Genomic DNA, 126,072 nt, shown 5'->3' with positions numbered 1-126,072 from the left:
AAGTTAAATACAAGTGATCATTTTCCTCCTGTTTGCTCTCTGCCCTATTCCAGGTTAGTCTAATGGTAATACTGGAAGCTGCTGTTAGTCTCTGGTACCAAGCCAGGGGAGGCTAAGTGATTTCGAGTGGCTGCTTCATCTTGAGATGTGTTTTTAATGGCACTAGCCTTGAAGTATTGGCACCCTTTTTGGAAGTACTGTTTTAGATACTCATCAGCTTATCTTTGTGATGTTTCACTATGAGGCTCCTAGAAACAAGCTAGAATTTGGTTAGCATAGTTCTGTATTTCTACATAGGGTATTGCACACGGTTCGGATTGGTCTGATGTGTCTTGGTTTGTTCCTTCAGCACTTAGCTCACTTCATCAGAGCTCCAGTTCTCTTATCCCAAAGAGGCTAAAACATGCCATTTGCCAAAAGCTGCAGTATAAACTGTGCTGTGGAAATTCCAGGAAGTTTTGTAATTACTTCCTCAACTGGGTTTTCTTACAAACAGCAGCACAAAGGCGGACGAGACCCTGACAGAGTATCATCTGTTGCGTACTTGCTGATGGAGGAATAAACCAATTTGTCAGAGGGCAGCTGAGATTTTTACGGAAGGAAAAAGAACCCCCGACAAACGTTTGTGTTGAGAAAAGGAACACATTGGACGTGGTTGCCTGAGGGCTTTTGGACACTCACTGCAAGGAAGGTTGAGGATGAGCTGAATGTCTAAACATTTTTGCTGTCTTTGAAAGTTTCCAGGGGAAAGGGTGGATGTCGTGACTCATGAACCAAGAGTATGCTCCACTGAAGTGGTTCCCAAACTCTTCTCAGTGCAGCGCCGTGAATGGGCTTACTTGAAGCAGGGGATAGTGTTAACTGTGAATGGCCCATGAGAAGGTGAGTGACCACTTAATCACAAACGTTCAGGAACTGCTGCTTGAGGCTTTACTTCCTTCACTGAATTCATCCTGCAAGAGCAAGATTCACCTTGAGCTGGAAAGCAGTTTACACCCAAACACTTGGGTTTGTAGTGGTCTCCTGCAGTTCATAGGCATTGGTGCTGAGACTCGGAGCAGTGTAATCTCTACTGAGAGAAGATGCAGCAAAGGTGCTTTCTGACCCTACCGATTCTGTGAGTCCAGAGCTCTTCGGTCTGGGTTAGCGTTTGTCCAGTCCTGCCAGAAGCATGTGTTGGCTGAGCCCCCTGAGGTGGTGATCACAGAGATGGGGGAGGTAAATCAGCATCAGGAGATCATTCCTGAACAGTGCTAACTGCAGGCAACGTAGAGCCCAGCTTTTAGCTGCATGTGAGAAATGAGAGGCAAGGGAACCCTGCTCCCTGCGGATCCTCCTGCGCCTGGCCTTGCTGAAGTCCTGATGAGCTCTCACAGCCGCTGCTGGATGGCTTCCAGAGCTGCAAAAAGAGAACTCATGATTCTTTGAGTCAAGAGAAGAGCTGCTGTGTTCTTGCCACCGGACAGAGAGATGAAAACGGTTGCTAAACAAAGATCAAACGTGAACTTTATAAATAAACAAACAAAATTGATGCTAAGGGACGTCTCAACTCCTTTGCCTGCGGCACAGGGCTTGGCAGGACCTAGGAGAATGACTTTGTCAGTTTGCACATGGAATTCTTATTTTAAAGAGCCTGATGAAAGTGATACTGCTGCTCTTAATGAGTTGGAAGTTTATGCTGGTTAAAACGGCCCTTTCTGCCCATGCCTGGGCTGCATGCAGGGTGGAGGAGAAAGCATTTGCGGTGCTGAGCTCTGCATGTAGAACATGGCCAAACTTTGGCTGCTGTGTGATGTGAAAAGCTGATGGTGCGGAGCTACTGTTGATAGTCCAACTCTTGAAGGCAGCAGGTTTATGGTGTGGTGAAGGGGAGCTCAGTCAGCAGCTGACCTGATTGAGAAGCATTCCCATTGGGAAGATGGACTGTGGGTTGCAGAAATGGGTTTGCTCAGTATCTCATAAGAAGTTGGTGGCAGCAATGGGAGCAGAACCCAGGTGCAGATACCCATTATTTCACCTTTTTTTCCCATGCATCAGGTTTGAAGAGTGACATGAACTGGGAACAGGAGCTTGTTGGTCAGGCTCTTGCCCAGCATATAAACCTGACAATCCTGAATCCCTCTTCCCAGCATTAAGGATCTTCCATCCTTGACAGCATCTGCTCCTGTTCCTCCTTCGGTTCAGTACCCCCGCTGCAGCCTTTGCTGTGTGATGCTTTAATCTGGATGTGGAGCTTGGCTGCAGCTGGCTCCTGGTTTTAGAACCGAGCAGCCCAGTCCAGATCCTGGTCCTCCTCCTGAACAGCTCACTGCCCACAGCTGGAGTCTCCTTAGAGACCAAGTGGCTTTAACACAGCAGCAGAGCTGGGCCCTGTGACCAGTCCGCAGTCGAGCTGTTGCTCTGGAGCTGCAGTCACTGGAGGCTGCTTCTGGGGTGAGGTTCTGGTTGGGAAGAGTCTAGCGAGGAAGGAGGGTGGTTTGGGCACTGGTTCCTTGGACTTGACTCTGGGGACCGTGGGATCGTGTCTTGTCTGTGTTGGGCAAGTTGTTCCCATTTGTAGTGTCTCGGTTTTGCTCTCTTGAAAGGGGAATCATTTCCTTTCACAGATTTTGGTAGTGTTTTCCATCTGTAGCTACCACCGAGGAAACTCAAACCGGGAAGTATCACGGGCAGTCATCTCCCATTTGACTGATGGAGGGCAGAGCTCAGCTGATGCACTCACTGGCAGCAGAGCCAGCCCAAGCACATGTGTAGCTCCCGAGTCCCAGCGCTGCTGCACCTGGTCCTGTGTGCCATAGGGTGAGGGGGGAGCTGGGGGTGCTGCAGCACAGGGGGTGCTTGAGGACAAGGACACGTGCCCTGAGGAAACGGGCTTGCTGAGCTCTGCTGGTGCCGTGACTCCTGTTGATCTGTGTACTGAGGTTACACCACCCTGACAAAGTTGTGCTGGGCTCGAACCGACGCTGTGGCTTGTAGCTGGGACTTTGCATTTCATCTGGAGGGGTTCATCTGTCTCCGTGCGCTCCGGCTGTGGCTGAGACAAAGCTGAATGATGAAGCTTGTGCTGCTTTTCTTGTCATTCGGGGCACTTGGACAACTTGAGCTGCTGGTTGCATGCTGGTGGCGTTGGCTGTGACAGGCGAGCGTGTGAAGCCAGGATGCACCGTGCAAGGACATGGGATAGGGAAATGCCACGAGCCTTTACAGCTCCGGCTTGTCTGTGTGGTTATAAGGTGTAGGCAGGCATATGCTGCTTCAGCTACTTCTTGGTTTTAATCTCCTCGGGCAGTATTTCTTTTAGGGACTGGGAGTTCCCGTAGTTTGTGTTCAGGGTTTGCTGTTTTTAAGGCAGTGTTGGCTTTTCATCTCACTGCACCCACTCAGCAGTAAAGGACGCACAACGGCACGTTCACTGCGGCGGGTTGGTGGGTTTGTAGTGTTCGGTAGGAGACGATTCAAGGGGTAGAACTGATTTCAGAGCTTTTCGTGGACGTGGAGCCAGAGGCAGCTCTGCAGTAAAGCTGCTGTGGGAAGGAGTGTGAAATAATGCTGCTGTACCCAGTGGGTGAATTCCCTGCTGGGATCCTTATGGAGAGAAGCTGTGCTCCCAGGACTGCGGTAGTGCCTGGGTCCCAGCTACCTGCCCTCCGGGCATACAGTGTGTGACAGACCAGTCCAGTTAGTCTGAGATCCTTTTGTACCAGCGGGCAGTGGGAGATGCACATGAGCAAACTTTCTCACAGTGTGACTAGCCCACAGGGCAATGCAACCCATAGATATTAGCGTGCAAAATCCCTTCTCAGGCTCCCTCTGTCCTTCCCCTCCAGATGAGACTTTTCCTTATGGCCAGTTACTCCTTACAGCAGAACTCACTCAGCTTTCCCATGAAACCTCCTGCTGCACACGGGTTTTTATAGTGGTGGCTGCACTGGGCTGAGCCTGTTGGCATGGGATAGAGGCTTTGGGGGTGAAGGATGTGGGGCAGCCTGGGGAAAGGGCACAGTTACTGCTCTGTGATGTGCTGTAGGCCATGAGGAACTTGCTGGGAGCAACTGAACAGGGGCTTCTTGGGCTGAGGCTCGAGAGCTGGGGTGCAGGTGCTTCACTGTGGGTCCAAATGGTGAAGCCTGTGCTTAAGGAGAGAGAGGCTCCTGAAGGTGTTGGATGGTTGTAAGAGAAGGATCCCGAGTATCATAATGCGACTCAATGTATTGGAAGTCTTTGAAGTCTTCTCCTGACATCCATCCCGTACCAGCATCTTTCATCCTTCGCCAGCGCTTCCCCAGCTGAAGCTATTAAAGGGAAACTACAGAAGCCATAAATCCCGGCTGTTAACATCTCCAGTGGTAGGATTTCACAATGAGCCCGAGTTCCTGCGAAAGATAAGAGAAGGCCTTGAAACCAAGGCAAGTTGAGACTGGTTCCCGAGAATAGCTGAGCTGCACAGCTTCGTTGGGGGTCCCTCCAGGTTACTGGCTCCTGAGCGCAGAACCCTGACTGCCTGCGTGCCCTTGTCACCGGGTGCGTGTCTGCGTCGTGCGGTGCACCCAGGGGAGATCCCGGCTCTGACCTGACCCAGAGGGGTGCAGCTCCATGCGGGGTGCTGCGTGTACGTTGAACACCCCACTGCAAGCTGTCCTGCTGTGGTTACGCTGCTTCCAAGGGTTGATCTTATCACGTCCGCGGGGAGTGGAGCTTATCAGCGTGCCCATTTCAGTGGAGTGCGGGCACATATCAGGGCCGAGGGTGCAGGGGTGCCTCTGCCAGCATTTGCAGAGGGGCCAGGCAGGAATCCAGGCGTCCTGGTTCCCTGGGATCCCTGCCTTGGCCATGCTGTCGGCTGGAACAGGCGAGGTCTCTTTGTATCTCCACATCGAGATGGTAGCCGGGAGGCTCCTGATTTATCGGGAGCGTTGGTTCAACAGAGGAGAAACACAGCCTGTGCTGCCAGACAGCAAACAGAAGCATTCCTGGGAATGCTTCCTTGAGTGAATGGGAATGTTGTTAGTGGGCAAACTGGAATCGGCGTTACACTCATAACTCTATTTACACCCTTCCTGCGATGCTGATCTCTGCCCAGCCTGGGGTATCTGCACAGGGTTCACTCCAGTATAGGCGCCTGGCTCTGCAGGATGCCGGATGATCCCACTGTCTGCCAGGCGCCTTCCTCAATGCTGCTTTTCATGGGAGGCTGTTTTTTCTCATGTCTTCTTCACAGCACTGGTCTAGCAAGTCTCCTCTTTGTACCGGCAAGCCAGGAAGAGCGATGGGTCTGCGGGGCAAGAAGTCCAGTTACCCACATGAGAACGGTCAGAAGGGCTCTGCCCTCTCCATGTCAGAGGCTGTTTTCCCATTGGCATTGCTTGCTCCTGCAGTGGCACTGGGAGAGGGAAAGCCTGCCCCTAGGAGTGCTGAGTGTTTGCTGTGGATGTGGCTGCTCCTCAGCCCTCCCAAGGATGGTTGTTGGTACCATCTGGGTGAAATGGCCTTGGCTGGGTCGCTGTGGGGGAACCTGTCACGGTGTCAGTGCTGGGACACGGCTCAGCAGGACCCAGAGGCAAAGCAGTGTGTGGGGTGGAGAGACACCGAGCAGCTCATGTCGCATCTGGCCAGCGTCCTCCTGTGAACTCCCTTGGTCCTGCCAGTTCCATTGGCTCTGTTCTGGTGTCAAAATCAGTCTCTGAATAACCCTCCCTTTGATTCTCCTGCTCTGAATTCCTCCCCAGCATCACCCACTTAAACCTGCCCCTCTGGGGGAGCTGCATCCCCGCCACTTGCTGCGCTGGGGACCCAGCACGGATCTGTTGGGATTGGCCGCTAATGCCCACACAGACCCAAGGCTTGGAGGAGGCAAATGCTGCGACCAGGGATTCAGATCCATAGTTCCCAGTGGAGCCCTCAGCAAGGCAAGGGGAGCTTCGGAGCGGCTGGTGCACAGCACTGGTGCTCCCCGTGCTCGCTCAGACTTCGGGAAAGAAGCCTCAGTGTGAGCGACAGCAGTGAAGTCATTTTTGGTTTTCCTTTTTGAGCTGAAACCCCAAATCCTTGGTGTTTGGTGCCCTGCTGGGTAACCAGAGACAGGATAAGCCCTTTGGGCATGATGTTAATGCAGAGGTGCAAACAGCCCTTGGCCCATCATCGCCTGTTCTGAGCAGATGATGTGGATCTTGGGAATGGGGACTCCTGGGTCAGCTCCTGGCCCTGAAGTACTTGATGTCAGTGGAAAAGCCCTGTTAGACCAATGGCTTCATGAAAGGCTGTTAACCTCGCATTTCTGCAGCATCCACGTCTTTTATAACCTCTTAAGTTCCGGAACAGGGGAAGGCAGCAGCAGGGGAGATGCACAGGAAGAGCCCCTGGGTGTACTGGGAGGATGGAGAAGAGAAACAAGCCCAGAAGCTCCCAGTGGAGCGCTCGGGCAGCCCCAAGCCCCGCAGGTGCTCGGTGCCCTGGAGATACCGCACTGGGTTCAGCGGGCAAAGGGCTTCAACCGGCCCCTTGCGCTGAGGAGCGGCTCGGGAATGCTGTTTCCCAGGCGGCCTGCGGAGGTCAGCCTCGGCGCAGGGAAGCTCCGGGAGCCGGGGTGGATTCCTAGCAATAGATGGGGCAGGAATTAAACCCAGCGCTCCTGAGCCTGCTGCACCACAAGCCCTTGCTGCTGCCTCCACCTGACAAGGGCCATGTGGGGGCTGTGGGGACTTTTTCTCCATGCAGAAATACATAGAAACACTCTTTTCTTCCTTTTTTTGTGATGCTGAATTAGTCCTGCCTGTGCCAATACAGAACTACCTGAATGGTGAGTTCAGAAAAACCAAGGACAAGGAGTCTATGAGGCCTTTCCTTGAATGTGTTCCATGCTGGACACTGGGGGTACCCTCCAGTGCTGCATCATGGGGGCAGAGCTCGGTTTAAGACAGTGCTGCAGGTCCTCGCCGTGGTCTAGCCCATGGGGCAATGCTGATGCCCTTTGCTCCGGCCCCAGCCATCAGAGGGTACCAGGTTTCCCTCCCAGATGTGTAGGAAACTCCCACTGTGAAAGTCCAGGAGTTTCCCTGTTATCAGAGCAAGAATTCCTCCCATTTCCCACCTCCTCAAGCCAGAACGGCGCAAACGCTGTGGATGCTGTTGGTAACCACGGCAGATGCTCGAAGACTCTGCTGGTCCCCACTGAGTAACAGTCCTGGCTTTGTGCTCCTCGGGCTCCAGCACAGCCAGTGGTATGTGGAGAGGCTGGATTCACGTTTCAGACGAGCTCATTCTCTTTGCCATTAGCAGGTTTCTATAGATGCCACAGAAAACATGTTATTAAGGCAGATGAAAGGCCAAGGAATGAGTTTGCTTTGCTCCTGCATGCCCATGGGGTAGGCTTTCTTCCCCTCCCCCATGTTACTTTACCATCCTGCATCAAAGGTGCTTGGAGCAGCAGCAAGCTCCCCAAAAGGCCCTGCCATGGCGGTAATGGAGCAAACCACAACGCGCTTCACCGCCTCTGAAGCGCCAGAGAGATGCTGGGCTGAGCCGAGCCAACAGGTTCATCCTCAGCTTCCTGCAGCCTCTTGTTCCACCAAGGAAAAGGGGGCACCCCCGTCCTGGAGCCTCCTCCACCTGCCCCACTCCTTTACTGACTTGTGCGTTCCTCCTTCCGCGTGCTGTAAGGACTGATGCTCCCATCGGAGCTTGGTGCGACGGGGCGAGGCGGGACATTCCTCTGCTGCCATCGCTGCTGGTGACTAAGGGAGGCCGGAGGTTGTGGCTTGCCCCGGCCAGTCCATGTGTGGGCAAGCTCCTCATGGAGTTGGCCACAACTTGTGTTGGGCATCCTGAGGGGATGGGTTCTCTTTGTTGCTGCAGACCTGTGGGTTTGCTCTGGAGGGTGAAGGGCAACAGGTCCTCTGTGGGGTGGCAGCGGTCTGGAGATGGACAGGTCTCTGCTCCCTGCCTCGGGAATGGGAAGGCGTTGCTGCGCCGTGGGGCAGAAGTAGCTGCCTTGGAGTGGCAGGAACAGCCGCATCTCGGGGGCAGTGGGGAGCACGGTGGAGGCTCTCGGGCAGCTGCTGTGGCGGTGGCCTGTCTCTGTGCCAGGTTCTGTTGGCTTTGCAAGGGCTGGAGGCAGCTCTGCCTGTGCCCAGCATCGCTGATGGAGCTCTCAGGCACCTCACATCTCGTGGCTGAGTGCACGACCCCTCTCTTCAGGCCCAAATCAATCTTACAGCCACGCTGGATCTCCCATCTGAAGAGAGGAACGTGGCTCCTGCCTTGCCCAGCTCAAACCCAGCACGGGAAGCGGTGGGAGAGGCTGTGCCAGAGGCTTTCCTCAGGGTTTCCTCTGCCTCGCGCTGTCCTGCGTGCGCTGCCCCGAGCCAGGGCTGGAGCCTGCGAGGTCAAACCTCAGCGGTAAGCGGCTATTTCTGGAATTCCATAGAAGAGAGGAGAGATGGAGCCTAGAGCAGGATGCACGGAGCGAACGGGTGCGTTGTCTGGAGAAACACGGGCTGGGAAGAGGCACAAATGGCCCCATGCAGATGTGAGCCATGGAGGGGAGCTGCTGTCCAGGGCGAGCAGACAGGAGGTGCACATTCAGGTTAGATTCAGGGAACCTCTTGGTGCCTGGGCAGGCCAGAACCACCATCACGGGGTGAAGGATGTGTTAGAGAGCTCCAGACAGATCCTTGTCTGGGTAAACCCAGCCTGGGGCCAGGGAACAAGTCTGGTGGCTCTCTGGGCTCCATCCCTGCTGCTCCCTGGTGTGGTGGGTGTGCAAACGCTGGTGGTGTGTGTGCAACGCTGGTGGTGTGCATGCAGACACTGGTGATGGGTGTGCAAACACCAGTGGTGTGCATGCAGACACTGGTGATGGGTGTGCAAACCCTGATGGTGTGTGTGCAACGCCGGTGGTGTGCATGCAGACACTGGTGATGTGTGTGCAAACGATGGTGGTGTGTGTGCAAACACCGGTGGTGTGCATGCAGACACTGGTGATGGGTGTGCAAACGCTGGTGGTGTGTGTGCAAACACCGGTGGTGTGCATGCAGACACTGGTGATGGGTGTGCAAACGCTGGTGGTGTGTGTGCAAACGCTGGTGGTGTGTGTGCAAATGCCAGTGATGTGCATGCAGACGCTGGTGATGGGTGTGCAAACGCTGGTGGTCTGTGTGCAAATGCTGGTGATGCGCGTGCAAACACCGGTGATGGGTGTGCGACTGCTGATGGTGTGTGTGCAAATGCTGGTGGGGTGCAAACGCCGGTGGTGTGTGTGCAAAAGCCAGTGGTGTGTGTGCAAACACTAGTGGTGTGCATGCAAATGCTGGTGGTGTGTGAGCAAACGCTGGTGGTGTGCATGCCAGCGCCGGTGGTGTGTGTGCAAACCCTGATGGTGTGTGTGCAAACCCTGATGGTGTGTGTGCAAACATGGATGGTGTGTGTGCAAACATGGATGGTGTGTGTGCAAACCCTGATGGTGTGCGTGCAAACATGGATGGTGTGTGTGCAAACCCTGATGGTGTGCGTGCAAACATGGATGGTGTGTGTGCAAACCCTGATGGTGTGCGTGCCAAGCCGGTGGTGTGCGGGACGCCCGCTGTCCCACTGGCACCACGCGCGTTGGCTCTGTTCAAAAACTCACTCACACGTTGCTTTTGTTCCATTTTGCCATCTACTTCCAGTCTCGAGCGCTGCAAAACAGCTTCTGGGATTGAGCAGGATTATACAACTGAAGCTGCTGTGGGACGAACTTCAGAGAGTTTTCTGTCAGTGTTTTTTCTTTTCTTTCCTTTTCCTTTACCAAAAAACCTCCTTTTGTGCACTTTGGACCAAACTTGTCATATTTCTTAGAGTCTCCAGTGACTCCTTCATGCTACAGACTTTCTGGAGTCCTCCTTGTTAGACCCAGAGCTGCGTGATTCATTGTGTGCTGGAGATTTAATACTGCATGTAAAACGTTCCCGGTTCAAATTTGTTTTCTTTCTTTCCCCCTCCCCTCTTTTTCCTTTCTTGGCTTCTCACTTACCTCCTGGAATGTTTTTCACGAGATATAAAATAAATACATTCCCAAATATGTCCAGTAGGAAACAACCCACTTGGATTTTTCAGCTGCTGTTTTAAGGCCTTAAATCATCCTGGTGCTGTTCGGGCTTCCCAAGGGATGCTGTGCGCTGGGACGCTGTCTCCCGTGGTCCTCTGAAGACGCACGTGGCTCTGTGAGCAGCGCGTGGAGATGGAGATTTTTAGTGCCAAAAGGGCCCTTTTTGGTTGTTCAACATGACTGAATCTTTAAAGGCACCAGCCCTGCGGCGTCATGTCCCATGCTGGTTAATCTGCAGGTGATTCACTGAGTCCGTCTGATGTCCCCTGTGTTCTCCACAGTCATTCCAAGGCTGGGTCAGCTGCTTCCAAGGACAAAGTCCTGATGGGCAGTTAAGTTATTAGATGAACCTGGGAGGAATTAATTGAACCCTTTAATTACAGGTTGCCTTAAGCCTGCCTGTAGCTAGGTCTATCTGTCCTGCCCAGGCTCCCCTTCATCTGCATTCCTTAAATACCTGGTAATGAATTCAAGTCCCTCTTAGCCATGACCTGAGAATCAGTTTTTCCAAGGAACCCAGGGCTGGGTTTCCTGGGACTTGGTGCTGGTGATGGGCTCTTGGAGCAGCTCTCAGCCCTTCCCAAAGCAGTTGAGGAGTCTGATTTCCGAAGGGACCCAGCAGGTTCCATGGGCCTCACTGCTCGCAGCAGGGATGGACTCGTATCACCGCAGCACGTGGAGGCACCCTGACTTCCCACAGGCCTGGAGCACCTCCTGTTCTCACTGTGCCCTGGGGATGCGTTAGCCCGCGGGGTACCAACGATCCTGTGCTGTTTCCCAGAAGGCATTTGCCTGCATCCCGCTCACTTCCCGATGGAGCGTCAGTTTGCATCACAGCTTGACCTCGGGATGTAAATCCCTTCACTCTTCTCGTTGAGGTGGCGATTTGGGCTCATGCTGGAGCTGTTATCTCTGTGCTTGAGTGACTTGAGCAGCTCCTATGTGTGTGTGAAGAGATTTCTATGGCCATGCAGTGCTCCTGCTTCCATGCCTTGTGTAAGCACATGGGGGTCTCGTGTGGTCCTGGCTGCCAGCACTTTGCTCACTGGAGGAAAGGCAGCGATCGCTGCGTGGGTTCTGCTTGACTGATGTGTGCTGGGGCAGGCTCAGCTTGGAAGCAAGGGGCGTCCAAGGAGCCCGCAGCAGGATCCCAGGAGCTGCTGCCATTGGCCCCACATCAGGCACCATCCAGGGACCTGCCACCCAAAACCACCTCTGCAGAGAGCATTTCTGGAGCTTTGCTCCTGTTTTTCCTCCTCCAGGTGACCCCGAATGAGACCTTTGCAGACGTGGGTTTGCCATCCCTCTCTGAAGGACTCAACACCCCCATGCTGGGACCCTCCAAGCTCCTGGTCCATCGCCAGCCTTTGGGCAGCCAGGAAAGGGGAGTCCTGTCCTGTGGTGTCATCCAAACCTGCCACAGCTGGGGCTAGGGAGGGAAGGTGATGAGTGGGGATGTGGTTTGTACCAGCTTGGTGATGTAGGTTTGGCTCGGTTTCTTTCCCCTTGAGCTTTGTGAGGAGCCTCAGCCTCTCAAGACCGTGACCACCTTTTGTGTGCCATGGGGGACATTCCCAAGTGGTCCTTGTGCAGGTGCATCCGCTGCATCCTCCCAGCCCTGCTGCGGCTCCCACCGGCGCCATGGGGTGGCCGCAGCCTCCGCGGCTCCGGAGCCGCGTAATTCCCGGCTGAGCCACAGTGGGGGCTGCAGCTCCCGCCGGGGTGCGGCTGGAATTGCTTCAGCCGCCCCACTTCAATCCACCCCTGGTGTGAGTCAGCGCCCCGAGGGGCTCCAGGGGAGCTGGGATCACTAAATATAGTGCGTGGGGCTGCGGGGAGGCGGCGCAGGAACCTGCCCTCCCCGCGGGCTCCCCATGCACCGCAGGCAGGGAGAGATACCCCGCGATGGGCAGTTGGGCAAAACCTGTTTGACTCCGTGCTGGGCCCAGACACGGAGCCCGTCTGTGGTCAGCTGCTGCAGCTCCTCCGTGGCTGAGGCAACTTCTCAAACCACTTGGATGAGCCGGCGTCTGCGGCGCTGTCTCGTGGGGCTCGGCAATGGGTGGATGAGCCCCGGGGAGATGGGGTCATCCTCCCACCCCAGGCATCTGTGCTCTGCTTCCAGGTCAGGGGCTGCAGCCCCGCGGCTGTGCCCGTGGCTCCGCTGCAGTGGGGGGACCCGGTGTCGCTGTCACCCTATGGTGTCTCCCCCAGCATCGCGGCTGTTCTTCATCGACTCTTGTTCCCATGTGCAGAGGGCAAATACTTGAGCTTGTCTGTGAGCGGAGCCATCCCTGCTGTGCTCTGGGACAGAGAGGACCCAAACCTCTGCAGCACCAGGGTAATGGAGAAGAAGGCTTCAACCTGGGGCTTCCTCCATGCCCAGCCGTGCTGCGTTGGCCAGCACTCTTGGCTGATGGCAGTGATGTAGCAACTCCCCAGCACACATGTTAGTGGTTTTGAGGGCTAAATTGGACCTTGAGAATTAGCAGCCTTGTAAGTCAATAACAACAAATCTTAATGAATGCAAGATGTCCCTAGGAAATGAAAGCTCCTTCCCTTGACTGGGATCCTGTGACTGGGAGCGCACCAGTAAACAAGAAGGAATGCTTGAACTGGAGATGAGCAGGAGATACAAAGTCGACATCTAGATCTTTCAAACACACCCGAGCTGTGGGTGGTGGCGGGGGGGAGCACAAGCCACTGCAGTTGTGAAACACAGAGACACGGCCGGGTCTGCTGCTCAGCCATCCCTGCATGCTCCTAGGCTCCGGCACCCGGCTGTTGAGCACAGGGTTGTGCCTCCTGTCCCTTGCCATCACTGTACAGGGTGGGAAGAAGCAAGCTCCAATCTCCCCGTGCCCCTCCAGCACCTGCTTTGGTGTGTGCAAACACTGACCCAGAGCAACCCTTGGTACGGCACACGGAGCATCACCAGTGATGTCCTCACACCAACACGTGACTTTCTCCTATGCCCGTGGTACATGTGCCGACCAGCAAGTGGCTGGACCTCAGGGCTGCCTCTGGGCAATGGGACCTCTTGGGTCTGGTCCCTCAAACCAACCGTTTCCCCCAAACCTGCAGGAGCTCGACACCTTCAGGACCTCACTGGCTCAACAAACGTGGAAATGGGCTGGAATTGTCCCATTGCCAAGTGTGTCACATCCAAACACCGCGAGATAGCCACTGGTGGGAGGGGGGGAAGCTTGGGACACCAAGCGGGCGGCGGGTTGGGTGCTGCCACTGTGCAGGCCAGGCATGCCCTTGGTGGGAGCAGGGAAGGGAACACGGGAACGCCGCGTTGCCCAATCCACACGCATGGAAATGAGCTGCTTTGTGCGCAGAAAAGAGCCGTCGCTGCGCAGAGGTGCTGGGTGTGTGCGTGTGGGTGTTCGGGAGCAACCTTGGATGCCTGGAAAAATCTCCTTTGTGCATTTAATTAGCGGTAAATCTGATTTACATGCGAGCTGCCTCTTGGTCTGAATCTGCTTGTTGATTAGCAATTGCAGCCAGTTCATATTGTGTACTTTGTTCGCCCAAGACCACAACAGCACTGCCTGCACCTAACAGATCTTTCTGCCTTTGCATTTCAAAGCCAGGCTGGTGCCAGGGATATTGCACAATGCGCTGGCGCTGCCCGGTCCCCCCTCAATGTCCCTGCGAGCTGGGGATGGTGCAGCCACTTGGTTCACATCAGCTCCTGGTCTGGTGTGTATGGCCAAGGAAAACCAGGTTGTGGTGCTGAGCTGGGCTGCACAGCTGATGGCAGTGAAGGGGACGACTGGGGACCATAGGCTGGTGTGCTGAGCAGATGTGATGCTGCACCACGGCTCTCAAACCACACTGGTTTTGCTGTGTCTCAGCCGTGCTGGGAGTGGGTTGGGGTTCTCCAAGTTGAAATACTCTTATTGCATTCTGGTGCATGCAGGGGGGATGCCAAACCTCTCGGTAACACCCTCGCTGTGTTGCTGGGGAGAGGAAGGCAATGGGTGTGTGGTGCCGGGTATGGTGTGTCCCTCCTGCCCTCGACAGGGGAGTGCTGCCTGGACATGTGTGCAATTGTCCTGTGGTCAATGCAAACCAATCCCAGAAACCAGCAGCATGTGGGCTTGGGTTCAGGTTCCTTTTTTTCCTCCTCTCTCCCCTCCAGTGATGTGGGGCGAGATGGGCTGCGCTCTCCTCTTGTCCTGGTCAAGCCCAGTGGGCTGTCAGGAGGAGCCAGGTCCGGGATGGTGGGATGGGTCTGTGTTCCAGGACATGGGCAAAGCATGGCTGGTGTGACATGGGTGAGTCTGGAGCTCATGGTCCTGCCAAGCTGGAGACGGCCAAGGGCTCACAGACAGCGTCTGCCCTTGTTTGCAGTGATGCTCCAGCTCTTTCCGTGCCGGAGCCCTGGGAACAGGCTGCATCCCACATCCCTCCTGCCTGACTCAGCGAGGTCCCCACTGGCCTCTGCCAGGCAAAGCTCCATCCTGCTGGGAGGGGAGGCTGGAGCTGGGGAGGGAACCAGCTGCAAACCCTGTGGGAATGAGCAATCCCATCCCTTGCAGCTGCCTGGGCTCCACGCGGTGGGAAACGGCTTCTCTGGAGTGGAGGGGACCAGCAAAGAGGCTCCCTGCTCCCAACCCTGCATCCCTGTGGCTTTGCTCGTGCTCGCATGGGAAGTCGGGATACTCCTGCTCCTCTGGAAAGGTTGTTTGGACATCCTCAACATCCAGCCACCCCTCCATCCATCCACCATCCATCCAACGTGCTGGCTGAGAGATGCGATGTCAGCTCCTGTCAGTTCCTGCCTGGGTGTTCCAGGAAGGCCAAGGCCGATGTCTGGGCTTGCAGTGGAAAATCCAAAGACCAAAAGGCAGATCCGGGGCCGCTGTCCGGGCAGCCCGGCCTCTGCACAGCACGTTCCTCACCAGGGGCTCTCCGGGCACCTTCAGCATCTTCCTGTGGCGGCAGGCGGCGAGGCTGGAATTTCCTCCTCATGCCCCGAGGCTGGGTATGGCTCCCACCAAAGGAACAGCGCTGCCACTGCGTTGTGTTGGTTCCCCCCCCCTCCTCCCAATTTCGCCTTTTATTTTCTCACAGATGTTTTATTTCCCCGTGGTTTTGGCAGCACCAGGGTTATTGTAGGGCTCCGGAGCCCGGCTGACGCGGGCGGGAGCAGCAGAGCCAAGAGAGCCGGTGTCTCATGGGCAGCAGATGGTGGCCTTTGGGGCAGGAGCTGAGCTGGTGTTGGGGTCCATCACTCACGGGGTGCCCGAGCACATCCTGATAACCCGTGGGAAGCAAACACAGCTCTGGGGGAGCTGAACTGAGTGAAAAGGCACTGATCTGGGGCTGGTGGCAGCGGGGTGGGAACTGGAGCGAGTTCTGACTCTTGCAAAGGTCCTTGTGCCAACACGAGTTTAAAAAGGATCTTTACATTGGCAGAGGCATAAAGATGGTCCTAAGCAAAAATCTCGTCCTAAAAACCTGCAGCCTAAGCAGATAGGAAGGAGAGAGAGCAGCCACTGCCCTGCCCTCCCTGCGCTGCCCTGCCCTGCACGCACTGCACTGCCCTGCCTGCACTGCCTGCACTGCCCTGAATTGCAGGCAGCCATGCACATCAGCTACAGGGTCGTGATGCAGAGTAAAACCAAAGACCCCTCGTACATGCCCCCACCTTCACTCTGAGCAAGGGGCCTGGCTGCATTTTTAATGTTTGGGGGGTTTATATATAATTTATTATCAATATTTCAGGCCTGTCTATTTTGCTTCCCAGACAAGTGGGGTCCTGGCATTTGCAGCTGGAAATCAAACTGGGTTTCAGTGTCCGACTCTGGGCAAGGCAGATCCCCCTGAGCCTCCCCCAGGGCTGTGCTTCCTTCCAGCTGTACTTTTTCCATCTCCAGAGCTGAACTGCAGGGACCAGTGCTGGCAAATACATCCAGAGCATTATCCCTCCATCTCCCCTCCCCATCCTGCTCCATCCCCAGGCACCCTTGGGTGGGCTTGGGGGGGTGGGAAGGGGTGACGGCAAACAGCCCCAGGGGGTTTGGAATGGCCTGGGCAGCAACTGAGAGGTGGATGGAGAGGAAATAGGAGGATTGTTTATAATACATGGAGAGAAAGAGAGAGAGAGGGAAAGGAGAGAATGGGGTAGGGTACAATAGGGTAGGATAAGATAGGATATATCCAAGCCCCCAAGGCTGCTGATGCTGGCAGAAGGGGAGGAGGTTCCCAGCCAGACCACTTTTCCCAGCCAAAGGACAAGCACTTTGAGCATCTCGCTAAGAGCAAAGCTCTGCCCCATAGAGAGTGGGGTTGGACGGTTACCGGGGGAATTAATCCTGGTCCGAAAGCTGGACCTGGCTTGGTGCAGCTCCATGGGCTCACTGGTCCTGTGGTCCCTCCCGCACTGTGGGCTCAGTGGGGATAGGGCAGGATGGAGCGCTGCCACCACCGGTGCTGGCAGATGCCTCCCATCCCTGGGCTTCCATAAATTGTAATTATAAGCATCCCATAAATTATAATTATTATTTATGACCCTTTTCTTTTTTAAACCAAGAATAAAAATTCCTTTGCAATTTTGAAGCCAGAGCCCTACAGGGCTCCTGCAAACGGGCATTAACTGACTCCGGCTGCTGCCAAGGGACCATTTCATGGACAGGCAAACCGAGTGTCCTGGTGAAAGGGAGACTCCGTCCCCTCCATCCTGCTTGTCCTCAGGTTTTCTGCAGCACAGGCAGTGGGAAGCTGGGGTTGAGCCTGGTTTCCAGCCCTTTCCTTTAGGCCCAACTCTTATTTTTCCCTAAGCCTATCCTGAGCATCTCCATGTGCTCCATGTTCTCCAGCCGGGAACATCGGTCCCTCCTGGAGCAGCCCTGAGCTCTGCATTAGCACAGCAGCTTCCTGACTCAGAGGGCCAGGTTAGGGAGCAAAGAGCTAGCATTTATTCCATCCACCTGTATATTTTCCCAAGCCTGCAGATAGCAATCCGGAGCGCAGGAAATGGGCTCTTTAGGGGGTCTGAACCTGCCAAAACTGCGCCACAAGTCAAACTTTTACAGCAAAGTTTATTTGTGAGGTTTCAGAAGGCTGAAATATCTCCTGTGAAGGGTGAGGCGCTTTAATGCCATCCTGTGGTTTTATTCCACTTCTGCCTTTTAAAGTGATTGGGCTCAGGAAGAGCGAGAGAATTCATGAAGAGGGGTTTGAGTTTAATCTAATAAGCAATTTTTCCCTGCAGGCAAGTGCTGGAGCTCATGGAGGCGCAGCTCAACCCTGCACTGGGTTACAGAAGGGCCTTTGACGTTTGCCTTGGGTAATTTCAGCTCGATTGGAGCCAAACAAGGGACCTGATGGGGTTCGGAGCAGCCCCAGATGTGGCTCCCAGCTCCAGGAAAACCAGCATCTGCCCCTGCCGGCTGTGGGATGCTGCCATGGAGTGTGGCCAACACGTGCGAGGTCCTTGGTCATTAACCCTGCCCACCCCTGCTGCTGCTTAACGGGATCCTCAAACCCATCAAGGTTCCAAGAAGGTGTTTTATGACCTCTTTATGTGCGGCGTTGGGGCGACAGCCGCAGAGGTGGTAACCGTGCTCCTAGCTAAGGGTAACACATTAAAAGTTCATTTTATATATATATAAAAATTAATTATGTTTGTATTTCTTGTGGTAGGTAGAGCTGGGTGGCATTTATTTGTCTGCTCATGGCTCGTGGGCTCTCAGGGCCAGGGAGGGGGCTTCAGCATTCACATCTTATGAGGACCAGCCACATCTCCTGTCGATGATGCCTTTGGCTCCCGGTTGCTGCCTGTTGTGTGAGGGGAACCTCTGCATCCCATATCCCGTCGAGGTGGCACCTCCTGCCTACGTGAGCTCTGGCAGGCAGAGCCTGCGCCTGCCTCCCGGGTGCTGGGATGGGAAACGGCCGCCAGAGCTGGGGCAGGGGCTGGGGACACCCGGGGTGGGGGGCGTGGAAGAGAAGCTTTAACTCCATGGTGCTTCCTACCCCTTTGATACAGGGCTGGAGGCAGAGAGGCTTGTCCCTGCCTGCAGAGCAGCAGCAGGCAAAGCCAGTGGAGCCCACATGTCTCCAACCCCAGGCAGACCCCACTGCCGTGCCGGGACACCGATGTGAGGGGACACCGATGTGCGGGGACACCGATGTGCGGGGACACCACTGCAGGAGCAGCTTCACAGCCAGCCAGAAGCTGCTTTTCCAAAGGCATCGGGTCTGGAGCTGCGGCACCCTGGGATTTGGCATCCATCGCCTCCGTGGCGGCGTGCGCGCGGCTCCCTCGGGATTATTCAAATCCCTCAGCTTCCTCTAATCCCCGTGGAAGGAATCGCTGATAAACACGGGCTGGGAGCGCTGCCGGTGATCCCTGGGCAGGGGCCGGGCACCAGCGGTGGCACCCAGCCACCGCAGACTGGGTGGCCCTTTCCTGGGTGTTGACTAATGACTCTTGTAATTGAGATGAGGCTTTAATACACCCCAGCAGGTGAGCTGACATAAGGAGGGGGGGAAGAAGCAGAGATAGGGGTGAACGCGGCGTGTCTGGGTGCTCCGGCGCTGCACAGCCAGCACAACCGGTCCAACCAGCCCGTGGCGGGTGTTTCGGCACAAGCCGCCCAGGGCTGGGCTCGCACCTCCTCACACGGCTCCAAGATGCCAAATGCATCAAAGCTGGTTTGGTTTTATCCTTCAGGAGAAAGCGCAAAGCTTTCTCTTTGTGAGAGAGGGACTCTTCACCGGGGACTGTAGCGATAGGACAGGGGTGAATGGTTCAAGCTGAAACAGGGGAAGTTCAGGTTGGATCTAAGGCAGAAGCTCTTCCCTGTGAGGGTGCTGAGGCGCTGGCACAGGGTGCCCAGAGAAGCTGTGGCTGCCCCATCCCTGGCAGTGCTCAAGGCCAGGTTGGACACAGGGGCTTGGAGCAAGCTGCTCCAGTGGAAGGGGTCCCTGCCCGTGGCAGGGGTTGGAGCTGGAGGAGCTTTCAGGCCCCTTCCAACCCAAACCAGGCTGGGATTCCATGACGCCACCCCAAGTGCCAGCTCCACTGGGGCTCTCTGGCTCCCAGTGATGCTGGGTTGAGACAGGGCCTGGCTTGGCTGTGAGCCCCCAGGACCCATGGGGCTGCAAAAAAGATCTTTGCAGGGACCAGTGTGGGCATCCAGGCCCCAGGACACTGGTACAATGGGGCTGTGCCTCGTGGGACCAGCCCTGGTTTTGGAGGGGACATGCGGGGCAGAGGAGCAGCATCCCAAGGCTCTTCAGGCATCACTGGTGCCAGGCTGAGGTAGGAGCAGTTGGAAGTGGTCTGCTCCCCATGTCATGGCTGAGTCCAGCCCTCTAAACCTCACCTTCAAAATGTAAAGGCCAGAAACCTACTTTACAATCACTAAAGAAATCAAAAAGGCTCGTGCCATGTAAAGGGGCATTCAGCAAAGCCACCAGCTGGTGCATGTGGAAGCACTGATGTAACAGCAAGAAATGATCTCTTTAGGCAAAGACAACGATCTCCATGAAGCCAGCGATGTCTTGGAAATGCCTCTGTGCTCCCTGACACCCGTGATCAGGTTGGTTCGGGGGTGCTGAGTGATCTGCTTTCTCTCAATGAAGCAAAAGGAATAAAAATCTCCCTTCAAGAAAATTCCTGCCGTGTTTCCAGCCCGTTTCCTTCCCCCCCCCCCGTGTGGGTTATCTCCTCTGCTTCCAAAGCCACAAGAAAACACAGTTGTATTTTGAAAGTGAAGCCCCAAGGTAAGGGAAGGCGAGGGTCTGCCCCTGCAGCGCCGCGGTTGCTGCCGATAGAAGATAGGAAGGTGGAGAACATTTTTGAAACGTTCTGAAAACATTCCATCATCTATAGGAATCAAAGCCCCATTGAAAGCCACAGAACCCCTCACATTCGAGGGCTTTTAATGAAAACCAAGCATGTTTCATGCCCTGTGTTTTTCTTTGCGAGGATTTCCAGGGGAATACAACTGGAGCGGGGGGCGGACGCGGGAACTTGGCTGGAGTTCCTCCTGGCCCAATAGGGCTTTCACTGTGGGCTGGCTTAATGGTTTAAAGATAATATGGCCTCGTATTTTTGGACTTGTCAACGTGCTCGCTCTTGCCCTGGGTCGATGCTGGGTTATTTTTCACTGGAAAATAGATGATGGAGCCAGGGCAGGAGAACAGATGGGGTCCTGGGAGAGGAGGGCTCCTGAGGCTGGGCTGTGAGCAGGAAAGCAAAGACCAAATGTTGGGCTTAATAGTCAATGGTGTGTAGCTGGGTGAATCCTGGGTGACAGAGGCCAGTGCCAGCCTTTCCCCAGCCTGGGGAAACATCCCATGTGGGGAAACTGCCCAGCCTCTGGAGCAGAAACTTCCCTGCCGTTGGTTTCATGTCCCACCCCCAAAAAATCATGGGTAGAAAACCATGTGCTTTGGGGCAGCTGAAACGCTGTTGTTATGAAACATCCTTTTGGTTTCTTTGGGGTTTTCTTCTCCATGTGCTTTCATTCTCCCTTCCCATGGAAGCAGCTGCTGTCGTGATGACGATGCTGCTGAAGAGGGACCAGCAGAGATGCAGCAATGGTCCCATCCACACTTCCCTTGGGTCTGGCCCTTGGCCCCCAGCACCCAAAGCCCCGGTGCTGCAGGGCGCCCACCTGGGTTGGACCACACAGCTCCGACCAGCGCCGGGCTTCGGGGAGCCCTGGGGGTAGCCCAGGGACCCTTGTGTTCCGCAGCACCATTTAATCCCCTCGTTAACATCCCCCATTAGAACAATTCATTCTTTCACTCTGGCTTAAACACCCAACTTTACTTTACAGCTCATTTCATTTATGACTGAGAAATGAAATTGCTGTATCGATTTCATGGCAGACAGTGAAGAAAAAGGTGGGTGTTCCCGGCTGCAATAAACCCTCCGGCTGCAAAGGCAAACAGTGAAACCTGCCAAGGGGGGGACGGGCTGCAGCCACCCTGGGGACAGCACCTGGAACGGTACCTCCAGGTCCCCCTCTGCAGCCAAACCCAGCTCTGCCGCAGTTATTTTCCTCCCCATCTTAAAGAATTAGCTGTATATGTTTGCAGGGACTCAGGGGGCTTTGCAAGTTGCTAGAATGGAAAGGAAATATGCTGCCTGGTAGCACCAGTGTGAAATATCCCTCCTGGAGCACAGCCAGAGCCCAGGCAGGGGCTGCAGAAGGGTTCACCGGATCACTGGAGCTCTGTGCCGTGATGGAGAGCCCGCCCTGACCCTTGGCTGCTCACTCGCTCAGCATCAGAATGCAGACAGAGCTTGGATTTGGGTAATCCAGGCCAAAAAGGTGTTTCCTGGTCTCTCCTGCTGTGCTGCACTGTGCCACAGCCAGGAGTTTCAGCCAGCACCCGGCGCTTTCACCACTCCGCTTTGCTGTCCCCGGTGCCACCACAGGGTTGGGCTGGTTGCTCACCCAAGAGATGATGGGGTTTCAGAGACTCACAGAATCCCAGCCTGGTTTGGGTTGGAAGGGACCTTAAAGCTCCAATCCCCTGCCACAGGCAGGGACCCCTTCCACTAGAGCAGCTTGCTCCAAGCCCCTGTGTCCAGCCTGGCCTTGAACACTGCCAGGGATGGGGCAGCCACAGCTTCTCTGGGCACCCTGTGCCAGCGCCTCAGCACCCTCGAGTAAAGCATTTATTCCTAATGTGGAGGAGCAGCACCACGGAAGCACCCAGCAGGACAGAACCCCCCGGCGGCTGGAGCAGCGCCCTGGGGGGGGGGGGATGCTCCTGACCCTCTCCCAAGGCCAGAGCAGAGCATCCCTGTGGGAGCAGCTCATCCCATGGTGCTGGTGGTGCCGCCGGGCGCGTCCCCGAGCACGGACATGCCCCGTCACGCGTGTGCTGAGCCCACGCAGGCAGGTGCAGCCCGCGGGCGCTCACCTGGGGTTGTGCCGCTCCGGCACCGCGCACACGCTCCCGCCGGGACGCGGCCTCGTCTCCCCTGCCCCGGCCTAATTAAAGCCCGTTATCGCCCCATCTAACGCGCTCCCGAGGTTAATGAGCCCTCGCCCTCCGTCCTTCCCTGCCCCAGCGCTTTGAAGTGGAGCTGCTTTGCTCGCGTGCTGTCAGCGCAGCGAGCCGGGATCCCAGCGCCGTGTCACCAGCATCACTTGTAGCCTCTGTGGGTTAAGCCAAGAATAAAGACTCCCGGGGCATGAGCCTTTTCTGATGTAAACTCCTCTGATCTCCTGGCCCAGCCCAGCCCCTGCGCAAGAAAACACCTTCCCTGCGCTTCAGTGTGCCGCTGTCAGGGAATTCACACTTCACAGGGGACTTTGCGTGGGTTAAATACAGCCCAGTGTATTAAATACAGCCCTCGTGCAGGATGGCACAGGCAGCGCTTGGCGGGGGGGGTGTGTGTGTTCGGATGTGGCTGCTGCTCTCAGTGCCATCGGGATGTGTGCCCCAGGGACACGGCTCCACTTGATGACATCCCTGCGGGACTGGGGGAATCCGAGGAGGCTGATGGGGATTCAGGGAACAGGGTTTAAATGTAGTGCTGGGAAACACTCCTGAGCTGGGCAGAAGTATTTGGGTTCTTATTCCAAACTGCTTTTTGATTCTTTATCCCCAAGTGCAGCCTCGATCCCAAACTGGCTTTAGGGAGAGATTTCCAAGGTTGCCACTGCAAAGTGACCCAAACTCACCACAAGTGAAATCAAACTGTTCCAACTGGACCATTCCCCACCCAGCAGAGCCACAGTGCACCCAGGATGGGATCAGCCCTTGAAGTTCCAGCTACCCTGGCCTTGGCTGCTGCTTTCTCCGCACAACCCAGTGTCCGAAGCCCTGCCTTGCTGTGCGGGAGTCCTTACAGAGCCATGCCACGGCCCTATTCCCTGCACATGGGCTGGGCTCTGGGGGCAAGGAGTATTCCCCAGGGCAAGGAGGCTCTGGGGAATACACGAGCTGAGCTGCAAGGATTTGTTGTTGGAGTCCTATTTATGGGAAAACACAGCCCCTTTTTGTAACTGGAGAATCCCCTCTGCAATACATGCAAAGATCTGGGGTGATTTCAGCTGAACAAGCTGAGGTTCAGGGTTTAATGGTGGCATCGGGAGAGAAAGAGTTGAAGCGGAGCTAGAAAACGAAACATCCCGGCTGCAGCCGAACAAAGCAGCTCCTGTGACCCCGGAACGATGTTTTTATGGGGTTGTTTTTGTACTGCACCAAACTCGAGGACTCTGAGCAATCGGGGATGAAGGATTGTTTCTGTCAGGTTTTACAGCTCGGGCACGCTCCCAGCTCTCCTCCCGCCCGGCTCCTCTCCAAGCTCCCACCCGCGCCAAGCCCCGCGCCAGCCAGGCCCATGGCCAGCAGGTCCTGGCATGGTTGTGCCTCTGCCCCTCACAGGAGCAGCTCCTGCCTGTCCCAAGCCCCGGGGATGGCAGCAGGGCTGGAGCACGGGGGGGGTGCAGGGACAGAGACCACTGCAGGCAAAGGGGGACAGCTCTGCTCTGGAAGAGCTTCTGAGAAGTGGAAAGGCTCATTTTGGTGCCCGTCTGGGAGCTCACTGGAGAAATAAAGCCCCAAGAACTCCTATACATAAAATACATGTATATAAATATCTACCTCCCCCAAGGCGCGAGGTCCCACTGAGCAAGTAGATGTGGATGACGTTGTAACCTAACACTTTCCCAGACACCCTAATGAATTTTCCATGTTTTCCACCGTGTAGTTTCTAAATAGGCTGTTTTTAAACAGAACACCACCCCAACCCCAACAAAGTACTCATCCTCTCCAGCAGGACGGCCCGGCAGCAGGATTAACCCCCATGATGCCCGTGGAGGTGATGCCGAAGCGGGAGCTGGTGGTGATGTGTGTCCATGGGGGTTGTTGTTTGCCAGTTCAGGAGTCTCTGGGGGTGCTCAGCACCATGCAGGGCTCTTTGTCCCCACTCTTTCAGAGGAACCGGACTGTGCACTAAGGATGCTGGTCGTTCATTTGGGCAAGGTTCATTAAGGGCTTTGACAAGGGAAGAGATGGTGTGGGCCAGGCGAATCCCTGCAGCAGCACAGGAGGCTCCTTCCCCACGTCCCGCGCAGCACAGAGACTTTTTGTAAGTTGAGAGTTTATTTATTAAGACAGGCAGTTTGGAAACAACAGAGTCATTAAACCAGAGGCTGGGGTTTAGAGTTTGGTCTGGAAAGAGAATATAATAAGATTTTTGCTGAGACTTTTGTTCTCAAAGGAAACATTCTTCATTTTTCCTAGGAGATTTTTCAGCCCGAACTCCACTCAATTTAATGTCTGAATGCTCAAAAAAGTCATCCAAGCTCCAGGGATTTTCTTTTTTTTTTTGCCCTTTCAGTTCTCATTTGCAAACGAAACCCCAAACATGTCTGCTCCCACACTATTACTATTGGCTTTGTTCTCCGGTGTCTCCCTGGACCAGGAGGAGCCCTCTGGGTGCTCAAGGGGCCTTTTGGAGAGGCGGCTGCACTCCACATCCCACGCTGCCATGCTGGGATCCAGCTTCCCCATTTAAATTCGTTAAATTGGTGTGAAACCTGCGTATAAGCGAGATGCAGCCCTGGCATCTGCAGCAGCCTGGATGCTGTGCTTGGTAGGTGGCCCATATAAAAATAATGCCCATATAAAAGTAACACCCTTTGGCCCTCAGGCATTGGGCACATTTAACACCATTGGTTCCTTGAGCTCTGGTTTAGCTGCTGTCAAGTCCCCCCATACCAGCTTGGTCCAGCATCACCCTGAGTGACAGTGCCTGGTCCAGCCCCAGCCTCACTCTCCCATCGGCACTAGCACCAAAACCAGGTTGCAGAGGGGCTGCACCTCTCAAAAGCCCCTTTTCCACGGAAGCCCTTTTTATTTTTCCTCTTTTCCTTCTCTCTTTTCACTGCAGCTTTAAACGAGGCTGCGAGTAAAGAACCGATGGATTTGGAATGGGAAGCTCCTGAACAGAACAGCTTCACCTCGGGGTGTTTGCTTGCCCAGTAGCTGTGAAGAAGAGGTGGGTATGTCTAGGGTTTGCCTTGAAACCTCTCTGTGCTGGCCAGGCTGTGGAGCTGGGTTCTCACCCATATTAGCGTTTACTGTGGTTTTCTTTGGGCTTTTCCTTGTTTTTTTCTTTCTTTTCCCCTCTTCCTGTGTGGACAGTGCTGTGGCCTACACTCATGGAGCTGCTGCAAAGCAGAGGCTGGCATTACATGTTGTAGGCTGGGATTCCTTTCAGTTTCTTGCTATACGGGTCTCAGATGGGTTCTGTAGGTGAGTACTGAGTGCTAAGGGGCTTGGGCTTGGACCACCTGGGAATTTGGGTCCTGTTTAAGATTTCTGCTGGATTTTTTGTGTCTTGGGAAGCAGCTCAGTGATGACAGGCAGTGGCCAGGGTGCGGGATGCTGGGCTGGGGATGCAGGGGTCACCAGGTCTAGGCCAGTGCAGGCCAGTGGCCCAGACCCCTCCTTGGAGAAGCCTAAAGGGGTTTGCTCAGAGCTCGGTGTCCGGGTCCCCCCATCACCTCCCTGTGAACCCCTGCAGCAGCCGGGACACCCCCAACACGGAGCCTGGCAGTGGGGTGCTGGTGTCAGACCCTGGAGCACGAGCAGCGCGAGGAGCCTCCCTCTGCACTGTAAGAAGTGAGCAGGCAGAAGGCACCGGAGAGACTTGAAACCATACATTTATTATTCCACATGGAAAGTCATTAAAATGATACACGGAGGCCTGACTATAACCACGTACACCGGGTAAGAGCGTCGACACCGATAGCAGAAAAGCAGACCTGACCGCTTTGCTATGGCTTTGTACCAGTGCTCCCGAAGGAGCCGGCTCTGTTCTCACTGAAGGCAGCACAGCAGAGGCTCCTCCAGAGAGAGCCGATGCCAGCGACTTCAACAGGAGCAGACCCTCTTCTTTCTCTCCCTCCTTCCTTGCCTCCCCCATCCCCAGTCACAAGTGCTACAGATTAAAAAGATGGGCTACATATTAAATATAGGGCATTACCTTCAAGTAGGGCTGGTATATTACACAAATAACCACATTATTTGGTATCACTAGCAATTTTAATGTCCATCATAAGACACCATTAAAAAACCCAGCAAATTTAGCCTTCTTTATCTACAAAGACCTTTCTTCTCATCTCCTTAGCTGTCTGTTGTTATTTTACCCTGCACATACAAGTATTAGAAGCATTATTAAGAATTGGATCCTTCAACACATTAAAGAATTATATTATTATAACAAATAAGACCAAAAATTAGATTTTATAGTTAAATATTCTGTGAGCCAGACAAAGGGGTTTTACTGTACAAGCGATTGTGCATTTTTAAAAAAAGCAAATTATAGTGCAAAGCAAAAACCTTTGGCCTGTCTTGCGGCCACTTGCATACAATAGAGGTGCACACGTCGGCACCTTCACATGACAATATGTCATAACAACATCATTGCCATTCTTTTTATCATTTTATTCTTTAAACTCACTACGAACAGTCTTAAATTAACCTAGTACTACGAATGCCTTGGTTTCTTTGTGCTTTCAATCAGTGGTGTGATCGGATGCTAAACGTAAATGCATCAGAACACAGGCTGCCATGGTCCAGTTTCCACCACCGGCAAGCGAAGGTTGCAGTTTGGCTGGGGTAGGGCTCTTTAGTTTTCTTCTTATTTAAAAGAGTTGTTCTTCTTGTTGCTTATTTAACTCATGAGTGGTCATTGCATCTTTCCAACTAAGCCAGCATGTCTTGCTCCAGTCATGACGGGGTAGTGCAATTACAACGTTCTGTACTTCAACCGAGTGCTGACAAGCTGCCAACTGAGATTTGGTGATGGGCTGTAATGGTGTCACTGAGACAGAGGGGCCGGGAGGGCAGCTATGAGCTTCAACTTTCATATGCTCGAACACCCCCCCACCCCTCTCCCCCAGATCTTGGTTACTGGTGGCACTGGGGCCATCTGTGTCCCCTTCTGGTGCTGGAGAGCAGAGGGTACCATAGATACGTGCTCCCTGGGAACCTCAGCCACCTTTCCAGATGCCTGCCAGCACCTGTGAGGTGCCTGGGGACCCGATTCCTCCTAATGCCACATGATGCAAGCAGCCACCAACAGGCTGGTGGTACCCTTAGCACCCCTTCTTCAGCTTATTCAGCCACAGCAAAACACCCGTGCTCAGGCTCACTCAGGGGACTGGAGGGCGAGGACCTGGAAAAGGCTAGATAGATAATATTGCTTCACAATATTCCCACCACCAAGGGACTGAGTAGAAACTGCTCCTTTCTCCAAATCTCAGTTAGAGCTTTCAGTATGAACTGACAAGTGTAAGCTGCTTCTTAACAAAAACAAAGTCATCACGTGTCCATCCGCTCTGGCTGAAAACACGGGCAAGAATCATCACAGAAAATATGATGCTTCGCCACCAGCTGCATGTGCTGCCCCTCGAAGAGAACGAAAGGAAGACCCAGAGACCAGTGGCAGGGTCATGCCAAAAGCTCCGAAGTCCTTTCTGCAGCTAACGCGCACGGAAGTGCATCTCATACATCTTGGATTGTCCTGAACGCCGCCTTCACCGCAGACGCCATCGCTGAGATGTGCTGAGGGGAGCAAAGAGCCGAATGGTGAGGTCAGGACGGGAGAGCAAACAAAAACTGAAACACGTCTCGTGAAAAGTACATCTCATGTAAACATCGAGGCGAGGGCGCAGCCCGGCCCGGCTCAGCCACGTTACTGGTTAAAAGTGACGACAATGACAGGAAGAGAACAATAGAACCTCTGTCGTCAACAGCAAGTCACAACAATCACATCACAGCTCTCCTTCGCGTGGCTGACCCGCGGCAGTGCTGCAAACCCGACCCTCTCGCGGCGCCCGCAGCTCTTTGGTGGCTGGGGCCCTGCGCTGGCAGCAGGGAAGGGGAGGATGCAATAGGGGTTATCCTTTTGGTTTTTTCCTTTTGCTTTATCAGTTCAGTCTCCCTGCGGTGGCAGAGGGATGGCTTTGGATGATTCCCTGCTCTCTTCTCTGAAACACTCTGCAGAAGAAGGATGAGCTTTTCCTAACTTTTGAATTCTTTGTGCGGGGAAGAGGTGCGAGTGAGATGACTGAGGAGTGTTCTGCAAGAAACAAACATCTGATTCCACATGTCCTTTTCTCTTTTTCTCTCCCCTATGTACAATCCACATACTGAAAACATATGAAAAGAACCACATCAAGCAACGAATTCAAGCCTCAAGTGGATGTTCATCTTGAAATGTAATGTCGGTCTTGGGTCCATCTTCGCTTGATGTTTGCCTATGCTTGCATGCAGAGATCCTGGTTTGCTTTTGGTTTGGGACACTTTGGTTTACCTTCTCCCTAGGCATCATTTTGCTCTATTCACTGTCAAAGGGAGTAACATAACGGTGGCTGATTAAGTTAAAGGTATCAGTGCCCAGCTGAGTTCCTCCTAGTAGGGTCTCCAGACCGACTCGTCCATCCTCCCAGTAGTTGTCATGGTCGTCGGCGAGTTACTGTGGCTCCCATCTGCATCCACCCCATCATTCTGGTTGCCCAGGTTGGGATTCATTAAGTTGTTCCCTGCTGAGGCACTTGTACAAGAGGAGAGCATCCGGGTGGGCGACCGCTCGCCACCGCCTGCCACCATGGAGAACTGGTAGGATCCCGAAGACGTGCCGTAGTACAAATGGTAGGGAGAGGGGTTGGCCTGGAAGGGTCCACTTTGGTTCTGTGTGGAGCCGGGGTAGGGGGGTGGCAGGTAAGTGTGATGGAAGCGCGTTGTGGTGGGCATGCTGGTCATGCTGATGCCCCCGATGCCGGTGGCAGAGGGAGTCGCGGTGTAGGGGAAGGCGGCAGACATGGCGCCGGGGTAATGCATCCGCGGGTCGGAGAACCTGGTCTCGGTGAGAGCCGGCAGCGTCGGGAAGGAGCGGTCGAACTGCCGAGGGTCAGAGAAGGGGCTCAGCTCTGACGTGCCTGTTGGGGGGCAGGAAGAAAGCGGGTGGTTAGAGCTCTGTCCTGGAGGCTGGTAGCGTTTGTCCTGTAGCCTGCACCATCCCCTGCCCAAGGCATTAAAGTCAGAGGGAAAAGCAACTCCTGGATCTGCCGGGGAACTTAAATACAAAAACCCCTAAAGCCATTTGTTTAAGTTGCTCCCATTTCCTGTCCTAAAATTTGTCGTTTCCTATCCAAGAAGGGACACGACCGAGCTGACTTCGATTCATCTCTGGCAGATTAAAAAACACACCCCATAAACACAGAAAAAAACTGTTTAGCCATTACATCAGCTGTGTAGTAAATAAATGGATGCGGGCCCCAGACGGCCGGACCCTGGGATGGTCGGTGGTGTGTATACACACACCCGGAGACCGGGAGGAAAAGCTGGAGTCCAGACCAGCCTGCTAAGCCTCCTGTGGGTGGCCTGTTCGTGCTGATACCATCAGGGGATGAAGCTGATAAACACACAGCTAAAAACTCCCAAGCCAGGAGCCACAGTATCCCCTGCTTGATTTCTCTGTGTATTTTTCTCCTTCCAAGAGAATGAAGGGAATGAGAAATTCAGGCTTTCTTCTGCTGGGGAAGGGAGACTTGGGTCAGAGTGGTGGGGATGGTACCCAGCTCCCTCGGAGCCCCCCATGCCTTTTCTTGGGGGGTCTAAACCCAAGGGGGTCACAGCCAGCTTGTAACTGGAGAAGGACCTGTACTCAGTGCTGCCGGGTCCCGTCCTCCTGCAGGAAGCCCATGTTAGAGATGGGAATCCCCACCAGCAGGTCCTTTGGGGGCCTCAATGCTTTCCTGTGGCACTCCCAGCTGACCCAAGGCTGCTGCCATCTCCTCCCAGAGCCCAGCACACCTCTGGCCTTGGTGCATCTGAGACAAAAAGAAATGAGTTTTGCTCTACAGGGAGAGCAAACAGAGCAAACCTTCTGTCCCCAGGACATCAGCAGAGCACGCCAAGTTCTGGCATGGGTTATGCAGGACAGCACGGCTGGAAACGCTGCGACTGTGCCCTCCTCAGCCTTCCAGCACCCTCACGAGAGGAAAACCCCTAGAAAGAGCAGCTCTAGCCCAAAGCACTTGGCTGCTGCACTGAGCCCAAAGCCTTGGCCACCTCGAGGAGGCTCTTCAATGGTTCTGTTTGCTCCCAAGACCCCTTGTTCTCCCTTGCTAAGAGCAGGGGCATCATGCCTTTCTGCTTCGGCAATGCAACGTCATCTGGCCTCAGCGGCCTTTTTTTTGTCACATCAGCTGGATTTTAAGTCGACTCGGAGCAGGAAAACATGTGAGATGAGCACGGCAAACATGCGTGTTGGTGTTGGATATGCATGTATCTACAGCCACACGCATCATGTGGCTGTCTGTTTGCTCTGCCTGCACAGGGACGTGTGCTTTATATATATTTATTACAATGAAGCATTTTTAACTTCTCAGGGCCGGTGTTCCAGGCCCTGCGGTGTTTCCCCAGGAGAAGTCACCTGAGCTAATCCCTTGCAGCTAACTCGTGGCGAGGGCACGCTGTGGAGGTGCAGATCGGGAGGGGATTGGGGCTGAACCCTCTTTCTCATCCCAGGCGAGTCCTTCAGCCACCGCGCTGGAAGGAGAAGGGGATGGGAGGTTCCTCCCTCGCCTCCGGCCATTCTGCGGGATCTTCCCACGCAGGCTCCAGGAGGAGAAAGGTGGAGGAGCGCCCGGTCTGTGAACGTGGCTGCGGCTTTGGTGCGAGATAAGAGAGGAGCAGCTCAAAGCCGCTCTGCTCACACCCAGCCTGGCCGCCGTGCGGAGCCTTCAGCGTGCTCGGGCTGGCTGCAAAAGCACAACGCAGCGAAAAGCGCTCACAAGTGACCAGCCCCGCCTCGTCTCGCCCCTCCGCCCGCCGGCAGCGAGCTCTGCCCCGTCCCGGAGCCGCGCTACTGCAGGAGCAGCATCAGAGCTGCTGCCGGGCGCGGGGAGCCGAGGTGTGGGGACCGGCTCTGCAAGAAGCAGCTTGGCCAGAGCCCGTCCCTTCAGCCCCGGTCACTTCAGCCCCGGTCACTTCAGCCCCGGTCCCTTCAGCCCCGGTCACTTCAGCCCCCGTCCCTTCAGCCCCGGTCCCTTCAGCCCCCGTCCCTTCAGCCGGAGCCCGTCGCAGCACCGCTGGCTGCGCTGTTTTGCCGTACACCGAGGCAAAGCAGTCTCAAAATTCCCCTCCCGAAACCCCAGGCTGCTGCTTGCTGCCTTCCCAAGAGCGATCGCGCCGTGCTCCTGTGGTAACTTTCACATGCCTGTAAATAATATTCCATGAAATGCAAATCGAACTAAACCCCAAGTGCTCAGGGCACGTTTCCCTTTCCCTCTGTAACGAAAGCACTCAAAGGGTTTTGGGGTGGTTTTTTTTACAGTCTAAGTTACATTGGCCTGAACTTGTAAAACTCAGCAGCTGGTCCTTGATACCGATTCAGACACAAGTGCATCCACCGTGCTGCTGTGGGGCCGGGGATGCACTGGCTGCTGTCTTCATCCTCACTGGGCCTCAGGGTCAAAGTTGGCCCAGAACAACGCCGGTCTGAGACCGAGAACCCCAGAACAGCCCCCAAACCAACCCCACTGCTGCATCTACCACTGTGCCATGGGGGGTGCGGTGTGGGTGCAGCCTTCCCGGGCTGTGGCAGCCCTGCACTGCTCCATGTGACGCCCTAGCAGCCACCGGCAGGCAGAGCCGGGCCGTGCCCGCTCCCTGTCGCGACACGGCACAGGCGGAGCGCGGACCCTGCCCCCGTGCTGCCCCCCCCACGCCGAGGGGAAGCCCCAGCCGCGCCTTCCCTCCGCCAGCAGGGGGCGCCGCGGTCGCTGGGCAGGAGGCGGCCGCTAGGGGGAGCCGCGGCTCGGTGCGGGAGCGGCCGGAACGTGCGGGGCTGAGCCTTCATCCCAACTCCTTCATCCCAGCTCCTTCATCCCAACTCCTTCATCCCAGCTCCTTCATCCCAGCTCCTTCATCCCAACTCCTTCATCCCAGCTCCTTCATCCCAACTCCTTCATCCCATCTCCTTCATCCCAGCTCCTTCATCCCAGCTCCTTCATCCCCGCTCCTTCATCCCAGCTCCTTCATCCCCGCTCCTTCATCCCAGCTCCTTCATCCCCGCTCCTTCATCCCAGCTCCTTCACCTCAGCTGCTTCATCCCAGCTCCTTCATCCCGGCTGCTCCTTCATCCCGGCTGCTCCTTCATCCCAGCTCCTTCATCCCGGCTGCTCCTTCATCCCGGCTGCTCCTTCATCCCGGCTGCTCCTTCATCCCAGCTCCTTCATCCCAGCTCCTTCATCCCCGCTCCTTCATCCCAACTCCTTCATCCCAGCTCCTTCATCCCAGCTCCTTCATCCCAGCTCCTTCACCTCAGCTCCTTCATCCCAGCTCCTTCACCTCAGCTCCTTCATCCCAGATCCTTCATCCCAGCTCCTTCACCCCAGCTCCTTCATCCTGGCTGCTCCTTCATCCCGGCTGCTCCTTCATCCCGGCTGCTCCTTCATCCCAGCTCCTTCATCCCAGCTCCTTCATCCCGGCTGCTCCTTCATCCCAGCTGCTCCTTCATCCCAGCTCCTTCATCCCAGCTCCTTCATCCCAGCTGCTCCTTCATCCCAGCTCCTTCATCCCGAGCTGCTCCTTCATCCCAGGCTGCTCCTTCATCCCGGCTGCTCCTTCATCCTGGGCTGCTCCTTCATCCCAGCTCCTTCATCCCAGCTGCTCCTTCATCCCATTTCCTTCATCCTGGGCTGCTCCTTCATCCCAGCTCCTTCACCTCTGGCTACCCCTCCACCTCGCGAATACACACAGGACAAAGCCACACAGCCCCATGCCTGCATCATCATCCCTCCTGCCTCACAGCTGAGGAGATCTCTACTGAAACAGCCCCAGCAAGGTCCAAATAAACCATTGCGTTTAATGCTCTCCGTAACACCCAACTCAGCAGCAAAGCAATCCTCCATCACGTTCAGCCGGACGTCAAACAACGTCAAACGATGAGCAAGTGATGCACCAAGCAAATGATGGGGAAATGGGTGTGGGTGAAGCTGAACCACGAACCCCATGTGCCCTTCAAGCCCCCACCAATCGCAGGCTGTAAAACACCCATCACCCGTAGCTCCATCACTGCATCACCCCATCACCTCATCGCTCCATCACCCCATTGTCTCTCACCCATCGCCCCATCCCCAGAGCAGGCAGCATCCGGCGCATCTCTCACCCATGTGCGTGCTGCTGCTATGGAGGATTTACTACGCTTGCCTCCCTTGCTCGCCGTCCAGCCCCCATTTGCTTTTTTGGGCCCTGGCAATCTGAGCTTGAGTATTTCAGTTGTCCAGTTGCCAATCAAAATATTTGAAGGAAATGTTTATTTTCTTCTCGAAATCACACCAGCTGCTGCACTAACTGAATAAGCCCATTTAGCTGTAAGAATTTAACCATTGTAAGAGTGAATTGAGTCCCCCAACTACTCCAAAATCTGACCCAATCTATCAGCGGAAATGTCAATGTTTTGGATGGGAGTTTGGGGAAGTGTGGAATGTGTATTAAATAAAAGCCATGTAAAGGTCAAAGCCCTGATTAGTAATGCCACTGTCTCCTGGTTAGGGCTGTGCTGCTGGGGGACCACGGAGGCCAGGACACACCCCAGCGTTTAATTGTGCAGCTGCAATTTGCACCTTTTGAGGACCCCCAAGCTCCCCCCCCACATGGAGCTGGACAGAAACAGGCTTTCAAAGCTGCTCAGCTCCTTCCAGATAAAACAACTGCACCCAAGTGACGCGGCAGCTTGCTTTGCACCGTGGAGGCAATACAGGGCTTTTCTTGGGTGGGTGGGAAGGAGGTGGGTGCACAGAGCTCCCTCTGCAGCAGCGGGAGATGAACCTCAGGGCTGCCCCTCTATTTCAGCCCTCATCTCCTGACACCGCTCTAGTCCCCATTTTAGAGATGTGGGGACCAGGAAGTGGCCTATTGAGGTCAACAATAAGCCTAAGCATGTGTGTGTAGTACACAACACACAAATACACAGTGTGTGGTACACACAGACAGAATAAAGGAAGTTTAGAGGGAACTTGATAGCGTGGCACTCTCCAGGCGTATAGAATATATAAATATCTACAGCCTGGCCATATATCACCATTTTATTTATATGCATATGTGTGCCTTGCAAAATTGTCATGAAAAATCTAGCCCAGGGGGGAAAAAAAACCCTCTTTTCCTGCCTAATGCCATGATGATTGACGACAGTGTAAACACTAATGATACTTTATGCTTATGTATATAGTACGCATGCACGTGCGAGACGGAGCGCGGACAGAAACTCTCTCTCTGTGTATACCTTTGGCTATTTTTTCTGTACTAGTTTCTGTGATGCTTGGACCTCCAATTTGTCTCTCAGCATTTTCCTGACCTCTCTTCCTCTCTGCTTCCTTCCCCTGATCGTAACAGCTCCATCTGGGAGCACGAGAGGCAGGTGGCCAAGGATGGAGAGAATCTGCTCTGTATGGGAAGATGCAAGAGATGCATTTGGTCTCTGAAGACTCAGCTCATCTCTAGAGCCGCGCTGCTCTCCTCTGCACCCACACAGGCAGGCAGGCTCTCACGCCTCCGTCACATGTGTTAACAAGTTCATTCCTTCCCAAGTAAGGGCCAACTAAAAAAGAGAGCGGCCCCTTCCTCCCACACCACGAAAAATAGAGCAAAAAATTATTTTGGGGGATGGAGGGGTGGTGTTGAAAAGAAAAAGAACCCAAGGGTGTGAACAGCATCCGTTGTTACACGCCCATGGAGCGATTGTTCTGTATCTGATATAACCAGCTCACGAACTGGGTGCAAGTACTTCCTCTGCAGAGTTTGAGAGAGAAAAAAGCCAAACCCCAAACCAAAACACAACAACGCTCGGGTCGCTTATCGCAGCATCGCCAGGCACCTCCTCCAGGCTGCCAAGCACGTTCGCGCCTCAGTTCACGAGCTGTCTCCAGACACCGTGTGCTTGCCACGCACACACACACGTACCCTGGTGAGCAGCGCGAGTCCCCGCTCTGAGTCCTCTCCCAGCACTTCCCATCAGCCCTAAATATTCTGGGCAGCAGCCTCCTGCTGCGCGCAGGCAGTGAGATGGAGATTCCCAGGTATTCCCAGCTCCGCGAACCATGCGCTGCATCTCAGCCTCCTCTGCAAACTCCTCCATTGGGATGCTCATTCTGGACCCATCCTGCCCTCTTAGGAGGACCCTGCCTCTAACGTCCAGTCTGGGTTTTTTCAGGGCCAGTTCAGCCCCATCTCCTGTGCCAGCACTGTCCTCCATAGCTTACATTAGCTCCTCTCCCTGCTGTTTACCCCCTGGATGTATTTACACAGAGCAATCAGCTCGCTCCCAGCCTGCCTTCGCTAGACTAAACAAGCCGGGCTCGCCCCGTTTCCTCTCCCGCAGTAGCTCCTCTCTTCCCCTCGGCATCCCGAGGCCGCATCAGCCAATCCCGGCCAATCCATCCCGCACAGCTCATGAATAAGCTAACGGTGCTAACTGGAGCGGGTGGGTGGGCTGGACGGGAAACGCGCCCTGGATGGCAGGCACTGCCTCTGGCCTGCCTGCGCTTTGCTCTTTACCTGCATTCAAAGGGTATTAACAAAATTAACAAGCCCTGACTACATAAAAGGAAGTTGCTGAATTTACAACCCAGCCTGCAGCTAGACCACCTTGCCTGCTGAGCAGGTTTGGACCAGGCCAAGTCTGCCATGGGAAACCCACTGCGGAGCGGTGGCTGATCGCAGAGGCTGATGGGGCAATAGAAGATGGGGTTCAAACGCAGGCAGTGCCCTCCTGCAGCAGACCCCAGGCTAGCAGTGAGGATCCCAGCACATCCAAAACCCCGTGTCAAAGGCAGGACAGGATCCCTGGAGTGGGGCTGGGCCTCTTGTGCTGCTCCACTCTCCTGCTGTTTCACAGGAGCTGCAGCCCTTGAGCTGCGGCTGGGACACGGAGGTGGCTGCACATCAGCAGCAGGGCAGCGGCTGCGGGTACTTGGGCTCTCCCCAGGGGGATGCTCCAGTCCAGCCCTGGCCCGTGGTTCCTCTTTGACGGTTACACACCACACTCATCTAAGGGACGTTCACTGCACAGCGGGCAAAAGTAATTGAGAGGAGCAGAGAGGCAGTTTAAAGATAGGCACAGAAGCCTGAAAGCAGGCAGGAAACCCATCTTAAGCGCGCTCCTTCCTCTGAGGCTGAAGCTGAATCCCACAGTATGTTTTCTTCCCACTAATGCTTGCCTAGCTTCCTTTGGAAACAATTTAGTCTCTGCCCATGGTAGAATGTTTTTATCCATTAAGAAACGGATATTTTAAAGAAACCATAAGTCGATCTGGACAGGGATTAGGAAGCAGCAATTCAGGGTATTTGCCGGGCCCATAATTCAGGACTTAACCTCAGAGGAGCCACGTTGCATTTCGGAAACAATAGGGCACTGGCTGCCTATGCCAAGAGGCTTCTTAAAAGTAATGTAATACTTTAAAAATGTGCATTTAGAAAGAAAAAGAGAGAGAGCTTTTACTTTAAATGCACATGGTGAGGCATTCTGCCGATGGCTGGCCTGTGGTAAAAACATTGCACTGGTTTGAAGTAGCGGACTGGAAATCAAGCTGGTTATGGTGGACTGGGTTCCAGCTCAGCAGATCTGAAAGCTCTTCACCAGCAAAGACAGCATCTCCCAAACCGCTCAGCAAACACAGGGCTGGGGGAGGCAGGATGGAGCTTGCAAAAGGATCCAGCATTTACTGTTTGTTCTCCCTGTGAAGTCAAGGGAATTTGGTTCTGCTGGAGCAGTATGAAGGGTATGTAAGGGGATGCTAAGTGCATTAATCAAAGCAGCTCGCTCTGTTACTGAGCAGATCAAGTTTGAGATCACTTTGCAGTTGCCCTTGTGCACACAAGGCCCCTACACATTGCTTGACAATGCACACAACTGCTTTTGAGCAGTTGAAGATGTTTCCACCACAAAGCTGGAGCACAGGAGCTGCTGCCAGGGCAGTCCCCTCTGTCGCAATGGGGATAAAGCAGACCAGCATGACCCACTGCTGGGACAAGGGCAAAGCATCGTGGAGAGAGCCGGGGGCTGCAGGGGCTGTTCCCCTTGGGGAACCCGTCTGTCACCACCGCACTGCCTCATGGCAGCAGCAGAGGCACAAAGCAAGTCCCTTGAACATCTTGCTTCACTTCGGAGAGCTGCTTGATTTGTTTTTAAGCTAGGAGACAAAACCCGGAATGAAGCAAGCACGCAAGGCTCTGGCTTCGCATGCCCCGTAATAAGGCACCGTTTCAAGACATCCTAATGACAGCTTGGTGTCTCGCTGCGGAGACGGGAGAGCCGGCATTTCAAAACCTCACATTTTCCAGACCTCACTGGAGAAGTATGAGGCCAAATCCTCAACGGAGGCGAATGGCTCCGCTCTGCTGAGGCCAGGGAAGCCGCGCTGCTGAAGGGAGATGAGGCTCTGCCTGTCCTGCTGCCTGTCCTACACTAGGGTGAACTCACAAGCGCCCTGGTTTCCCCCAAAGCAGGAATGAATCCTGGTGTGAGGAGGGCTGCCTGTGGGACAGGCAGGGGAAGGGATCGATTCCCTGCCCGTCTGCATGGGGTAGGGGCAAGACTGAAGCCACTGAATACATTGACACTGGGCAGCAGAACCCAGGGCGAGAGCAGGATGTGACCCGCTGGGCTCGGTGCTGAGCACACTCCTCCCGTGTTTCCTGGCATGCCCTTCAGAAACGATCGGTTTGCTCTTACCGGGAGGTTTCTGGTTTGAGACCATTTAACCTCAAGAGGATCGTTTTACACGGGGGCTATTTATAACCTCCGGGGCTGCTTTACTGAAAGTCTTCTGCAAATGGCCGAGGGCCAGATCCTTCTCCCATCGACACCAACGTCCTTGCTGTGATCTCCACCGTGGCCACAGCCTCAGGAGCAAAGGTTGGACTGCGCCGGGGCAAATGCAGCTCCGGAGGACCTCAAAGACCAACACTGTCTCCTGCCTCCCCATCAACTTCGAAGCTCAACATCCATGTGCTACGTTCAGGGATTTGAGGTGCCTGAATCCCCCCCTCGGTGGCTGAAGCTGTTCCTGAGCATCTTGGCTTTGCCAGGAGCGGATTAGGAAGCGTTTGTGTAAAGTGCCTGGTCAGCAGAACCGGGAGGCCACGGGCAGGCGCTGAGGACGGAAAACCTCCATGTCCACTGGCCCCCGGCACGGGGAACACTGAGGCTGGGAAGCACCGTGTAAAGGATAGCGGTGCTGGATGAACCTCAGCCTGCCCCGCTGGCTCCTCCTAGCCCGTATCTCGTTATGCTTTTTGCTAATCGGCTTCTCGTGTGTGTTACCTAAGAACGTGCCAAGTCGTGAGAATTACAGGCCTGTTAACTCCGGTGTTATTCTTGGCACGGGCCAGGCTCCACTTACTTGGGTAAAAATTACGATCTCAGTGAATAAGCCGTGTGTGTGCGAGAGAGAGTTTGGGGGTTTGTAGTATTATTGTGATTATATTGGTTGTAGTCAGCGCTGTGTCAAAAGGACAGGGCTGAGACTAAAATGACCGAGCTGATCCTGCTCCCAGTGACGCTGGGAAGAACCCACAGTAATTTTAAGACAGTTCCTCCAACTCAGGAGCAAGGGAGCCAAGAGCAGAGCGTGCACGAACTGCCTTCTGCAGCATTCCTGGTACTCTGGCTTCCCTCCGCAGGAATGACTTTAGATGGCTAATTCTGTGTGTCTCCACTCCTGCTGTCACTTGACATTTGGGAGTTTGGCAGGGATGGCAGCCTGTGGCCAGTTTCAGTTTTTGTCCTGCTGCATTTGTGTCATCACCTGATTCTTTGCTCCAAACGATGCTCTTTGGGTTTCTGGCACTACAGGGGACTGTGCTAATTTAAAATACACACATTTTTCTTTTCCCTGCCCCCAAGAACTCTTTATTACAGCCAACGAGATGAGCCTATGAAGCTCTTTCTCTCCCTCCCTCTTGCCTTTTAAAACAAGAATCCAATGATAATCCTACACACAGTGCCCGGGTTCTTCTCACAAACTGTGCTAATATCAGTGAAAATTCCAAGCATGGAGATTTGCATTTCAATGAGAAATAAATTAAATTTCACTGTAATTTGGAGTTGGGAGGAGCGGGGCAGCTCTACCGTTCGGGTAACGTTTTCCAACATGTTTTTGCACCTGAGACACCCTCTTTACCCCGATACTGAGGGTTTCAATCATCTGCAGCACTCCTGAAAGCACAACACAAAGGCTTTTGGAAGCTTTCAAATGAAACCTTCCAAGGGCTACTTCTCACCCAAACTCAAAGGACAAGCAGCGTAAACACTTCCCTAAAACCCCTGTTCATATTTCTGCTGATGTTCAAAGGAGAACACCACCGAGATGATTAAAATGTATGAAAAAAGGAAGACTTCCCACGTGCAGACAGGAGAACAGCCTCTTCATGCACCCTGGTAGCATGCGGCTGTGCTGAGCTGAGCGGAAAGCTGGGAGCAGGGAGGCAGACAGGTATTTCCAGTGCAATGCTGTGTGGGGGTGAGATTCGGGTGCATGGGATGGAGCAGGCTGACCTCTCTTGGGTAACTGGTGGCAATTCCTACCTCTGGCACCAAGCTTTGATGCAGATGCCTGGGGAACGCCCGAGGGCTCAGCTATGCTGATGGCAAATACAGGAGGAGCAAAGGTTGTATGTGTGTGTGCGCACGCGTGCACCCATGCAGGTGTGCATACGTGTGGGGAATTATGCTGGAGCTGGGTGATGGATCACCAGACTTGGCGTAAACACAATGCAACAAGATAAGAAACCATTTGGATTAGCATGTAAAGTATAATACACCCTTTCTAGTTGATGCTTAACCGTCTACGCGGGCGCCTTCATGTCAAAGAAGCTACTGGATTCAGCGTGCATTGCTATGATCTCCCTCGTGTTCCTCCTGAAACTGCTCAGTTTTCCCTAAGACCCTGTATCTAAAGCAAAACACCTGGGTTTACTGTTCAGCAGCCATCTGCTCATTTAATGGGTGCAAAAAGGCTTCTACGGCCGAGAAACCCAAGCAAACCCCTTGTCGGGCAGGCAGGGCTCCTTACCCAGGGGAGAGCTGGACTCCAACCCTAAAACACCATCCGGAGGGAAGCGTGCTCGGCTGGGACGGCTCCGCTCCCTGGCTGGCAGTGTTGGAAGCACAAGGGGTTGGGGTGCGACGCCAGGCTGGGGCACCCAGCCAGTTACCTTGTATTGGAGTTTGAGCCTGGGACCCAAAGTGGCTCGGGGTGCTGAGGGATCCGCGGGGGTTAGGTGTTGTTGGGGTGACTCTCATGGACTGGCGCAGCCGTTCCAGCTCCCCGTAGCGGTCGGTGAAGGGTTTGGCTTGGTCTTCTAGCTTTTGTCTGTGCCCTGGAACATGATAAGAGAGTCTGATATCTGATCAGTTACCCTTTGGCTGGAGCACCCTGGTTACACACTCGGCACAGCCTCCACCCTCGTGGTTTGCTCTAATTCACATGGGCAGTGCTTGGCAGCCCCGGTGCAGGTTGGCTCCGTGGGGCTGTGCACAGCGCACACGTGAGGAAAGACCCTGTGGCTTGGACAGACAGAGCCTGCTGAAGAGGGGACATGGACTGACCCAAAGAGGCCCCAGATGGTCCATTGAGCCAGCATCTGACCAAAGAGCAGGATGTGCGCGCCAGGGTCAGGATGCCCTGTGCTGTGCCCGCACCAGCCCTTGCTCACTCTGAGCAAGGAAGGAGCAAGGCAGGAGGAACCCCATCTCCTGGCAGGCTGGTGACTGGGGAACAGCAAAGGAAACCCTGAGTTTTAAGTATTTTCTACAGCATTTGCTCAGTGCACAAAGAACAAACTCTCATCTCGCTCCAGCCGCATCGCCAGCCCTGCCCATGCAGGGTCAGAGCCAGGCAGGGCTGGAGGAGCCGCAGGAGGGATGAAGCAGCTGCCCAGTACCATGCTGTGGCCACCTCACTTTGCTTTCTCTCTGTTCCTTTTTTCCTACCCATCGAATGGGGAGAGTATTCACCCACCTCCCCAGGCAGGGCAGCAGCTAATGAGCGTTTGTAAAGCACTCCCAGCTCCTTAGGTAGCAGCTGCTGGCACAGGGCAATAATGATTAAATTTATGCTAAGTGTCCCGAGGCGAGAGGCGCATGAAATACACTTGATACATAACTCTTGCATTTTACTATATTAATCATCGCCAAACAGCTTCACTCTCTCTGGGCCCGATTCCAGTCTCAGTTACACCCGCACAAAGCTGGAGGGACTCCAGAGAAGCCGGAGCTGCTTTGGTTTTACACTGGTGCCAGGTTCAGACCTTGCATTCTCCTTGCTCTTTACCAGACGAGCAACACCCCCAGCTCCTTGCACCTGCCATGAAAGGACCTTCCCAAGGTGGCGAATGCCTTATCCCAGCGTGATCGAGCGCAGGGCTCGGGGCACTGGAGGTGTGCGGGCACGCCGGGGAGATAGGCAAGGAGCTGGGAAGAAATCCCTCTGCAGCTCTTCTGAGAGCTGCTGGGCCTTATCAGATCCAGCCCCACAGCCCAGCCGAGTCAAGCTCAGCTCTCGGTGGCTGTTGAGAAGAAAAGTGATGCATTTGAAAGAGAAAAAGTGCAGCTTCCTCTTGCTGGCACCCCCATTCCCTGCCCCTCGCAGCTGCGGAGCGGGAGCTTGGTGTCAGTTTATAGCAAAGGCACAGAAAGTCCCCAGATTTCCCCCTCTTTCAAGCTGCTCTGTGCTATATCTCTTGATCTCCTTTGCTTGGCTCGTCCTGCCGGACCGTCTGCAGAGACGCTGGGTGGGAGCAGAGCACCGGCTCCGGATGGATCTCGCGCTCCCAGCTCAGCTCCCTGCCATGGTGCCGCTCCGCGGGTACCACAACAGCAAATCGCACTCAGCTTCTGCTTCTGAGGGGCTTCGCCTCTCCTCTGGGAGCTCCACATGGAGGTGAAAACCCCACCACCCCCCAAACCCTGCAATCCCCCTGCTCCTGGGTGTGTGAAACTCCAAACAGAAACGTATATTGACACCGGAGAGCAGAGCTCGGCGAGGGCGAACTCCCAACAGAAAGCAAACCCCAGCACTGTTTTGAAACTGTATTTCCCCTGCTGTGTGAAGTAAACCAAGGAAACCTCAAATCTACATCAGAAACAATCCCTTCTAATCTCCGTGCATCCCTGGACCCCAGGCACCTCAGCCTTATCTGAGCGCCTTTGGAGATGGGAACAGTATCTGTCACTCAGCACCTGTCCCCAGGGGGAAGCGTGTGCACTGAGGTGTCTTGTTTTGGTCCAAGTTTGGTTATTTCAGTGTACGTTTGAGCACAGAAGAAGAAAAATCAGTTTATGTTGTACCTTCAGGCAGTTTTCTCAAGCAGGGCATAGCAGAGAAGCCAAAAAGACTTAAAAGACCAACTTCCACATAAATTTAATGGGAAATAAATTCTGTGTCTCAGCTGAAACCCCATCCTGCAGTAGCATCCTGCATGCAACTGAGAAAAACCTAAAAAATAGTGATCTCAAGTGATCTCTCTGCTGGGAATGTTTCTAAGATGGTTCTGCCACACGACTCGACTGAAGGCTGCATGTGGCTGCATCAAGCTGCACTTGGTTGCCCTGGTCCCCAAGCTGCTGAAGGTGGGCACAGCCCAGGGGGGTTTAAGCCTGAAGTAAGCAGCAGTTCTGTGCCTGCACCCTCTGGAAAGGGCTGGTTTGTGGGGAGACCCAGCAGTTACCAGCAAAACCTCCACAAAACCATCCCAAGACAAAGAAAGTAGAAAGCTTGATGCAAGTGTAAGTCCCAACAAACACGGGGGGCTCATTTAAGAGTGAAAACCCAGATGAGAGCTGCGGTGGGATCAGGACCATTTCAGCTCTCCTAGACCCTCTCCAGGTTGTATCTCACCCCATCTCCATGGGTGGGACCTGGCAGCAATAAACTGCATGAAACAAGACGGCGAATGAGTTAAAAACCACCACCTTGGGCTGCCAACCCTCCTCAGTACAGGCTGTCTGCCTAGGACTTCCTGCCGCTTGTCACTTAATGCTGGGGACGTCAGACCTTGTCACGCAAGAGAGAATCACTGTTAATGGGTTTCTTTCATCAGAACAACCTGAGCTTTTTAAATTTCTGCAGCGGTTGGCTTCATTAAAAGCCCTTCCCCATCTGCCCACAGCTGCCATGGAGAGGAAACCAATGTCGTCAAGTGAACAATAGCTCATACCTTAGAGAAGAGGAAGGTGGTTTCTAGCTTAACCCAAGGACTGACTCAAAGCCTTACGAAGCCAGTGGGTGGATTTTTTAATCGACTTCAAACAGCTCCAGACCTTATCCCAAGGAATCTGTCTGAGAAGTCTTAATCACCCCAACCTGTGAATTCTGGGGCATGAAACCTGCTGCTGGCTTGGAGATGCTGCGCTGCCTTTCCAGCCGTGCTGTCACTGGCTTGCAGGCCAATGTTTATGGAAACAAGTCCTTAGTACTATAAAACGATGGCAGCTACTGACCTTCAGCACTTCTTGTCAGCAGCACAGGGGTTTCACCACTGGATTGGGTTTCCGAGTCAGTTCACTCCGATATTGAACATGACATGATGTAAACATTGACAGATCACCTACGATCCCAGTGTAGCAACAAGATCTGTATCAGCATATCAAACAAACAATCCCATTGAACACTTCCCAGCTGGAAGAGCCGATGTGAATTTGACACTTTAGGCTGGTAATAAGAAGCATACTGGAAGTTTTGGGTGTTTCCTTGGAATGCAGACAGCGAAACAGTGTGTGCCGTGCTGCAGCTCAGGCCCTCAAAGCTATGATTTAAAGACATGCTTTCTGCATTAAAACATTTCAAAGACTAAACACATCCTGCTCTTCCTTCTAGGAGTGTGCAACCTGATGTGGCTTCTGAAGCTGGGACCTGGATGGGGTTTCCAGGCAGTGGGTGGGTGTCCATGGTGTTCACCAAAAGCAGCTTATTTCCCCAGGTTACTGAGATGCAGCATATTAAATTGATCGCAGGTAGAAAGGGGTTACAGTCGGGAGAGACAGGGAGCAGCACTGCTCTCCCACCTCGGATTTGGGTGCCACGTTGGTCCCCATCCCCACTGCAGCCCCGTGCTACCAAAGGGAGGGAGCGCAGATGGTGGGAAGTGGCTTGGCCCTGCCCAGGCATCTTGCTGTGAGCGCTGGCGGCAAGCTGGAGCGAAGGAAACGAAGGAAACGCGGCCTTTCAGCTCCGGGGGGATCTCCATTAACACACACATTTGCAGATCATTTCCTTAGCTCCACTGAAGAGGCGGCCAGAGCCGGGAGACGGCAGCAGCTCGAGCAGAGCCGTCAGTGGCCACAGAGACCCCACGCGTCCACCTTTGAAGCAAGGCTCCAAGCATCTCACCAACGAGCCCTCACCGCCCTGCACCAAAGGCTCTGCTCGAACATCAACAGCCAAATGCCACAGCCCAGGCAAGGAGCTCGCCGGGAGCAGTCGTGCAGCCGCACTGCACATAATCCAGTGCCTTAGTCTCTACATGTCCATGAGAATGGACCACAAGAAAGCAATCGGCAGCGAACAGAACTCCATTCTGCACACAAAACACATTTCAAATCCCACTTGTAGCCCTCAAAATAGGTGCTTCAGAGACACACCAATCCTCTACAGAGGGCTGAATTTTTTTCCCAGTCTCGGCTTGACTATCAAGTCCCAGCACATGCTCCAGAAACAAGCCACATGTGAAACGCCTGTGTTATGGGAACAGCAGGCCTGTCCCTTGCGGCAGATGGGGGGGTGGTTTCATCTCTGTACACCTATAACACAAGATACGAACATCCCTCAGGTCTTCCCTGGAAACCCATCTCCAGCCCGAGACTCGCCATGGGAAATCCCCGGCCAAGAAGAATCTGGTGGAGCCCCACAGCCAGCGGAGGACAGTGTGGAGACGGGAGCTGGCTGCCCGTGGCAGAAAGGGACTCAAACACACCGCCTCCATGGAGGACAATGGGGATCTCCACCGAGCCCCGGTGAGAGGCAGCAGCCGGCAAGCACCAGCTCTACTTCAGCCCGCTTCTGAAAGCTGAAGCCCAGAAGTTCACAGGAGGGAGCAGGAGGAAAATGTTAGCAGGAACCTTCTCTTCTGCTGCCGAACAAAGTGAGGCACAGATAACTCATTATTCACATGTTTGAAGTTGGCCTGCTTACGCCATTTGGAAAGAGAATCAGTCACGGCGAGGCTTTGCTTTGGTTTCCTCTGGCTTTCGTGAGACACTACCGCTACTGTCTTGCTCCAGCTTGGAGAGAAAGGGGAGTGTGTCGCAATGCGCCGCGGCTCGCACGGCCCCGCGGAGGGTGTACGCCGACTCCAACAACGAGAGGAAAAGAATATTTCAGGGGGTGGGGGAGAGAATTAAAAGAAAAGGGCTGCTAATTTATAAAGCTTTTTTGGCTGGTGGTGGTCTGAGATGAATTGGCTGCCTCTAAAAGGATGAAAATAAATATCCCTCTTTTTGAAGGAAATAGGCTGGCTGCTGGCCAGCTGGCAGGAAGCACAGAGATATGTTGCATTTACAGGAGGTTTTTTTGCTGTCTGAAGCTCCAGCAGCGGGAGATGTTCGTTCTAGGCAGCCTGGCATTGATTAGCGGCTTCGCAAGCCCCTCATCTCCTCTCACTTCTGGGTTAGTACCTTTGCCTCTGCCTCTCCCTGCCCACCCTGCCATGGGGGCACCTTCTGATAAATCCTTTTGAAGCCTCTTATTACACTGGAAGACCCCAAAACTAAGCCTTCTGGAAGGAAAACAAAGCAGGGTATTAAAGCAGAGATTTAAACAGAAAGCTAGGGTAGCATTTCCAAAAGCCCCTGGGATTCAGGAGCCGTGGTCCCTGCTCAAATCCAGAGGAACATCACGCCCAAATTTCCACGCACCTTCGGCACAAATCCCTGAAGGACACGAGCTCCCCGTTCCCAGGGTTTCAGCAGGGACACTGAGTCTTTCTGGATTTACAAAGATACTTTAAAGCAGTTCTCAGCATAGGGAAAGCTGGGGGCATGCTCAGCAGCAGACTGGGTAAAATTCATCAGGTTTTAAGCATTTATCTCACTCGTGCCTTGCTGAAAATCCCCGTGAGTGCTTTCCTGCACCTTTCCATCCAAAAAGACCTCTGAAAACCTGGCTCTGGGGCTGCAGAGTGAAGTAGGTGCCTCATCAGAGCTTTGGTTTGCAGAGCTGAGAATTCCACCCGTGTCACAGGCCAACAGACCGGTGCAGCGTGCAGGAAGCACGGCAGCTCTCGGAGCAGGGTGCAGACCCCACCAGCATCAGCCTCGCTGACTCCTCTGCACTGGCTCCTGATTCCAGGAAAGCAAAATTCTTTTATGGGCTGCGATCCAGTTCTCATGGAATTGGGCAAACCCCCTGGTTCAGAGATTTCAAAGCTGGGTGCTGGGGAGGAAGCAGACAGATCTCAAGTACATCCAGCTGGTATTGCCTCAGCCATGTCTGAGATCAGATTTTCAGCTGCATACATTAGCTGTCACTCCATAGATCAGTGGAGTGATGCCAATTTGCAGTGAGTTAATGCCTGCTATCTAACAACTTGAAATGGGACCCGTGTGGTACCAGTATAGCTGGTTTTTCCCAGTTCATAACCTGTTCCATTAGGGCAAGCACATCAAATTCCTTTGGGTGACACTGGTTATACTCTGCCCAGGATGGGAAGGACCATCTACTGGGTTCAGACCTGTGCAAGAGATGTGCTAAGGGACACGAGATGCATCTGATGACCGGGTACAGCAGGGGTTGGCCAGTCCTGGTCTCCATCAAAACAGACCCAACTTCCCAAGGTTTGAGGATGCTGAGCACTGGGTTTCCCCTTTGCCCTAGGACAGAGCTGGAGCTGAGCCCTGCCATTTGAATACGAATATCTCCCTATCCCAGGACTGAGCTTCAAGCTCCATCTCCAGAGGGGGGCTGGGATGTCAGATAATTACTGCTGCTGACGAGCTTTGCCAGCACACACAGCACAGCGCTACAGGCGAGAGCCCCAGCGCCACGCTACCTGCACAGCACCCTCAGTCCTCTCTGCAACGCTGCTCCTCCAAAGCCAAAGCAGCAGAGCTGTGCACGGGCCGACCACAGGGATGTGCTCAGCTGGGAACCTCCATGCAGAGAGGCACAGGAGCGTGGGGCTCAGCTGCTCAGCACCTTCCCATTGGCACGGTGCAAGGGCTCAGAGGCTGAGACAGGCAGTGGGGGTGCTCACTGCTTGTTGGGTTCTTCCTCCCCCTCCCACTACAGTGTGTGGATTCGCTGGAAAGAGTAAGGTAAAATAATGCAAAATCACGTCTAAGCACCTTCCGCTGCAGGATATGATTTATCTCTTGCAGAGCAGGTGACTGGTCTCCGGCAGCGGAAGAGAAGGGTCTTAGGAACTAAATTTCATCTCACTCTGAGTCAAATCCTCTTCCTCCCTCAGCCACATCATTAAAGTGATTGGTTGCACTGATAAGCCCTTTTGAGAGGGAGAAACGAGATGTGTCCTGCCCTGACATCTGATGTGATCTTGTGGTTTTGTTTGATAGTTCTGGTGCTTTAGCTGCTGCCTTCCCTGAAACAAAACTTGTCTTTTAGCACTGACTTCTTTCCTCTCCCCCTCTTCTCCAGCCTGTGACCCTTTGCACTGTCCTGAGCTCACAAATCCTGCCCAAGCGAAATGGGGTTGCAGTGCATTGATAACGCTGCACGATGCAGTCCCAGCTACAGCATGAGAAATACTCCCCAACAACAACCTCCACATATGTGCAATGCTCCCACATCACCTGCTGCCCACCAGGCCATTAGATCTGCTTTACAAGTGGGTAAACCGAGGCACAGAACAAAACACTGCTCCTTTGCAAGGGAGGGAAGGTCACCAACATCCTTGCCCCAGTGCTCACAAATGCTCCTTTTCATGCTCACCCATCCCATCAGTCCCATCCCACCCATCCCACTGGTCCCTCCTCACAGCTCCCTTCAGGCCACTGATGCTCCCAATGGGAATTTCTTTTGCTATTTATTGGGACAGCACCCGACAACTGCCCCTGCACCAGCATCGAAACCCCAACGGCCTTCTGGAAGAGGCATCAATGCAACTTAATTCTCCAAACATTCCCACCCACCAGAGGATCCTTTTGCTCCAGTTTCATCTCTTACAAATACTCTTATCAACTCCTTCTTCTCCGATTCCCATTTATCCCCAAAGCTGGAGCAGGAATGCCTCTTCCAGCCCAGCTGAGAATCGTGCCCTCGGGTTCTCCCAAAGCTTTCAAAAGCAGGAGGTGTTGCAACCAATTTCAACAAAGATTTCTTTGTACAATGCAAGCAAAAATCATTTCCCTCTTCTGACTCCCAATACGGCTTCGCCTAGAAAATACTGGTCACTTTTAAGTTAAATGATTTGGAGTTATTATACGCCAGGTGATTATAAAAGGAGAGGTGGAATTTACTGTATGTGGCAAATAAAATAATTAGAGGGGTGAATTTACTGGAGCCCGTATAATTTTGGTTGCTGTGTTAATACCCGAGGCCGCGATTACAGCCTCGAGCTGTAGCACCAAAGGCCCAGGCGGTGCAAACCCATCGCTTTAAGGATGGTCGGCAGCCTCTGTCCCTGCTCTGCTCTCCCCAGGGAATGCTCTGGTGTCCCCAGGGATGCTCCAGTGCCCTGGAAAGGGGTGAGCGGGTCCCACGTGGGGCTGGGGCTCCTGCACAGCCCGACCCACACAAACCCAGCACCCGGCTGCTTTTCTCCCTGAGGGCTTTTTACCCATTATCTTCAGAGCCCTGGCTCCCCCTTGCCCCATCGTTGCAGGATGGAACCCCGAAGGGGTTAACTGAATGGCAGTGCCTATAAGAAACAAGAGGAGGCAGTTGAATATAATTGCCTGTGATGCAAGTATCGACAGTGTCCGAGCTGCCTCTGCAGGAAAACAATGCCCTGGTCGGCCTGGGCAAATCCCAAAGGGTGCAAACTGGGATCAAAACACATTAGCGATGGGAATACAAACAGAGAACCCGCCCGTGGCGGCAAGTAGTGGTTTGCAAAGGCTCCTGCAGGAACCCAGAACCCCGCACCAGCTCATCGCTCCTCAGCGCCCACTTTGGGATGGGGGACCAGCCTCTGCCTCCTGCCCGGTGCCATCACCCAGCATTTGCATTTCATTTGTGTCCATCCAAAGAGCAAACGGGACAGGGAAGGGTGGGATGGAGCTGAACGGTCTCTGTGCCCCATCCCAGGCACCAACCACCCCATGGCAGCTGGAGGGATGGCAGAGAAAACACCAATAAAACTGAGCTATTAAAATACTACATTCCCACTGAGGATTGCCCCTGCCTGCCGTGTTCCAGGCCCCCCAAAAGCCCACACTCCATCCAAAGCCCTTTTGCTGCTCAATTAGGGCTCTGCAGGGCTGGATCAGAGACCCAGGAGCTCTGCACAGCTCTGTCCCAAAGCACGACCCAAAGCAGTCATATGGAGCCCCCAGGGTTTCTTTAAACATCCATCTCCAAGAGCTGCAGCACATCAAGAGCAGGGAGTTAATAGGGAAACGAGAAAGTGTCACTCAGGATTTCCTCCTCTTCCTTCCCAGGGAGGGGGACAGCTCTCAAGAAGTGGGAAATCAGTGTATTTTAAGCACCACTTTTTGTAGCTGTTTTATATTGACAAATAATTGTGCCGTAAGTGATGAGGTCATCTATTTATTTAAATGACCTCGTTGGTTTGATTGATTAAGTTCTCTCTCTTTTCCTCCCTCTTATTTTTCCTTTTTCATTGCAATTTCCCTTTTCTTTTTCCCTAATTCCCGGACAAGCTGGGAGATGCCTGTGTATTTATATCCAGCTAAGGACAAGCAGGGGAATAAAACAAAAGCCCCTAATAATACCCAAAACTGTCACCCCATGGGAGCACTTCAGCACTGAGCCTGCTTTTAATCACAGAAACCTCCCCAGTCGGAGTTTTGCTCGCCCCATGAGGGAGCCTCTCAGCCAAGATAAAGATCTGCACTCGCACAATACTGGCACGAGCAGCCCCGTCCTGGGTCTCCACTCGAGTGCCTGAGAAGCACAAGACCCTCTAATAGTTTATTCTCTCTTCTCCAAGCACTTGCCGAGGCCGTATTGAATCTCTGAGGGTGAGAGGTGCAGCAAACACGTGCCCTGGGCATGCTGCAGCCCACAGTGCCCATGGGAATATGGCAAGAGGGGGTCATTTTGCCCTTGTTCCTTTTTGGCTCCCACCCTGTAACCCCACTGACTGCCTCATTCTCTCTTCTTCATCCTCAGCTATTTCAGGCTGTCGCACCCGTGTCTGACACTTGGCAGGTCCTGATTCCCCCATATCCCAGGAATGGGAGAGCTACAGGTTTCATTACCCAGATTCAAGGAGCTGGCACAACGCATTGCCTCCCGCAGCACAATTCCAGCCCTGCAGAGCAATTCCAGGTCCTGTCTTCTCTCAAAGTTGCTTCAAATTGTAATGAAACCATGAGAAAAGCTTTTCCCGTTCTCCCACGTGGAGGATGCTCCATGTGGATTTACACCACAGGTAAATTTACAGCCCAGGCCCATGGGACAAAGCACTACAAGATGAGGCAGCCAAAACTGCCATGGAGCTGGGGGGCAAACACCAGCTCTGCAGAGGGGTTCCTGCATTGTTCCTGCTTCCCAACAGTGGCTCTGCCTTTCCCAAAAGCTCTGGCCATTGCCCTTCCCTGAAGCCCAGTGATGGGTGAATTCATGGGTCAGATGCTTTTCCCAAAGGTAATAGGGATGTTTCTGCTTCATCCTTCTCTTTCCCCCACTACAAAACCCAGTGCAAACAAAGGAAGCCCCAACGAGATGCTCTTTGCTACAGGTGATTACCAAGGGGTCAGAAATCCCACCAGAAATCATCAATGCTTTTGAAGACACTGCAACCCCAAAGCTAGCAAGGAAATAACCACTCCGCAGCATATTAAATCTCAGACTTATCTGCAGCCACGGAAGTAGTGTGGGGATCACTTGACTTGGAGCACAGCCCTGCGCATCCTTTCTTCTCTAGCCTCAAAGCAAAGCATCCACCAGGAATAGAACGGAAAACCCCACAGCAGAGACTCCTCCAAACTCAAGACAAATGGATTCAGAAGCATCTTACATAAATTAATAGAGAAGGAAAGGCTTTTCGGGGGTGTTTGGGGCTGCACCGGGATGCGGGGAGCTGGGGCCAGCAAGGCGCCAGGCGTGGGGTGAGACATGGGGTGTGCCGGGCTCAGGCGCTCGGTTATCGACGTGGATGGAGGAGCCACACGAGGTGTGTGTCATCCCCAGTGGGTGCAGACAACCTGCTCCCTCCCCACAGGAGCTGCCCTTGCAGTGGGGCCGGGGCACCCACAGGCACCCTCCTCCTGCAGCCACCCCAGGACCCTGCAGTGCACAGCAGCCATGCCCCTTGGGGGTGGATTTACAGGGGATTTACAGGGGTTTCACAGGATTCAGGGGGTTTCCTCTTTACAGTTAATCTTTCTCCCAGGTTTGCTTTTTTACCCTGTGCTTGAAGCCAAGCAGTCCCCATGCACGGGGAGCTCGAGAGCAGCCAGCACCCAAGCCACAGCCTTGCAGCCACTGACCACCAGCACCTCAGTGACACAGATTCCATTGACACCTCGCATGGGTACAGACAAGGGGGTTTCCACCCTCTGTACATCCGAAGCTCTCCGCTCCCCAGCCAAGGGCTGTGGCTCAGGCTGACGCCGCACATGGGGAGGAAAACCCTCACCCTGCTCAGGAGATGGAAAGCACAAAAGAAAGAAGTGGTGGTTCTTGGTTCTTAGAAACAGCTCAGAGCCGGGAGGGATGGGAAGCTTTTTCACCGCTTTCACAACAGCTACGTGCTGCTCAGGGGGAGCCCCATCATCATCCTGCTCCTGCCGGCCTGGCCAGTGGATGCTGCAGGATGGGGACATCCTCCTGGCACTTGCCGTTGTCACACCAAGCAGGGACATGACCAAAGGCATCGGATCTCTGACACACACCCCCAGAATGAGCAGGGCTGGAGACACCAACAGTCGCCGCCAGCCCCTCCACAAGCACTCTCACTGCTGATAACAAGGGGGACACAGGGACCTGCTGCCTTCAGAGGTGAACATCCACATTACATCCCTCCCTCTATTTCATCGTTCAGAAAGCAACTTTATACTCAAAGCAGTCCAAGCCCTCACCAAGCAAGTTGTTGGGCTCTGCACATCCCAGCATGACTGCCTTCACCCCTCCCCACCTCGCCAGCACTGGCACACAGGGCTCTGTGCGTGCTCCCAGCCAAGGGAATAGTTTATAGCTCAGGTGAGCATGGCTGGGTGAAGGTGTGCTGCCCCATGAGGGTTATGGAGGGTGATCAAGTCCTCTTGGTCTCCCATTCCTCCCCAGCACAGTGGCCAGGACAGCAGGGATGGGGCGGAAATCAGAAACAAAGGGTTAAGGGCAAAAGAGATTTAAAAAGAGGCAAAGAGAGGTTAAGGAGCACTGAACGGCAGCAAGAAAAGAGTCAAAGATGGAGAAAAAGGCATCCAAGGCAAAATCCAAACCAAACCAAAGTTACTTGGCGTAAGAGCTCCCAGGAGATGGGCTGAAAGGTGCTGGTGCTGCACAGGGGAGCTGGGAGGAGGAGAGTGATGGCAGGGAGGAGATGAGCGCAATGGCAGGGAATGGATCCATTAGGTGGGTGTGATGGGGGAGGCCCTGGAGATGCTCCCGTTTGCCCAGGAACAGACTAAACACCCCTGTACAGCTTCCAGCTATTCATTTCCCTATGTTCTGCCTCTTGTGGGTTATTTTGCAAGCAGCTGTGGGTGCAAGAGGCCTTTGCACCAGGGCTGCAGCTTGGCCGAGCAGGGCTCTTGCTGAACCAAGAGCTGCAGAAAAGGAGGGGATGGAAAAAAAATAGAAGGAAATTTCACAGGAAGCTCAAATATTTTATTACTTCCTGTTTGTACAAAGAATGTCAACACTTGGCACCCGCTGCGCTATTTGTTTAGAGCTAAGGTGCCAACTTGACAGAATGTCCTTTTCCTCTCCAGATCTAACCCAGAAGGAGACTGAGCACAAGAAAACATCATCTTTGTGTGAGCGGCTGCTCGGAGGGGCCGGTGTGATGCTGGCAGGGATGCCTGGGGACCACAGCAGCTCAGCCAAGGCCACCGCTGTCACCAGCCCCACATGCACTGGTGCTGCTCCTCACTTGGCTGTGGGGCCTCAAACCTCTCAGATCTTCAGTACCCTGGGACCAGCTCTCCTGGTGGCCCCATCCAGGCTCCTTCCCAGGCCCCGCACGGGCTCCAGCTCTCATCCACTTCCCTGTGATTTCTCACCCATCTCAACCCCATTGGAAACTCCTCAGTTTTTTTTCTGGGCAGAGCTTTGTTTAAAAGATTTGCTTATGGGCCTTAGATGAAGCCATGGGACAGGGGTGGAAGATGAATGGGATGCTCAGAGGTGGGGCAGGGAGCCCAGCTGCATTTCTGACCCAAAAACTTCACTAGAACGTTGGCTGGAGGGATTTTGCTGCATCTGAGAAGATGATGCCCAGGGCTTTCCCAGGACACCAAGACAAATGACCAATTCTTTCCGCATTAAGGGTGCTTTTCTGCCCGCTCACACCAGCCCCACATCCAGCCTCCAGCCCCAGCCAGTGCTGACCCTGCACAACGGGAGCCAACACACACCATGTCCCACCCATTTGCCACACTGCAGTCAAGGAAGGGAAAACCCCTCAGCTATTTCTGTGTGCACATACACGCACACATATGTACTTACACATATGTGGGTGAGAATACTGAACATGTAGACCCACTGTTCCTAAGGCCAAGCAGGGGCACCAGCGCTGGCCACTGCGTTTGGCCAGAGCTTGTCATTGCTGGGTTTTGCTTGGGTGTTGATGCTGCTGGGGGCCGGAGCACCCAGGGGTGCTGTGCCTGAGAGCCACCCAGTGGCAGGTTAACCAGGAAAACCACGCTGGGGTTCCAGGAGTGAACCTGGATCATTTTGTAGCCGGTATTTCCACACCGAGGGTTTCTGCAGGGAGGGAAGGGCACATTCATTCAAAAACACAAACCAAGCTGGTGAAAGAGGGGGGGGGTGTGTGTGTGTAGTTTTTTTCTTCCCGTTCAAGACGTTGAATTCTCAATCATGAATTTCAGCCCCCGGGTCAAACTGGGAGTCAAAATATGCCCTGTACCACAACCAAACCTATGATCATCTGAAAAACTTCCCCATAGCACAGCTTGGGGGTGAACTCCTTCGATCAGTACTTTACAGGTGCAGGAGTGGTGGGGAAGAGATTGACCTTTGGGGTGTACACAAGGCAGCCAGCAACCACCATGAAGGACTCCTCAGGGAGCCTTCACCTCCGGCACAGGCATTCTGAGGTCTACAAGTCATAGAACCACAAACTGGTTTGGGTTGGAAAGGACCTTAAGATCACCCAGTTCCAACCCCCTGCCATGGGCAGGGGACACCACACACCAGACCAGGTTGCCCAAGGCCCTGTCCAATCTGGCCTTGAACACTGCCAGGGATGGAGCATTCACCACTTCTCTGGGCACCCTGTGCCAGCGCCTCAGCACCCTCACAGGGAAGAGCTTCCTTACATCTGACCTGAAAAACACCAAACCCAGCAAACCCCAGGGAAGCGCTGACCTTGCAGCCCTGCCGGCGAGCACATCCCTGGGCACACGGAGCCAGGATGAGCTGCTCCATCCCTGGTTCTGCCTGGGGTAACCAAAGGAGGGCTCAGCCGCAGCCCAACAGCACAGCCCCCCAGCCCTTGCCTGTATCAGGGGATGTAAATTAAAGATGGGAGCGATGGGATGGGATGTTGAAATTCAGGAGGAGCGGGTGTGATTCAGCAGGGTTTGGCGAGTGCTGGCTATCGGTGCAGAGCAAACCAAACGCCAAGAGTAGCAACTATCTCGCCTTGTATTATTATTTATGTATTCCTGATTATTATTATTATTAGAAAGGCGATCTGATGCAGCAGATAAAGGGCTGAGCCAGGAGTCAGGAGACCTGGTTTCTATTCCTGACCTGGAAGAGTTGTGAAATGTCTCCCTGCTTTCCCCTCCCAGCCCAGTCCCAGTGGCTGCAGCACCCACCACAATCCATGTTTGCTCACTGCCACAGCCCCACACAGGGACCTGCCTTAAAAACCCAACAGCATGGCACTGCCTGGATGCCAGCTTGGCAAATCCCAGGAATGCCCATGAAGCCTCTTGTGCTCCAAAATAAAAGGGGGAACAAAACCCAGCAAACCCCAAAGCAAATAAAACCTCCTCGCCAAGGGAGCAGCCTTCACCTGGCCTGACATCAAGGGGCACCGATGGCCCCGAGACAGCATCAGCAGAAAGTATTTTCTAAAGCATATTTAGAAGGATCAAACCGTTTCCCTTCAGTTTGGGCACCGGCAGCCTTACACACAAAGGGAACAAACTCTGCTTTATGGTCCCAAGGGTGGTGCTGAGCGGTCAGGAAGGTGAAGCCAGAGCAAAAACCCAGAGACAGAGGCCCTGGGGATGAGAACTCGCTGCAGGGGAGGGTCCCACAGAGCAAATATTACCTGTGGCAAAAGGAAACTCCTGAGCCAACGGCACCGGAGCATTTCCCCGCACGGGTCACAGGAGATGCCAAAGTGAGCTCAAATCAGCCCAGTGCCAGCCCCCAGCCCCACGAGGGTGATTCACAGCTGTGTGTGCAAAGAGCCCTCCCCAGCCAACAGGCACCCGCCTGCACCCTGGGAGCGCCGCAGCTGGTTCAGTCATCTCTTGGGCTTTCGGAAGCTGCCATCAGCCAGAGCCTCCGACAACCCGAAAGTGAAAGCAGCACCGAGCAAAGGGGAAGGTGCTCACCGAGCCCTGCTGGGCCCTGCAGACACACAAAGAGAACCCAGCAAAGAAACCTGCCCGCATTCCAGTTCAATAATCGGCAATTCAGCCTCTGATGGCTGCAACCCCCCAGCCGTGCCCTGCACAACACCACGGTCAAGTCCTCCTCATACCCACAGCATTTTCCCTGCATCCCAGCCACTACCAGGGCTGGAGCTATGCAACCATCCCTCCCCAATGGGATATGGAGGTGGCAAGAGCAGGCAGAGACACGCAACATGCTCCCTTGTGCAAAGAATACAAAAGCATCCACATGATGCCACGCAGTGCACGGTCCCAGGGCTCACATTAGCTCTGCGAGGGGTGCCTGCCCCGGCTGGCCTGGCCACAACAGCATCCTGCATCCTTCAACCGCACAGAGCCCAACCCCTGCATCCCCTCCACGCATCTCAGTGGCTGCCAGATAAAACACATCACTTACTTCGTGGCTCCCGGGGTCCATCCACAGTCACTTTAATGGCTCGGTGATAGGTAGCAACTTGCGTGGGGTTGGTGAACACGGTGATCGTCAGGGTAAAGCTTTTTCCTAAGGAAGGTGAGGGGAAAGAAAAACAAAACAGGGAGAAATGAGGGTTCAGCTCTTGTGGGAGTGAAAGGCTCCTTCTGGAGCAAGCTCAGACACAAATATCCACATCCACCGAACTCCAACACACACACATCATTTAATTTTATGAGACAGGATTGCCGAGACACAAAGCTCGGCCGGCTCCCACTGGGGTTCTGCTGGCTGCAGCACAGAGAGGCTTGGACCCGGTTCAGAGCGGGAGCCAGGACCTTCCTGGATGGAAAAGTCACTTGTCCCCCTCCTCCCCATCCCTGTCCCCATATTGACCCCTCCACCCACAGCAGTTTCCTGGTGCCTTCCTGCTCAGATGCTTCTCCTTTTCCCATGGGAATCCAGCCCTGAAACACAGTGCTGGACACAGGACCCCCTCCACGAGGGACAGATTTGGGTCCCATGGGATGCTCCCTTGTATAAAGGGGTAGGCTGCACATGCAAGAGAGCAAACCGCTCTAACCAACCCCTCAAGAGCAATCACGGTGGGATTTCAAAGGTATCTAGTATTTCAGAGGTATAAACCCCAGCAGGAATCAGGCTGGAAGTGCCCATGCCACAGCTCGAAGCTCTTCCAGCCTGCACTTCGCAAAGAACCGCAGCAAGAAGCCATCTCCTTTCCCTTTTTCCCTATGAGGATGAAGCATTTTTCACATCCCGACCACCATCTATCTATAGGGCTGAACCTGGGAATATCCATAGCAAAACAAAACCGTATTTATACAGCTAGAAGGGAAAAAGAATAAACGGAAAATGAAATTATCTGCTCCAGAGAACATCCCGCAATTATCCCAGGTGGGAGAGTTTCTCTACGGGACTGTCGGTGGGGGGAGAAAATGGTGGCTTTAAAGCCCATCAGGCATCAACCCGTGCCTCGCCTCACTTTTAGCACAGCACTAAACAGCGCACAAACCTGCAGCCCATGCTCTGTGCCAGAAGGATTTGGTTTTACCCTCCCCAAACACAACCCGAACCCCTGCGCTGACAACCTGCATTAGGAGCCGCGCTGCAGCCGCAGCCTGCGGAGCACGGAGGCTCCCGGGCGCCGGCTCGGCCACATGAAACCAACCAACACGGAGGATTTGCTGGCAAAACCTTCTCCGAACCCGAGCGCAGGGATGAGGGCTGTTGGGAGCAATTATTTAGGAAGCGCCGTGGGAGGGGAGGCGAAGGAGGGAGCCCCTTGGTTTGCATGCGAGGGGCAGGCAGCGAGCGGGTGAGGACGGCTTGAGACACAAACCCTGCCTCACGCCCGAGGAGCTGAGCCCGGTAGCTCCCTGCCCTCCCGCAGCGGATTCCTGCTTTAATTATGATTTTAATGTTTTACTCTCCATGTGAAATCACTCCCCCGCATTTCAGCCTCCCCCCTTGCTCGCAGCCGATACAAAACCTCCGGCGGGTTTTGGCCAGGCCACTTCTGCCTCTCAGGATCTCGCAAAACCCCTCCCGTGAATCGAAAATGAGAATTAGTACCTAGCATCTTTTTTACTCATTTCCCGCCCTCTCAGGAAGCCGGCCTGACGTTACTCATCCCCAGCTGCGTGGGGCTGGACCCCAGCTCCTGGGTGGGTTTGGGAGCACCTACGGCTCTGTGGGATGCTCCTGTGGGATATTCAGACCGGGAGAGCAGGTACCGGGGTGCAGCACCTCACCGGCCTTGGCTTTCTTTTCATACAGTGCAAGCTGAGGAGAAAAGGGTTGGGGTTTGGTTTTGGTTTTTTTTTTTAGAGCAAAGCATAAGTGGAATCTGGTCCTTCACCCTGCCTTTGTCTTGTCTATGGAGATGGTGATTCTTTTTTGCGGCTTGTGTGTGTGTGAGGAGAAAGACCCCGCTCTTTCCAGCTCACAGCGATGGGGAACAAGCCCGGACACATTAATATTAAAAATGCCCAATTCTGAAGCATTTAAAACCATGTTTTCCAAACGAGAGCTTATTCTGATGTTACAGGGTTCAGGCACACGCTCAGGCTATTCACAGGCACACACTTCACACATCAGATTTGCACAAACGTTTACACACACACAGGGCTCTTCCCTAGCAAAAACCTATTGCAGCGAATCCAGATTTCTGCCAGAATAAACGAAACCAGCACCGGGCTCCAGGAGATGGAGCCGAACAAATGACAGCAAACGGGACAGCCTGAATTAAAATGCAATAGAAACGATTTTTCACGCTAAATAGGTCTGAGAGAGCCCTGTGACCGCGAGGAGCTGCCGTTCGCCACGAACTAAGCACACGCCGCGAGAAAACCCTACAGACACCTTCACACCAGCCCCAGGAAGCCCGATGGGGTTATTGCTCCGTAAACGTTGCAAAGCCTCATCCCACATTAAAAATCATATAATCAGCAGTCGAGTTACCCTCTGAAGCTCCACAGAGGCAGAAGAGGGTTTTTTTTACTGCTGTAACGAGCATTTGCCAGGACTCTGCCCCAGGAACGAGACTGTTCACCCAAGTGCTTCCCGGGACTGTAAACTGCTGCTAATTGAGAGCGTTAATAATGAATTCAAGAGTCAAACTGAGATTGGGTTGCATTCAGCTTGGAAATTTGTGCAAGGACGATTAAAAAACCCAACCCAGAAAGAAAAGAGCCCGAGAGAATAATTGATTACAGAAATGAAAGCTTAATTCATAAAAGAAAAACATTTTCCATCCATCAACCTGCAACCAGTTAAGTGGAGAGTTTTAAAGAAACTGCAGCATGGAGAAGGAGCCAACAGGAAAAAGGAAATGTATGAAAGAATGTAAACTATTCAAGTTTCATAAAGAGGAACAAGTAAACAGTTATTACATGCAAATAATTCCCAACATCGCTGCTTTTAATTAATGCAGAGAAGTCAAAATATATTTGAAATTGTGCGTATACATTCAAAGACTTGGAGAAAACGCTGCCATATGGCCATTAAAATATAGAATTCTTATTTTCGTTTAAATGAAACAATTACGAGCCTCGAGCCGCAGCGCGTCTCGGTGGCGAGATGCTGAAATTCTGTTTACTCTCTTTGCAATTCAGGTGCGATGCGGCTGAGAGGGGCGGGAGGGATGAACGGGAAAAGCCAAACTCCGCGGCCGGAGAGGGACGTTCCCGACCCGCTTTTCCACGCGGCAAACGCGGAGAAAACGACGGGAGTCACCGGGGCACCGAGACGAGCCCTCTCCGCTCCGCACCGTTCACACTGGAGGGCACCGACGCACCTCCCCTCACCGGGCGCTCACCGCGGCCACTGGAGCGGCCGGATGAGATGAATCGGGGAGGGTCTGAGAGGGGACCGCAGCCTCCTTACCCCACATCGGAGGCTTTACACCGAGGTGGGTTTATTGCCCTGCACCGCAGCGGAAGAACCTCCAGGCGGAGCGGGGCCGCTCCTTCCTGCGCGACAAGCCCGGCCCGCGGCAACGAAACCACCGGCCCGCGGGAGACACGTCATTAAAATACAATTAAAATAAACTAAAGCTCTTACCCCCCCCCCTTTTTTCCCCTCCTCCTTTTCCTTTTTTTTCCTCTAAAAAGACAAATAAGAGACAACCATTCCCCGGGCGGTACCTACCCCGGCCGCTTCTCCCAACAAATCTGAGGTCGTTAAATCTCGCCACTTGGTTTTTCATCACGGCGGAAGCGTTGCGGAGCTCCGCCGAGTAATTCTCGTCGTTCCCGGCCATCACCGTGACCACCGTCCCATCGGGCACATCTCCGAGAGCTACGACCTAAGGCGGAACGGAAGGATTTTAGGCTAATACCAACGGCGGTCGGAGCTAACCTGCCCTACGCTTTTCCCCCTAAACCCGCCAAAAAACCCAAAGCAAAACCAAAAGCAATCCGAGCCCCCGAGGAGGGCTGCAAAACCAGCGGGGAAGGGGAAAATGAGCTAAAAAGGTGGTTAAAAGGAGCGCGGGGATTACGCGGGGGGAGGAGGGGGGGATGAGGCCGCCCTCGGTCTCCCTCGGGGACATTCGTGTTTTATTTTGTTTGATTCGGAGGGGTGTAAAGACGCTGCTGAACTCGGGGCGGCCACGGAGTTGCCCGGCGAAGCCGCGGAGGGGAGCCTGCGCCCGGCGATGGGGAACGGATCCTCTGAACCCCCTCCGGGTACCGGGGACGAGGGCCCCGAGCTCCCGGTGCCGGCACGGCAGAAACGGGGGGGGGGCGGTTTGTAACAACCTCCGGGGTTCGTGGGGCTCAGTTGCCGTCCCCCCAGGCTCCCGCAAAGCTGGGGCTTTCCCCCCGCCAAGCCTCAGCCCGGGGCTGCCCCGTTGGGTCCCGCAGGAGCGGAGCCGGGCGGCGCGGGGAGCCCGGGCAGCGCAGCCGGGTGCCGGGGCTTCGGCTCTTCGCTTTCTTTGTGCCGATTAGATCTTCCTGCCTCCCTCTCCCAGGAAGGTAATTAACCTCCACTCTCATTAAACTTCAAAGTCGCCTGAGAGCTCCTAACTGTACGGAATATCTAAGATGCTGTGACCGCGGGGCAATGCGGAGACGTGATTAAAAATAATAAACCGGGCTCGCTCCGAGGTGATGTCAGGAGCGAGTTAAAGCGCGAGGGGCGAGCCCGGAGCCGGGCCGGTCCTGCCGGGAGTACAGCGCGGCCTCATCCCCCCCCCTTCGTCCCGGCTTACCTTGAAGGCGACCGGCAGCGTCTTGTTGCATCTCCAGTGGGACGGCAGCACCGAGCACAAGAAGTTGGGGCTGTCGGTGCGCACCAGCTCTCCGGCGTGGTCGGCCAGTACATCCACGACGGAGCGGACCTCGGGCCGAGCCCGGGCCCCTGGCGCGGGGGCCCCCAGCGCCCCGCTGTTCTCGCCCATCTTACCGCAGGGGAAGGCCGTGGACGGGGGTGTGAAGCGCCTGCTGGTGCTCGGGTCTACGGGAATACGCATCACAACGGCGGGCGTCAGGGAGCCGCCGCTGCCGAGGGGTGCGAGGTGAGGCCCGGCGGGGCGCGGCGGCGGGGAGCAGAGGCGGGGGCAGCGGCGGCCGGGCCCCTCGCTGCCTCGCTCCGTCCCGGCGGATCGCCGTCCTTCGCGGGGCGGCGCGGGGAAAGCGGTGCGCGGTGTCCGCTCCCACCCGGCTCCGGGGCTCGTCCCCGGCAGTCCCGCTGCGCTCCCGCCCTGGCAAAGGCGGCGCAGAGCCCCGGCAGAGCCACGTCGCGGCCGGGCGCCTCGGTGGCAGTGGGTGCCTCAGCCGGCAGCCCCGAAACCAGCTCCCGAGTGTCCGCCGCCCGCCCGGTACCGTATTTACTGCCGGCCCGGGCGGGGCGGGCAGCGCCCTGAAGGACGGGGAGTGCGGCCAATGGGGGGGCCGCGGGCGCCCTTATCCCCTCCCACGGCGTGGCTCCAACGGGGCGTGGTCATAGGCACAAGGGGCGGGGTTAATGCCGAATGGGGGCGTGCCCGGTGGGAGCCATGTGCCCCCCCCCGTACCCCACCGGGCCCGGCAGGGCGGGCACACGTCGGGGCTCGGTGGCTTCGTGCCGTCGCCGGCAAAAGGTTTGGGGCGCGATGGGGCCGGAGCCGCCGCCGTGCACGGGGCTGGGAGCGCAGCACGTCCCCCGCAGCCGGAGGGGGCTCGACCGTGCTGGGACCGGGGAAACGGCGGCCGCGGAGGACCACGTGGGACGGCACACGCATCACCGCACACGCATCACCGACGGGGACTGCTCGCCCCACGGCCTGCGCTGGACACCGCTGCTCCCCAGCCTCCACCTTCTGCCCTCCCCAGAATGAAAACCGGCTCCATCTCCGGCGGTCCCGGCGCCCCCAGCAGCTCCCCCGGGGCTGTGGCTGCGGGCAGGGCCGGCGGCTCCGGCCGCAATCGTTGCAGAAAAAAATCCGTGGCGAAGCCACCGGTTCTGTGGGAACACAACGGCGGCGGCGGCCGCGGTTCGCTCCGCTCCGCGGCTGCCCACGGCTTTCCCGGCCGCGACGAGGCAGAACCGGGGGCTTAGCGGGGGTTCCCTTGCCGCGCTGCCCACTGCGTCCCGCCGGGGCTCGGCTCCGTCCGGTGTTTAGGCCCCGGGGCTGCCCGTCGGGCTGCAGCTTTTCCGGCTCCGCGCTGCGCGGGGTGAGACGCGGTTTTCCTTAAAACAAACAAAAATAAACCCAAACAGCAAACAGTGAAATAAAATCACAAATTCCGCTTTTCCTAAAGTCCCTCCACAAACCAAAGACGCGTTTTCCTCCGCCGTGTCCGGAGAGCCCCGCTCGCAAGACCCGAACCCCGCGTTTGTTGTGTGTGTCCAAACCTATGTATGTTTTCTTTTTAACGGGAAGGAGCGGACATTCTCCCGCTGCAGCCCTCGTTAACGCCCGGGCAGCGCCGGCCCGTCGAGCCGGTGCCGGGGGCAGCTTCTCCCCCACCGGCCCCGGGGGCGGCCGCCGTGTCCCGCCGTTACCGGCGCTGAAATCCTGCCCTTTTTAGGTGCAAGCGCCCGCCCGGGTTTGTTCTGTTTTCCAGCCGCCGTTCGCAGCGGGGGGACCCAGGCAGGACCCGGAGCAGGGGCGGGGAGGGTCCGCAGAGCCGGGGCGTGCCGAGGCCCGTCGCGGTGCCCCCCGGTAACCCGAAGGAGAGGATCGGAGGGGTGCGGGCAGTGAAGGGGGGCACCCCGCGCATGCGTGGTGGGGGGCGCAGCGCAGCAAGAAGGCCGCTAGTTGGCGCCGAGGCTCCGCCGTGGCCGCTCCGCGACGGGGCGGGCGGGATGGGGCGGCCCCGGCCGGTGACGGGCGCCCCCCGGACCGGGCCGATGCCACCCCCCCACACCCCCCCCCGCCTGCTGCCCCCCTTCGTACCCTCGGCCCTGCCGTGCTCCTCCGGATGCTGAACCGACCCCCAGGGCTCCCCTCCTGTGCCCCCGACACCTCCCGGCACAGCCCTGCTCGTTACCCGGTTGCCTCCCCCCGAAGCTGCAGCCCCGCACTGGGGTGCAGAGCCCGGCTCTGGCTGCCTGCCCTGTCCTGCGAGCCCCAGGGGTGGCACCAGACTCGGACCCCAAAGGATGGAGCCCTCTCCTCACTGTTCCTTCTCAGCTCTGCATCCCCTGCCCTTCCTGCTCTGGCTGCTTCATGCACCCGGTGTCTGCTCGCAGCCCAGCCATCCACAGCCTTCTCTGTTCCCTTTTTATACTGGGAGCAGCCTGTTGGAAAGGGCATCTCCTCAGTGTCCTCAAAGCAACATAGAAATGCCTCCCGTAGTACACGGAGCCGCTCACCAGCGTATTCCTAAGGGAACTATGTCCTGCTTCCTCCCCAAAAGTTGCTCCAGCACCCCCTGACCTCCAGCCCTGACTTGTTCTTGACTTCAGGGCGATGGGATGTGGCCTCACCCCATAACCCATCGCGCAGCCCTGCACTTCTCCATCGTGTAGGTGCAAAGCCAGTTGCTGACTTGCAGTAATACAAAACTGGACCCAAACCCCAGAGCAGTGACAAACCAGGATCTGCCCAGCCCCAGGCTGGCCGGTGACCCCTGGAGGTGCAAAGAGGTGTTCAGGAGAGCAAAGCTGCCCTGGAGCTACAGGCTCCATGGCACAGGTAACCTCAATGCGCATTATCTTTCATTTGAATTATCCTCGTCAGCCCAGTGGGATTCAGAGTCCCAGAGAGGGGACAAACCTCACACTGCGAACCAGGAGACATCAGTGTATGGGGAATATTCCTCCGCCACCCTCCCTGCACTCCAGAGGAGGTTAATGGAGTATGAGACCCAGGATTTGCATGGGCCTCTTTGCAAATACTTAAAAGCTACTGTTCACATTGCAGGGAGGTCAGCGGCTCTTTAAATCATTGCTCTCTGGGATTACTTCCCTTACAGGCTCCTCTGTAGTTTTTAATTCATTTGAGCTGCTCTTTAGCAGCAGAGCCACTTGTTTCAACAGTGAGGAAGCGAGCGCAGGGGCTTATAGGAAGCTTTCTATTAAAAATTCATCGCAAACTCTGCCTCAGAGCTCTCAGGAGCACGGCGCTCAGTAGGGCCATGCGGGTGTCTGGATCTATTTTGTAGTTAAGGGAAGGGGATCTGAGAGCAGCATGCAGGGAGGGAGCATGCTATTCATTCATAAATCAAACAACAGATGCTGGGTCCAATGGGGTGCACGATGGTAGCAGTTTTTAACCCCCGAGTGTCACCGCTAAAATGGGCTCCCATGGGGCAATTACGGGCTCTGCAGGCAGAGGATCCTGCGGGAGGAAGCCACGGGGCTCAAGGGAAGAAATAAGGGGAAGCTTGGGGGGAAGGTGGTGGCTGTCCCAGACATAAATCAGAGGGAAGCCTCAGCTTGGGCAAGGAACCAGCCCCAAGATCAGCCTGGTGATGGTCTGTGCTTGGGCTGCTGGGTGATACCCACAGCAGGGGAACCCTTCTCAGTCCCTGCTTCCATGGGCTCGACATCAGGTCCTGAGCCGGGACATCCATTAACCCCATGGGAGCCACAGCTGCCCAGTTCCACCTCACTGTCTGCATACGCAGCCCTGGCAAGCAAGATCCTTGCTTGGGGCAGCAAGAGGAGGAGGAGGACTTTAGTAAGATTCCAGATCCTGACATGAGATACTGTCACTAGAGAAAATCAATGAGATTTCCACCTGGTACCAGGTTTCATTCACCATTGCTTGAATGACTGGAAAAGATCACAGCTGAGAAGTGGTCATTGACCCTCCTTACAGCTTCGGGGCTCGTGTGTCCCCCCAGTTGCTCCCAGTTTATCTCAGTGCATTTTATCACCAGCCCTCATTTCAACCAGCATCCCCAGGGAAACACCACACACATCCCTAGGGATGCATCTGGGGAGCAAAGCAGTGGAGCCCCATGTGCATTGACCAGGGTGAGCCGGGAGTGATGCTGCTGCCATTGGGGATTTATCAATCCCTCTGAACAGTGCAAGGGGAGCCAGGACCTGCCACCCCCAAGCACCAGCTGCCGGTGGCTGCAGACAAATCCTCTAGCACTGGCAGGATGGGATGGGATGGGATGAGGTTTTCAAAAGCTGTGAAGTGACTTGGGAGCACGAGTGCGATTGACGTGGATCCTGGGCCTCTGAAGTCACGAAAGTGCCATTCTTCATTGTTCAGGACCGCGACTCTCCTCTCCCCACCACGGCCTGACAAGGAGGAGCATGTTCAGGGCTCACATCCTCTGTGCTATTGATAGCGCGGGTGAGCTTTTTGGAGCGTGGGTCCCATCTGCCACTTCCACTCCTTTTTAAAAGATCCTAATGACTGTCAGATCCTTTTAGTTCTTAATTAATTTCAGAGTTCAACTGCAAATAGGAAACAAGGCAGCTTTTGCCCTTACGCATATGAATATTACTGTTCCATTTAATGTGGTTACTGGTGGAATGCTGTTATTCATTCCTGCCTGCAATAAAAGCCACATGTTTTTAAAACTTTGCACTTGAAAAAACTTTTAGGAAAGAAATCAAGTATGTTTTGTATGCATGGCATGAGATAAAAACTAGTCATAAATATTCAAAGAACAGTTAGAGCTTTATGCTTGATTTAAACAAGTGAACAGAGAAGTACGATGGTTGAAGTGAGTGGAGAATGAAAGCCCAGTGCTCCTTTAAGAATGTGCTTATGCAGAGAAAAAGAACTATTCATGCAAAGGTTATGGAGCACCTAAGGACATCCCATCTCCTCCAGAAATGCTCAAAGGTGGATAACACGACTGGAAACACTGGGCTTTGTTCAGAGCTATTCAAGTTCATCGGAGTTTCTCTCTCTTTGAGGGTTTTAGATGAGTTTTAGGGGACTTGGTGCCTCCTGCCAGACCCTGTGGGGAATGAGGACTCTTCTTGCATGGAGACACCTACAACGCGTCTGTTCCTCATGTTGGAAGGCAGACGGTTGACGTTGTGGTGAACGTTTCATTGGGCTCCTGGGACCCTTGGACAGACCTTCCTGGAGCCCTGCATCCCAGCACAGCCGAAGGGACGAGGGAAGGGATGGAGCACGGGGGCCAGGCAGTGCCTGTCCTGTGTCCGTGCCGCCGGAGCGGTGCTGAGTCCTTCAAACCCTGCACACAACGGGGGGAGAAAGAAAAAAATTCCAAAGGAAAGAAAAAGGGGAAATGTCTGGATGGCGAAAAGAGGAACCGAAAGGCACATGATGACGAGACAAGTGCAACGGGGTGGGCGCAGAGGAGCACGGTGTGATCTCTGATTGCAAGGATTGGTGCTCGGAGGAGCTGCTGTCACGGAAGGGCTCCTGGGCAGAGCGCCGAGGGCCGGGCGCAGGGAATTCCTCCTGCACGTGCTGAGCAAAGCTCTTGCAACAGGAAGAGGCTGCAGAAAGACATTTCTTGCCTGGGAAAACAGCCGTGAGGTAGCAAAACTGCCCCGTTGCTCTTGCCCATCCCTGGCAGGGTGGGAAAACCGACCTCTTGTCCCTGTACAGTGGTTGAACATGCAGTGGTGTTTCCCCACAGCACGGGCCAAAACGCTGGGGTGATGCTGGGTACCAAACGGGTGCTCAGTGCTCCCTTGCTGCACTGATGTTTCGGGGCCTCAGGGACCACTATGGAAGAGTCTGGCACTGGCACAGTGACCAGGGGTGCATGCTCGAGCCCTGGTGGGGTGCAGTGACACCATGCTGGGCACTGTGATCCTTCTGGGGAAGTCAGTTGTGGAGGGGCAGAAAGTGAACCTTGGGAGCTGCTCCCGTTCCCACAGGCTCTCCCACCTCCCTGGGACCGGCACCCGGCGCTTAGCAAACCTCAGGCACAGGTTTGGCTGCGCCAGGGCTGCAGTGTCTCAAGCATCCCTTGTTGTGGAGACAGAAGTAGGTGCTCCCCCCCTCCCTGTCCCGAAGGGCACTGGCGTCAGACAGGGAACTCCGGTTTCCTTTTTGGTTCAAGTCTGATAGAGCATCTCAGGGTCACGTCTCAGCAACAGCAGCTTTACAGGCAAATGCAAACGCACTGCATCTGTGGAACTTCCCTTTAGGACATCAGCACTGCAAAGGGACTCCAGCCTGGTCACCCTGGGGTAACTCAAGACGCCCATACGCCCTTTTAGCGGGCAGCTTACAGCTGTGCTTTCTGCAGTGGCCTCATGCATCACTTGCGTCTTGCCTTGTAGCTCCAGGCAGAAGGTGCGGATGAGGTCCAGGCTGGAGCGGCCTTTTTACAGTGCCTGTGCTGGGATCACACCCAAACCTTTCTGCCAGTGCAATGCATTGGCCCTTTCCCACAGAAAATGTGGTCCTGGGCAAGGACCAGCTCCTCCAGTGCAAGGTCATCCCTGTGTCATCAGTCCCCATCTCCACCAGGTTTGCAGCAAGCCTCAAGAGCAGCCACAGAGCTCCTCCAGCAGTGACACAACCTCCAACTCACCCACAGTGAAGTGATTCCAGCCCCAAACCACCCTGCAAGCCCGCACTGTTTCTTCCAGACTCATTTGCTTTTTACTATCATTCACTATTCTCACTGTTATGACTAACTCCCAGTGATGCTCCTTCGCTGCAGCTCCAGGTTGAGCTGTTCCTGCTTCCTTCTCTGGATTATTTTATCCAGTGCAAACATTTTCTTTCATATTTTCCCTTCCATAATGTCTCTTATCAATGTGAGTTTATTTAAGACCCCCCCAATAAGTCTGTAGAGGAGCTCCAGAGAGCGAGAGAGCTCCAGAGAACAACCCCCCAAAAGGGTCCAGCCTTGTGGATTCACCCGTATTCAGACACATCCCTACAGACACATCCCTGGAACAAACACCTGACTTGGAGGAACTGGTCACAGGCCAAACACGATTCAGAAGGTACTTTTGTGGTTTTTGGCTTTGAACCCAGACGGATCAAACACGACGTTATTTAGGGACCACTGTTACATCACTGTTCGCTCCTCATCCAGCAGCCTGGAAGGGAACTCTGCCTGCTCCTCCACCGCATCCCCAGCCCCGTGCTCCTCAGCATGAGCTCATTTTCCCTCAGCAGCAGTTTCTCACAGCAGCTCCGGAGGGCCCCGACTGCCGGGTCAGCCGCGGACACCACGAGCCCGGGAAGTCGGGGGGGTTCAGCAGCGGGTTGGGGCTGGAGACCAGAGAAATGGAGAACTTGCCCAGACAATGCGGGAGCAGCTTCTGGTCTCACATGAGCAGCGGCTGCAGGGAGAGAGGGGATCTTATCTGCAAAACGCAGCCTCAGCAGCGTCCTGGGGCTGGAGCCATCCCCTGCCCACCTGAGCCTCCAAAACTGCTGGGTTTGGAGATGTTCTTGTGCTTGCTCTCCCAGCGGAGCACCAGGCCCTTGCTGGCACAAGTGTGGGCTCTGGGACTGGCAGGGCCAGTGACACCCTGGGTTCAATGCACAGCCCCAGCCCTCCCCAAGGAACCCAGACGTGTGGCCCAGGGATCCCAGTAAGTGCTTTGGGTCCCTCCTCTCCCACCCTCAGCATCCCCCCCCCATGGAAAGAGGGTAGGGTCACCATTCAGTGAGATTTTCCAAACTGACCCAGGGCTAATAAAAGAAGGTGTTTAATTACAGGGTTCAAGGTAATTAGGCACAAAAGTGGCCAGTAAAACACAGCGCGGGGCGAAGGAGCTGCAGAACAAGGGCTCAGTGTTGGAGCAGCACATCTGATTCGGTCTTTACGTTCTCTGGCCCGCACTTTCTTCCTCCTAATGAGGTAAAACTGCACGGCCTTTCCCAAACCCTGCTAAGTAGTTTATTCCTGCCTTCAAGTCACTAAAATCACAGCACCATGCTCTGTCCTTAAATTATCTCCATGCGGATGCTCCCAGCTTAAAGGGGAACAGCACATGTCTGGCGTTTGATGTGTGCCAGGCTGTGAGGGAACAGCCCCTCCGGCTTCCCTGTGCACCTCATCAATGTGTGGCCCCGCTCCCAGCCTAGCATCTTCCCACCACTCACACACATCCACAGGGCTGAGTGTGGGATGCAGGGAGCAATATTCCTTTGAATATTTAGGAAGCAATATGAACAGGAACGGAAATAAGCGATTTTCACGGGAGTTTTTGGTGGTCATAGCTGAGTGCAGCTTCCTCCCCGGTGCTTTGGCTTCTCGTTGGGAGAAAACTTGAGCTACAGCTGGGGATATTCCTGCAGCAGCCCTGCTAGCGGCAGTGCCTGGATGGGGGGGTGTGTGCTGCTGGGTTGGGAACGCGCTGCTCCCGGGAATAACCCACGTGCTCGCTCCAGAGATCAGAAAGCCCCAGCTCCAGCCGCTTGCTGAGGTTTCCCACCGAGCTCGTGCTGCAGGAGAAGTGCTGTTTACCCAGCACCTATGGAAGGAACACATGGACCATGCGGGGATGCTGGAGCTGCACCCAGAGCCGTGCGGGAAACCTCTTGCCAAGCCCCATCCAAGGTTCGTTAACACAACGAGCATCCCCTCACAAGCAGCTCGCCCCATCCCACAGTCACACGCTCTCCGTTGGCACGAGGAGCTTGCGACACCCGTTGTCTGGCTGTGCCTGTCCCTGCGCCAGGCTGAGCCCTGGCTGGGACCCAGCAGGCGCAGTGGGTGTGAGGAGCCAGGGCCGACTCTGGTCCAGGGTTGTGCCGCTAACATCATTCCTACCATTTTGTTTTGATTTTTTTTAGAAGCTATTTTAACAGAAACCATGCTGCCTTGTGAAATCACATCCCAATATAGCTGCCATCCACACACAGCGACTGAGCGAGTCAAATAAAATCAAATAGCAGCCCTGGAGCCCCAAATCCCACCATTACCAGGAAAAAAGACCCTTGGAAGGTGCTGCCTCCTTGCCAGGCTCCCTGTGGGCATGTGGCTCCTGCATGCCGACAGCTTGTGGCTGCAAGGCCAAACCCTGCCACGATGCCAAAGGCACTGCAAAGCCTCATCGAGGGCTGTCAGTGCCTTGGGCCCTGACTGGGGTGATGCTTGGCTGGTGCTGGTGGTGATTCCACTTGCACATCCCTCACCAAACCGTGGCTGTGACAATGGTGGTACCTTGGGGATGCGAATCCCTCATGGGATGCTCCTTGCCCAGGTCATGGGATCATCCAGAGTGGCAGAAGACCCCTTCCCAAGGGCAGGACTGCACCTTCCCAAGTGGAGATTTTACCTGGTCCAGTGGAATGTCTCCCTGCCTGTGGCAGGTTGGTCCCTTCCAACCCAAACCAATCTGGGATTCTATGAAATACAAACCCAGGAGCCTCTTACCCCTCCACCTAGATCCAGCCCCCGCAGAGGCAAAGGCCAGGTCTCCATGGAGCTCTCCTGCACAGCAGTTGAAAAAAGCCCATTTTTCAGTGTCTCTCTTCCCAACTGAGGCTTTTTTGTTTTGTTTTGTTTTGTTCTTTATCTTTCCCTTCTCCTCCTATTCTGGTTAGTTTTATATTTTATTTTACAATAGCTTGAATAATACTTTCCTCATGTTCCAAACGCACTCGTTGCTTCCAGTGGGAACGGAAAAATCAGTGCTCCTTTTTATTTTCCCTTTTCTTTTTCTGTTTGCTGTGTTTATGTTATGGAAAATCCCCCCGGCTCGCAGACGGCTGGGCTGCTTTCTTGAAAAGAATAATCATCGTCATAGAATAAAGCGTTTTTAGGGAGCTGAGAGCCCCTGGTGCTGGGGACGAGCGCTTCCCCATGCTGCAAACGCTGCTGCCCCGCACACAGCCGGGAACTGTACCAGATTTACACCAGGTTTTCACTCATTTTAACTTCCCCCCACCCCAGACCTCTCAAGACAGGGCACACCCCCCCCAAAACAAGCTCTTCCTTCTCAGCCCCGCTCCCTCCAACTTCCCCTGCAGCCTAGCACCAGGAATCCCTCCCCTTCAGCACACAGCCAGCCTCGTCCCTGGAGCAGACAGCACAGGAGCTCTTCCCCAGGGGTCTGCAGAGACCCCGCACTCTCACCCTGGGTCCCTGGTTATACCAGCCACAGGGTGATGGGTTTTGCCAAGAACTGAAGGTAAAGGCTGCCAGGATCCCTGGGATGAAAGGGTCCAGCCTTTGCACCAGCAATGTCCCCCGCATCAGGGATGAAGCATGAGAAAATGCAACAGAATGGACATAATGGATATGACCCCCACAGTGACGTTTTCTTCCCACCCTGGATGCACCCAGGAAGGAAAACCGGGTGCAAGTGCACCCTGCAGCAGGAAGCAGAGGGATGTGCATCCCCAGTATGAGCCCTGATCCCCCTCACCAGCGCCCCAGTGCCACTGGGGACCTCTGGCAGGTCCTGCCACGTTCTCCCCTCCGTACTCAGCCTCATTCAGGGGGTATTTACAGCACGGTCCGTAGCTCGGGCTCGTCGCTTCGGATGGGAAGACACATTCTTGCTCCTAATGCCGACCATGTGTGATCTGAGCCTGCAAACGTACAGCTCATTGTTTGTTTCCCAAACCCTCTGTGGCCAAAACAGTGGACCGCAAACACTGACGACATATCAGAGGAGATCGAGTCTAAGAAATCATCATGAATTAAAGTGCTCAGCAAAGAGGAACGCCACTGCCTCTCTACCCCTATTAGATCATAACAAGGTGATGAGAGACAATGGATTTATATGCGTTCCCACATACAAATATATGAAAGAAAAAAAAAGGCACACAAAAAAGCAAGCCACCAGCCAGCAGGGTCCCTTGGAAAGGCAAAGCCACTGACAGTCAGTTGGGAGCCGGCGAGCTACGAGCGCACGAGCCTGCCCTGGGAGGATAAATGGAGCAAACCAGACCTCACGGCCAGGCGGCGCTGCACGACGTGTGTGTGGGGCTGGGGCAGCACTGGGGCTCCCCACACACCCTCCAACCCCAGGAGTTGGGGGGCATAAGGAGGGGTTGGGCAAGGGAAAGGGGTGAAGGGACCCAGGGTGCTGATGGAGAGCAGGATCCGACTGAGCCTGAGATGCAGGGATGCTCATGGATGTGCAGCGCTCATGTGTGTGCAAACACCGATGGGGAGTCACTGCTCGTGGGTGTGCAAACACCGATGGGGAGTCACTGCTCGTGGGTGTGCAAACACCGATGGGGAATCACTGCTCGTGGGTGTGCAAACACCGATGGGGAATCACTGCTCGTGGGTGTGCAAACACCGATGGGGAATCAGTGCTCCTGGGTGTGCAAACACCGATGGGGAATCACTGCTCGTGGGTGTGCAAACACCGATGGGGAGTCACTGCTCATGGGTGTGCAAACACCGATGGGGAGTCACTGCTCATGGGTGTGCAAACACCGATGGGGAATCAGTGCTCCTGGGTGTGCAAACACCGATGGGGAATCAGTGCTCCTGGGTGTGCAAACACCGATGGGGAATCACTGCTCGTGGGTGTGCAAACACCGATGGGGAGTCACTGCTCGTGGGTGTGCAAACACCGATGGGGAATCACTGCTCATGTGTGTGCAAACGCCTATGGGGAGTCACTGCTCGTGGGTGTGCAAACACCGATGGGGAGTCACTGCTCATGGGTGTGCAAACACCGATGGGGAGTCACTGCTCATGGGTGTGCAAACACCGATGGGGAATCAGTGCTCCTGGGTGTGCAAACACCGATGGGGAATCACTGCTCGTGGGTGTGCAAACACCGATGGGGAGTCACTGCTCCTGGGTGTGCAAACACCGATGGGGAGTCACTGCTCGTGGGTGTGCAAACACCGATGGGGAGTCACTGCTCGTGGGTGTGCAAACACCGATGGGGAATCACTGCTCATGGGTGTGCAAACACCGATGGGGAATCACTGCTCATGGGTGTGCAAACACCGATGGGGAATCACTGCTCGTGGGTGTGCAAACACCGATGGGGAATCACTGCTCATGGGTGTGCAAACACCGATGGGGAATCACTGCTCATGGGTGTGCAAACACCGATGGGGAATCACTGCTCGTGGGTGTGCAAACACCGATGGGGAATCACTGCTCGTGGGTGTGCAAACACCGATGGGGAATCAGTGCTCCTGGGTGTGCAAACACCGATGGGGAATCAGTGCTCATGGGTGTGCAAACACCGATGGGGAGTCACTGCTCATGGGTGTGCAAACACCGATGGGGAATCAGTGCTCCTGGGTGTGCAAACACCGATGGGGAGTCACTGCTCATGGGTGTGCAAACACCGATGGGGAATCACTGCTCGTGGGTGTGCAAACACCGATGGGAAATCACAACTCACGGTGCTGCTCTCCTACTGGTGGGGAGCTGAGTGACCCATACATGAGAATAAAAGTCATTTGGATGGGTTAAACCACCTGCCTTTAGGGCAATGTGACAGCACCGGGGACCCCATTACCTGTGCACGGTGTTACCCCGCGTCCCCACATCCTCCTCTCCCTGAGCAGTGCTGGGGACACAGCGATGGCTGTTGTGAAACCAGCCCCTGGGGCTGAGGCCTCCCTGTCCCAACAGCCCTGGGTAACCAAGAACTGACTCACAGATGTGACATTTGTGGTTTGATGACTTAGAGGGAACCAGCTGTCACCAGGACAGCGGCTCTGGAAGCCAGGCTGGCACTGCCCACCAAAACTGGGGTTTCTATCACCAAAACTGCCGATTAGAGGCAAAGTTCTTTCAGTCCCTGCCAGATCCTTTACTCGGATGTGAACGGGCTCGTGTGAGCGGGGATTGGTGCTGCTCTCCCACGTGGGGCTCCTTCGCACGCCCCATTGGAAAGCCAAAAAATCCCTTTTCTATAAAAGAAAAAGCAGCGTTTCCAGACTAAGTAGTGAATACCTTTGGGATATTTCATTTCATTCCTTAAATATTTGCACAAAAAACACCCATTTTCATGGATGTGCCCAGGAAAGCAAACAAAAACTGTGAATGCGGTTGGATCCCCCAAAGCCAGGAGGAATTCAAATCAAGGTTCGTGAATGTTTTGCAGTACTCACCCAAATCTAGCCAGGCAGGAGAAAACACACTGAGCTCCTTAAAGAAAACAAGGATTTCTTGTCCTAACACTAAACAAATGTTTCACCATTTGGCCATATTCCATCCTTGGTGCAATCATTTAATTTTCCCCCATTTAATAAAAATTATGCCTGAAACAAAGATGTTTATTGCTTTTATGAGTTCCTATTTGTATGGAAATTGCATACAAGACGTGATATTTCTGTTGCTTTTGAGTTTTCAATGAGCAAGCCCAGTTAAACCCCAGCCTTTCTTCATCTGCCTTGTGGAGAGAGAAGTATAGATTAAAAAAACCATGCAAATGTTTTTTATAAACTTCTCTTATTTCCTTGCCATGGGACTGCCTTTAATTAGCTGCTCGGAGTACAAAGGACACATTTATAATGCCACCATCCCTGAGCAGAGGGCACTAAGATGAACGTTGCTATTCTGCCTGTTTGCCCTGTGCTCCAGCATGGCAATGTCCATGATGGGTCTGGAGAAGCAAGTTTGGATTTACCCCCATCCCATCCCCAGCTCTTTCTGCTGCCTCTCCGACTTCTGCTCAGAAGAAAACTCGAAGCCATGGAGGTGTCGTGATTCAGACTGACACCGCCAGCCCACCTCAAAGGGACACACGACCTGCTGTGTTCTCAAAACCAGGCCAAAATCTGGGCAGCAGCGACGCGTTTCCTGATGACTGAAGAGCATTGTCTCCTGTTTCCAAAGAGCATTTTGTTCTTTGGGTAGGGGTGTCCTGGGTTCAAGGGGTTTATCATCGCCCTCTCCAATCTGGTTGGGTTCAGCGTGACAGGCTGAGCCATCGCTCAGGACCTGGGTCCTCACGGCCATGATTCAAAGCCAGAGCTCAAGCTTTTGCTCCTAAACCACACCAGGAAGGGAAAAGGCAGAGGGGTTTGCAGAGCTCTACCCAATGCTCCAGCAAGCTCCCAGCTCCTTCTGGCACACCCCAGCAGCTCCAGCCCACCCGGTTCACCCCCAGCAGCCCAGCAAGAGGATGGTGGGTGTGAAACGAAGGTGAGCTCAGTTCTGGGGACACGAGACCCTGCTGGGAGCTGGGACTGACCGGAGGAGGAAAGTGAGGAGAAGTGACCTCCTCTGATGCACAGCTGGGAGGGGGGATGTGCTGTGTCCCGCCGGGTGTGCGGCAGGGCCAGGAGGAACAGGTTGAGCAAATCCATCACCCAACAGAGTCATGTATGCAGCAAAACACTATATATGAAAACACACAGCAACCATCTACAGTATATGAGTAAACACCTAAAAGTAGGCTTGCAAGCAGCCCTGGTCTTCCCAGCTCTCTTCATAAACTGGTTTCCCTTTAGAACACCCTCTCCATCAGCACGCGGAGACACCCTTAGACACCTTGGGCTGTGCCCGGCATGCAGCACACAGGTTGGACACATATCAAATCCACCCCAGCACCGCTCAGCCGCAACCCTTCCTAGTGCTGCAAAGGGTAAAACTAAACAGGAAGAAGCCGGTTTAGTTCTTGTTCCCTCTAGATGAACTTGGACATTAGCGTTCCTTTAGTGGGAGCAGGATGAGCACTAAATGAACACTAAACCTGGACAAGCGCAGAGCGTGGCGTGGCAGCAGAGCCCCCCATGGGCAGCGGTGAGGAGCTGGTGAAGCCACACCAGAGCCCACTGCTGGTTTGCTGCTTTGCAAAGGAAGTGAATAAATACAAAACCCGATGGTGCCAAGGAACGGACGAGCCTGGTCTGTACTCACTGCGCAGGAAAGCTGAGGAGTAGGTGACGAAGGAGTCGAAGATGCTGCCGGATGCCATCCACCTCGTCCTGTACCCCGGCTCCTGTGGAGGAGCTGCTGGCTGGCGGGAGGAGGAAGAGGAGGGATGGGAGAGGAAGAGGAAAGCGGTGCCGCAGGTAGGCTCGGGCTGGCTGGTGGCTGTGTGGTCGCACGGCAGAGCCACCACTCAGCATCCGCTGGTGCGAGAACGGCGTCACCTGATGCGCGGCATCACCGGGCTGGCGATGTCCTGCGGCGGCGGGCGCTGGGGCTGGGGATTTTCCCCCTCTATATCTTTTGCTCTACTAACACTTCTATGGTTTGCAGTTGGCGGCTCACGGGAGGCTCGCTCGGACTCGCAGCTGAGTGACAGACGGGAGCAACGGAAACATTGCTCTTTAATTAATTATATTGTTCCCTTAGAAGAAAAGGAGAGGAGAGCCCGTAGATCTCTAATTGGGCGATTGAAGTAACAACCCATTTACATGCCGTGGTTTTCTCCTTTTAACTGCCTTTTCTCCCACATTCACCACTTGTCTGTATCCTAATTTTGAGCTGTACACAGCTTCCCGGCTCCCAGCCGGGTGTGGGGACTGCGTGCCGAGACTGCTTCCATATGTGTAGATGGGTGGTTCTTCTTCAGAAGGATTTGATGTGAATTAGTATTAAGCAAAAATATGAAGCACATGCGGCAGAATAAACAGCGCTGGCTGCAGAAGGGGGACCAGGGAAGGTGGAGAGGGCCGGCGAGGAGGAGGAGAAGGAAGGCAGTGGGTACGGTGACCTCCTGCTTTGCCTCAAGGGCAGCAGATAATTCCTGTATGTTTTCTTGAGTAATAAGGCTGACCCAGTAATACAGGTACAGCAAATTTCCAGGAGCTCCTAAAGGTGTCATTTCTGCTGGACCACAGAAACACCAGCACCTGATGGGTGCTCATGGCTGGAACAGGAGCTGCTCCGGACGCTGCTTCGCCTGCACTTGATGGGCTCTCATAGAAAATTGCTATTATCACCCTCAGAGATGAATGTTCCCTAAATGGGAAGAAATGTAGAGCTGAAACATGAGATGATATTTGTCCTTTTCTTTTTTTTCCTCATAAGAAAGAGCGAAGGGAGCTCTCTGATGAAGTAAAACAAATGCAAGCATGCAAGCTAAGTCTGAGCAATGAAAATCCACAGGCCATAGGATGCAAGGCAGCAGGCACTGGCCACACAAGTACGATTCCAAGGTTTTGGTGTTCATTATATCTTGCCACAGCCATTTTCTATTGAGCTTTTCATCCGATGGATGCTGGTGGTCCGACATATCGAGATGCTATCAGCTGAGACATTGCAGATTGCTGCAGTGTTACTAGAGGCTCGGGGGGAAGAGCTGCTTGTATTTACTACAGCTGAAACTGCTTGTTTGCTGCTTTTAAGCAAAGAGTGGGGGAAAGCGGTTTCAGAGCAGTGAAAGGGGCAGAGGTTGTGCAAATGCTGGCACAAAAGGGAAGGGAAAAGCAACCCAGCCTGGAAACACCCGCAGCTGCACAGAGCGGGGTCTGTGGCTCTGAACAGCATCGCCTTGTCTCGCTTGCCAGACACCCACCACAACCACAGCTCCAGCCTCGGGCTGGGAGGCTACACACAGCCACACTGCTCCTACCACAGTGGTGGCATCACCCCCCAGCTCCCCAGCAGTGGGGGACACAAAGTTCTGGTCCCCACTGTGGTGCAGAGGAGACCTGGGCAGCTCAGCCCAGCAGCATCCCTCCTGCACATCTGCTTCAGCCTCACAAGGCTCTTGGGCAACAGGCAGGGGTTTTTGGGGTTATTTTTGGATTTTATGGCTCCTTTCCTGCAGAAAAGGGGTGGGAGTCTCAGCCCTCACCTGGCTCAGGTCCCACTGGAGTCGGTGAGAAGAAAAGGAGGATGCAAAGGAGGAGGAAGAGAAGGGAAAAGTGCTTGTAAGATGCTTCCCACCTGCCGTATTATTAAGGGCAGACGGGTGCTTTGGTTCAGCTGTGCTGATTCACACACTGACCAAGCATCCCTCAGCAGTGCTAACTGGGGGAGGCTCTGTGTGGGGCTTTTCTTCTCGATCACCATCCCAACCATCCCCTTCTCCCTAAAACATGGCTGTGCCACCCCATGGACGTAGTCCTGAGCCCCTTGGGCACAGCCAGGGCTGCTGGTCCTGGCCGTCATCCGCATGTGATCCACAGATCAGCTTTCATCATAAAACTTCTCCTCTTGCCCCCTCCAGTCATGTTTTTTTTCCCCATGTGGGGTTTTAAATGAAAATGCTCCCAATTGCTCCTGCAGCCGGGTGTAAGGGGGTTATGGGGCTGCAGCCTGCTGGGATTCCATTTGTTACCCGGGCATGGTACTAGCACATGTCAGGGCACTGAATGACCAGCCCAGGCAACACACTTCATTACACACACTTATTTGCATCCCGGTGAGAATCAGGGGCATCCCCAATGCTTTGGCGTTCACCAGTACTCATGGAGATCCTAAATTCCACCCCAAAGCCCCAAGAGGATCCAGAGCAATTTGAGGACAAAGCCCACGTTAAATTCTAGCCCTTTTTACACCCGTTTACAGAACTGGGTCCTTCTTCGTGAGCGGTGTTACCACGGGAGCTGGGAAATGGAGCCAGGCTAAGCAGAAACACCCACCCCAAAGAACAGACAAGAGAAGTGATGGAGAGAGCCTCTGCGAGTGAAGATGCTGTTCTGGGAGCAGCTCGGGAATGGGCATGTTTCAGGAATAACTGATTTACAGCTTTTGTGCAATTAATCCATCCCTGGGATGCTCCCCCCTGTTCAGAGCCCGGCGCCGGCTCTCCCATGCAGCCGCAGCACGGGTTCGGCTTCGGATGGGTTTATTCCCTGTGTGAAGGGAAGAGCTTTGTGGTGGGCAGAGGCAGGCAGGCACATTGCAGAGGATGAGTATTTCCTGCCAGTAATAACATTAGGGTTAGGGTTAGGGTTAGGGTGAGGGTTAGAACAATAACAGAACCCCCAGGCCCAAACCTTCCCCCTGGCTCTCACCACCGGGAAGCTCTGGATTTGCTCTGTGGCCATTGCTGCAAAGTGAAGGGCAAACCCAAAGAGCCACCGAGCCCTCATGGGCTCCCAGAGGTGCAGTGGGTGCAGCAGCACCATCCACACACACCCCCTCCACACCCTGTGCAGTCCAAGCCCCAGGGAAATGCAAGAAGGCTTTAGCACCCATGGGTCTGCTCTGCAGGGAAAGCCGCTGCAGTCTCCGTGCTTCCCAAACACCATCACTGCATGCAAGGCAGGGACTTTTGCGTTATAGATAACAAACTGGTGGGGATTAGAACATCCTTTTATGTGGGGATGGCACTGAAAGCAGGCAAGTTGTGCCCTTAACGGTGCACAGCTGTGATGTGCTGTGTCCTTTCAGCATGCAGTGTTTTAGACAACACCGGCCATCCCAAAGCAAAGGGGCTGCTCGGGACCCTCTGCAACACCCCACATTCGTGGCAGTGCCCAGACAAGCCTGGCTGAGACACAGCTGCTGTGCCTGAGCCATGAGGCCACAACGGCGCATCCCTGCCCCACCGCCAACCCCATCACCAACCCCATCACGCAGCCCCACGCTGGCTCTGCCTGGAGCAATGGGAAAGGAGACATGTGATCAGCTCCATGAAAACTATCATGACCCAGGAACAACTCATGGTTGTCCGAGCTTCACCCCGGAGCTTCCTGACCGGCGCCAGGGTGCTTTGGGAATGGCGGTGACCAGTGCACAGCCTGGGCTGCACAGAGCCGCGCAGGCACAATGCCGGCCTTGTAACCCCGGCAGCGGCACAGCCATGCGGAGCGGTGCCTCCTGACCCCGAGCAAGGACCAGCCACGGGATCGCTCCATCACACCCGCCTTGTTTTCCCTGTGCATCCCACTGGAGGCCTGGGAGCCCGGTGACCCAGCGCCCCGATGCCGAGCTGGTGCCGGAGCTGAGGAACAGAGCACGAGGCAATCCGCTTTCCCTTTTGGCTTTAAATACATCTGCCAGTTGTGAAGCACCCGGGGGAAGCCCACCCATTCCAACTGCTGCTCTCACAAATGGCAAGGCAAAACCAAACAACAATTTATGGCAAAAAACGTGAATTTTTGTGTCTGGTCTGTGGTCTCGGCATGTACGTTCTCCAAGTGGAACCAAGGAAGCTGCTGGGTTCTCACTTGACATCAGGGAGAACCATGCCAGAACTCAACCCAGGTTTACCAGCACAGAGGAGTCCACGGGCAGCCTGAGTCCATTCCCCACCGTGCTCAGCGCTGTGGCCCCAGCACCACATGCAGCAAGAGCAGGGGGCTCCTGCAGCAAAGGCCACGGAAGGAGGCTCCAGGCATTTATTTCTAAGAGTGTATTCTATGATTCTGTGATTCTATTTTGCTATTCTGCAAATCTGGGCGTTAATACGGAAAAATATGGAGAGCTTGAGGGAAACTGCCATCACCTTCCAGCTTCCTTGTTTCCCTCCCCAGGACACAGGGTTGGATTTATTTTAGGGAAGGGAAGGGAAGGGGGAAGGGAAGGGAAGGACATCACCACCCCTGAGGGAGCCCAGCAGAGGCACTCACTGCACTCACTGCTGTGACCTCAGTGGGTACCCAGCACCCATCACAGGTGATAGAACCCCTCCACATGCCCTGTGCTGCTTGGAGAGAGGGTTCATGTGAAATAGCCTGGACTTGAGAGGAAAGGTGGAAATTGCAGCCTCTGAACGCTCAGTAAATCAACTGTTATTAGGGTGGTGGGTTGGGATCAAAGAAACTGGGATCTGACCCACAGCCCAGGCATGACCTCGGGCATCTGCTCTCAGAAACAAGGTTCTCTTCAAATCCACCATGCAGAAAGCACCCCTGAAAGCAGTGCTGGATGGGGACTAGGATGGGCTTAAAGCCCTGATCCCAGGAGGGTTTGACATCACCAGTTCTGACATCCCACAACCAGCCTCCAATGCAGCAACTGCCTTCGCCATGTATAGGAAGGACCCTGAGCCCTCCTGGTGGGGGCCAAAGCTACTGCAATACTCGTAATACACAGTTTATGACCAGCTGCTCACGATTCATTCCTGCATCCATATTGCAAGAACTGTGTTTTATTTCGGAGGCAAGATCTTTATTAGGATTACTACCGAGTTACTTGCTTTCCTCCAGAGAGCAGAGATTCAAACCAGAAGAGCTAATGGCTTAAAGACCAGGGATGAATTCAAAAGGATTCAACCCGTGGTGTTCTGCTCCCATTCAAGCAGCACCCCTCTTGCTAAACAGAATAACACTGCTGCTGTTTCTGACTCTTTTTCCTTTTCTCATCCTTTCTTCCCCACTCATAGGCAGCTGTTTCTCTTGATCACATCTGTAGCAAATCTGCACTCAATCCCCCACTGGCAGTGCAGAAGAGGGTGGAAGACTGGAAGGGCTGATCCCAGCACCCGGCATGTGGCAGGGAGGGAGGGAAGGGCTGTAATGGGAGCAGGAGGCTCTGTCTGGGCCAGTTCCCGGGAGCAATCCCAGCTCCGGACCCCATCTCCCCCCCAGCCCATTTGCCGTGACTCTGAACCGGCAGGATCCAGCTCCACCTGCCCTGGGGAGCCCTGAGGATGCAAGCACAGAGAGAAGCAGCTCGAGGTATTTACTCATTGCTTTCCTTTACTTCACTTCCCTTTCCTTGCACTGCTGGCGATGTGAGCCCTCGGGACACCTTGCTGCAGAGCAGGGCAAACCACAGCAGGTCGACAGAAGGTTCCCCTGCATTGCTTCACCCCTGCAATGTGGGGCTGGTGTTTCAGAGAGGATGCAGAGCTGCCATTGCCTGGGAAAGGCACCCTGGGGTGACCCAACTGCACCCAGCCCCGCACCCGCCACTGCGAGGTTTCACCATGTCACCTTGGGCAGGTTTTGGTTTGAATATGGCACTTTGGGCTGGTGACAGGCAGCAGGACAGTGACCTGCAGTGGTTGAGGGGCTTCCTGAGTGCTGCTTAATGGGCAGCGTCTGCAGAGCCTCATCTGCTTGGCACTAGGAAAGCAATGGTCAAACCTGCTTCCTGGTGCAAAGCAGCAATAACCCTACTGAAGACAAGAGACCCGTCAACACAGGCAAAGGTGGCTCAAACACAAAGAGCATCTGTTAACCACAGAAAAAAAAACAATCGAGGACCAAATCTGGCTGCCCCAGTTTTGGGGGATGACAAAGCCGTGCATGGCTGGGGTGAGGAGCTGCCTGGAGCAAGGAGCATCCCTGCCGGGGACCAGCCAGGATGTGGAGATGCTGGGAGCAGAGACACCAGGAGCAGGAACACATTCGCAGCAGGATGGGGGCACCTCGCCACCAGCTGCCAAGTCCTGCAGACTTCCACCCTCTGTAAATACACATCAAGTCATTGGGGGCCCAAATTGCACCGATGATTATCGTTGGCATCTCCCCGCAGCTGGCCTGGGGAAGGTTTGACACTCCAGCTGCAGCATCCCTAACGTGAGCACAGCGATAATACCCCAAGCCCTTCCCTGTGAGATGCAAAGGGCCCGGCGAGGGCCAGGGGATGGTGCTGGGGGCATGTCCAGGGTTCACCTTCCCTGCCCAAAGAAGAACCGGTGGTGGGGGGGGAGGCTCATGCACAGGAGGGGCCGCATCCACCCCACCTCCAGCGCCTGATTCCCCCAACGCCTCCTGCTTTCACAGAACACCCCCGCTCCCCCCCAGCACTGCGGCTTCTCAGAAGGGCTGCGGCCCCGCTCTCGGTTACTGGAAGGGCTCAGGAGGCCCCGGGCAGCTCCTTCCTTTCTCACCACGGTTTTTTTTCCTCTTGCTTTCTTTTGTCATTGAAACCCTTCCAGTGAGAGCTCCACGGGTCAGGAGCGAGCCCCAGCGCAAGCAGCGCCGCGGGGCGCTTGTCACGAAGGTGTTGGTGAGCGACAGGGACGACGGCAGCACCGCGGGCAGGATTTGGTAGGGGATGGCTGGGGAGCGCTGGGCTCAGCCCCCAGGGCAAGGAAACCTCTGGGCAGCACCACACGATGCTCGGGAGGAGGGGGTCAGGGCAGCAGTGAGGGTTTGGGGGTTCACGCTGGGGGAGAGTTCCCCCCCATGGGGTGCTGTGGAGGTGACGGGGAAAGGGGAAGGCGTACGGGAGAGGAAGAGGATGGGGGAAGCGATGCTCGAGCACCGGCGCGGTCCAGCCGCGCTCGCGGCAGCTATTTAAAGAGCAGAGCGTGGGAAACTTCTTCAGACGTGCGGTTTTCTAAGCGAGGGCCTGGTGTCTGCAGCCGCGGGTGAGTCACGGCACGGCGGGGGGGGCACGGCGAAAAAGAAACAGAAAAGGGCAAAAACCCCAGCGCAAGCCCAGCCCGGCGGTGGGGGTTGGTGCCGCTGCCTCCGAGGACCCACAGCGCCGTTACCTCCTGCGCAGCAAACCAAGGTCAGACTTGTTCAGAGGCGGAAGCTCCGAGGAGTTGTGTGCTGGGGCTTTTTTGTTGTCTCTCTCTTCGAACGGGAAAACTGTCCCCTGCCTCCATCAAACAGAGAAACCCCGATCCTCTTCTCTGGAATCGTGTAACAGGAGGGGCGCTACGGGCACCTCTGACCTGGAGGGGACCCTTGAGGAGCCTGGGCAGCTCCAGGACCTCGGGCAGATGCAGGGGTCGAGCATCCCCAACACCGTCCCCTGGGAAGGAGCCTGGAGGTCCCAGGCACCTCCCACCCTGGCACCCTGGGCCAGGAGCGCTCCAGGTGAAGCCCAGCTCTGCCCCTGACCGTGGAGCCGAGCGGGGCTGGGGAGCACATTCAGTCATGTAAAGCCTTTTTCCCGTTCCTTCAGAGGTCAAACACTTCACCTGCTGTCTTAGCAATAAGGGAAACTGAGGCACAAACCAACACGCGTTCAGAGCTCGGTGTGGGTTAGCAGTGTTATAAACCAGGGGTTATAAACCTGGCGGTTTGGCCTCCCACTGCTTTTCAGCCTTTATTTTTCTGTTGGCCTCCCATCACTTTTAGGCCGCCCACTCTTTTTCAGTCTGTGCTTTGTTGTTGGCCATTCTGGAGCGACTGGGGCTGTTGAAGTGGCATTTTCCTGGGTGAAAAATACACATTTCTGGTTCTCTCAGTACCATCATATGTGCAATGTGAGATCCTTGGAGCTCCCAAGTGGGATCAAGCAGGTGGATTTGACCAACGGGAGCTGGGAGGTGGTTTGCCCTAGGTCAGCATCACATTCCTGGCGTGATGGGTGCTTCAGTGGGTGCTGGTGACGCACATGGGGGCACAGGCAGTTCCGGGGCTCACACCTCCTGCAGGCATTACTTCTGAAATGAAACCACTCCAAGACTGGAGTTCTAAATTCTTGCCATTTGCTCTTATCATAGAATCATAGAATAGTTTGGGTTGGAAAGGACCTTAAGATCATCCAGTTCCAACCCCCTGCCATGGCAGGAACACCTCACACTAAACCATGGCACCCAAGGCTCCGTCCAACCTGGTCTTGAACACCGCCAGGGATGGAGCATTCACAGCTTCCCTGGGCAACCCATTCCAGTGCCTCAGCACCCTCACAGTAAAGAACTTCTTCCTTAGATCCAATCTAAACTTCCCCTGCTTAAGTTTTAACCCATTACCCCTTGTCCTATCACTACAGTCCCTAATGAAGAGTCCCTCCCCAGCATCCCTATAGCCTCCCTTCAGACACTGGAAGCTGCTCTGAGGTCTCCATGCAGCTTCTCTTCTCCAGGCTGAACAGCCCCAACTTTCTCAGCCTGTCTTCATACAGGAGGTGCTCCAGCCCCTGAGCATCCTCGTGGCCTCCTCTGGACTTGTTCCAACAGTTCCATGTCCTTTTTATGTTGAGAACACCAGAGCTGCACACAGTGCTCCAAGTGAGGTCTCACAAGAGCAGAGTAGAGGGGCAGGATCACCTCCTTTGACCTGCTGGTCATGTTCCTTTGGATGCAGCCCAGGGTACGGTTGCCTTTCTGGGCCAATTTTTCCAAGGTTTTAATTTAGAAAGTAACAGCTTCTTGTGTTGAAGCCACTTCCCGCAAGCTGTCCCTCCTGGTTAAAGGGAAATCCAACCCCCAATGCTGCAAGCCCATGGAGCTTGACCTGCACGTCCCCCTTGGCACATGTGGGGTACCATGGGCTGCTTTGGGTGACACTGGGAACAGTGGCAGAGCCAGGAGCGGGCACAATGTGAGGACAGGGACAGTGGCTCCGGCTCTGTGCTGCTTGGGAGGATTCAGGAACGGGTGGCTGAACTCTGCAGGAACCGCACGGTCACACAGACACAAACACAGCCCAAGGGTCACCTCGTCTGTGACCCAGTTACCTGATGTGAAACCAGCCCGGTGCAGGGGCCAGTGGGACCCGGTCACCCCAAACGGCTGCAGACGTGGTCCCTGCAATAGGGAAGGGCTGTGGGAAGCCCCAGCCCTCACTGGGGTGTCCCTCTGGGGACACCAGTGCCCGACAACCAAACCAGTGTGGAGATGGCTTTGCACCATTTCTGCCCCAAAACCACTGGAGGTTTTGCTCCAGGGACCATGGAGAGGGGGGAAGGGGATGGGGGAGCATGCTCCGAACAGGGCCAGGCTGCAGGCAGGACCCCAGGCTGAGCATCCCCATATGCCCCCTGCTGTCACCCGCGGTCCCCACGGCCAGGAGGAAGCAGAGGCGGGCGTGTGTCCCGTCCCGTCCCGTCCGCCCCCCCCAGCAGACAGAGCCGTACGAGGTCATGCAGTGAGCTGTTTTCTCAGCAGCCCGGACCCACAGCAGGTTCCGGGGCCGGGGGTTGGGGGGGCCGCGGTGCAGCGGCTCACGCACCCCAAGCAGAAGTCTGCGCCGCGCTGGGGAAGTGGCGGTGGCCGATGGCTGCTGCCGGCGGGAGGGAAGGAGACGGCTCCCAGTGACCCCACCTGCAGCCCTCTGGGGCTGGAGCGCTGCAAACCCCGCGGGGATTTCTCTTTCTAGCGAGGATTTGTGCTGAATTGCCGGCTCCCAGCGCCTGGCTTCTCCCTTCCCCAGCGCACAGCGGGGGCCGGTGCTTGCAGAGAGCCGGATGCCAGCCCAATGCTTTGCCCTTGCTGGGCAGATGGACACGGTGCTGGATCCCTGTGGCGGCACTTGGAGTGGCTCTTCCTGACCATTGCAGAGCCCCAAGACCATGAATCCGGAGCGTTGGACTGGCCTAGATGCAGAGAGGGAGGAACAGACCTCAGACCAGCACTGCCTTTGTGGGGTAAAGCGAAGGAAATACATCAGCAAATTATGAATAAAACACATCCATAAGAACAACAACAAAAGCCAAAACAAAGCAAAACAACAGTTCTGATAGTTTCCAAAGCTATCAAAAGAGACATGACAAGCCTGGACTCTCTGCTCTTCCTGCGGTACCCATGAGCATCCCAGTGCTGGAACTTCATCCCTGGAGGTGGCAGGGGACAGGGACGGGACGCTGGGTATGCCTCTGCTACCAGACCCATAACCCCTTGCTGGGACCACACCATGGCTGTGGGGACACAACTGCACACAGGTCCCATCCCCTCTCTTGGGATGGATCCCCGCTGAATGATATGGATCACGGATTGAGAGTTTTTCCCACTGGCACAAGCAGCTGCAGCAGCAGCAGCACACAGCCTGTAGGGATAATTCACCATGAACCTCACATGCAGCCACTGCCGGTGCATTTCCCTGATTATCAACCCGAAACTTTTCATTAGCAATGAGTTATTAAGCGGGACCAACCCATCTCCCAGCTGGCAGCGGGTTACAAGTGTTTCATTAAGTGATCAGGAGCTAATGCAAGCTGCACCCGCTGCATCCGCAGGGCTCCGTACTTCATTAGCCAGGGATTACTATGCCATTTATAATTAAACGTTCAATGATTTCAAATACACGCAGCAATCATTGGAGGTGGTCACCCAGGAGGCAGGAGGGATCAGGGAGAGCTCCTGCACACGGTGTGTGCCGTGCTGCTGGGAACATCACTCCACGGCTTTGGCTATTGAGCAATTTGACCAATTCTCCAGTTTTCCCAGCAATTCCCAGCAATTCCCAGTTTTCCTCTTGGCCAGGGAAGATGCAGATGAACTCAGTGGCAAAATCTCTGGGTGCTGCAGCAGTGAGTAGTGGGAGGACACAAAGCAAAGCTCCAGTGTTCCCCATGCCTGGGATCTTCATGGACAAGCCCCATGGAGCAGCTGCCCCCCAGCAGCACCGTTTCTATTTTACAGCAGCTCTGCAGTCTGGAGCAGTCTGGTGGTTTGGTTTGATTTGAACCCAAAAGAAATGTCTCATTTCTGATCTAACGGGAAGCATTGTTTCCAGGGAACAACCAGCCTTCTCTGCCCCACCACAAAAGGCCAAGCTTTCTGGATGAGCTGATAGCTCATCCCGCTAGAGATTTTGCTAAGCCCCCACACTGTTATTTTGACATAGAACTCAGTTTTTGTGCCCATCCCAGGGATGCTACCAAGGGTGAAACCAGCCCTGCAGAAAACACATCATTTCCCTCAACGTGGGTCCATGCTGTCCTGGAAAGGACCCAGCTGGCTTCGGATTTTGTCTGAAAGATGCATCTGGACCAGCATCTGCAAACCCAAGACCGTTCCCAAGCAGCAACGGCCACATGGACAGTCCCAGCATGTCCAAGAGCAGCAGCAGTACCAGAAGAAACAATTAGGAAAGGGAATTTGGATTTGGAGGCAACAGGCTGAGCTCTTCTCTTGGCCAGGAATAATGCCATAAATTTCAGAGGAGTGAAGCAAGTGCAAAGTGATGCTCAGCTTGTTTTGCAGCTCTGACATTTCAGTCTCGTCAAGAAAGAGGATATATGAGAATAGAGGGGGTTTCATGACTCGTTTTAAAGCAGGGAAGGGAACAAATGCTTCCCTGATGGAAACCGAGCCACAGCACGTGAGCACTCACCATGGCCATGGCAACAAACCCAAACCAAACCCAAAGCTGTCCCAGTGCATCCCGGGCTGGGGCAGCCACTCACCCTGAAGGAAGAAACCTTTAACAAAAGGACTAATTAATAGAAGACTTCATCCCTACCCCAGTAGTTTAAACCCGACGAGCGGGGAAAGAAAAACCACACTCCCATTACTTCAGGCTGGCTGGGTTTGGTCAGTTGGGTTGTGCTTTTTCATTAGGCGCTCTCTTGCAATAAGTAATTTTCCTTAATGCCTCGAATCACTCTTGATACCGCTGTGGTGTGCCTGTGGCCAACGTGAAGTATGAGGAGGTCACAACTGATGTGTCTTTGTTGGGCTGGGGTTTCATTAAGTGTGAGTGACCACAGAATTTAACGGTGCAGCCCAGCAACACTGCCCACTAATTGCTTTAGTGTACTCTGGTACCACCACAATTTCCCCTCCTCAGTATTGGGATTCATCTACTTAATCCAATGCCCTTCGTCAGGATTGTAGGGAGATGTGGCCTCATTATGTAAATACGGCTTTTCCTGAGTCTCTGATATCTCTCCAGTGTTGAGAAGAGGGAGACAGCCCTGCACGGGAAACATCCTGGTGCCTGGAAGACCTCCAGCCCCATCCACCAGTGCTGAGAAGTGGACTGCTGGGGACACTGCTCAACACATAACCCATCACTGAGCCCATTTCACAGGTGGGGAAACTGAGGCACTGGCAGGGAATTGCTCCAGGTCAGCCCACAGCCTGACGCTCATCTAGGAAAAGGCAAAAGCGGTGCAAATATTGGGGCACTGCAGAAAACACCTTTCAGGTGAGCAGAGCTGAATGCTGCAACGTTCCTCCTCCAAAGCAGCTGGTAAAACGGGCAAAGCCAATTTTCCCTTCACTACTAAAGGGAAAAGGAAAGCCTGGATCAGGGACTGAACCCCAGCTCTCATCCTGCATCCCAGCCCTGCTTGGAGTCATGCTGCTTGGAGTCATCTCTATTGAGCGGTGTTATGGCTTGTTTTGCTTTAACTAAGTAAAATCCATCTGCTCTGTTGTGCTATTTCTATTCCTAAATCTTGCATTACATTGAAAGTCTTTTAAACCGTCTGCTCAGGAGGACTCTGTGCGGTTTCTAGGGCATTTTCTGTTTAACTTGCATTAAAGTGTACCAAAGAGTTACAAGTGCATTAGTGGTCCTGCTCCCAAATTGCTGTTATAACCTTTGCCCCCAGCCAATCAATCTTGCTGACACCCATTAAAATGAGCTCATGGTGCCGTTTTTATGGCCGGATTAAGTGGTATATCTGTAGCTCGGGCGGTTCGGCGAGGGCGTCACACTGCTAATGATTTCTTTATTGATCTTTAATGATTTCCTACATTAGTACAAGCAACATTAGCCTCAACAACATGCTCCAGGACAGATTGACTAAATAATTCACTGCAGCAAACTGTGATCACATAACTGCACATTCCTCCTTTGTGTTAAGAAACAGGGGTGGAAAGCGCGTAATTATAATCTCTGGTATAAGGCAGAAAGCTGTTGCATCCCCCCAGATTTCCCCCCAGCACTGACCAACTGCAGGAAGGAACCTGGCTTCATCCTATGTGCGTGCCCAGCAGTATGGGAAAGATGGAGCTGTGGCAGTCTAAGGGCAGGACCTGCCAGACCCCACTGAGGCAGGTCTGCCCCAGCTTCTCCTCCAGGAGTGCCCAGAACAGAAATGAGAGGGGAGGTGCGTGTCCTCAGTGACTGAAATGAAGTTTTACAATCTCTGGGATAAGTCTGACATCCATCATTACCTGGATGATGGATGGATGGATGGATGGATGGATGGATGGATGGATGGATGGATGGATGGATGGATGGATGGATGAAAGGAAAGGATGGATGGATGGATGGATGGATGGATGGATGGATGGATGGATGGATGGATGGATGGATGGATGGATGGATGGATGGATGGATGGATGGATGGATGGATGAAAGGATGGATGGATGGAGGGATGGGTGGATGGAGGGATGGGTGGATGGAAGGATGGATGGATGGATGGATGGATGGATGGATGGATGGATGGATGGATGGATGGATGCAGGAAAGGATGGATGGATGGATGCAGGAAAGGATGGATGGATGGATGGATGCAGGAAAGGATGGATGGATGGATGCAGGAAAGGATGGATGGATGGATGCAGGAATGGATGGATGAATGGATGCAGGGATGGCTGGATGGATGGATGGATGGAATGGATGGATGGATGGATGGATGGATGGATGGATGGATCTGGATGGATGATGGATGGATGGATGGATGGATGGATGGATGGATGGATGGATGGATGGATGAAAGGATGGATGGATGGATGGATGGATGGATGGATGGATGGATGGATGGATGGATGGATGGATGGATGGATGGATGAAAGGAGGGATGGATGGATGGATGGACGGATGAAAGGAGGGATGGATGGATGGATGGATGGGTGGGTGGGTGGATGGATGAAAGGAGGGATGGATGGATGAATGGATGGATGGATGGATGGATGGATGGATGGATGGATGGATGGATGGATGGATGTCTCCCCATGCCTCCAGCACACACAGGATGGATGGGATGGTTTAAAGGAAAACTCTCATGAAGCCCAGCTGCAGAGGGATACCCAAGGCCATGCCAGCACAGGCATCCCTGCAGCCAGAGCCAGCATGGGCAGGAGCAAGAACGGGGACTGGGCCCTGGCATCAGAGAACGAGTGGATCTGCCATGGACCCTGCACCAGCCACGCTCCTCTCCATCCACCTCCCAGCTGCCAAACCCTGGAAGTCCTCCAAAACCTGATTCTGCAGCATCGCTTCACTGTTTCCTTGGTTCACCCTACCTGGGAGCTCCTTCCTTTGCTGGCAATGCTGAGGACCGAGGCCAGGATGGGGATGGCTGCTCCCTGCCAGCCACAAGACCGGCCCGTGTGGTTTGGGGCACGTCGGAGGCTGTCTGCAACCTCCAGCCTCCAGCTGGGAGGTGATGGGAGGTGCTGGTGCTGCTGCCATGCTGTTCAACTGGGAAAAGCACTCGATGGCATGGGTCGAACCTTCCATGGGTGCTGGAGCAGAGCCAGACGAGGCTGGGCACACCACAGTCTTCATTAGCGTAACTGGCTGCAAACCACAGCTCTTGACCTGCAAACAGCAATGATTTCTTCATTAATGGAGATGTCAACAGCAGGGAACCTGTGGTTTCTAATGACAGAGCTATTTTCATCAAGTGCACAAGCAAACTATTAGGAAAACAGAAAACTGGAGCCTTCACTCCTCTCCCCCAGCTCAAGGCAGTCAGCCCTTCAGATGCAAGGTGACATTCACAGGTCCTGCAGCAAAGGAGATCTCTCCTAGAGAGAGGCTGAGGTGAACATCACCATCACTTATGCTGGCGAAAGAAACCTGATGTTACCACTAGCTTGTCATCAATGGGAAAATCTTCTGGATGGCACGTTTGGATGTCATGGCTTGGTGGCCCCATAGAACAAATCTAGAGGGGCACAGAGTGGTCAATAGGGGCTGCTCTGGTGACCTTGGCTGTGCCTAATGAGGTGTCTTAATGATGAGTGATACTCTTTCCCTCCAAGGCTGCCCCGGGTGGCAGAGCACGCAGGGTGGCATCGCTGCAGCCTCAGGAACAGAAAGAGGGGCTTCTACAGAGCAGAAATGGAGCAAAAAGAAAGAAAACAAGCAAACCAACCCCACTGAAACAGAGCACTCAGGCATGGGACAGGTTCAGACTGAACCTGGCACTGCCAGTGGGAAAACAGCCTCCAACTCCAAAGAGATTCACATCGAGAGCTCAGGGCAGAGGCGTGATCCCAGTTTCATGGGATGCAGCTCCAGCCCTGCCCATGAGACATCCCTTGACCCTCTGGGAGCCTTTTCCTGATGGAACCCCCCCCACAGATCAAAGGAACCAGCTCTGCTCCTTTCCACCCCAAAACACATGCACAGCACAGCCCTGGCTGGGGCTTCTCACAGTGACCATCCCCATGGACACAGTTCACACCTCAGAGATGCAGTAACATCGTGTTTGCTGGTGACAAACACCCCGGGGTGAACCCGTCAGCAGGAGGATGTTCAGGATCTCGTTAAAGATCCAGCCCTCAGGCAAGGCTCTCCACTGGGAGGAATCGGCATTGCCCCCCTTGGAGTCAAACAAAGCCACGTCCAATGCTGCTCTCTGAAGTTCTGAGCTTACCCAGGTGTTTGGGGGACCAGGAGCGCTGTGGTGGGAAATGGCACCTGCTTGAGCAACTTCTAGATTAGGGAGGACATTTGGGGGAAGGCATAAAGAATAACTAACTAACTAATACTGCATTTCATCACGCAAGCTGCACGCACCAAACCCAGCACTGGGCAGGTGGGCAGCCTCGCTTATTGCAAGTGCAGTACTTGAAATTTCAGTTCATCCCCTAGTTTTAACTGTACAATTGACATTTGTTCAGATTTAGGGATAGAAACATCGAAGCATCCACTGAAGCAGAGGGAGGTGAGGGGTGGAGATGGATTACAGCAGCAAATCAAGTATTTTTGTTCTCATTCATACCCGTTACATCTATTTGGAGCAAAACGTGCTCTTGGCAGAGCAGTCCTAAACCATCACTCAGAGGCGACCTTCTTCAAGGGAGGGACTGCCTCTTGTGGGCTGAGGAGAAACCCAATCCCACAGGTTTTCAGCCCTTTAGACCCCAGGGAAACCTCTCTGGTGTGCGGGCAGGACAGGCAGGATGAACGGGCAGGGACCTGCCCTGCGTGGAGAGGACGGTGCCGGTGCCGGCGGCTGCGGGAGACCCCAACCACGCTTCCCATGTGGCTTCAGAGCCTCGAGCCGCTGCCGGCCGTGGCCAGCGGCTCCGACGGCGAAGCCACAAACAGCCCCATCTGCCTATTGACCGGGGCCCGCGGGCGCTGCCGCGGGCGGGGACATCGATCCCTGCTGTGGCACAGCGGAATCCGAGGCCACGAGGGGCAGCACAAGCACAGCCCCACAGCCTGGGCGCTGGTACCATGACACCGGCACCACGGCACCAGCACCACAGCCACAACACCCGCACTGCACGGGAAAGCCATGTGCTATTGCAAGGGACCTCGGCAGCCGGTGCCTCACCATTGCTGGACCCAAGGGTGTGAAGGAGCCCGAGTTCAGCTCACCTGCACATCCCGATCTGAGCCCTTGAGGAGCTCCCGGCCCACGCGGCAGCATCCGTGGTGCGTCCGGCTGGACCTTGCACTGGGAAGAGCCGCAGCAGCGCTGGTAACTGGGGTTCCCATGCCATGGGGCACCCATTCCCACCGGGCACCCTGCACCCCAGGTGGAGCGTGGGGCTTTGTCTCCCTCTAGTGCACATCGCTCCGGAGCAGCTCAGCCATGGACATGATGGACGGGGCACCCCTGGACGTGGCCAGAGCCCCGAGGCTGGGGCTCACCACAGGGTTGGCCACTGCACCCAATGGCACCGGGCGGCAGCGCTGCTTCCAGTGGCAGAGTAATGGTAGCATTCATGGACCATTGGCTGGTCCTGACGCAGGAATGCACCTGAGTGGAGGCTGCATCCTCATAGGGCACAGTTTGGACTCAGCACCCCAAGAAACCACCCACCTGAAGCAGCACCCACAGTTTGTCACCTACAGTGGTGCAACCGGGAGAGTTTTATCACATCCCCACGCACCTTCTGTATTGACTTTCCCTGTTTGCCCTGTTAAACATATCCTGGCAGGGGTACAGGGTGACTTGTTATCCTTGCATTGCAATATCTAATTCACTGATATATCTATTATTCATTTATTTTTCTATTATTCATTTATTCACTGGGAATATAGAGGCAATCAAAAAGGCACTCTTGGTCATTTTGCTATAAAAGCATTTTTGATCCTCCTCTCTGCCAATGCGAACTTGTCTCTCTCGCTTAAAATACATTAATGACCCATTACAGGGATGGGATCTGATGCCCTGCTTATATATAGGAGCGTCTTTGGAGATTTTGAAATTGATATAAATAAACAGGGGCTTGTTGTTAATGCGCTCATTAAGCAAGGGGTGGGCTGGGGTAAGGAACACAATATTTTCCACTCCGAGCTCCCTGGGGGCTCTGCAATAGTAGATGTTAATGCCTAAAAACAAGTGACAAGACAGAAGAGCGAATCCGTGCCCATCGGGCACCAAACAGCTCTCGCCACCCCGTGCTCCCAGGGCCGTGAGCCAGTCCCAAGCCCTGCACCCCATTTGCTGGAGCAGGGAAAGCACCGGCACAGGGACTGGGTCCCCGCAGCCCTCACAGCTGTACAACAGCCCCTCACTTCTGTTTCCCTGTTCCCAGCTGCGGTCACCCCTTTCCCTGCTTCTCCCTTTGTTCCTGGCCCGAGATGACGCCGGTCCCCAGCTCCGCAGGTGCCATGACCCGACAGCTTCCTGCCTCCCAGCAGATCCTTTTGCACGGGGTATTGTCCCCAAGCATCACCCATGCTGCTGAGCAAGGCAAGGGCACAGCCAGGCCACCATGAGCCCAAAACTTGCCCTTGACCACCAGTGTAACTTCCCTCAGCTCTGCTGAGCGTGCAGGGTGCAGGTCACCACTGCCCACCACACAGACACCTCCTGGGGTTGTGCTTTGAGACAAAGCCAGATGAGGTGGTTTGCTGATGTCCTACTTCTTCTTTAGAGTCTCGGCTCTTCTCCCACTTCCATAAGCAGCATCTTCTCTGCTCACAGGAAGAACAAGTTTGGTGAGCTCCTCGGCCCACCATCTGGTCCATCTTAGAATCACAGAATAGTTTGGGTTGGAAAGGACCTTAAGATCATCCAGTTCCAACCCCCCTGCCATGGCAGGGACACCTCACACTAAACCATATCACCCAAGGCCTCGTCCAACCTGGTCTTGAACACTGCCAGGGATGGAGCATTCACAGCCTCCCTGGGCAACCTATTCCGAGAGACCAGGTCACCTCTGAGCATCCCTGTGTCTGGGAGCCTCCACTCAGGAGGAGAAATGAAAGCAGGGAATGGGCTGGAAAGGAGGGCTTGACACGAGCCCTGACATCAGGTGGAGATTTTCCATCTCTTTAGAAGAGTGTCCCCATGATGGCCATTGCCTGGTCACACACTGGTGTCTAAGCCAAGAGCACAGTGCTAGGGGATGGCCCACACCCTGTCCTGAGCTCATGGGCTTTTGAGAGGAAAAGCAGCAATAAAATCCAACTGGGAAAAGAAGTGGCCGGGTAAGAGCCGGGATGTGCACCTCCTACTCATCCTGGCTGTTAAATGGCTGTGGAGCACCTGCAAAGGGCAAGTCCTTCACAACACAAAGGACCCAGTATGGACCAGGGACAGGTCTCAGAGCAGACACTTGACTCTAAAGGCTTCTTGGGGACATGAGCTCTCCCTAGGCACTGCCACCCCATGCATCATGGCACAGGCCATGCTGCTGTGGAACATCCCCATGGGCTGCCCACGGTGCAGCTGTTGGCACTATCACCCCCACTGCTTCCCTGGCAGCTCCCAGCAGTTGCAAAACCCAAAACACCCAAAGGCTTTCCTTTAGCTTCCAAATACCCATTTGCATCCTTCCTCCAAGGCTGCTGAAGGGCACAAAGGCCACTGCAGCAAACCCCCATGGTGGCCACAGTCAGGGCCAGGCAGAAGACATTAATTATCACATTAGTGAAGCAGATTTAAAACAAAAGCAAGCAACCAAGAAGCCCTGAACCAAAACTGAAAACAAACCACCCCCAAATGGCACCAGCATTATGGAAAAAATACAGTTATTACTGGCTGCAAACATTCGGGCTCCTGAGCAAGGCCTTTCATAGGTAATTTCTGTTGTAATTAACATCTCTGGGTCTAATGGATCCAAGTTTCAGGGGACAAAGAGCCGCATTGTTAACAGCCTGTGCTCCTGGCTGTGTCGGGCCAGGCTGGGGCTGGACTGACCGGGAAATCTCCGCTTTCATCTGTCATTAGCGTCAACCCAGCTGTTATACCCAGGAAATTAAAACTATTCACTGCAGTAAAGCTTTAACGTCCGCGGTTTTATTTGACGGCCTGTGACTTACGGGCTTGACTGGATCCCCCTGCTCTGATCTCTTGGATTTATGAGTTCGAAAAGGCACCGAGAGACAGCGCCGGTACTGAGCCCTGGCCAGGGAGAGACACAGCCCTGGGTGCCAGTCTCCCCCCATGGCTCCCAGCGCAGCAGCTCCCTGCTGCCTCTGGCTTCAGGAGACCTGCCCAGGGCCAACTATGACACCCAGGCTGTGGTTGTTATTCGCATCCATCAGCGCTTCAATGCAGGGCAGCCAGCACAGAGCAGAGCATCACAGGGATGCCTGAGAGAAGGGATGGGTCTTGCAGCACTGGTCAGCACCGGAGGTGGGGACAGCCCGCTGCAGGACAGAGGAAAACCTGAGGTACAGCTCATCCCTGCTTCAAACTGCCCCGTGTGTTTTACAGCCTCCTGAGCACGGATACTTCCCTGCAAACTGCCATGCCGGCCCATCCATCAGTGATTTGTACACTTGGGAATAAAGGAAGGAGGCAGGACCCTCCTCTGAGCAGAACCTTCACTGCAGGCAAAGCAAGCAGACCAATCCTGCACCCGAAACCTTCACACGTGGTGCTCATCCTGCCCCACAGGGACAGGGAGCTCTGAGCTGCCAGCAGGGAACATGCAGGTCGGGAAAGCTGAAGTGGCTGCTTGGTGCCTATGGCTGTGCTGGAGAGCGGCTGCAGCAGCATCCTGGATTTCAGCATGCAAAGAAATGCTTAACAGATGGATTTTGCATCCATCCTTGTGGCTCCTAGAATAATCTTCATAAGCCACAATGTGCCCTTAATCCCACAACAAAATCAAGTCAAAGAGCAATTAATGTTCTGATACCTGTGGCTAGCTGAAGTGATATAGAGCTGAAGATTTCTTTTTCCATTTCACTCCAACTGTGGTTTTGTTTTTTTCCAGCCATTCTCTGGTCAGTGGTTTTAGGGGCACCAAGGTTCACTTCTGTGGGTAACCTCCACTGTTAGCTGTTGATTTAATTAACTCGGGCTCCTCTGCCTTCTTGACCATACCAACCCCAGCAGGGCTGGGTTTCAAACACAAACCCTGAGTATTTCTCAGGGCTTTAAAAAAAAAAAGCAGCCCAGAGAAGTTAAAAAGAGGACTCTGAAGGAGTGGGCTCTGCAGCTCCAGGGCAGCAGCATCGGTTGCTTAGTCCTAAACCCAATTATTTGTGACCTAAACTTGAACCAAGAGTTCAACAGCTCAAAGGGAAGGCACGACCACAGGGATGCTCGCAGCATCTCCAGAGGCAGCACTGAATGGCAGGTCCTGCAGCTTCGCAGAGGAAAAGGGAAGAGCAGAGTTTCTGAGCAGGGCAGGCAGAGAGAGAACCTCAGAGCCCAGGGAAAGGACCCACGTTGCCCCAGCAGAGCCCCGTAACTGCTGCCCCTATGGGCAGCATCTGCAGGTCCACGTCCAGGTAGGGTTTGGAGGAGGAGGAGCTCCAAGTCCTCTGGATTAGGAGCAATCAGAAACCAACTGTTCCCTACAGCAGCCTTTGCCAACCAAGCCACCAGTCCGGACCCCCACGAGAAACTCAGTCCCCAGCCTCCAGGGATGGGTCAGCGCCTTCAGCAGGACGTGGGGATGTCCTCAACCCGGTGCTGAACCGCCCCGACCTTCGCCAGCAGCTGAAAGCCCAGCGGGGGCCGGCCCGGGCGGGCGCTGCCTTGTTTTTAGCAACCTCGTTGAAATTTAAATTGATTTGTTATTTATCCAACTGACAACAAAGAGAGAAAAAAAGAGCCCTAACTCTGTGCGCTGGGGAGATTGGATTCCTGTATCACTGTCAGCTGCATTAACTTACTTCCTGGACCTAAACTCAATTAGGGCAGCATTCCCTAGCATTAATAAATCAATACCAATGCCATTTTGATATATTTTGAATGTCTTTCATTATATATTTCAGGGCAGGGATTAGTGCTGGATTCAAAGTTAATGGGACGTGACAGGGCAGATCAAGTTGGGGAGGTAAAGCCTTAGAGCCGTTAGCTGTAATTGCTTTCTGTTGCAAAAGATTGTGGCGGTGAAACAAAGAGCTGCTCAACTTTTCTTGTCAGGGAGTAACCCCAGCCAGGGACTGTCCCTCTTTGGGGGGGGAAGAGGGGCTCAGCACCAGCAGAACGTCTCGGGTGGGGTTTGTGCCTGCACTGGGGCAGGGGTACGGCGCCGAGTCCCTCCTGCAGCAGCTTCTGGGACGGATTTGCATCCGGCTCCCCTCACCGAGGCTGGCTTTTAAACTGAGGGGTTGTGGGCAAATCGAACTGGTTTTGGGGCTCAGCTGGAAAGGGTGAGACAATGGAGCCACAGGAAAGGGTTTGTCCACCAGCCCCTCTGAAGGGGTCCTGGAAATTCAGAGTGAGCATCCAGCAGCACGGGCACTGTGTCTGCACGTGCACCCCAGCCCCAGCATTACTCACAGCAACAGGGCAGGGAAAACGCAATAATTCCCACCACAAAGACTCACTGCAAAGCAAAGGGGAGTTTGCAGAGGTGATGGAAAAGCCTTTACTTAGGGCGGGGAGAGTTTACGGCATCAGGAAGAGCATGAAATACAGGTAAGCAGCATGGTGCTGCTGGCACAGCTAAAGACTCAGTAGATCATCCTTGATACTGGCATCCTTAAACCTAAGTATAAAAGACAAAACTCCTGATCCTCAGCTGGGATTAACCTCACCAAGTCCCACAGACAACCTGGTCCTGGCTTCGGCTGCTCTGGGCAATAATCCCTCAATATCCACCATGGCAAAGGTGAATCTCTGCATCTCCTCCTCCCTGCGCTCCCCGCTGCCTCTCAAATTGATCGGGACAGTCCTGATTGCAGATTAAGTGACCGGCCATCAGTGACTTGAATCCTGTCCATCAATCACTCAGGCTGGTCCCTTGCAAAACATTAGTGAAGTAATTTCTCAGAGCGACTCTTTCAGACAATAAAGCAGGCACCTTGCAAGATGGAGCGTGCGACTGTTAAAGGTCTTAAAAGCATTTGCCAGTTATGAATGGCCTGAAGGGAGCCATTCTTGCTGCATCTGGGGATGAATAAAGATGGAAAATAATAGTGTATCAATGGTATTGCAACTTTGCTGTATTAATCTTTTAAGGATTAAAGTTGTTTGGCCCTTCCAAACAGGAACAGCACAGAACACCTCTGGATTTTGGTGTATTAGAAGTGGAAAAATGTGTAGTCTGAGACAACTTCTGACCCATTCCCACTGAATTTATTGTGGTTGTGTCCCTGAAAAGCTGCTGCAGACTGTCCAGGGGACAGAGACACAAACTCCACCAAACCCCTTCCTGAAGGCAACACTTCAAAGCATCAGAAAAGCCCAGTGTTTCCTCTGCCAAGCAAGCAAGCCCCCAGACCGCATTATCCTGTCCATAAAATCAAAATATGCTATTAAGAGCAATTAAGAGTCAGGATTACCCTTTGAAAACAGGTGGTTTCACTTTCAGGGGCACCACAAGCTGCAAGAATAGAGGATTTATGTAGATTTTCCATAGCTGACTTGGAAAAAACCATAACTGGAAGGAGCCCACTAAAACACAGCCCCGAGAAGGGCGGTAGCGCCGCATCCTTTTGCCATTCATTAGACCCTTCCTCCTCCAGAGGCAGGTGCTGATCTTACCGCAGGGTCAGGCCAAGGACGGAGGCCTCAAACCCCACCGTATTGTTCATCAAAACCATTTAGCCCCAGCAGAAACCAAGTAGCTCTTTTCCCAAGTAGATTCCAAAGCCTCGTAAAAAGGCACTGAAAGCATAATGATCTTATAAACCTCAGCCTCGAGCGCCTTGGGGGGCAGTTCAGCTCCGACCGCATCGCCCAGTGAAGTACCCAGAATAGCTCTGCACCCAAGTGACAGCGACTGCCACCCTCCAGGTGATGCAAAAAGCCAAATCAGGCTGAAACCAGCAGGGATCTGGGTCCAGAGGCAGGATCCAGCTGGAGGGTTCCCCAAGTGCCTCTATCACGGCTGAGGTTCTTGGGGCTGGTAGGGGTCTGGCTTAGCAAAAAGCCAAATGGAGATGTTTTGGCCGCATCTGCAGCTTGCTAAATTCCACAGGGCCTTTTCTGCCCACTTCTGAGTGCCTGTAATGTGGGTTTGTAGCCCCTGGAGGGTGTGGAAAGTCAGCTGTCGTGGGCTTTTATTTAACCTGGCCATGGAGGCTGAAAGAACCAAATTAGACGTTCAACTAACACAAGGCTCAGTGAGGATTGTTCCACCTCGGCTGCAGGCAGCAAACCCTCCTGGATGGGCTCTGCCCCCCCCCATGTTCGTGTCAGGTGAGACCCCAAAAGCAACCACCATCTGGGCTGGTTTCCCCTGACTTCCCTGTCTCACCCGAGCGCTTAACCCGCTCCAGGGAGAAGGAGAAGAAGAATGAAGAATGGCTTTGCCCAGATGTGTTGCACAACCTTTAAAAAAGCAGAAGCCTCACTTGCGAAGAAACCTGCTTTGGGCAGCCCAGGCGAGCCCCAGACCTCTTTGCCCACAGTCTTGAGCAATAATTTATCCCAGCCACAAAGGGGATCTTCTCTCCCCATGCCGCAGTGACCCCAGTACAGTGAGCACAAGGAGGGTTCAGGCTTTGCTCGTGCATCCAGCTGCTATGCTTTAGCAAGGGGGTCTTCATCCTGCAAACAGGGCATAATGCTGCTGGCGTGCTCCTAACCCAAGGAAACGAAGAAAGAGATGCAAAGCAGGGGCTGGAAAGCTGAAAGAGCTCACATCTGCCTAAGAGATGTTTGATTTTCCCTAGTTTTAATTAATTAAAGATGTAAAGCAAATGGCAAAGGGAGCTTGGGGCTGCTGAGACCCAGTAGAGGGGCAAACCCCTGTGCGTGCCTGTGGAAATCAGAGAAGGTGTTTGACAACCGGGGAGGGAGATAAAAAAATGGAAATATTTCAGACATTCCAGAAATAACAGAGGCAGTTCCTGAATTACCACTGTGTTAATGGATGGAGGCTCCTGTGCTGGAGAGGCACCGAAACCTGCTGGATCCCCAGGACAATCAATGCAGCGGCAGCATCCCTGCAAGGCTGCAGCAGCCATGGGGCTGCACCAACACACACTGCCCTCGCAGCCCAGCCCTGTGGCCATCGCCACCAGCAGATGCTTAACATCAAGATAAGAGCGTTACTGCATCAAGAACCATCAGATCCAGGGAATGCAGCAGGAAAAACTCCTGCACCGTGCGAATCCGACCGTGAGCTCTCCCTTTCTACCCCAAACAAGGCTCTTATTTCCCTCCCTGGAGGAATTTTTGAGGCTCCCTTTCAGCAGGGTTAGAGCCTGTCAGAAGGACGGCAGGACGCATCTGACGGACAAGCCCATCTCCCCCTACTTCTTGCCTTTACTTCAGACATGACCTTTTGATTTCTCGGGTAGAGTGTAAATTACATGTCGCCAGCATAAAATATTAAATCCAATTTATATTTAATTATTGATGTTATTATGTATTCCATAGTAATGGCAGCAGGAAAAAAACCCAACCATCCACCCCACCATTAAATAGCTCGGTTGCATTAGCAGCTTCTTGAGGTTAGATATCTTCCTCCGCTCCTTCTTAACAGCAAGATTGATGGCTATGGGGAACTTTGTAAATAGTCTTCCAGAAATATTTTATCTGATTATTGTACCTATAAAAGGGAGCGGGGAGGGGGAGAAAAGGCCTTTGCAAACCACTACTAATTATTTGCTCAGCTAAAGGGCAAACAGCTCGGTGAGCTGCGTGTGCCTAATGCTCTCCAGCAACCCCACTGGAGGCCGGCCGCTCCGGTAGCCCCGTGAGCAGACGGGGCCATGGAAACCAGCCTGTGTTTAAAGGAAAAAAAGACAGTGGAGAACCACAGTGGTTTTTATCCAGCTGAGATTTAACCAGTCTGTTAAACTTGAGTTAGATGGTTTTACTAAAATATTAATCAATTCTGTTTTGACTTGATTAAGTTAATTTTCTGCCCATATATACATACACATATATATATATATATATTTAATGCCAAAGCCACCCAAGGTGAGCAGGGTTTTGTTGCATTGGTTTTGCTCCTGTGGTCCTCACATGGGATGAAAGGGATTTATGGACATCCAGTACCAACTGGGCTCCCTGTGGGGCAAAGCACATCTCACTACCCCATCGTGCTGCAGGGCTGAACCACCAGAATCTCCTTCACACAGCATCCCTCCACCACAGCATCTTCACATTCACCATAACACAGCAACAGCTCAGGTCACTTCTGCAGTGCCCCCCCGCCAGCACCCGCAGCTCAGCACCATAAAACCAACATCATCCCCCTCACTTGGACATTCAAATCAATAACCAAATAGAGAGAATCCAGCTCCAGAAAAGTAAAGACCAAGAAGGCCTCCGGGGACTGACGCAGGCCACTAAGTGCTCCAGTGTCACAGCGCTGGGTGACAACCTTTGGGACCGGACAAGCTTCGGAGGCGAGGGGGAAAGTTTACCCATGGAGCTGCTCCTGTGAGACAAACACGTGGGATCCTTGACATTCCCCCTCCCCATCCGGAGGGCTGGCAGAGCGCAGGCGATGCTCCAGTGGGAGCTGCTGCGCTGACCCCACGCACTGAGTGACACCCGGGTGCTCTGCCGGTTGCTCTCCATTTCCTGAGCACCGTGAGCCCGTTGTGTGAGTGCTGCCAAGCAAAGTGCTCCCACTTTTTGACGGGAAAAGCTTTGTTCTTTGCTAAGAACACTCCTCAGCAGCCTCATAAAGCAGCTCAGACACCTCCCATCACACAACAGAACACTGAACTGGGTTCTTTTGGCTACCTGAAAACCTTTGCAGGTATCCCAGGGAGCCAAATGCCAGGAGAGCTCCTGCTCCATCACCAGCACTGTGCGAGGAACACCTAAAGCTACTGAGCCAGAGACCACCAGGCACGACCTGACTCTTCCTCCACTCCCCAGCACCAGCCCAGGGCCAGGGCAGCCCAGACTTCACCCTCCTGCACCTCCCAGCCCTTGTTTCCCCGGGCTCTGGCACACAGGCACCACGAGTGCATTGTCAGATATTTCAGCATCACAACAGCTTCGAGGAGCAGCAACAGCTTTCCAACTCACGTTTCCCAAAGCAGCTCCCAGGGGTTGCAGCACAGGAACAGCCCAAACCCCCCTGCACAGGCTGATGTGCAGCACAGCCAGGATCCCAAGTAGCCACAAGCTCCCTCCTTCCCACCCACTGAAGCTGATTAATCCCTAATTGCCTGCACCCCATCCTTACGGAGCAGCCCTGCAGCCCAGGTGCCACTGCCTCTTGTCACCTCTGCACTGAGCCAGCTCCAAACTGTGGATCTGGGCTTCGTTTCTGAGTCCACAGGACCTCAGAGGGCTTTAAGAGGGGCCCAGACTGCAGCACAGTGCTGGCTTTGCACCCTTCCTGCTCTCCATGGTGTGTGAGAAAGGAAATCTAGCCCCAAAGCGACCAAGGGTCATGGAGGCCCAGGGGATGTGCTGGCTCCTGGAGCACAGGAGCCTCCCTCGGTGCTGGGTGCTTCGCCAGGGCTGCAGGGTGCTGTTCAATTATCCTCTGTGGCGGCTCAATCGCTTCCAGCACAGTTCTGTGCCCAGACCTCTGATCTGGCAGCATCGATTCCTTAATCACGTTTGTCCACATCCTAATCTCTACGTTTACTTTAATGCACATTTATATCTATGAAGAACAGCGGAGCCCAGGGTGTTTCTCAGAAATACTCCGAGAGCCCCAAGCAAGCGCCACACACTGGCACCAGGGACCCACACAGCCTCACACTGGGGAGCCGGGGCGATTCCTGCCCTACAAACACACAGCCTGGATCATCTGTTCAATTCCTTTCTTCTCCTGCAGACCCACATCCAACCTCTGCCCGCTCATTCCACAGCCACGGGCAGACAAAGCCCTGCTCACCCGTGTCCCGAGCTCAGAGAGGCACCTGCAGGGACACAGAGGGATGGCACCGGAGCAACGCTTGGCAGAGCCACGGCCGAGCTGATGCCCCCTGCTCAGACAAGCGGAATGACTGCCCCACACAGGCAGGGAACGCTCGGGGTGCCTGCACCCCACAGGGTCCGGGAGAGGCGGCCTCGGGTGCTTTGTGCAACCCCGGTGGCAGAGATGGAGCTGCCTGCTTTGGGGGAGCAGCCAGGGAAGGGGTGCGGAGGGAGGAGGCGGACGGGGAGGCTGAACGCACGGAGGGGGACTCGCAGATGACTGCTGCATCCCGCGCGCTCCGCTCAAACCCATCTGGGCTCCGGAGGCTTCCCGGGATGGAGACGTTTCCCCCTCTCCCGCCTCCCGGGCTAATTTTACTCGGCCTGGCCGGGGCCGCAGCGCTGGTTCTCGTTACGCCCCCCGCCGCGCACCCGCGCCGGCACGCAGCGCTTCTGCAGCCACAGCAGAAACAGCCCCGTTCTCTTTGGATTGTCCTCCGGCCGCTTCCAAAGTTGGGAAAAAATGACAGAGTAGCAAGAAAGGGGGGGGGGGGAAACAACAAAAAACCACCAAAAAACCCAACGAAACCAAACCCAACCGACACAGAGCAGACAAATCACAAATAACCGCTGCGTGCCGGGGGCCGATCGCGCGCCAGAGCGGAAGCAGGGGGAGGATGGGAGGAGGAAAGAGAGTCAAAATCTCAAAACCTGGCATTTTGTTTGTTACCAAACAAGCCCCCAGCCTCCCCCCCCCCCCCCCCAGCCTCTTGCTCCATCCCCACAGGGATGGCCCCTCAGCTGCTGCTCCCCGTTGCGGGGTCCCTGCCCCAGGGTTGACACCCCACATTTCCCTCTCCTGCCATTCCCACTGGCACAGCCACCCCAGCACTGGCTTGAACAGGGCATGGGAACACGTCCCCACCTTGTGCCAATGCACTGAGCCCTGGACCAGGGAGGGAGATGAGGATGAGCTGAGGGAGATGTGAAACATCAGCAAGAGGGAGAGCAGTGAGGGCAGGGAAAAGGGAAGGCACTGGAATGGAAGGAGGGGGTCTGACCCCCAAAAGGGGGTGAATAGCGCTGGTCAGAATGGCCACACAGTGCCCAAACTCCTGTGCCTGGCACATCCGAAAGGCCACGGCCCCAGAGGAACCTGAAACCGAGCTGCAGGGGAAGGGAGCGGGGGCAGCGCTCGAGGTTTTCATCGCAGCCCTTCCTCGATGGGAAAACCACGGGGAACAGAGGGTCCAGAGCACAAAACCCCGCGTTGTGCCCCAAAACCTGAGTCAAAGCCATCGCCCCCCTGGCTGCAGGGTGCAAGGTGGGCGCGGGCAGGAAACGGTCCCAGCAGCGGGTGAGGAAGCTGCGGGGCTGGGGCTGCATCCAGCACAGTCCTGGTTAACACATGTCACAAAACTGAAAGCCAAATGGAGAAGGAAACAGAAGGTGACAGTGAAGATACCGTGACTAACGGGACCTTCCAGGGCTGCTGAGAGGAACTGCCTTCGCCTTGAGGTGGCCGGGGATGTGCTCGAGAGCTGCAGATAGCATGGAAATGCCACCCAGGTGGTTACGAGAATGACGGATACAGGCAGCCGAGCAGGAACACGTTTGCAGAAGTGACACCCGCTGGGGCTCGCACCAGGCCCCAGCCAGGCTGGGTGGTTCCTCTGCTTGCTCCCCCATCAAACAGCTCCTGTACAGCCACAGAACACTCCCCAAAGCCTGCCTTGGACCAGCACCCCCCGAGGCCTTCCTACCCTGACCGAGGTTTGAAGGCAGGCACAGAGGTGCACGGCATCAGCATGCCTCTCCCATTAACGACAATCACCTTTTGGTCCTGCTTTAAGATGCCTTTTTAGCACACTCGAACACCCAAACGCTTTTGCATCGGCACATTTTTTGCTCCGGTGCATTTTTGCCTTGCACAAAGGAGGAGGTGACTGCCCGAGGTGCTCCCAAAACAGGGGGAGGCATTTGTGCTACCCAGCAAAGAGCAGCATCACCCACTGAGCCCTCCCAGCACCCATGGGTGTCCCCAGGCAAAGGATGCTCTGGGCAGCTCTTGCAGGATCATCTCACTACAGAGGACAGAGGTGGGGAATGGCTCAAGGGGCACTTACAATGAACCCAAGCTTGCATTTCCCCATGGGCCTGAACATCCCCATGCACGAGCATCAGCTCCTGGGTTTGATCCTCCACAAGAGCTGAGCAAACCCAGCTTGCTCGCAGCCCCACTCAGCTCCTTTCACCAATGTTTCACCATATTAAGCAGCTGAACTGCATCATCCAAGGAGTGTCAAATTGGTTTTAAATGGTTCTAATTATAACCAGGAAGTTTTAAAGTGTGTGGGTGGAAAGGAATGCAGCAGATTAATTTAATAGCAGTTACCACGGCACAATAGTCCTTCAATTAAGAGTTCTTTCTGGCTGGGTTTTTTTCTCTTTTTTTTCTTTTCCCTGTTAATAATAAATGTCACAAGTGAGAATAGACATATTACTTCATCAGATGCTTTGGCATATCTTGTCACCGAACGCCTTTTGTGCAGAAATAGTAGCTGAAAGGGTAATTTTATAGGGCTTAGCACTCACTTAACACTTTAGAGGCCAAAATCAGGCCTCAGAAGAAACCCAAGGAGCTGCACCTGCTTGCATCCAGCAGGATCCGACTCAGCAACCACAGAAAAACCCAGGCCTCGTGCACAGCAGAGCTTCGCTATGGTGCGTCAGACAGGAGCCCGCTGGGAGCATCCCACTGCCAGCACATGGGGCTGGGGAGCGTTGGGGGCTCCGCTCTGCACCCCCAAAACACCCCTGCTCGGCTCTGTTTGTGTTCCCATCGCTGAGAACCCGAGCCCTGCGCCTGCTGCGGGGGGAGCGGGACCCCCGTGGTCAGGGAAGGGGCCGGCTTCCTCCCGGCTCCGGCTTTGAACAGCGTGGGGGTTCCTGGGGTCCAGGTGTGGAAAGGGAAGCGGCGCGATTCCAAGGGGAGAGGCCGTGAGCCGCAGGGGGTGTCCCACAGGAGCAGCAGCACCCGGCTGCTTCCCAACGTTCCGACCCCATCACTGACCGTGAGGACCAGCAACGTGCACCTCATGTGTCCCTGGGAAGGAGACACTGGGGCTCGGCTCCCTTCTTGGGGCTCAGCTCCCTTAAAGCCATCAAACCAGGCTGTTTCCAGTACCCTGTGCAGCACACCAAGGCAAGCTCCCACATCCTCCATCCTCCCTTGTCTTTGCAATCCCTTCTCCCACCCTGGTCTCAGCTGCAGCCAGGCAGGTTCCTCTTTGCAGCTGGAAATTTCCCCTGGCTCTGGCTCCCAGTGCTGTGGAGGGATCCCACCAGCCCTGGCCCTGCCTGAAGTAGCCTTTCCCATTCTCATTTTCTTCTTTGAAAGGTTTATTCTGGTGGGTAATGAGGGGGGAGACTGCTGGGTTAGGGGAAAACCATGCAGCAACCCAACCCAGCAGTTAATGATGAGCGAGGATGCAGCGACCGCGGCCAGGAGACAAAAATACTGGGAAGAACAACCATTGAGAAGAAAACCTATGGCTGGTGGAGGAGCAGGAGGGGGGGGGGGGTCAGGAGATACCCCAACACCACCAGGCTCCCTGGGGCAGAGGATGGAGGGAGGGAGGCACTGTGATGGGGTCCATGAAGACCGGGACACAGCATCCCCTCATCAGTGCTCACTCAGCCTCACTCACTGCGGCACTTGCTCGCGGTGCCCGGCAAGACCACAGGAGCTTCCCTGCACAGCGCCAAGTGCTGGAAAGCATCAAAGACTGAGTAATATTCCCCAAAATCCGGCTTTGTCTTTGTGATTTGTGTTCGCGTTTGGCCGACACGATATTGAACAGATGCCTGGAGGGACTTTGGTGCTTAAAAACAACGCACAGGAGGTAAACAGGGAGATTTATTCTTTTACTTTTGTGGTTTTGAGATAGTTTATGGCACTGGGCTAATAACTCACAAACCAAAATCTCCATTGATCAGGGGAAAGGTTACGTTATCCTCCCTCCACACCCAGAGAGGCGGCTCCCGTGCAGGCATCTCTGCCCTGCGGCCCACAGGGACAAGTCACCAGTGGGATGGCCAGGCCCAAGCCCTGTGTCCCACAGCAGGAGGGAAGCGAATCCCTGGTGTCCAGGGCAGCCTCAGGACCCCCATGGTGCTGTGGACTCAATACTGCTCATGCTAGGACCGACGAGCAGGATTGTCCCCCACTGCCCAGCTCGCAGCATCCCTCCCTCCAGCCTCCTTCTCCCTCCTAATTGCAACAGCGGGACCACAGGTCCCATCCTTCCCCATTATTGACAGTTAATGAATTGCCACTTGTCACATTCCCCCAGGGAAGCATCCACCCCCAGCAATCGATCCCTGCTGCTGCTGGGTTTTGGGAGCCTCGAAGGCATCCCCATCCCATTGGGCTGATGGAGAACCAGTGTGGCACCTCCCAAAATGCCTGTGCATGGGATGCGGCACCAGGTCCTTGGGGTGGCACATGGGCCTGGCGAGGGGGAAGCACAGCGGTGAGCACCCCGTGCCGCTCTCCCACCTCACACTGGCATTTCTGTGATATACACTGTAAATCTGCTTCATTTGCAATTCACAGCTAATGACTGAGGTGCTCTCATCCAGGAAACTCTGCGAGGTTCCGGCTTTTAAGGGCAAGGCTGTAACCGGGCAGGAGCTGGTGAGCTGTGGAGAGATGCCCCAAAAGCTGCTCTGAAAGCAACATCAACCCCTCAAGAAGTCTGTCATTTATCGGCCACTGGGGCTGTGAATCCCAAACCATCCATCCCACGTCCCCTGGCCCTTCATCCCAGTTCAAGCCATGATCCCACACCGATGGGCTGAAACATGGACAGGGAAGGCTTGGGCAAAGATTCCCACAGGCCCTCCTCTGGCTGCTCCAGGTGGACTCTCTGCATGGTCCCAAGGGAAGGTGGGGTGGGTTTTCCATTGTGCCCACCGCTCGCTGCTGGCATTAAAGGCGAACCATTGCCATCATTTGAACTATATGATCAGGAGCCTAATTCAATACAATCAGGCTCATTGTTTGAGGGTTGAGCATTTAGCTGAAACCCTAAGCCAGCCCTGAAGTAATTTGGCTGGGGAGGAATTGATTTTGACCATCAGCACTTTCTCATTTTCAATAGAGTAGGGATGTAACCAGGTTAATTTCTCTTAAGCACATTACCCAGGTACTTTTTGCTCTCCAGGACAATGATTATGTGTCTGATCTGAAAGATTATAATTGCAACCCAACAGGACACAAGCACCAGTCTGTGATTGAAAGGAACCGGACTCAAAGAACACCAGTTTCTCTTCTGCCTAAACCCCAAACAATCTTCATGTTTCCCCTCTTTCCAAATTCCTCCATGGTAAATGACTACATGCAATAAAGCAATGTATTAGATCTGCTCCAATGGGGAAATATACTCTGATTGATCTTATCTTCCAACACAGCAGTGTCACCCTTCTGGATTAATGCAGTCATTGCAAGTTTGATTTGGTCCTACCCAAGTTTTAGGTCTATTTTCTTCTTCTTTACCCAAACCAGTGCTTCTGCTTGTGAAGGGCTTCCCAGCATTGCCGATGCCAACACCCCACCTGTCCCAGCCTGGATACGCCGGCATCCCAGGCACTGCCTCTTTTCCTGCCCCCGTTTTCACCCTGCTGACAAAGGACATTTGACTTTGGGTCTGCAATTCCCAGACATCGGCACGCCACCGGCACGGCCGTGCAGTGGGAGCACAGTGAACACAGCCCGTGCGCGCCACCCAGGCTCTCCCCTCTGCGTCCCCCAAATCCAGAGGTGGGGAAGGCTCCCCCCGCTGAGGATGGATGTCCATCGCACCGCCGCCACCCGCCGCGGGGCCGGGCTGAGCGCCTTGCCTGCAGCGCTGCCTGTGCATTATTACCCCCGATCGTCAGAACCTTCTTCCGCTCCTAAAGCACCTTTCATCACGAAACAGGATGGAGCGCGGCAGCTGCTGAACAGCACCGAGCTGCGCCGCGCAGGCAGCGCCGGGCAGGAAGTGAGGCAGCTCCCGCAGCTGCTGGGGCCGCGCAGGAGAGCAGAGCTCACGCCACCGCGTGCCGGGGCCTTATCGCATCCCCGGCACGCTCCCGGCTGCCTCTGACACGCAACGAGCCCATGTGGCAGGACGCGTGTGATGGCTGCGATGGGGAGGCTCCCGCGGCAGAGATGTCCCGGGCTGCTGCAGCGCAACACAGCCTCGCCTGCAGCACCCAGCGCATGGACCGGCGAGAGCAGCCCTGACCCGCACCAGTGGGGATGGGGCACGGCACACCCAAAGCATGGCACTGCACATCCAAACCATGGCACGGCACACCCAAACCATGGCACTGCACATCCAAACCATGGCACTGCACATCCAAACCACGGCACTGCACATCCAAACCATGGCACTGCACATCCAAACCATGGCACTACACATCCAAACCATGGCACTGCACATCCGAACCATGGCACTGCACATCCGAACCATGACACTGCACATCCAAACCACGGCACTGCACATCCAAACCATGGCACTGCACATCCAAACCATGGCACTACACATCCAAACCATGACACTGCACATCCAAACCACGGCACTGCACATCCAAACCATGGCACTGCACATCCAAACCATGGCACTGCACACCCAAACCATGGCACTGCACAGCCAAACCACGGCACTGCACATCCAAAGCATGGCACTGCACATCCAAACCACGGCACTGCACATCCAAACCATGGCACTGCACATCCAAACCATGGCACTGCACATCCAAAGCATGGCACTGCACATTCAAACCATGGCACTGCACATCCAAACCATAGCACTACACATCCAAACCATGGCACTGCACATCCAAGCCATGGCACTGCACATCCGAACCATGGCACTGCACAAACAAACCATAGCAATGCACACCTAAATCATGGCACTGCACACCCAAACCATGGCACTGCACACCCAAACCATGGCACTGCACACCCAAAGCATGGCACTGCACACCCAAACCACGGCACTGCACATCCAAACCATGGCACTGCACACCCAAACCACGGCACTGCACATCCAAACCATGGCACTGCACATCCAAACCATGGCACTGCACATCCAAACCACGGCACTGCACATCCAAACCATGGCACTGCACATCCAAACCATGGCACTACACATCCGAACCATGGCACTGAACATCCGAACCATGGCACTACACATCCAAACCATGGCACTGCACATCCAAACCACGGCACTGCACATCCAAACCACGGCACTGCACATCCAAACCATGGCACTGCACATCCAAAGCATGGCACTGCACATCCAAACCATGGCACTGCACACCCAAACCATGGCACTGCACATCCGAACCATGGCACTGCACATCCAAACCATGGCACTGCACATCAGAACCATGGCACTGCACATCCAAACCATGGCACTACACATCCAAACCATGGCACTGCACATCCAAACCATGGCACTACACATCCAAACCATGGCACTGCACATCCAAACCATGGCACTGCACATCCAAAACATGGCACTACACATCCAAACCATGGCACTGCACATCCGAACCATGGCACTGCACAACCGAACCATGGCACTGCACATCCAAACCATGGCACTGCACATCCGAACCATGGCACTGCACATCCAAAACATGGCACTACACAGCCAAAACATGGCACTGCACATCCAAACCATAGCACTGCACATCCAAAGCATGGCACTGCACATTCAAACCATGGCACTGCACATCCGAACCATAGCACTACACATCCAAACCATGGCACTGCACATCCGAACCATGGCACTGCACACCCGAACCATGGCACTGCACATCCGAACCATGGCACTGCACATCCAAAACATGGCACTACACAGCCAAAACATGGCACTGCACATCCAAACCATAGCACTGCACATCCAAAGCATGGCACTGCACATTCAAACCATGGCACTGCACATCCAAACCATAGCACTACACATCCAAACCATGGCACTGCACATCCGAACCATGGCACTGCACACCCGAACCATGGCACTGCACATCCGAACCATAGCACTGCACACCCAAAGCATGGCACTGCACATCCAAACCATGGCACTGCACATCCGAACCATGGCACTGCACACCCAAACCATGGCACTGCACATCCGAACCATGGCACTGCACATCCAAAGCGTGGCACTGCACATCCGAACCATGGCACTGCACATCCAAACCATGGCACTGCACATCCAAAGCATGGCACTGCACACCCGAAGCATGGCACTGCACATCCAAACCATGGCACTGCACATCCAAACCATGGCACTGCACATCCAAAGCATGGCACTGCACATCCGAATCATGGCACTGCACATCCAAACCATGGCACTACACATCCAAACCATGGCACTGCACATCCAAACCATGGCACTGCACATCCAAACCATGGCACTACACATCCAAAACATGGCACTGCACATCCAAAGCATGGCACTACACATCCGAACCATGGCACTGCACATCCAAACCATGGCACGGCACATCCGAACCATGGCACTGCACATCCAAAGCATGGCACTGCACAACCAAACCATGGCACTGCACATCCAAAGCATGGCACTGCACATCCGAACCATGGCACTGCACATCCAAAGCATGGCACTGCACATCCAAACCATAGCACTGCACACCCAAACCATAGCACTGCACATCCGAACCATGGCACTGCACATCCGAACCATGGAACTGCACATCCAAACCATGGCACTGCACAAACAAACCATAGCAATGCACACCTAAATCATGGCACTGCACACCCAAACCATGGCACAGCACACCCAAACACTGGCACTGCACACCAAACCATGGCACCATACACCCAAACCATGGCACTGCACACCCAAACCATGGCACTGCACATCCAAAGCATGGCACTGCACATCCAAACCATAGCACTTCAGAACCAAACCATGCCACTTCACAGCCAAACTATGGCACTGCACATCCGAACCATGGCACTGCACATCCGAACCATGGAACTGCACATCCGAACCATGGCACTGCACATCCAAACCATGGCACCGCACACCCAAATCATGGCACCATACACCCAAACCATGGCACTGCACACCCAAACCATGGCACTGCACACCCAAACAATGGCACTGCACATCCAAACCATGGCACTGCACCTCCAAATCATAGCACTGCACACTCAAACCATAGCACTGCACATCCAAACCATGCCACTTCACAGCCAAACTATGGCACTGCACACCCAAACCATGGCACTGGACATCCAAACCATGGAACTGCACATCCAAACCATGGCACAGCACACCCAAACTCTGGCACTGCACATCCAAGCCATGGCACTGCACAACCAAACCATGGCACAGGACACCCAAACGATGGCACTGCACACACAAACCATGTCACTGCACACCCAACTCATGGCATTGCACAACCAAACCATGGCACTACAGAGCCAAACCATGGCACTGCACACCCAAAGCATGGCACTGCACACCCAAACCATAGCACTGCACATCCAAACCGTGGGACTGCACATCCAAACCATAGCACTGCACATAAAAACCATGGCACTGCACACCCAAACCATGGCACTGCACATTCAAACCATAGCACTGCACATCCAAACTATGGCACTGCACAGCCAAACCATGGCATTTCACATTCAAACGATGGCACTGCACTACCAAATATGGCACTGCACAGCCAAACCATGGCACTGCAGACTCAAACCATGGCACTGCACACACAAATCATGGCACTGCACACCCAAACCATGGCACTGCACATCCAAATCATGGCACTGCACACCCAAACCATGGCACAGCACACCCAAACCATGGCACTGGACATCCAAACGATGCCACTGCACATACCAACCATGGCCTTGCACATGCAAACCATACCACTGCACAACAAACCATGGCACTTCACACCCAAACCATGGCACTGGACATCCAAACGATTCCACTGCACATCCAAACCATGGTACTGTACACCCAAACCACAGCACAGCACACCCAAACCATGAAACAGCACACGCAAACCATGGCACAGCACATCCAAACCACAGCACTGCACACCAAAGCATGGCACTGCATACAGAAACCATAGGAATGCACACCCAAACCATGGCACTGCACATGCAAACCGTAGGAATGCACACCCAAACCACGGCACTGCACACCCAAACTATGGCAATGCATACGTAAACCATAGGAATGCACAACCAAACTATGGCACTGCACACACAAACCATAGGAATGCACATCCAACCCATGGCACTGCACACCCAACCCATGGCACTGCACACCCAAACCATGGCCCTGCACACCCAAATCATGGCACTGCACACCCAAACCATGGCACCTCACAAATCATGGCACCGCACATCCAAACCACAGCACTGCACACCAAAGCATGGCACTGCATACAGAAACCATAGGAATGCACACCCAAACCATGGCAATGCATATGGAAACCATAGGAATGCACAACCAAACTATGGTACTGCACACCCAAACCATGGCACTGCACATCTAACCCATGCCACTGCACACCCAACCCACGGCACTGCACACCCAACCCATGGCACTGCACACGCAAACCATGGCACTGCACACCCAAATCATGGCACTGCACACCCAAACCATGGCACTGCACACCCAAATCATGGCACTGCACACCCAAACCATGGCACTGCACACCCAAATCATGGCACTGCACACCCAAACCATGGCAATGCACACCCAAACCATGGCACTACAGAGCCAAACCATGGCACTGCACACACAAACCATAGGAAAGAACACCCAACCCATGGCACTGCACACCCAACCCATGGCACTGCACACCCAACCCATGGCACTGCACATCCAAATCATGGCACTGCACACCCAAACCATGGCACTGCATATCCAAATCATGGCACTGCACACCCAAACCATGGCACTGCACACCCAAACCATACCACTGCACACCCAAACCATGGCACTGCACACCTAAACCATATCACTGTACACCCAAACCATGGTACTGCACATCCAAACCATGACACACTGTTCAAGCCAGATGCTGCAGTGGATTAGCCCCGGCCGATGGCAGATGGAGGTGCCCCCGTGCAGAGCAAAGCGCGGGCTGCCACTGTGCTTCAGCTGCTGTGTTTGGTGCTACCAGCTTGGAGCTGTTCTCCCTCGAGGGTGGGAGATGTCCCAGGGCTGGGCTCACTGCCTGCAGGCTCTGGCTCATGTCCTGGGGACGCGGTGTGGCCGATGCCAAGCTGGAGCCACAGCAACACGAACCTCTCAGTGCCCCTGCTGAGCCCCAGGAGCTTCCCATGGCGAGGACACCGGTGGCCATCACCGCAGCCCCACGCGCCCCTCTCACAGCAGCGCGTTTGCTGCAGTGGACGGGAGATCACCAATGATGTCCCATTCAACCCCCCCACCCCGGCCAGGATCTTCCCCTTTGAAAAGGACAAATATAACTGGGATGAGTCAGTTCCTCCGAGCTCCCATCCCCTGTACAATATGTAACTGGAATTTTTCATTTCGGCACTGCAGGGGAGGCATGACTGGAGAAGACAATGGAGGCAGCTACAACCCAAAAGAGTGGAGCCAATTCTGTGTGCATGAGAAATACAAACACTTTTTAATCTAAAAATAAATTAACTGTAAGTGACAGCAAGAGCAGATCTGCATGCACTCACTGTCAGCCGTGCAGGACCAGGCCCTGCTCCTTGGGCAAGGCGGGCTGGGGAGAATTCCCTGCTTTTTGGGGCCAGGTTGGGATTTGCAACTCTGCCACAGAGCCGGGGAGACACTGGGCACCTGCAGCAGGAATGGGGCTTCCTGAGATGGCATCAGACCCAGAAGCAAATCCACAGATGCCAGGGAAATCTCTTGGGTTTATTTTCCAGCTGCATTACAGCAGCGGGAAGGGAAAAGAGGCTCCAGTGAGCCCAGGGCTGGACACAAACCCATGGGCACGTCCAGCCTCCTGTGGTTCAACGGGAGGGCAGCGACTGCACAAGCGAGTGACAGCCCCAGAGCCTCTGCCCCACAACCGCTCACCCTCTGCCTGCTCCTAACCCATGCCTGAAGGGGACAAGGGGTGACTGAGTGCTGGGGTCCCAAGCACGTAACTCAGCCACTGAACTGCCCAGTGACTGTCCAACATCAACAGACAAACCTCCCCTTCCAGCACCGGCGGTCCCGGTCCCCGTCCCCGGAGCAGGTGCAGTTTGCTTCGTGTGCATGGAAATCTGACAGCTCCCAGCCAAGCAGCAGGGATGCGGAGGGGGCAGGTGAAGGAGACACCCAAACCCAACCCACGTCAGGACCATCCTCTCCTTTTCCTTAAGGCACTGTCACCGGGGCCCAGCCTGCTCTGCTGTACTGCACTGGCTTCACTGGGTTGGGGTTCTTTTTCCCCCTGCGGCTCGACTCCTTGCTGGGTACCGCCGCATTTGATATTTTTAATCACTCAGCATGCATCAGAGTTTGGCAGCAGAAGAAAGTGAAGTTAAAAGAGAACAGAGACCGTCGGGGTTTGCCAGGGGCCCGCCGCTGCCGCAGCCCCTCATCACTTGGCCTGCGTTTCCCTCTGCTGGGAAGTGACGAGCTGCAGATGACAACGCCGGCTCCAGAACGTGTCGTGGGGCGGCAGTTACCGACCCTGCAGGGCCTGGGTGGTTTCTGCAACGGGAAAGAGGAGCTCTGCACCTCTGCAGGCACACAGGCGTTACACGCACACGCACACGGATGCACCTCTATGCGCAAAGCGCTGCTGCTGATAAACCCCGAGGGTAAATCCGTGTTTGGGTCCATATTTATCTATCGATAGCACCGGCTCTCTCCGAGGCTCCTCTGGAGCACTGCCGCTTCCTCGCTTTGCCTGCAAGGCTGCATCCCCCGCCGGTTCCTCGGGAGAAGAGGAGGAAAATGCTCGTTGCCAGCGTTTCCGGAACCTCGGCTCGCCCCAGGCCCGCTGGGGGCTGCCTGCCCCGGCACCAGCGGCCGCAATCCCGGGGAATGGGAGCTCGCTCCCGGGCGGCTCCGCACGCAAGCAGCCGGTTTCAGGCCTGCCCCCGGTGCAGGCGGTGGCGGGGGGCGGTGGTTCCTCCCAACCGCTGGGGGGCGCCCGAGGCGGCGGCGGCGGCTTCCCGACAGGCCGTGCGCGAAGGCGGAAGCGGAAGCGTTCCTCGTAGGAGATGGCGGCGGCGGCGGTGTCGGAGCTGGGCAGCCTCGGCGCTCCCGATCCCGACGGCGGGGTGAGGGCGGCGGCGGCGGCGGCGGCGGGTGGGGGGTGGGGGGCTCGCGGCTCCTTCCCCGTCACGGGCTGAGCGAGGGTTGTTCCAGGGCTCCTCGGGCTCGGAGGACGAGGCGCGGCCTAGCGCGGCGGCGGTGGCTGCAGCGGCGGCACAGAAGCGGGAGGAGCGGCTGCGCAAGTTCCGCGAGCTCCACTTGAAGCGGGTACGCGGTGAGCGCAGCGGGGCCGGGCCGGGCTTCGCCATAGGGGAGCAGTGCGGGAGGGGCGGCTCCGGTGGCACCGGTGCCCGTCCAGCACACGGCGGCGGGCCCCAGACGCGGCGGTCGGGGTGGGCTGTGCCGGGCCGGGCTCCTGCAGCCCGGGGGTTCCGGTCCATTATTACCGGGTGTAATGAAGCGCTTTGTGCCTAGAACGAGGCTCGCAAGCTGAACCACCAAGAAGTGGTGGAAGAAGATAAAAGACTTAAATTGCCACCAAACTGGGAGGCCAAAAAAGCTCGGCTGGAGTGGGAGCTGAAGGTGGAGGAAAAGAAGAGGGTAAGCACACGAATACAGCTTCTGCAGCCCTGCTGAACCCTGGGCTGTGCACTGACAGTGGGGCAGAGCCCCATTCGTGGTGGTGCTACAGCCTTGGGAGCTTACGCAGGCAATAAAATCCACCTCCTAGTTAAGATTCTTGAGTATCTAAATTACTGTCCTGCCCTGGGTGCTGGCTGGACTCATCTTGGTAGGCGTAACTAAGCTTCATGGTTGGCTGTTGTTACAACTGAAGTGTTCTTTGTTCTCTGGTAGGAATGCGCAGCAAGAGGAGAGGACTATGAGCGAGTTAAACTGCTGGAGATCAGCGCTGAGGATGCAGAGAGGTGGGAAAGGAAAAAGAAGAGGAAAAATCCAGATCTGGGATTTTCAGGTAATGGCTTAACTACGTAACTGTGTTTGCACCCAGCACCTTTGTTAAGTGTTTTAGCTGCAAACTGACCCATCAAATAAAAACCTTCACCTCCACGCTTTTCCTTCCCCAGATTACGCGGCTGCTCAGCTGCGCCAGTACCAGAGGCTGACCCGGCAGATCAAACCTGACCTGGAGGAGTATGAGAAGCTGAAGGAGCAGTAGTGAGTTTTGATCTGTCATGTGATGGTGTCTGTGGTGTTTCAGAATTATTAGCTAACACCAAAGCCGTTCAGAAGTAATCCTTTCAGCACATGCTGTGCTGAACATCTCATCCACTGTGATGTTAGACCTTTTAATGTTATCTTAAAACTCATGATCCCATAACTGGCAGTCCCTGTGTGAGGAGTAGGAGCATTACTAAGTTTGCAGAAGCAACAAGTTGTGTCACTTGCACTGAGGAGAGGGTGGATTTAGCACCAACACCAGCACCATGAGCTGTTACAGTAAACTGGAGCGTGCATAAACTGTTGTCCATCTCTTCCTGTTGTCCAGCGGGGAAGCGCTTTATCCCACCTCTGACAGTCTTCTCCATGGAACTCACGTGCCGACTAAGGAAGGGGTCGATAGAATGGTCGCAGATCTTGAAAAGCAGTAAGTAAACAGAGAGGTGGCACTGAGAGACCCTGTGCAGTCACACCCCCAGGTTCACCATGGGTGCCGTTTGCCTTTCAGGATTGAGAAGCGTGAGAAGTACAGCAGGCGCCGGCCCTACAATGATGATGCTGACATAGACTACATTAACGAGAGAAATGCCAAGTTCAACAAGAAGGCAGAGAGGTTCTATGGGAAGTACACAGCTGAGATCAAACAGAACCTCGAGAGAGGAACAGCTGTCTGAGTCCTCAGCAAAGCACCTGCCCCTGCTCAAGTTTGGCTTAGTAAGAGATTTTGTGGGTGATTTTAAATTTTATAAAAAAAAAATACCTTGTAGACTGTAGTAATTTGAAAGATCAATGATGTATTTGATGTGGTAAGTCATCTGCAGACCTTCAGCTGTACATAGCTTTTATTTGCAGAAGGAACAAGCTTGTGTAATCACGTAACACAATAAACTGGTAAGAATTAAATTCTGAGCAGTAGCCAGAGTTCCTGAGGACATGGGTAGCAGGGAGGTAAAAGCACGTTTGGGGAACACGAACTTTGGTAAAAGCATGGTTGGGACTGTTGTGTGATGAGTGTGGAGCTCCCCTGTACCACACAGCTGACCATCACCGAGAAGGTGAGGGACATCCTTTGTACACATGCCAGCCTTGCCTGGCAATACAGTTTCTCATTGGAGGAGTCAAACTCACTTTATTTTAGTAGTGATTTATTTTCACAAAAGCCAAGCCAGTGTGAAGGTCCAGAAATCACCTGCTGCTGCAGGCTGTGGTAACAACAGCTCAGCCTGGACATAGCATGCCCCAGCGTTCAGCCAGCTCGCCACTCAACACAGGTCTAACACTCGACACGCCAAGAAGCCAGTGCAAAATTTAAGTTTATTCACTTGACGAGCTACACAGTATAAATCAAGACTTCAAAATAACAGCTACTGAACAGTTGTTTAGAAAAAGTTACCCACCTGTAAGCTCTAGTCCATTAAAGCAATACAAAACACGTACAACTATACACAAGAGTCCCATCTGTGGCTGGCGGATCACTGTGCTCTAGATCTGAAAGAGAAACCTAAGATTCCGCAATTAAGATCTCAAAATGAACACTCGGCATTAATAAATCTTCACCCTGATCAGACCGTTTCAGCCCTCGCTACTGAAGTGTGCGCAACGCTGCAGTCAGACACAGACAAACAAGTCAGCGTGCCCGGAACAAGGCGCTTTTGGGTGAGAAGTTGAGAAATGTTTTCTTCTCCTCCTTCCTGACAGGAACCCACTGCCCATAGGGACTTCCCTTCCTGTCATCTTCTCTTGCCGGGGAGACTGCCGGTTCTTTAACCACTTGGCTTACTGGCTTCTGTAGGACTGGTTTTGCCATTGTATTCTGGAAAACAAAAGAACCACACAAGTTTCCTTTAAAAGTGCTGCCTGAAGAAGGAATGCACCAAGGCCTGTCAGCTTCCACTGGTGAGACAAAGCTTTCAGCTCACAGGAGACCTTATGCCCTCTGAGTATCACCTATGGACACCTGACACAGGACTTGAGGAAACTGCTTTTTCCTTTGTTTGCTTTACTAAAACATGTAGCTTGAATTAAGTTCTGGTGCAAACTACTTCTGGCATACACTTTCAAGCCTACAGCACAGTAGATACATTTGACATCAGGTAAACATCCATTCTGAACACACTGCTATAGTGATTACAGGGCTCTGCCGCTGAAGGACTGATCCAGCTCCAGGAAACTCATTACTCAATCAGCAAGTTCTTTACCATTATTAAATTTAATTTGGCAACCAATGCTGGGACAAGCCTAGCAGAGTGAGGAAGTACCAGGATTCTACACTGGGAGGCCACACTTACATTAGGACTGAAGGAAATGCTCTTCTGTATAGCTGCTCTCTCTATTCCACTCTTGGTCATGTTTCCTGCTGGTCTTGTGGGTCGCTAGAGAAAGCACACACAGCTTAGGTGGGAGGACACATTATTCAATGCACGTTAAGGCAGTTACTAGAGAGCATGAACTTTCTGGTGGAGTTGCTTCAGATATTTACATCAACAGTAGCTGTAAGCTACTAAATATCCAAACAGATCAAATGTCAAACTCTCTTTGAAAGCATTCAGTGCTTTTCCCCCCAAAGTCCATATCCCAATTCTCTCATGTGATATCCATGCCCCCATTACAGACTTTAAACAGATTCCACCAACTGGAAGCATGGACTGCCCCACAGTGCAGTGGGAGAGCAAGTGGCTTTAAGTTCTGCATATCCATCCTGCAGAGCTTTGAATAACAATAAACTTATCTGCCAGTGATGCAGGCCTCTTCTTCTGTACTCTCAATATCTGGAATATATTGCATATATTATGAACGGGATGCCTGTACCATTTCTCTAAACCCCTCAGTATATTTACTGCAGCATCTGCTCAATGGGAACAGTTAGTGCAGTTCTGCATTTACGACTAATCAGGTCACACTGTAATGACAGAGCCAAACTAACATCCAGTTTAAGCTGCTCGAGTTTCTCCCTCCCTTAAATTCACAGCAGCTACAGCCCACAAGTCCCTTTATTACCAACAGATTTTCTTCATCATGTCTGGAACCATAGTCATGATTTCTATAAGACAGAAATAAAGTATGTAAAATGCATTTGTGTGCTTTGGTACGTAATTTCTGGGAAACAGTTTGTTGCACATGAAAAACTTTTAACAATTAAAAAGGGCAGAAAGATGTAACTTGAAAAAAAAAAAATCCCCGCACTATTCACTCGGTTTCGTAAGAAGACTCTTGTTCTAGGTCAGAAACACATAAACTAGTCTAATTAATATCCTTTCAGAAGAACAACCCAAAGGAAAAAACTACATTCACCTCTCCTTCCCAACCTGCCACTACTGGAAGCCTGCAGGTACTCAGTGGATCAACCACCTCGCAAGAGTCCACAGTACTTTTGGCTCACAGCAATGTGGTTTCCGGAGCAGTTTTCACCACTCTGGGAAATCTGAAGTTTTTGTTCAACAGTTTCAATTCATAATCACAAACTCCAGAGTTAAAACCGATGAGACATCCATGCAGAGCCAAGTTAAGAAGGGTTTACCTTTTCCTTGAGAACACTCCAGTTCATACTTACCTCAGCTGACTCCCCAGGATCTTCCTGCTTTTGTTTGGTGCTTTTTCTCTCTTTGGGAGGAGTAAACATCTTCAAGCTTGCTGGCAAGATGATGTTATCTGTTCCCAGAGCTTTTGCAGCATTTGCTTTTGCAATTTCCAGGAGTTCCTTTTTGTCTTAAAAAAAAAAAAAAAAAAAAGTGTCTTCTCTTATGCTTAAATTAATATGCAACTACTCACACAAGCCCCAAAACCTGCAGGTTTACTATCACTGAATCTAAGTAAGCATTAACTGCGATGAATATTCATCAGAACTTGAAATTTAGCTTCATTTGAAGTCCTAAGAATATGCTCTGAACTACTTTTTTAAAAACATGTACTTATAACCACCCATTGTCACTTTCAATTCTGCTCTGTAAAGCAACTCAACAGACGTAAATTTGCCTGGTTAAAATAAGCTGTAAGCTTTGAGGTTCTTACACAACAAAGGCTCAAAAAAGAAGTACCTTTTGCACTCAAGTGGAGAGGTGACCTACTGCAGGATCTTGATCGTGACCTGCTCCTCCAGCTCCTGTAAATCTCAGGGTATATTGTCCTGCCAAATCCATAATATTTTCTGCATCTAGAACGTGATCTGCTTCTCGAGTATGACCTTCTGTAATAGGATCTTCCACGGGACCAGGACCGGCTGCGGGACCGGTACCTTGGTGGCGAGCGGCGGTATCTGCGGTAGTATCTGACGTGGTACCTGCCACGGTACCGCGCATAGCCACGGGATCTCGACCGGCTTCTGGAATACGAGCGGGAGGATCTTCTGTACCTTCGGGAACTGGTTCTTCCACCCCGTGACCTTGATCTGGACCGGCTCCAACTCCTGGAGGAAGCTGAAGAGGAACTACTTGAACTGGACCGTGAACTGCAAGATGATCTGCTGGATGACCTTGTGGATGACCTGTCACAACTCCTCCTGGATCTCACAGACGACTCTCTCTTCTTCGGTGAGCTGAGGGTTAAGTCGTCCATAAAGCCTGTCATATCCTCAGTCTTCCTCACCACCATTTCCTGCACACAGGTGCTTTCAGAAGCTGGTTCTGGTTTTACTGTTGTTGTGCAATACCCGGTCTCTGTTCCTGTCAAAGGTGGGGAGGGGAAGCTCATAGTTTATGCGCATTAAGGTATTTATACAACCACCACCACCACCATTACAGCACACAGGCAGAAAGTTCCAAGGCTAATTAAGCACCAGCAGTTGTCACCCAGTCTATCAGCATGTTTTGCCTGTGACAGTTTAAAGTGTCATCATTTCCTTTCCTATAGTCAGTCTTTCATATGAAATGAAAAAAAGCTTCAGTTTAACCCATAAGTAGTTCTGTGTGGAATTCTGAGGTTGGTTTGTGTGGGTTTTAACAGCCTTCATTTGCTAGGTTACCATAAGTGTTTTGTGAAAAGTTAATACCTTTTCTCCCCTCTCCCAACAGAATTCCCAAGGTATTGTATTTTCAATCTATCCTAAATGCAGCCTATTACATTTACAATGAAAAACAAGCACTTGCCTTCAGGTCAGCACAAATGGAATAGCTTTATTCTGCAGTTCTATCAGCACCTGCAAGGCACGAAGCAGCCACACCAAGGCCGTGACTGCACATTACAAAACTACACAAAGCTCCGCACGCCCCAGCAGCGAACTGCTATTAAAACCATTCTACTTAACCAGTGAGCAATCCGGGCAATGCCGCAGTGGATGTGCCCCTGGTTTTGGATGTAACCCTCGGTGAGGTTACGCATTAATAATTAAGATGGCTGTCCCTCTAGCGGCAGCCATTTCATAGCTACGGAAGTTGCTGCACTCCACCTGAGCTGTCTTACGCCAGGACTATAGCCCTGAGTCATGTCACCATCCACAGCTTGAGGCAGCTTGCTTTATCTCAACGTTTCTATTCAGTGCTCGCTGCAGGCCAAAGCCGCGAACCGGGACCGTCTCCCTAGCGGTTCCTCGGCGGTGGTGCCGGTGCCCAGGCGCTGCCAGCGCCCCCCTCGGAGCGGGCCCCGGTGTGGGCTCTCCGCGGTTCGGAGCCGTTCCGCGCAGCCCCGGAGCTGAAGGAAACGTCCCTTTTCCTCCCGCAGCCCTTCAGAGCGCTGGAAGATGTCCGGGTTTCTGGAGAGCCTGAGGTGCTCGGAGTGCGTTGACTGGGGAGAGAAGCGGAACACGATCGCGTCGGTCGCTGCCGGAGTGCTGGTGCGTGCGGCTGCGCTCGGGCTCTTCGGAGCAGTGAGCTGGGGGTGAGCTAGGAGCTGTTGTCCCTTTGGAGGTAAAAGGAGGAACAGGGAGATGTTCTCCTCCTGTGTAGCCTTAATGACAAAACCCGTTCTGGGTGCTTGCATCCCTGTCTGAGGTTTCGCAGCTTCTACCCGTTTAGTGGCTCCTGGAGCAGGTAAATCTCTGGCTTTGCATTTAACCTTGTTCCTCAGTCCATGGCAAAACCGGTTGTGCTGTCATCAGACTCAGGGTTGGGGTCTAAAGGAATGATTTTCTGTACTAATGCCACTCTTTGCAGAGCTGTCTCGTTAAAACGCTTGTGCCCACATTTGAAGTTGTTGTGCTCTTTTTTCTTTTGAAACAGTTTTTCACAGGTTGGTGGATAATCATAGATGCAGCTGTAAAGTACCCTGAAGTGGAAGACTTCAACCATTCATACCATGCTTGTGGGGTTATAGCCACTCTGGCATTCCTAATGTAAGTGCAATTTCTTCGTGAGAGCTAAAGATTGCAACTTGCTTTGTGCAGTTAATTAGGGAACACGTGGGCTTTAAATGGAGAGGGAATTAAGAATAAAACATCAAGTTATTGTGTCTCATCTGTCTTACATTTATTGATACTTAGAATACGGAACCACTTAAAAAGTTAAATGTTGTACAAGTCCAAGGTTTTGGAGAAATATTTTTTACTATTTCGAGCTTAATAAAACGATTAAGCTTTAGCCTTATACCCTTAAAAACAAATACATAAGAAATACATGATTTTATCCTTTTTCTATAGGTTTCTGAGAGGTTTCCTATTGCTTTGTAAAGATACTTTTTGTTTTACCCATGTTTACCCAGTTTGATCCTGTTTTGCTCGTGCAGGATCAACGCGGTATCTAATGGCCAAGTGCGGGGTGACAGTTACAGTGAAGGCTGCCTGGGACAAACAGGTACAGAGCTGTGGGCTGTTGGGTAGTGACAGGTCTGGGAAGCCACAGAGCCTTGGAAGAGCCATGAGGGCTGTTCCTTGTGTGGCTCCCAAACCAAAGCACCCTGAAAGTCAGGAGTGTCTGGACTCAGACACAGGCACAACACGTCCCCCTGTGGTTTTCAAGGTGCTCGGATCTGGCTGTTCATTGGTTTCATGATGGCTTTTGGATCTCTGATTGCTTCCATGTGGATCCTTTTTGGAGGCTACGTTGTTAAAGGTAAGATATGGTGTGGAATGTGACCTGATCTGGTTCTGAAAGTTTGAAGGTATTTTAAATGATGATGAATTTTAGAACAGTGCACTGGCTTTTGTTTTTCGAAAGGAAGTTGGGTCACTTGAGTACATGTAATAGCCAGCCCTGCCTGTGCCTGAAGCTGCAGTGAATTCCACATTAGTGAGGTGCTTTGGTTTAATGCACACTCTTGTCAGCTCTGGCCTTACTCAAGGGGATTTTCAAAGAAAGCCAAGTGCCCAAGGTGCACAGCAGTGCTAATGTGCACTCCCCTTTTGTACATTGTCACTATACATGACCATACACGTGTACATACTGACACACACATATGTTCCAAACAGGATGTGCAACACGGTGTGATAACTGCAGTCTACATCAGCACTGCATGAGAGGCACATGTTTGGTTAGAGAACAGGACATACTTCTTCTCTTTGGAAAGCTAAATGACTGGGGGGAAGGAGATGACACAAAAAGCCATTGAATTAGCTTTCTAGTGGGGTTAGGCTGATCGTTGTCTTCTGAGAACAGAGTTTGGAGAGGATTTTCTGGAGACA

At 54.0% G+C, this 126,072-nt stretch overlaps 4 protein-coding genes across 5 annotated transcripts in view; 2 read left to right on the top strand and 2 right to left on the bottom strand.

The window, feature by feature from the left end:
- Window positions 1-27,112: 27,112 nt before the first annotated feature.
- On the bottom strand, window positions 27,113-61,636 carry RUNX3 (RUNX family transcription factor 3). Its single transcript, XM_057415071.1, has 5 exons — window positions 61,199-61,636; window positions 60,136-60,292; window positions 56,452-56,556; window positions 40,310-40,474; window positions 27,113-29,025 (listed from the first exon to the last, which is right to left on the bottom strand). The coding sequence occupies exons 1-5, from the start codon at window positions 61,457-61,459 to the stop codon at window positions 28,499-28,501; spliced, it is 1,215 nt and encodes a 404-aa protein (XP_057271054.1). The 5' UTR covers window positions 61,460-61,636; the 3' UTR covers window positions 27,113-28,498.
- Window positions 61,637-117,299: 55,663 nt separating this feature from the next.
- SYF2 (SYF2 pre-mRNA splicing factor) lies at window positions 117,300-119,306 on the top strand. The gene is made up of 7 exons (XM_057415044.1): window positions 117,300-117,412; window positions 117,501-117,614; window positions 117,822-117,947; window positions 118,203-118,320; window positions 118,433-118,523; window positions 118,855-118,953; window positions 119,035-119,306. The coding sequence occupies exons 1-7, from the start codon at window positions 117,353-117,355 to the stop codon at window positions 119,198-119,200; spliced, it is 774 nt and encodes a 257-aa protein (XP_057271027.1). The 5' UTR covers window positions 117,300-117,352; the 3' UTR covers window positions 119,201-119,306.
- Window positions 119,307-119,821: 515 nt separating this feature from the next.
- Window positions 119,822-123,247, bottom strand: RSRP1 (arginine and serine rich protein 1). 2 transcript variants are annotated; one of them, XM_057415043.1, is made up of 4 exons: window positions 122,561-123,247; window positions 122,077-122,231; window positions 120,815-120,898; window positions 119,822-120,339 (listed from the first exon to the last, which is right to left on the bottom strand). In XM_057415043.1, exons 1-4 carry the CDS (start codon window positions 123,210-123,212, stop codon window positions 120,154-120,156), a joined length of 1,077 nt encoding a protein of 358 aa, XP_057271026.1. In that variant the 5' UTR covers window positions 123,213-123,247; the 3' UTR covers window positions 119,822-120,153. The 2 variants fall into 2 exon arrangements, 1 of the variants encoding a protein (XP_057271026.1); XR_008972871.1 differs by having other exon boundaries at window positions 120,275-120,339; window positions 120,815-121,294; window positions 122,561-123,213.
- Window positions 123,248-124,121: 874 nt separating this feature from the next.
- TMEM50A (transmembrane protein 50A) overlaps window positions 124,122-126,072 on the top strand; it is a 2,796-nt gene continuing 845 nt past the window's right edge. The window contains exons 1-4 of the mRNA XM_057415042.1: window positions 124,122-124,290; window positions 124,676-124,788; window positions 125,178-125,245; window positions 125,411-125,503. Coding sequence (XP_057271025.1) covers window positions 124,198-124,290; window positions 124,676-124,788; window positions 125,178-125,245; window positions 125,411-125,503 — 367 coding nt within the window. The 5' untranslated portion in view covers window positions 124,122-124,197. The remainder of the gene's footprint in view (window positions 124,291-124,675; window positions 124,789-125,177; window positions 125,246-125,410; window positions 125,504-126,072) is intronic.

Source organism: Pezoporus wallicus, unplaced genomic scaffold (assembly GCF_028554395.1).
Source record: "Pezoporus wallicus isolate ANWC-B61680 ecotype Strahan unplaced genomic scaffold, APGP_CSIRO_Pwel_v1 contig_9561, whole genome shotgun sequence".
In the NCBI taxonomy this organism is placed as follows: Eukaryota; Metazoa; Chordata; class Aves; order Psittaciformes; family Psittacidae; genus Pezoporus; species Pezoporus wallicus.
This window is presented reverse-complemented; position numbering and strand designations above follow the sequence as displayed.

Coding starts and splice junctions, on each gene's coding strand:
- RUNX3 (XM_057415071.1), bottom strand. CDS start 61,459: ATGCGTATTCCCGTAGACCCGAGCACCAGCAGGCGCTTCACACCCCCG. Junction 40,475..56,451: donor TGGACCCCGGGAGCCACGAA/GTAAGTGATGTG, acceptor ATCATGTTCCAG/GGCACAGACAAAAGCTAGAA. Junction 29,026..40,309: donor GGCTCAAACTCCAATACAAG/GTAACTGGCTGG, acceptor GCCCCCCAACAG/GCACGTCAGAGCTGAGCCCC.
- SYF2 (XM_057415044.1), top strand. CDS start 117,353: ATGGCGGCGGCGGCGGTGTCGGAGCTGGGCAGCCTCGGCGCTCCCGAT. Junction 117,948..118,202: donor AGGTGGAGGAAAAGAAGAGG/GTAAGCACACGA, acceptor GTTCTCTGGTAG/GAATGCGCAGCAAGAGGAGA. Junction 118,321..118,432: donor TCCAGATCTGGGATTTTCAG/GTAATGGCTTAA, acceptor TTCCTTCCCCAG/ATTACGCGGCTGCTCAGCTG.
- RSRP1 (XM_057415043.1), bottom strand. CDS start 123,212: ATGAGCTTCCCCTCCCCACCTTTGACAGGAACAGAGACCGGGTATTGC. Junction 120,899..122,076: donor ATCCTGGGGAGTCAGCTGAG/GTAAGTATGAAC, acceptor TGCTTTCTCTAG/CGACCCACAAGACCAGCAGG. Junction 120,340..120,814: donor GCATTTCCTTCAGTCCTAAT/GTAAGTGTGGCC, acceptor TTTGTTTTCCAG/AATACAATGGCAAAACCAGT.